This window comes from Rana temporaria, chromosome 1 (genome assembly GCF_905171775.1).
Source record: "Rana temporaria chromosome 1, aRanTem1.1, whole genome shotgun sequence".
Lineage (NCBI taxonomy): Eukaryota > Metazoa > Chordata > Amphibia > Anura > Ranidae > Rana > Rana temporaria.
Window position 1 is genome coordinate 474065401 of NC_053489.1, and position 144179 is coordinate 474209579.

The following is a 144179-nucleotide window of genomic DNA, read 5'->3' on the forward strand; positions in this document are numbered from 1 at the left end:
GGGGGGGTTGCCACACATGAATTGAGATTAAGCCTGCTGAACAGGGTGAATTCTGATCATTGTCTAACCAGCTAATTCATTTAAATTCATTGCATTATTAACATTTTGGTGACCAGAAGCTCCCACTCATTCAGAAGTCTAATGCCTTGCCTGGTATTCATGAACACTGTTGTCCAACCTGCCTTGCCCAGAGACACCCCATTTTGACGCTTGTGTATGGGGCCTAGATGCATTTTTCTGCGCAATCCAAGACAGAAGGTTTATGTAATAGCCTTCTGGAAAATCTTTAGGTCTTTCCAGAAGCAACATCTGTTTCAGCTGCCTGGTCTTTGAATTATTTATGACAACAATTTTCAGATTTATCACTTTAACCTTTGGATAGTCTCCTAAAACAACTACTGACTATTTAAATATTTCAGTGCAGTATATTAAGATGTGAGGATTAACATTAGTATTTCAGTGAGTGTCCCTCAAGCTGCTAGTAATCCCTTTCACATAATATATCAGCAACAGTTTGAAAATAGGAATCTGGAAATTTGTCATCACACACAGAAAATGATATTTGAGCTGACCATTTGTCAGAAATTGCAGAACATATGATGTTTTATTATTATTTAGACATACAATATGCATGTCAAATTGTACTTCAAAGTCAACTATATATATTTGAAATATTTATGAAACTCAAAGAAAGTTAACCACTTAAGCCCCGGACCAAAATGCAGGTAAAGGACCAGGCCCCTTTTTGCGATTCGGCACTGCGTCGCTGTAACTGACAATTGCGCGGTGGTGCGACGTGGCTCCCAAACAAAATTAGCGTCCTTTTTTTCCCACAAATAGAGCTTTCTTTTGGTGGTATTTGATCACCTCTGCGGTTTTTATTTTTTGCGCTTTAAACAAAAATAGAGCGACAATTTTGAAAAAAAAACAATATTTTTTACTTTTTGCTATAATAAATATCCCCCAAAAATATATAATTTTTTTTTTCCTCAGTTTAGGCCGATACGTATTCTTCTACATATTTTTGGTAAAAAAAAATCGCAATAAGCGTTTATCGGTTGGTTGGCGCAAAATTTATAGCGTTTACAAAATAGGGGATAGTTTTATTGCATTTTTATTAATTCTTTTTTTTTTACTACTAATGGCGGTGATCAGCGATTTTTTTTGTGACTGCGACAATTTTCGGACAATTTTGACACATTTTTGGGACCATTGTCATTTTCACAGCAAAAAATGCATTTAAAATGCATTGTTTATTGTAGAAATGACAGTTGCAGTTTGGGAGTTAACCACAGGGGGCGCTGAATGGGTTATGCTTCACCTAGTGTGTGTTTACAACTGTAGGGGGGTGTGGCTGTAGAAGTGACATCATCGATTGTGTCTCCCTATAAAGGGGATGACACGATCGATTCAGCCGCCACAGTGAAGCACGGGGAAGCCGTGTTTACACGCAGCTCTCCCCGTTCTTCAGTTCCGGGGACCAATCGCGGGACCCCAGCGGCGATCGGGTCCGCGGGTCCCGCGGTCCTGGTGCTTTCGGACCGGGTCGCGCCCGCAACCCACGGCTGGGTAGATGTACAGGACGTGCCGGTACGTCCTTCTGCCCAGCCATGCTATTCTGCCGACGTATATTCACAGGCGGCGGTCCTTAAGTGGTTAAAAAAGCAACATTCTTGAAAAACTATTATGCCGTGTACACACGACCGTTTTTCGGGTTGTAAAAAATGAAGTTTTTAAGGGTCTAGAAAAAACAATGTTTTTTTCAACCCGATCATTAAAACGACGTTGCCTACACGCGATAATGAAAAGAAAATGCTCTAGCAAAGCGCGGTAACATACAACACGTACGACGGCACTATAAAGGGGAAGTTCCATGCGGATGACGCCACCCTTGGGGCTGCTTTAGCTGATCCCGTGTTAGTAAAAGACGATTCGCGATTTTCTGTCTGTTACAGCGTGATGAATGTGCTTACTCCATTATGAACGGTAGTTTTACCAGAACGAGCGATCCCGTCTCATAACTTGCTTCTGAGCATGCCCGGGTTTTTAACGTCGTTTTAGCCCACACACGATCATTTTTTACAACCTGAAAAACGACATTGTTTTAAACGTTGTTAAAAAATGCAGCATGTGCAGGGGAAAAAAATTGTCGTTTTTCAGAAGCTGAAAAATGATGTGAAGCCCACACACGATCATTTTAAATTACATTAAAACAACGTTTTTTTCATGCCGAAAAATGATCGTGTGTACGCGGCATTGGATGGAAAAAGAAGAGAAATCTCCTCTATGGGAAAAGCCTACAGGAACATCTCCCCACAGGACACAATCAGCATTTAAAACTGCTTGAGGTTCTAACCCTTCCCCACTCTATCCAAAACAAATAAATTCTGTAAATACAAAGTTGTGTCTGGTGTTTAAGGGGAAAAAGTTTAAAGTTAAGAGTACTTTGCTAAGGACATGAAGTTATCAGTGAAAATCACCTAAAAGATTTCTGCATATAAAACAAGTGCACACAGGTAGGCTATGTCAGGACTACAGCGACCCAACAAGTAAACATTTTATGAAGGTCAAGATGAGTCACTTGATACAAAGTGTAATACAAAGTGGCTTTCCTTTGTAATGCCTGTCTATGTGAAGTGGAACTAACCTTAATCCATCCATAGATGGATCAAAGTTCAGCCGGTTCAACAGGGACCAGACAAATTTCGATCCATGAACCGATTGACTTCTGTACAAGCGCCCTGTTGGAAAATGTTCTCTCAATCAGCCAGTGGCACTGATCAGTGTTATTTGACAGCGGGGAAGGATAATCTAAATGCTTTTCGTTTTAGAACATTGATTGGGAGTTGAAAGTTCGCCTTTGTACTGAGAAAGCGCCACCTAGGACTTCTCCCAAGCTCCAAGGGCTGAAGTTTGTAGGGAGCGCCAACCAAGACATTAAGCAAAAGAGATTCTCTTCCATCCAGCACCAAATGGCAATGGTTTTGAGTGAAAATGAGGCTGTCTCCTATAGAGACCCCATTAGACCAAAGGCTCTCATACATAATGCAAAGTCAGTTCATGGGGACTTGACTTCAAAGTAGCAGGAGGAAAGTTTAAAACGAATCTTATGCCGCGTACACTCGATGTGAACTTGTTGTCAGAAAATCCGACCGTGTGTATGCTCCATCGGACATTTGCTGTCGGAATTTCCAACAACAAAAATTTGAGAACTGGTTCTCAATTTTTCCGACAACAAAAGTTATTTTCGGAAATTAAGACCGTGTGTACACAATTCAATGCACAAAAATTCTACCCATGCTCGGAATCAATTTGACGCATGCTCAGAATCATCAAACTTCATTTTTCTCTGCTTGTCGTAGTGTTGTATGTCACCGCGTTCTTGACGTTCGGAATTTTCGACAACATTTGTGTGACCGTGTGTATGCAAGAGAAGTTTGAGCGTACATCCACAGTTTAGATGTCTGAATTTCCGATCGCAAGTGCGCGGCATTAGAAACTAATCTTAGAAAAACATTTTACCGAAAGGGTAGCTGATGCTTCCAGCAGAGGTAGTGAGTCAGTTAACAGTAGGTGGATTTAAACATGCTTGGGAAAAACATAAATCTATACTCAGAGTCAGAATGTGGATAAAGGAGCCTGGAACTTGCCCCAGGCAAGGCAAAAAAACATAAACAGGGACCAAAAATATAATTAGGCTCTGATACTCCAAGTGATTAAATGGTTTTAGAGCTGAGTTTTGGAGATTTAGGTTCCTCCCAGATCTCAGTTAGGACAGTTGCACAGATCAAGGGCTTTTGGCTGACTAGGTATGAAAAAAACATGGCTTCTGAAAAAGGTTGCCCAATTTCCCACTGTTGAAACAAGCACAGAACAGGGGCTAGCCCCTTGGAAAACTCAAGACGCAGGGAACAGATCTTAGAAATTACCACACTGAGGAAAAAAAGACATACATTTCTGATTTCCAAAAAGGCACAAGAAACTTGGGGGTATCAGGAAAAAGGGGATAGGCAGTAGACATTCCACAAACTCCACAGAGGTCAAAAGATCCCCTGTATTAAGGTTTGTTGCAATGTGGGACTTTGTACAGAAAAATGGTGCAGATGCCTCCTCTTGAATGATCCCAGGGGGAGAGAAGCTGTGTCCAAGCAGTGCAACGGTCTGTCCAAAGGCAAAAGAGACCCAATGTGTCAAAGTCCTTTGATCAGTATTAGGAAGATGCCAATCTAGGACTCAGGTTGGCTCAGAACAGCCAATGCAAATAATTAATGATTTCAATGTGATTCACTGAGAAACTGCAGAACAGAAAGTGTTAATGGGCAGGAGTGAATAAGTCAATTCAAACTGGCAAATAAGCAGCATGCAAGTTAAATAGTACTATCAAAGGTACCTAACGCACCACATGTAGAATAGGAGGGGCAAACAGCCACCACACCAATAATAAAGAAGGATAGTGTACTGACTAACCACCAAGCAGGTGGAGATGAAGGTCATTCATGGCGGACACACCCTAGGCCAACATACAAGAACAGTTATAACTGAAATCGTACCAACAAGGGGTACTCTGCAGGCCAACTGCAAAGCAGAAGGGACAATAGCCTTTGTGATAAGGTCCCCAAAGGCCACTGATAGTGTGCAAGTGAGACAGCACAGGCAATGGGATACTCATGGACCAACCGCAAAGAAGTAAAGTTAAAGGCCTTTTGTGATGCGTGCACCATAGGCCATTTTTCAAACTATATACTAGAGAGACAGAAACAAACCAGCCACTCACAGAGCAACTGTAGAGCACAGGGGCCCCCCGCGGCTACAGGTCCAATGTGAAAGGGGCCTTAGGCTGTTGTGCACTCTCTTCTCTTTATGTTGTTACAATTCTGAAAACATATCTCACCTTCTGAATCTAAATAGTAGGTTGCAATATATTACATTTTTGTTTTTGCATTTAAATACAGTTTAAAGAATATTAGTAATGTTAGAGTTCATTCATAGGTGATAGGTGTGTAGGTGGTGGTTGTGTTATCTTATACATCATGTGAAACACATCATATGCGACCCCTTGCAGTCATTTATAATGAAGAACGTTTTCTGAAGCTCAGAGTGCTGTGATCAAAGTTTTTCCCTCATCTTTAGAGTTCAGAACAATTTGGAGTATTCTTGAACTGCAAAACGTTTAAACAAGCAAGATGGGTACAGTTATTTTCTTGTTTTATCATATAACCTACTGTACCAACAATAGCACGCCTAAATGACCTTCAACTATGTTTCCTAAAGCTACTTTTTCCAAACAATGTCGACCAATTTGACAGAGTGCACAGACCCCGACCGAAACCCATTTGCTTGCAGCAGAGTTTGCAGTGAGTAAGGCCCCTTTCACATTGGACCTGTAGCCGCGGTGGCGATATAACGCCGCTAAAAATAGCGGCGCTATACTGCCGGGATTGCCACGGGAATCAGCCGCTAGCGGTGCGGTATTAACCTCCGCTAGCGGCCGATAAAGGGTTAATACCGCCCGCAATGCGCCTCTATAGAGGCGCATTGCGGGCGGTATTGCCGCGGTTTCCCATTGTTTTCAATGGGAAGGAGAGGTGAAGTAGCGGTATACATGCCGCTCCTCTCACCGCTCCAAAGATGCTGCTGACAGGAGATTTTTTTGTCTCCCGCCAGCACATCGCCTCAGTGTGAAAGCCCTCGGGCTTTCACATTGAGTCTGCAGTGAAGAAGTTTTTCAGGCGGGATAGCAGCGCTATTTTTAGCGCTGTACCGCCTGAAAAACTCCTCAATGTGAAAGGGGTCTTACTCACCTAGAGCAGTGTACATAATTTTACCTGTAAATATGAAAATGTGGTTACCTGTGTCAAATATCTCTGTTCTTCTAAAGCTGATATTATAGCAAAAAACTCTGTATCTCATACATTATAGTTACTTTAAAAGGATAAGTTCACCTTGCAGGTAAAAAATAATGTATTAATATATATATTTTTTTTTGTTAAGAGCCTGTAAAGCATTGCACCCACAATCAGCAGATTGTGGGTGTAATCCTACGGCCCTGCAGACTGTCTGTGTAGCTGTCTGACCTTACCTCTGATATAGGCAGGCCATTACACAATGTCAGGAAGCAATGAGCTACCTAGAGCAATCAATAGCGCCCTGGTAGTTCATTGAGAACTACAAGCCAGCAGCGGCAAAGGCTGACGGTACTTGTAGTTTTCACATTCAAAAGAACACTGTGAATTAAAGACGTGGCTGGGTGGAACCCAACGCGGCTGTATTTTTATTAGATTGTGGCAGTGAGCAGGGGAAGAAAATCCCCCACTCACTGTCAAAATAGGGGATTGGGGGTGTGGAGGGCGGCGCATCAGTAACTTGTTACATGTTACACCGAGAATATGGGTGTAACATGTAACATGTTACAAACGTCGAACTTATCATTTAACTGTGTTTATCAGTTACCAGGTAGGATTCATCGTGCAGAGCTGCATGATTAATTGTTAAAAAATTGCAATCTCGATTCAACCCCCCCTAACGATCGTAATTCAGCATTTCTATGATACATGCAACAAGTGCAGAGCCATTCTCTGCTCACAGCTGTCATAAAAAAAAGGAGCCAGCAATGTTTATCAACAAAGCGTTGAAAGAGAGATAAAAAGAAACATTGGGAGTTATTTACAAAAGGCAAATCCACTTTGCACTACAAGTGCACTGCAAGTGCACTGAAAGTGCACTTGGAAGTGCAGTGGCTGTAGATCCGAGGGAGACATGCAAGGAAAATAAAAGTCTTTTTAAAACTCAAAATCTCAAGAAGTTTTGAAGTTCAATGGAAATGTGCCGTTGTTACTTTCAATTTAAAGAATGGTAAAATGGTAATAATAGTATGTTTCCACAAGATGGCGCCCAAAGAGTGCATTATAAAAATAACCAACACATGAGGTCACAAGTTTTTGTAGAGCTGCAATTATGGTGCTCTATTTGAAGGACCTGGATGCTATCAGAGATTAGGATTTTTTTAAAGAAAAACAGGAGTTTAAAAGTAAATCCATCTATTTAGAAACTGGATAAAAAGGTTTAACACTGGGAAACACTTTTCTGCTAGATAACATTTGCATTTTATATACAACTATATAGATCAGACATTAACCACTTCAGCCCTGGAAGATTTAGCTGCTCAATGACCAGTCCATTTTTTGCGATACTTTACTGTGTCGCTTTAACAGACAATTGCGCGGTCGTGCGACGATGTACCCAAACAAAATCGACATCCTTTTTTTCCCACAAATAGAGATTTCTTTTGGTGGTATTTGATCACCTCTGTGGTTTTTATTTTTTGCTCTATAAACAAAAAAAGGCGACAATTTCGAAAAAAAACACAAAGGGGGTTATTTACTAAAGGCAAATCTACTTTGCACTACAAGTGCAAACTACAAGTGCAAAGTGCACTGAAAGTGAAGTGCAGTCATTGTAGATCCGAGGGGGGACATGCAAGGAAAATAAAAAAACAGCAATTTAGCTTGCACATGATTGGATGATAAAATCAGCAGAGCTTCCCCTCATTTCAGATCTACCCTTCAGATTTACACGACTGCACTTCCAAGTGCACTTGTAGTGCAAAGTGGATTTGCCTTTCGTAAATAACCCCCAATATCTTTTACTTTTTGCTATAAAAAATATCCCAATTTAAAAAACAATTAGTTTAGGCTGATATGTATTCTTCTACATATTTTTGGTAAAAAAAAAAAAAATTTTAAAAAATTGCAATAAGCAAATATTGATTGGTTTGCGCAAAAGTTATAGCATCTACAAAAGAGGGGATAGATTTATGGCATTTTTTAAATTATTATTATTATTTTTACTAGTAATGGCGGTGATCTGCGATTTTTATCGGCACTGCGATATTGCGGCAGACAGATCAGACACTTTTGACACATTTTTGGGACCACTGACATCTATACAGCAATCAGTGCTATTAAAATGCACTGATTACTGTTTAAATGTCACTAGCAGGGAAGGGGTTAACACTAGGGGGGCGATCAAGGGGTTAACTGTATTCCCTAGGTGTTTTCTAACTTTGGGGGGGATGGGACTGACTAGGAAGAGAAAGAGATCGGTGTTCATAGGAATCTGGGGTTTGTTAAAATCCTTGCAATGTACACAGATCATCCAGAGAGGAATGTTTTTTTCTCAACAAATGTGGACCTACTCTTTAATTTAGGGGTTAGGTTATTGTTAGGCTTAGGAGATCAGTGTTTTAGGGGTTAGGTGTCAAGGAAGAATAGGGCAGGTGTTAAGGGTTGTAAAGTGGTTCTCTGAACAGGATCCCGATCAGCCCCCCTAAATACTTACCTGAGCCTGATCTCGATCTAGCTCTAGCTCTTTGTCCGAGAGCAGTGGCCCTCTCTGCCCTCTCTCTCTCCTCACTGGACATGGAGGCAGCAGCAGGCTCCTGAGGAGGGACCTGGGGTTAAGGCCTAACTGCAATGTGTGTTTCTATGGACACACGCAGAGCAGCTTAGGATCGAGCCCGCACAAGTTCCCCCACAGCAAGCAGAGAGGAAAAGTCCAGAGTGCTGATGGGGACCCCAGAAATAGAAGATCAGGGCTGCTCTGTGCAAAACTATTGCACAAAGCAGGTAAGTATATTGGGGTAGATCCACGTACCTACGCTGCGCCCGGCGCAAATGTCAGATACGCTACGCCGCTGTAACTTACTGAGTTTGAATCCTCAACGAATTTGCGCCGTAAGTTCTTGCGGCGTAAGGGCGCGGAATTCAAATGCGGCGGAAGGGGCGTGTTTCATTTAAATGAAGCGCGTCTCCCCGCGCCGTCCCTAAAATTTCCTGCCGTGCGCTAAATGACGTTGCAAGGACGTCATTGGTTTTGACGTGAACGTAAATGGCGTCCAGCCCCATTCACGGACCACTTACGCAAACGACGTAAAATTTTCAAAATTAGACGCGGGAACGACAGCCATACTTAACATTGAGTACGCCACCATATAGCAGCTTTAACTATACGCCGGAAAAAGCCGAACGGACACGACGTAAAAAAATGCAACGGCCACCCGTACGTTCGTGGATCGTCGGAAATAGCTAATTTGCATACTCGACGCGGAATACAACGGAAACGCCACCTAGCAGGCCGCCGGAAAATTGCATCTAAGATCCGACGGCGTACTAAGACGTACGCCTGTCGGATCTAACACAGATGCCGTCGTATCTTGTTTGGTGGATACCAAAACAAAGATACGACGCGCAAAATTTACGCGGCGTATCAAGTGATACGCCGGCCTAATTTCTTTGAGGATCTGCCCCATTGTAAACGTTTATTTCAAAAATAAATAAAGACAATCACTTTGAAGTCTTTTGGAGTTTTCCCCCTTTTTCCTCCCCTCCCTGCATTCCTCCCTACATCTACATTTTAATAATTTAAAGCATACATAGATAACTTTTGCAAAGTGTAAGCATTCGGCAGCTCACAGGCACTTCATTTTATTATCAAGTTTTTTGTATATATTGCTCTTTTTATCCTTTAATACATTTTGTCTGTGCGCCTTTCTCTTTCTATTCTGCTACTGATACCGTACACTGCTCTTCTGACATACACACGTGTGTGTTGGTGCTCTGGGGTGCACACCCTAATGCAATAGGCTGCGCACACCAATGGTAATCAGTGATCATATGAGATATAAAAAATTATAATAAAAAATGTGTAAATAAAATTGCATACTCATAAAAAAATCTTAATAAAAATATTAATACACATACAGTACATAAGACCCAGGACTAATGCTGCGTACACACAGTCGGAATTTCCGATTGAAAAAGTCAGACGGAATTTTTTCATTGGATATGTTCTCTTTTTTTCCAACGGAAATTCCGTTCGTCTGTATGGAATTCCGATGGAGAAAAAAAACACACATGCTCGGAAACAATTTGACGCATGCTCGGAAGCATTGAACTTCCTTTTTCTCGGCTTGTCGTAGTGTTGTACGTCACTGCGTTTTTGACGGTCAGAATTTGGTGTGTCCCTGTGTATGCAAGACAGCTTGAGCGGAATTCCGTCGGGAAAAACCCATCAGAGTTTATTCTGAAGGAAATGTGTGTACGAGGCATAAGATTTTTTTAAATACTGCCCCTTGGGCTAAAATTAAAGTAAATCTTTGCTCACATAAATAAATAGAATACCAGAGAATTATAAAAATAAATAAATAAAAAATGAAGTTAAAAACTATTATATCCAAAGTGGAGCAAGAAGGAGGGAGGTTATGTGTACTGTCCTATGTCCATCTCCCCAGTATTACCTTGTATACCCCTGTATGTTGTGGTCATTCAGATGCTTATCTAATTTTTTTAAACTATCGAAGGAAATTCCACATCCTGGCCGCTCTTACAGTAAAGAACCCTCTACGTAGTTTATGATTAAACCTCTTTTCTTCAAATTTTAATGAGTGGCCACGTGTCTTGTTAAACTCCCTTCTGCAAAAAAGTTTTATCCCTATTGTGGGGTCACCAGTATGGTATTTGTAAATTGAAATCATATCCCCTCTCAAGCGTCTCTTTTCCAGAGAGAATAAGTTCAGTGCTCGCAACCTTTCCTCATAACTAATACCCTCCAAACCCTTTAATAGCTTTGTTGCCCTTCTTTGTACTTGCTCCATTTCCAGTACACCCTTCCTGAGGACTGGTGCCCAGAACTGGACAGCATACTCTAGGTGCGGCCAGACCAGAGTCTTGTAGAGTGGGAGAATTATCTCTTTATCCCTGGAGTTAATCCCTTTTTTAATGCATTCCAATATTCTATTGGCTTTGCTTGCAGCAGCTTGGCATTGCATTCCATTGCTGAGCCTATACTCTACTAGGACCCCCAGGCCCCTTTCCATCCTGAATTCCCCCAGAGGTTCTCCCGCTAGTGTATAGATTGCATTCATATTTTTGCCACTCAAATGCATTATTTTACATTTTTCTACATTAAACCTCATTTGCCATGTAGTTGCCCACCCCATTAATTTGTTGAGATCTTCTTGCAAGATATCCACATCTTGCAGAGACGTTATTGCCCTGCTTAGCTTGGTATCGTCCACAAATACAGAGATTGAACTGTTTACCCCATCCTCCAGGTCGTTTATGAATAAATTAAATAGGATTGGTCACAGAACCCTGGGGAACCCCACTACCCACCCCTGCCCATTCCGAGTACTTCCCATTTATCACCACCCTCTGCACTCACTCTTGTAGCCAGGTTTCAATACATGTACCCACCCTATGGTCCATGCCGGACCTTATTTTGTACAGTAAATGTTTATGGGGAACTGTGTCAAATGCTTTTTCAAAATCCAGATACACCACGTCTACGGGCCTTCCTTTATCTAGATGTCAACTCACTTCCTCATAGAAGGTCAATAGATTGGTTTGGCAAGAAAGATTCTTCATGAATCCATGCTGATTACTGCTAATGATACAGCTTTCATTACTAAAATATTGTATATAGTCCCTTATCATCCCCTCCAAGAGCTTACATACTGTTGATGTTGGGCTAACTTGTCTGTAATTCCCAGGGATATACTTTGAGCCCTTTTTAAATATTGGTGGTACATTGGCTTTTCTTCAATCTGCTGGCACCATTCCAGTCATTAGACTGTCAATAAAAATTAGGAACAATGGTCTGGCAATTACTTGACTGAGTTCCCTAAGTACCCTCGGGTGCAAGCCATCCCGTCCCGGTGATTTATTAATGTTAAGTTTCCCAAGTCTAATTCTAATTGTGATCTCTGTTAGACATGAGGGTTCTACCTGTGATGTATCATGAGTAGGGATGAGCCGAACACCCCCCACGTTCGGTTCGGTTTGCACCAGAACCTTTGAACGGACCGACCGTTCGCGCGAACATTTAGAACCCCATTGAAGTCTATGGGACTTGAACGTTGGAATTTAAAAGTGCCAATTTTAAAGCCTAATATGAAAGTTATTGTCGTAAAACGTCTTTGAGAACCCGGGTCTTTTTCCAGGGAACATGTATCAATGGAAAAAAAGTTTTAAAAACGGTCGTTTTTTCTGGAGCAGTGATTTTAATGATGCTTAAATAAAAAAATGAAAAATTCTGTTAAATATTGTACCTGCTGGGTTTCTATAGTATGCCTGTGAAGTGGCACGTGTTTTGAACTGTGCCTGCACAAAATGAGATTACTATAAGAAAAAAGTCATTTAAGACTGCTTGTGGGTTTAATGTAATGTCTGGTCCTTGCAATATGGATGAAAATCATTGAGAAAAATAGCACAGACACAGGCAGTACACACCACGTAGCTTTAGGTGCACACTGCAGAGGACATGGCCAGTACACACTACGTAGATTTAGGTGCACACTGCAGAGGACACAGGCAGTACACACCACGTAGCTTTAGGTGCACACTGCAGAGGACACAGGCAATACACCACGTGAGAATACTGCAGCTAGCACAATCACCTGCCTGCCAATAAATTAGGAAGAGCTGATCTAGCTAAACTATACAGTGTATAAATATATATACAACACCTGGGATGCATATATATATATATATATATATATCCTCTACACACTATGGGGCAGATCCACAAAGAAGTTACGCTGGCGTATCTATTGACACGCCGCGTAACTTCTAGTTTGCTCTGGCGTATCTTTGTTTTGTATCCACAAAACAAGATACGCCTGAAGCTGTGCTAGATCCGACTGGCGTACGTCTTAGGTGCATAAGGTGCATATTTACGCTGGCCGCTAGGTGGCGTTTCCGTCGATTTCCGATTTGAGTATGCAAATTAGCTAGATACTGCGATCCACAAACGTACAGTGCTGTGAATCTTGTCACTTCTTCCACATGCCACGTACACACGGTCGAAACTTCCGTCAAGAAACGTTCGATGTGAGCTTTTGGTAGGAAATTTCGACCGTGTGTAGGCTCCATCTGACTTTTTCTGTTGGAATTTCCGACAGCAAAAATTTGAGAGCTGGTTCTCAAATTATTTGACGGCAAAAAGGTTCTCAGAAATTCCGATCGTCTGTATGCAATTGCGACATGCAAAAAAACACGAATGCTCAGAATCATTGAACTTAGTTTTTCTCGGCTTGTTGTAGTGTTGTACGTGATCGTGTTCTTGACAGTCAAATTTTGTGTGACCGTGTGTATTTTGAGCCAAAATTGTTGAAAAAAAAATCCACGGTTTTCTTGTCGGAATTTCCGATCGTGTGTACGCGGCATTAAAGTTTTAACCACTTCCCGACGGCCTTACGACTATATACGGCCGCAGGGTGGCTCTACTTCTCTGGGACGCCGTCTTTTTACGGCCGCCCCTTTCCTCGTTCCCCGCGCGCGCTCCCGAGGGTGCGCAGCAGGGAACTTCTGTGCTGGCCGTGTCCCTTGGACACAGCCAATCACAGATCGCCATGAAGGGCCAATCGGAGTGGCCGTTTGGTAGGCGATCTGTGCGGCCAATGAGAGATGATCTCATATGTAAACATATGAGATCATTTCTCATTGCCGGCTCTCACTATGACAGCGTCCTGTCAGGGAGAGAGGAGACCGATCTGTGTCTCTTGTACATAGAGACACAGATCGGTCACCTCCCCCACAGTTAGAACACTATATAGGGTACACATTTAACCCCTTCCTCACCCCCTAGTGTTAACCCCTTCAATGCCAGTCACATTTATACAGTAATTAGTGCATATTTATAGCACTGGTTGCAGTATAAATGTGAATGGTGCCAAAAATGTGTAAAAAAAGTGTCCGATATGTCCGCCATAATGTCGCAGTCCCAATAAAAATCGCAGATCGCCGCCATTACTAGTAAAAAAAAGTAATAAAAAATAATAATTCTGTCCCCTATTTTGTAGGCGCTATAACTTTTGCGCAAACCAGTCGCTTATTGCGATTTTTTTTTTATTTATTTTATACCAAAAATATGTAGAAGAATACGTATCGGCCTAGACTGAATTTTTTTTTTTTTTTAATTGGGATATTTATTATAGCAACAAGTAAAAAATATTGTATTTTTTTTCAAAATTGTCGTTCTTTTTTGTTTATAGCGCAAAAAATAAAAACCGCAGAGGTGATCAAATACCACCAAAAGAAAGCTCTACTTGTGGGGAAAAAAGGACGTCAATTTTGTTCGGGAGCCACGTCGCACGACCGCGCAATTGTCAGTTAAAGCGACGCAGTCCCGGAAGCTGCAATTTCACCTGGGCAGGAGGGGGGTATATGTGCCCAGTAAGCAAGTGGTTAATAAAGTGTTTGTTTTTTAATATTATACTATGGTGGCCCTTGTGCCTGTTGTTTCTCTCCCCCCTTGTGTCTACCCATACTCTTCACTATTCTTTTGGTGCTCTCCAGGGATTCCCTATTATATCACTTTTCTACAAATCTGTTAATTAATGTATCTATTTGGACCTCATAAAGAGACTCCAGATCGCAATTGTGTCTGATTCTCATGAGTTGTCCTTTGATCCACTTGAAGTGCTGGCAAATTCATGTAGGGGTGAAGCCATTCATATCTGTGTCTTTGAAGTGGGTCCTTGTTTGCAGTTTTCTTTTGTGCTTAAATATTATCAAGTCTGGGAAGTTATTGTGTTCCTTATCCATCTTCCCTGTAAACAGGGCGCCAATATTTTAGATTATGTTTCTCAGAAAATCTAACGTTTCCTGTGTACCCTCCCAGATAATCAACATTTCATAATTTGATCTCCTGTACAGCTTCAGCTGAGGTCAATCTTTACTATAAATATCGTCATCTTCCCATTTATTTAAGAACATTTTGACAATGCTCTGAGCATATTTGGGACCCATCGCCACTCCTTTTATTTGCTTATAACATTTTGATTATGTGAAAGGGTACACCGGAAACATTTTAGCTAGTGGACAGAGTTGCTTGGCTCATTGCTCCCCACATTGCTTTTATTTTGTGATCACATTTTATATACCGTATTTTCCGGTGTATAAGGCGACTGGGCGTATAAGACGACCCTCTAATTTTCCAGCAAAAATGTTGGTTTTGGGATACACTCGTCGTATAAGATGACCCCCTTCCTACTAGTCTGTCTGGAAGCTGAGGGGTAGCCGGAACAACCGCTGACAGGAAACTCCGCTGGCAGGAACAGGCTTTATTCAGCTTTTTTTCAAATCTCACTGTGCCCATTACATGCCTCATTGTGCCATTACATGCCTCACTGTGCCAGCAACATGCCTCACTGTGCCATCAACATGCCTCACTGTGCCATCCCATGCCTCATTGTGCCATCAACATGCCTCACTGTGCCATACCTTGTTCCTGTCCATTATTCAAAAGCCGCGCCTCCCCCTCGTGCTGTTCCGTGAAAGGCGCCTGTGTTCCGCCCATCACGGAGGTCCTCTCGTCCGAAGCCGAAGATGAGAAGACATCCGTGATAGGCGGAACACCGAACAGAGGCTCTGCTGCGAAACCAAGTGTTCCGCCTATCACAAAACAGCACAAGGAGGAGGCACGGCTTTTGAATAATGGATGCCCGAGACAGGTACCGGCATATAAGACGACCCCAGAGATTTGAGGCAAGTTTTTAAGCCCAAAAGGTCGTCTTTTACGCCGGAAAATACGGTATGTATGTTGGTTTTTAATCAAAACCTACTTTTTTGACCTACACTATTAGAGGCTTTTTTTCTTTACATACACCTTCGGATGTGAGCTTTTTTTGGCTATCCCGTCTTTCTGTCATCTACAAGATTTTTCAAAGTTCTGGACTTCGCTAATCGTTTGGCCGACTTGTTGATCTGGTTATCTATGCCTTATTGACTCGTTGTCGCTGACACTCGGGTCCACCCATTCCGGTAAGTGTATTTATTCTTATCGATGATTGGATGACATATCCCTCTGGATGTTACATATACCTGCTTGTACCATCATTATCCACTTGAGAAAAAACACTTGTCTGTGTCGGACTTTCGCTGCTACTTATAAGGATTTATTCACATCACTGGACTTGTATTTTCATTTACTGTTTTACACAACAGGACTTTTTGATTTTTACTTTATTAATCACATTTTGTTTGTACATCACTTTTAGCACTACATGTATACACTTCATTACCTTGAATATTTGTCACATTCTTATGTAGCAGCTTCTGTTTCATTCTATCTTTTCCAGGTTAGCACAATAATTCTCATATGTTTTTACATATACCCAGATACTTTCATGTCTGGCTTCAAGTTTACTATCCGAAAGGGAGTTTATTAAGACTTCTCTTACCATTAGAGTTCAATATATTTTTATTTTTATTTTCAAATTTAACAAACATAACAACGTCAACAGCCGAGTCTTAAACCCAACATAGGTTTACCCGATAAAAAAAGAGAAAAAAAAAAAAAAGAAAATGTTTGTTATAAATGTTATGAATTACGTTCAAATTACCGTAGCAATGTTTGGAGAAGAAAGATACATAGAAATAAATGTTAAATAGGCACATATATGGATAATACCTGGTAAATTCTAGCCAAACATGAAATTGAAATTAAGGCCATCCGAGTCCCGACTGCCCCTCTGGGAACCTACTGCAGCCGAGACTGGGGCGGCAATATCTATATTATTTATATAGTCATGACTCGGAGAGAAAACCAAGAAACAAATACATCGTTGTCTGGGAACCAGGTCAAAATACCAAGCCCGCAGACAACAGATAAGAGAAAAAAAAAAAAGTGGTCGATTTAGTTTAATTAACTCTAAGTAGAGGCCACATAGCAAAAAATAGAACAGAACTAATAATATGTGCTAGAGTCAAAAAGAAAAGGCTAAAAAGGAAAGCAAGAAAAGAAAAGAGAAAAGAAAATAGAAAAAAAGAGAGGGGGAGGGTAGGGAAGGGGAGGGGAGGGGGAGAAGGAGTCGGCATCTTCCGGTTCAAAACTACCTTTCAACCTAATGAAATGGTGTGTAGGGCGACTTTTTTTTTTTTTAATAATTCACAAAGAGTTAAGGTGAGCTCAGCCTAGATTTTAATCTATCCGAGGTACTGTATTGTTTCCATACATTCCAAGTAGAGAGAAATCCAGCCTGGATGTCAAGAGAATTTGGCATGCATTTCCTCCATGAGCATAATATTATTCATCTCGCTTACCCATTCAACCAGAGTCGGGGGGACAGCAGATCTCCAATGTCTGGAGATCAACTGTCTGCCAGCACTGACACAGAATTTCAAAAGGGTATGATTTTCAAACTTAAAGGAACCGGGAAGAATGGAAAGCAGGGCTATAGAAGGAGAAGGGGTTAATATTTTATCATAGAGGTCTCCATATATCTGAAAAATCTTTTCCCAGAAAGGGCGAATTTGGTCACAGTCCCACCATGTATGGTAATATGTACCAATATCATGATTGCATCTCCAGCAGGAGTCAGAAGCAGAAGGAAACATGATCTTGAGGGTGACTGGGACGCGATACCATCTAGCCAATACTTTGTAATTTTTTTCTTGAGCGTAACTCGAGATGGAAGACTTGTGTGTATAAAAAAAAGATTTACGCCAATCTGCCTCACTGATATCTTTGCCTAAGTCCTCCGACCAAGCTGCGGCAAACCTGGGTAAGAAGTTATGTGTATGACCCAAGATCGATTTATATATCTGGGATAGGGTGTGTAGCGGAGTGTGGGAGGCCGAACATAATTGCTCAAAGTCAGTCAATGGTCTATGGACCTGGCCACTTTCATGAAGCGATTTACAGTATGTTAAAAGATGTAGTCGTGTAAGCCAGGTCACGCGAGAAGAATTTATGGGCTTAGATGTGATAAATGTCCCCGACAAGGCATTCAGGTAGCAGTTAGCAGTAGGCCATGAGTCTCTCTTATAGTTATCTATTGTCGAAATACCTCTACTTTCCGGCAAGGCTGAGTTATCGAACAATGAAGTCAGAGGCCCTGGGTCAGTAGAAAGAGCATATGCCTCTCTCTTCCTATACCAGATATCCAGGGCGTCTAAAGTCAAAGGAGACAGCCCTTTAAAAGACCGGTATATCTTAGCATACCCCCATAATAAAGCCCTGATGTCTACAGGGGATAGATCTTGCTCCACCATAGTGGAGACTTTATACAGGGGGCGGGGAAACCACTCTAGAACGCGAGAGAGTACTGCGGAAGTGTGGTATAGTTCGAAATCAGGAAGGGCTGTTCCTCCACTAGTAATAGGGGAGCATAAAAGTTTATGTTTTAGCCTTGGGGGATTTCCTCTCCAGACAAATCGGATGGCCATTGATCGGAGTGAACGAAAGAACACAGAAGGCAGCGCTATCGGGAGTGCCTGAAATAGGTATAGTGTCTTGGGCAGGACGTCCATTTTCAAAACATTCATACGCCCAAACCAAGATATGGGAAGGTCTATTCGATCCTCCATAAGACGTCTTAGTTTTGTTAAAAGAGGACAGTAATTTAGGGTATAAACCTCCGATAGTTTTGCAGGAATGGCTGTTCCTAGATAAGAAACAGAGCTCTCCCTCCATTGAAAAGAAAAATTAGTTTTTAGAATATTGAGAATTGGTTGAGGTAGTGATATATTTAAAGCTTCCGTTTTAGATAGATTTAATTTATAATTACTAAACCTACCAAACCTGGCCAATTCCTGCAAAATAGACGGAATACTTATATGGGGATGGGTTACATAAAGAAGCAGGTCATCTGCATATAGGGATAATTTACAGTTGGAGGATGGTGTTTGTATACCTCTTATACTAAGGTTTGTTCTAAGTGCCTGGGCCAGGTGCTCTATGACTAACACAAAAAGGAGAGGGGATAAGGGGCATCCTTGTCTAGTGCCATTCCCGATTGGCACCGTGCCTGACTGAACGCCGTTCACCAGCACAGTGGCTTGAGGGGACGTGTATAGTGACATAATGCGAGATAGCATCTTAGGTCCCAACCCTATCTGAGTGAGTGTTGCTTGCAAAAAAGGCCAACTGACCCCATCAAATGCCTTCTCTGCATCACAGGAGAGAAGGCACGCTGGTATCTGATGGGTTTGAGCATAACTAATCAGATGGAGAGTCTTGGTGGTGTTGTCCCTGGCTTCACGTCCAGGGACAAACCCCACCTGGTCTCCGTGTACGATGTTTGAAAGGAATGGCGCCAGGCGGTTTGCGAGAATTTTTGCAAATAACTTTAGGTCGATATTCAGGAGGGATATCGGCCTAAAGTTAGAGCACTGGGAATGATCCTTGCCTGGCTTGGGGATAACCACTATCTGTGCCAGTAAAAGAGAAGGAGACGGATGACATTGTTCACTAATAATATTGAAGGCTTTCGCTAAAAGAGGAGCTAGTTGTTTTCCAAATGTTTTATAAAAGCGGGAAGTGAACCCGTCCGGGCCAGGACTTTTACCATTTTTTAGTTCTTTGATGGTGGATAAAAAATCAATATCAGCAAGTGGTTGTTCTAGTTCATCGGAATCCATTTTTGTGATAGGTGGAAGTGAGGTTTCAGTGATATAGGCAGACATGTCCGGTAGTAACCCGCTATGGTCCGATGGAGATAGAGGGGTCTGGGGAGGAAGGTTATAAAGATCTGAATAATATTGGCGGAATTCCTCTGCTATAGCGGAGCTAGCCGTCAGTTTACCCTTACTCGTGGAGGAAATGAACGAGATATGTTTCCTAATCTGGGGCGAATTTAGTACCTTTGCCAATCGTTTACCACACTTGTTCGCTTGGGAGTAATATGAAAATCGTCCTTTGTCTCTAGCCACCAGAGATCTGTCGGAGATAATCTGTAACAGATCCCGACGAGCGTTGACCACATCCACATTTTTTGATGCATCAGGGGAACGCTTGTTTGAATCCTCCAAAGAAGCGATAATCGCCAAAAGGCGATTAGTGTCTGCTTGGCGTTTTTTTTTTAATCTAGAACCGTGTTTAATAAACGTGCCTCGCAGAACACATTTAAGTGCTTCCCATTTTATAAGTGGATTAGTGTCATCGTTTGTATGATCAATGATAAAATTTGTGATAGTCTGAGTAATATCGGCAATACAAACTGAGTCTAACAATAAGTTGTCATTAAGCCTCCAAGAGGTTTTAGGTTTATGAAAAGGTTCTTTTCCCAAGGTCATGTGAATAGGTGCATGGTCTGACCATAATATAAGGCCAATCGAGGTAGTAGGGGAAAAATCCAACAGCGACTGGGATATAAATATATAATCCAGTCTGCTGTAGGATAAGTGTGCGGGGGAGAAGTATGTATAATCCCTGGCAGAGGGATGGAGTACTCTCCACACGTCTACCAGGGAGAGGTCCAAAAATAAAGTGCGCAACTTGGTGATGGTGGCCAAAGAAAGTGAGGACTTACCATTTGATGTATCTAGGCGGGGTATTAAAGCAACGTTGAAGTCACCTCCAAGAATCATGTTGGTTACGCTGAACTTCCTCAGGCGGGAGAGCATGGAGGTAAAAAATGGCAACTGGTCCTGGTTAGGAGAGTATACATTAATCACTGTATATATGACTTTCTTGTAAGACAATTTTAGAAAAATAAATCTTCCAGCAGGGTCTATATAGGAATCTAAAATGTCTGGCGTGAAGGAAACATGAAAAAAGATGGAGACCCCTTTAGACTTCGATATAGGGTTAGTACTATGAAGCCCAGTGGGATATTGTTTATGAAAGAATTTAGGAATTGAGCCTAGTCTAAAGTGAGTCTCTTGTAACAGGAGAATTTGTGTATGGAGTTTATGAAAGTGATACATAATTTGTCTTCTCTTTTCCGGGGCATTCAGGCCTCTACAGTTCAGAGAGGACACAGTTAGATAAGCCGGAGAAGCCAGAGGAAAAGAAAAAACTCATCACATGACCGATGCTTTCTTACCGAAAGGGGGTATGCCGACTCCAGGGTAACGAAGGGGGTAGGATAGGGGGAGAGAAGAAAGGAGAAGAAAAAATAGGGCCTAAGTGGCCAATCTAACATTGTTGCTAACAACATTTCAGCCAGTCCCATATGGGGAGCTGAGAATCCTAAATGGGGTATCGTTATCCTCACACAGAGAGGGAGACAACCCGCACACACCGCCTAAAAAAAAAAAAAAAAAAATACAAAATCTGATGCATTACAAAGTATGATGCCAACAGTAGCAAATGTTACAACAAATACTACAAAAGTGGGATTGTGACCCAAGTTTTGATGGTTATCACGTCACCACATAAGTGAGGTGGTAACCTAGACAATAGTAGTTGTCACTTCACCCCAGAGGAGGCTTAGATGTCTGAGCTCGGGGGGTTCGTGCTTTCTTAGATTGAGTCTTCCAGATAGAGGGAAACTGGAGTCTCGGGGGTACAGCCCGCAAGGGCCAGTCCAATATGGCGATCTGGGGTAGTTCAAGTGTTCCTACAAACTTAGGGAGATCTTCCAAAGTACGAAAATATGCAGATTTGCCCTCATGGAAAGCGGTTAACTGGAAGGGGAACCCCCAGCGATATTTAATATGTTTAACACAGAGGGCTTCGGTTAGGGGCTTTAATGCCCGGCGTAAGTCTAAGGTTAGTTTTGAGACGTCTGGTAAAAGATGTATTTGAATTTCGTTAAAATGAATGGATTCCTGCTTGCGGGCTGCTTGCATAATAGCATCTTTAACTGCATAAAAATGAACCCTGCAAATCACATCTCTAGGGTGTTCTGGATTTGGGTTTTTGGGACCCAATGCTCTATGTACTCTGTCGAGCTCCATTGGAGCTTCTTTATCTTTCTTGAGCAAATTGTTGAAGATGGCAGTGATCACTGAAGCCAGATCTTTAATTTCGATCGACTCAGGGAGGCCGCGCACGCGGATATTGTTTCGTCTGGCTCTATTCTCCTGGTCATCTTGGGCTAACATGAGCTGCTGTATCTGGACAGAGTGATCGTTCAATATAGTTTCATGAGTCTGTAAGGTGGTCACAGTTTCCTCTACACTTTGCTCCAGGTCTTCTAACCTATTGGTGACATCCCTGCGAAGTTCAGATATCTCTTGTTTATAGGAACGCTCCATGCGTTGAACGAATGACTCAAAGTCGTGCATAGTGGGCAATCTATCCCAATCTGTATGTAGGTGACGGGATTCTGGAGAGCGACCTGTTGAGCGGGCTGAGCCAGCTGAGCCTGCATCTGAGTCAGGAGGCGAGTTTACCCTCTGCCTCGTCTTCATGCCTGTGGTTTGGCGCTGTGAGCGTTGTTGTGAGGATGAAACATGTGGTCCATGTGCTCCGTGCGATCCACGCGACCCATGTGGTTCACGTGGTGCCTCATGAGGAACCGTGGAACGGCCTGAAGCCATTTCTGTTGAGGGTGCTAGGGGTGCGCCCCGCTGGTCTGGTCTCAGGCGAGAAAAAAAGAAGCGATCTATATCACCTTCCCTATTTAATTCCGTGGGATGACGAGCTTCTCCTCCTCCTCTCTTCCGTCCCATTACCTGGATCCCAGGGCCGGGAATCGAGCGTGTATAGGACAATACAGAGCAATGTATAAGTCAGTATACCGGTGTCACACGGGTGACCAGCGGCTTTCAGTATCTCTGTATATGTCTCAATATCAATTTCAATGTCAATAATTCTCAATAATTCTCAATTCTCAACATCTACCTAGCTTAGACTCCCCTCAGCCAGATGAGAAGCAATATACAATATATAATGTACAATATACTGTATATATGGGCCGTATAGGCTGCATAGGCTGTACACAGGCTGTGTAGGCAGCACAGGCTGTACAAAGTACAAAGTACAAGCAGGGCGGTGCAGATCAGTACAGATCAGTATCATTCAAATGAAACAATTAAATAGGTGAACTGCGCCTCTTGGCAAATCTTACTGAATTTTACTAATAAGCACTTCTTGGTAGTCCTTACTAAAAAGAGGTATACAGCTGGTGAATGATAGCTCACATCTAAATGATGCTTCAGTCGGTACTTTAGCTGATGTTAACCAGATATGTCTGTTATGCTAGGTAGATGTTAGATAAATGTCAAATATGTAAAGCTGAGCTGAGCTGCAAGGTAGAATGGCAAAATGGCAAAACAGCAGCAGGCAGACAGCAACAGACAGAGCTACATGCAGCGAGATGGAACTGGAGTGCAATAAACTGTAAACTGTAGGCTGTAAGCTGTAAATTGCATATTGGAGCAAAGCAGTGTTGAGGGTGTTGATAGCCGGTCGAACAGCTGTGCGGCTTCAGGCCAAATCTGGAGCGGTGTGGAGCAGTATGCAGTATGCAGTATATGCAGAGTGAATACAAGTGGATACAGCGTGGAGTGACAGTCACATGGAGCAAATGATCAGGTAACAGCGGGTGAGAGCGGATAAAAGCAGGTAGGTAGGCAAGCAGGTAAGTAGGTAAGGTAATGTGTGATACAGAGTCTGTGTGATACAGAGTCTTTCAGCCACTCGGTCACTTGATTGGTCAACCGATCAGACAGTCAGTGGTCCGTGGTCATGAGAGACAAGCCTCACCTCTCCTCTCCTCTGTCTCCTCCGTTCCTCTGTTACGGTGTACAGGTATGCGGGCGGTACGCTGTGGTATGCAGTATGTGGTATGCGCGGTATGCGCGATATGCAAACAGTCAGCCTGCCGGTCAGCTCGTCACTGGTCACTCGTTTGGTTTCACGGCTCTCACGGCTCTCAGCTCCCGGCTCCCGGCTCCCTTAGCTCTCGACATCCAGCTCCCAGCGTCCCGCCTTGACGGATTAAGCGCACTCCATCAGCCGGCAGTACGAGACATCAGCATCAGCTGATAAGTGATGAGTGATAAGCGGTGTGTGCGGGAGCTCCTGAACACACGTCCTAGCTCTCCATGTGTCGGACAACTCCCCCCTTTTCTTACCATTAAAGTGAAACACAAAATGGTACACATCATCATAAGAGAAAAACAGTCAAAATAAATGTATACCACCACAAGCACCACAAACACCACACGTGACTGCTAACACCCTACTACAGTTTCACGTTTCCTGCACACTGGTGTAGCTGGTGCTACCTCTATATGGTTGTAAAAAAGAAAACATTAATATAAATAGTACCTTGCTTAAATGCTTAGGGATCTAATGCCAAAATCCCTATAAAGTAAGGTGACTAAAAAATACATATAAAGATATAATTTAACAATTCCCTCAGCACCACAGATATTTATTTTCAATATGTTAAAACTATTAATGCCCTTATGGTATTAATCTTAATTTGCTTTGATTAACCATGCCACAATGTGGACTGTGAGGGTACACCTAATGGTCAGTCATAGTTTGCTCAGCTCTCTTATGTCTATCAGTCCTCTTACTGCTGGATCCTGTTACCTGCTCCTCCCTTTGAAGCGCCATCCTTTAGGACCTGGCAGAGCCCTGTGGCATGTTTGCACATGTGCAGGTGCACAACGTGGCACCATTAAGCAGGTACAAGGCATTATTTTTGAATCCTGAACCGACTAATGGTATCATCTTTGTGCATGGGCAGAACCCTTTAGCACATATGTATTGGCCACAGCATAATTCTCACCTGTGCTGACGCACAATATATATATATATATATATATATATATATATATATATATATATATATATATATATATATATATATATATATATATATATATATATATATATATATATATATATAAATAAATAAAGTAAATCAATAAAAATATCCACTTGTAGAAAAGGGAGAGGGGTGGAGCCAGGTACAAACAGTTATTTTTTTTGGGTGAGGGTGAATGGCCCCTTTAGGGCAATCCTGCCTACTTCTTATAAAATCTCTTAACTCATTACAGAATAAATGGAAAAGACAGGCCAGTAAGAACACTCTAAAGATTAATAAACATTACTTCGAAGGTTTTTGCGTGACGTTAAAGATGCCATGGGCTCTCCCCGACACATGCTGATACCCCCCCTCGTCTTATGAGGCAGGGGGGGTATCGGGGGTTGGGCTGTGTGCAGATTGCGGCGTGGGTTTTGTTCTCGTTAGATGAGAAGGCACATGGTTTTCTTCTTGCCACATCTGGCTTGCAGAGCCGCCCTTATGGCCAGCTCGAACACCTCTCGGACGCCATCTTTTGTCTTAGCGGAGCACTCAATGTAGCCGTAAGCCGAGATCCTGTTAGCTATGTTGCGCCCATCCTCTGGCTTTACCGGCTCCTGTTTCATCTTTGTCAGCTCTCGGCGGGTGTGCTCCTCATTACGCAGGTCCCTCTTGTTCCCCACCAGGATGATCGGCACATTGGGGCAGAAATGTTTAACTTCCGGAGTCCACTTCTCAGGGATATTTTCTAAACTGTCAGGGCTATCGATGGAGAATCACATTAATATAACATCTGTGTCTGGATAGGATAGAGGCCTCAGTCTGTCGTAGTCTTCCTGTAAGGCTGAGTCCCACAAGGCGAGTTCCACCTGTTTTCTGTCCACCTCAATGTCGGCCACATAGTTCTCAAACACTGTGGGGACGTAGACTTCCGGGAATTGGTCTTTACTAAACACTATCAGAAGGCACGTCTTCCCGCACGCCCCATCTCCAATGATGACGAGTTTCTTACGGATAGCAGCCATGTCTCGGTGCCCGGGCTCGGCGGTCTTGGTGTCTCTCTCCGGTCGGCTTTCTCTTCCTCTCAGCACAACTCCAGTTGAAGCTCCCACAGAAAATCCTGCCTACTTCTTAACAGTAAATAGAGCCTATTCAGACTTGTCTGCCATGGTATTGCATAAGAGATATATGTTGCGCGTTAATGTGCGTTGCAGTAAGGAAGCCCATTTAAATAAATGGGCAACCAATGCACTAGAATGGACTTCACCATTTCCTTTATGATGTAGCACACCACAATGCACAGTAGTGTATTACCATACCATACGTTGAGGTGCGCAGCAACCCATATGCATCAGAGGCGTGTTGTAGTGTATTGGGGTGCTACTGAAAATGTAACATGTCTTCTTGCATTGCAGTAAGATGCATGTTTAGGTGTACATTACGGAAATGCATCAAAACTGAAAAGTAAAAAAGGGTCCTCAGTGATTATGCCACCTATAACGTGTTTAAACACATCACTCAGAATACAATATCTAAATATTTTTTAAACAATCATGTATCTATATAGGAATATACTTTGTAAAAGCTGTTTTTTTTTTTATCCCATTTTTTTATTAAATCCTTATGTTGAACTCCAAAATATTGGTAGCACAACCTATGCAGGTTGAGATCATGTTTACCTTACTATAGGTATGTTCTGCAGCCATTATTAGTACAGTTATACAGTGTTTGTTCTATAATGTTTCTGTATTTTGTTATGATATTTGTACATGGATTACTGGATTATTTAGACAGTTCTAAACATGATTAATTATTTCTTGTCATATGTGCAATATAATGGACACAATCACCTATATTGGATATGTTTTCATTGATAATACTAGATACAGTGGAACCTTGCATTACGAGCATAAGCCATTCCAGGAGAATGCTTGTAATCTAAAGCACTCGCATATCAAAGAAAGTTTCCCCATAGAAGTCAATTTGGAAACAAGAATTTGTTCCACATTGACTTCTATGGCATGCAATACCGCATGTGGGGGGAGCAGGAGAGACAAACTAGCTTATCCATGTCTTTCTGGACACTGGTGAGCAGTCATGTTGGAACAGGAAAGAGCCATCCCCAAACTATTGTCACAAAGTTGGGAGCATGAAATTGTCCAAAATGTTGAGGTATGCTGACACCTTAAGAGTTCCCTTCACTAGGACAAATGGACCAAGCCCAACCCCTGGAAAACAACCCTGCACCATAATCCCCCTCCACCAAATGATTTGTACCATTGCTCAAAGCAAGGTCCATAAAGATATTGATTAGTGAGTTTGGGGTGGAGAAACTTGACTGGCCTGAAATTGACTGTCACTGTACAAATGACACTGGCTGGGAAGGGGTTAACATCAGGGACGATCAAAGGGTTAAATGTGTGCCTGACTATAGTTTTACTACTGTGGGGGAGGGGTGCTTTTACTAATAGAAGGCATTGACCCATGTTACTGCTATGAGGCGGTCGTCAAGTGGATAACCTAAAACATATACACATTGGCCCGGATTCACAAAGCACTTACGCCGACGTATCTCGAGATAGGCTGTGTAAGTGTAACTATGCACCATCGTATCTATGCGCTGTGCCCACAATCTGAGATACGCCTAAAAATAGGCTTCCTACGACCGACGTAACTTGCCTACGCCGTCGTATCGTGGGCGCATATTTACTCTGGGCGCATTTGCCGCTCCCATTGATTTTTTATGCACATATGCAAATGAGGGAGATACGCCGATTTCACGAACGTACTTGCGCCCGGCGCATAATATACGCGGTTTGCGTAAGTCGTACGTCCGGCGTAAAGTTATTCCCCATATATGAGGCGCAACCCATGCAAAGGTATGGACCAGGGAACAATTCGGGCCACAAGCCGTCGTATTTTACGTCGTTTACGTTGTACGTGAATATGGCTGGGCATAGGTTACGTTCACGCCGTAGGCAGTGATTCAACGTATCTTAGGCAGTTGTTTCGACGTGATTCTGAGCATGCGCACTGGGATGCGGGCACAGGACTGCGCACGTGCCGTTCGTTATTCGTATGTTTATGGCGCTCGGCCCATCATTTGCATGGGGTCACGCCTCATTAGCACGGCTCTCGCCCACATCCACCTACGCCGGATTACACCGAGGAAACCCAGCGCAGTTTGGGAGGCAAGTGCTTTGTGAATTCTGTGCTTGCCTCTCTGCGCTGCATCGGCGTAGCGTATATTAGATACGCTACGGCGCCATAAATATGCGCCGATGTATGTGAATCCGGGCCATAATATATATATGTAGCACTACCCCCGAAGGAGCTGCTGGTTTGTTTTTGGTGGCATGTTACGCCTATTCCTTCGCCGTCTGGGGTATACGATGAGAGTTGAGATGAACTGCAATGTCCACACTTTAGGTGTCTTTTTCTGTGCTTTATTACCCAATGGGGTAGAAGAATAAAAGTAATAGTTGAAAAGGTAGAAAGGGTATAGGTGGTAGGTTCAGGTGTATAACTTTGTTCGGAAACAGTCCTTCTTCCAGCAATGTAACTTTCGTCGCCATTCTAGCCAGAGTGGGTATTGTGCACCTGGATAGGCCTCTCTTACCAACCTAGCAGCCAGAGTGTCACACGGAAACTTTAGCAAAGTCTCTGCCACAGACCTTCCCAAAGGTGGAGATGTATTCGGTCCAGAATTCTTCTCAACACAGGATTAAGCACCCAGATCTCTCTTGAATAAACTTTTGGTGAATTCAGAACTGACAGGCGACCATCACTCAGCCTTTCAGTAATCGTGTGTCCTCCAATGAAGTTCAAGGCCTCTCCTGAGACACCAGCCTCGAGCTCGGTGCCCTCCAAGACAGGTTCTTCATCTCGTGGCTTCCTCCCTCAGGACGGACAGCACAGGACCACTCTGCGATTGCAGACCCAGTCTGACTACCAGGTCTACATGGTAGATCACAACCCCGGACCAACGTGGTCCCGGGGCCAGGAACACTTGAACACGCACCCCCGGCCATGAGAACCACACACAGGGGGTGGTGGGACGACAGACCAGCGATCGACGACCGCAAACGAATAACGTCTGTCCCTTAAGTACTCCCCCCCAGCATGCACAGCGAGGCGATCAACCCCCACTGATTGGCTGCCGAGGAAAAACACCCAATACGCCCTGACCACCCTTGGCCTGGGGTGGTAGCAACACCCCAGACAGCAATAGTGGTCACTCACAGCACAGCCATGGCTGGAACAGAGGCCCACATTTGGCAAAACAATACAGTGAGAGGTAATTAAGTCTCTGACCACCCTCTAAATTTAAGGCAGCGCCAGTTATGAAAGTAGCAGGGCACTACAAATATATACTGTAACCAAAGTAAAATATTACCGAAATCAAGGATTGCAATGTACATTTTTTACAAAGTCGTTTAACTTTCATATACAGTCAAGCAGCCACAAAACCTTAATTCCCCAGAGCAAATACAGAAGCTTTCATTTACTCACCACCATGTCTCACCATGTCTTTCATTTACTCACTAAAATTGATATACCAAGCTGTGCTAATCTGACACCTATGTACATACTGACCATATGCAGAATGACAATCAATTATACACAGATCAGCCATAACTGTATGACCACCAACCTAATATTGGATAGATCCCTCTTTTACAGCCAAAACGGCCCCTTCTGCTCCAAAATTATTCCTGACCTTTCGAGACATGGATGCCACTAGACCTCTGAAGGTATGCTGTGGTATCCGGCCAAACCAAACCATCAGGAGCAGATCATTTAAGTCCTGTAAGTGGAGAGGTGGGGCTTCATGGATCGGACTTGTTTTTCCAGCACATCCCACAGATGGTCAATTGGATTGAGATGTGAAAAATGTGGAGGTCAAGACATCACATCAAACTCATTGTTGTATTCCTCAAACCATTCTTGAACCATTTTTGTGGTGTGGAAGTTTTCCTCCTGAAAGAAGCCACTGCTTTCAGGGAATAATGTTTCCATGAAGGGCTGTACCTGGTCATGGACAATGTTTAGGCAGGTGGTACATGGCAAAGTAATATCCACATGAATAGCAGGACCAAGTTTTCCCAGGAGAACATTGCCCAATGCAGCACACTGTATTCGTCAGTTTGCTCGCTTCCCATAGTGCATCCTGGTGCCATGTCTTCCCCAGGTAAGCGACACACACATTCGGCCATCCACATAATGTAAAAGAGAACATGATTCATTAGACCAGGTCACCTTCTTCTATTTCTCTTTGGTTCACTTCTGATGCTCAGGTACCCAACATAGGTGCTTTTGACTGTGGACTAGGGATGAGCCGAACACCCCCCAGTTATGTTCGCATCAGAACATGCGAACAGGCAATACATTTGTTTGAACATCTGAACACCGTTAAAGTCGATGGGACTCGAACATAAAAAAATCTAAAGTGCTAATTTTAAAGGCTTATATTACGAATTTATTGTCATAAAAAGTGTTTGGTGACCCGGGTCCTGCCCCAGTGGACATGTAACTATCAATGCAAAAAAAGTTTTAAAAACTAACGTTTTTTCGGGAGCAGTGATTTTAATAATGCTTAAAGTGAAACAATAAAAGTGAAATATTCCTTTAAATTTCATACCTAGGGGTTGTGTAAAGTATGCCTTAAAGTAGCGCTTGTTTCCCGTGCTTAGAACTGTCCCTGCGCAAAGTGTAATTTCTGAAGGAAAAATGGAATTTAAAACCACTCGCGGCTATAATGAATTGCAATACAGAGAAAAGGCATCGAAAGTCATTGATTAAAAAAAAAAAGAAATGCGTGGGGGTCCCCCCAAATTCAATTACCAGGCCCTTCAGGTCTGGTATGGATATTAAGGGGAACTCCAACCCAAATAAAAAAAAATTACGTGGAGTATCCCCCAAAAATCCATACAAGACCCTTTATCCGAGCACGCAAACCTGGCAGGCCGCAGGAAAAGAGGGGGGACGAGAGAGCGCCCCCCTCCCTCCTGATCCGTACCAGACCACATGCCCTCAACATGGGGAGGATGCTTTGGGGGTCTGTGACTCAAACTCGAAGCTCATCCCTACTGTGGACACGTCTCAACATGGATAACCTGTCAATTGTCTTAAAGTTATGGCTTATGGGTGTATATTCTTTGCAAAAATGTTTGTTCAGCACAACAAAGAAAAAGATTGACATGGTCAGACTGGATTTGCTTTACCTGCAGTATGAACTATTCCTTTTCTATGGCAATAGTTATTTATTGATAAAATCAACCATTTGGTGAAACCTGTGTAAAGATACAGAACCACCAACCAGCACACTTGCAAAACTAAAAGGAGCTTATGAAAGCTATCAAGTATTATTACATATGAGTCTCTGCAGTTAAATACTGTTCTTTGCCAAGAATAACACGTCAAATTTTGGAGGCCAAGTAACTGATACCTAGATGACAAGATATAAAAACTGAATGAAACTGTTCTGCCACTTTACCTCTTCAATGTACTCTTAAGGCCCATACACACACGATCGGACTTTCTGACAACAACGGTCCAACAAATGTGTTTTATTGGACAATCCGACTGTCTGTATTCTTCATCGGACAACTGTTGTCGGAATTTCCACAGACAAATGTTCGCTGTGCATGCTCTCAAACTTTCCGACAAAAAATATGTCATGTCGGATCACCCGATCATGTGTTACACAAGTCTATCGGACTAAAATTCAAAGTACAAACACGCATGCTCAGAACCAATGCTAAACATCAGACAACAATAGCAGAAGTTGCCCAAAGGGTGGCGGTAAAGAGCTGAAAAACCATGTGATTTGGTGAATGTTGTGTAGCGCCCCCTTACTTTCAGTATGGGCACTACACTAAAGTTAGTGGGGAATGGGAGAGTTACTTTGCTCCCATTCAAAATTTGCTAAAATTGGGACTTCTGTCACTCCAGAAACGTCCACTGGGTCAGTCTGTGCTCCAGGGATGCAATACCATCCCTGGCCAGCAGTTGGCACCAGAGGGGTTCTGGCAGAGCAACTTTCCCCAGCAGCCAATCAGAGAAGTTTCTCCCTCGCAAGGCATGCTGGGGAGGGGTATATCTGTGACAGGTGTCATGTGCTAACCAGAGTTTCGCGGGGTCCCGGTTCCAGGTGCGGCATCCACCTTCAGGGTGCGCGCATCCATGGACCCCGCCAACGAGGCCCACCAGGCCAGAATTGCAGTCTACCTAAACCCTCATCCGGAGGTGAAAAGGGACTCCAGTGACTTACTGGGTTCCCAGTTCTATTGAGAGGATCCCAGGCTGGGTGCCGTTCGATTGGGGGGTCGGCTTGAGGAGAACCCGGAGGCAGGTTGTCCAACAGGGCTTGAACGAACCAATCGGGGATCTGGTGACCGGAATGTTGACAGGTACGTTTTGCTGTCTTTCGGTGACCTATGCTAAAAAACCTACTGGGAGGATTCGCTCCATTTATCCATCTAGCTCACCTAAAGTAATCGGCCTGTGGCAGAGGCCCTAGACCCAGGTCTGTGGAAGAGATCTGTTCCTCCCAGAATATCCTAAGTGACACTTTGGCTGCCAGGCTTGTGAGAGGGGTCTGTCCGGGGGCACTTTACCCACTCCGACTAGAGTGGCGACGAATAACAGTTTGGTACTCTATTGAATAAGTACTGCTCAATTAATATCTGGGCCTGACACTGCAAGGTTCTCCTTTTTCTTCATCAACCTGCTCTTTCCACTTAATGTTGATGTTGGCCATGTTTGGCCTGGAATAAAGCATTGGAAAACCCTTTATTCACTGTCTGCACCTTCGCTCACTGCTTTGTTCTCCAACTGCACCCATACGCCACATTAAGGTAACTCAATATGCCGATCCCAATAACAAATCAGCGGCTCCTTCGGGGGTAGCGCTACAGTTGGCTGAAAATGTTTTGCCGTGTGTATGCATACCAAGTTCACAGCCACCGCCCCTTTGGACAAAAATCCAAAGGAAAAGTCAGATGGCAGTCAGATCGTGTGTACGAGGCTTTATAGATCGTTAAGGTCCCACTTTCAGTGATTGCTGCTAAGATTCTGCTCACAGTGATCATCACTAAGTAGTCAACTTATCACAGCCTGAACTGAAGCAGAACCAGCAAAGGTGGAAGCTTTTTGTATTAAGAGGGAAGCAGTCATTGAAGCGCAAGCCACTAAAGCATGTGAACAGGTAAAATCGCAGGCCACCAAAGGGCAAGCTTGGCAGATAGAAGTCAAGCTAAATGTCCTCAAAATTAAAAAGACAAAAAGCAGCAGCTACAGCTAAGCTCACAGTTTTGGAAGAAACAGTGGAAGAAGAACAAAGTCCGTCATCCTATTCTGACAGCCTCCGATGACCCTGCAAGACAAACCTTGCAATACTTATTAACACAGACTTTACGATGCTTGACAATCACCCAGAGACCCTGTAACGGAGGGGACCGTGGCACCTAGAAGCTTTTAGAAAATATGAGATTCTCCTGTTTCAGCTTTCCCGATGCCTCTTATGTGTAGATCACCCTGTGTCTCTAATAGGGGCACATGGTGAATGAGAACCCCACTATGATCTGTGCTAGTCAGATTCAATGTGGTATACATTGTATATATTGTGTGTTGGCTGTTGTGCACTATAAGCTTGGTGTGATTGCATTCTATTGTCTATTGTGGTATTTAAGTCTGCTACTGTGGTGATGTGGATTGGAGCTTGGTAGACAGTCTGGCTGCCTATTATGGGATGTTTAAGTGTCTTGCTGTGGGGAAAGGGGGGGGTCAATCCAGCAACCCCCCCCCCCCCTGCTAAGACTGTTTTCTGAAGCAGAAGTTTGAACACACCTGACCTGTATCACCATTGTCATTGGACAATTTAACCCACCCTGTTTCCCAAGGGTGAAGAGAAATGTGTTACCATGTGCTTGCAATGAAGATTCATTCCCTCAAACAGAGCTGTGTGTCTCGTTAATGGGGGGCAGGGAATTTGTATGGGTCGTGTTCGCCGGATTGTGGAGTGTCGATAGCTGTCTTGGGTTCGGGAATGGAATATCCTAAACGGCTTTAACCTCTGTCCCATTTGGGGTCCCGTTACAGACCCCTTCTAGGTCTACACATAGGTCTGCGCAGCCTATTGCATTAGGGTGTGCACCCCAAAGCTCAAACACACATGCGCGTATGTGTATAAATATATAGGGCGGTAGGGCAATGGACAGCATCGGTAGAGCAGTGGACAAAGTCAGTAGTAATAAAGAAAAATTATTCAGCGCTGGAATGTAAATATAAACTAAAAAATGCAAGCCAGCACTAAGGTAAATTCAAATAAAACACCTCACATTGACATCTAATAATAATAGTGCAGCGCAAAACAAACAATTTTAAACTATACATACAGAAAGTTAAAACATATGATATACGATATATAATTAAAAATTATATAATAAAGTCCATATAAAGTGCTCAAGTGCAAAAAGATGATCCAAATCGGAATATAATAGTGCAAAAATCCAAAGGGTGATATCCAGAAGGAACCTCCACCAAATAGCAGGAATGGCCTCTCACCTTACAACTTCGACCTGCAATAGGTCACAAAGCATAATCAGAGAACCACCTGTTCTCAGAGGACAGCAAGCAATGCAGCAGTAGAACCACGATATCAGTCAGACTCAGGATCAGGACATGGCAATCAGGGCATAAAAAACAAAGGAGAGGAAATCTAGTGCTCTCTGAAGCCAAAATACATTTATTTAAGAATAAAAAACGAATACACTCACTGTATAAGCACTCTCAAACGAGTGCAGCGAAACAGCATAAAACATCCATAAGAGCATGGGTTTCAGTCTAGGTCGGCGATCGCGGTTGACGTCACATGTGGCCCCTTCCCCTCGTACGACGTTACGTCCCTATGAGCGGGACTTCATCAGCGTGGGGTGAAAAAAGGCAGCATGCAAACGTCCCGCTGTCTAGGTATAAGAAGCCTGTGGCTGCCATGACACACCCACTAGTAATCAAGCCCTCCCATCAATCCTAATTAGACAACAAAGACTGTCAGCAAAGGAAGGCACAAACTGCACCATGATGGAAAAAAGTGACAGATTCGATCATAATGGGAAAAAGGAAACACATTCGATCGGAATACTATCAAAGGGCAGACTCCTAAATACCAAAAGTTATATATATGCAATAAGGATAGAAATCCTCAAAGGCAAAAAAGACCCCTTTAAAAAGAAATCTTACATAAAAAATATAAATGACGTCAGCCACGATCGCACACCCAAATTACATAAAATACATCAAAAACACATATGTAAATCCTTATATATTAACCCATTAAGGTCTCGAAAAGGAACACTACGTGTAACAGATAGATACTGGACATAAATGTTATGAATATTAAAAATAAAAATAAAAATATTAATATTAAAATATATATATATATAAAATATAATATATACAAAATATAATTAAAAATATTTAAAAATATTTAAAAATATACAGATACATAAGAAAGGGGGGATTATCTATTGGAAATAAAACAATTAAGGTCAAACTCTACATTTAAACCAGCTGGCGAGGATACTTTAGTCTCATATATCCAATAAGACTCACGCCGACTCAATTGGCGGATGTAATGTCCCCCTCGCCAATGTTTTGTAACTTTTTCAATGCCCCAGAATTTTAACCCTTTGGGATTCCTCTGGTGACACTGCCTAAAGTGTTTAGATACACTGTGACTCCTAATACCCCTTTTGATATTGCTGATATGTTCCCCCACTCGCCGACCTAGACTGAAACCCATGCTCTTATGGATGTTTTATGCTGTTTCGCTGCACTCGTTTGAGAGTGCTTATACAGTGAGTGTATTCGTTTTTTATTCTTAAATAAATGTATTTTGGCTTCAGAGAGCACTAGATTTCCTCTCCTTTGTTTTTTATGCCCTGATTGCCATGTCCTGATCCTGAGTCTGACTGATATCGTGGTTCTACTGCTGCATTGCTTGCTGTCCTCTGAGAACAGGTGGTTCTCTGATTATGCTTTGTGACCTATTGCAGGTCGAAGTTGTAAGGTGAGAGGCCATTCCTGCTATTTGGTGGAGGTTCCTTCTGGATATCACCCTTTGGATTTTTGCACTATTATATTCCGATTTGGATCATCTTTTTGCACTTGAGCACTTTATATGGACTTTATTATATAATTTTTAATTATATATCATATATCATATGTTTTAACTTTCTGTATGTATAGTTTAAAATTGTTTGTTTTGCGCTGCACTATTATTATTAGATGACAAAGTCAGTAGGGCAGAGGTTGGTGTGAGTGGTCACATTTTTTTATTTTTTTTTATTATTACATTTTTACAATTGCATCATTTTTTATACACACGTTTTTTTTACAATTTTTTCTATTGGGGGGCTTTGGTGAAATGTTAGGGGTCTAAACGGGCCCCTAAAGTCTTACTTTTGAGATAAAGAAAAATAAAGTAAGGGACTGGTGACTAAGGATGAGCTCTGGCGTGTTCGCAAAGTACACGTGCAGAGCGCGCCAGGAAGTGTGCACGGTGCTGCGCTAATCACAGTCAGGGAGACATTGTCCCGATGCTCGGCTGCAGGGATCGTCAAATGTCTCCCTGGCTGTGATTAGCGCAGCACCGTGCACACTTCCTGCCGGGCTCTGCACGTGTACCATGCGAACACGCCAGAGCTCATCCTTACTGGGGACAGAGATTACCCAGTCCCTTTCTCTGTAGCCAAGCAGCAGGGGGAATCTGCCCAGCACAGGGGGATTAGGGTGTGCCCAGGCACACCTGGCACACCCTGTGCGCACGCCTATGGGTCTACAGACCCTCTTCAGCAGAAGCTCCACCCCTCCTGGTGTTATGTTAATATGACAGCCTGGTCCCAGCATCGTAATGCACTGCACTTTATTTCTAGCATGGACTTCGGCTGTTCCTCTCCTCTGTATCTTTTGGCTGGTAAAGGAGATGTCTGACTTTTCCCCCCCAGCCCTTTTGAAGTAATACTAAACACACACTGTTTAATTTCAATTGTCCAATCTGTTTCTGTATGTGGATGATGGCACTGTAATTATTTTAATTAAAAAAAAAAAATTTAAGTAACTTTTTCCTAATTGATATACAGCTGTCCCATGACACAGATCTTTCCCAGTGTGTCTGTGAGGAAACATAAGCAGGAGCTTCAAGTCCTCTGCGTTTTATTGTGAGGTGCTTTATTTTTAGAGCTGGAATATGTGTGTCTGTGTTTTATTTATGTGTTTAATATTTATTTATGTTTTTTGTGTTTTGCCTCTGTAAAAATACCATAAAATAACAATGAGCTTTTTTGGCACAAGAACACATAACAGAACAGGATATGTGAAAGGAACTGCTCAACCAGCCTGAAGAAGCCTAATAACCACTAAACCACTTCATGTGTCACAAATGCAATTCGCTGAAATGGCAAAAGTTGCAAAACCTCCTAATTTTTGCCAACATTTAGGGAAATAAAAACTGTGACGTTTGTTCATCCCTAATATTAATAATATGAGGAAGCGTTCTTGTCTTTGCCCCGGAGTCACTACTGACAGGAGGAGGTTGGCCAGCCTCTGTTTTCACAGGATACACACTGATTGCAGACACTTCTCTTTGGTCAGGGTTGTATGACAGAAGGCATCCCCAGCAACCCTTTATATGTGCCTGTTCTTCATTCAACCCTGCCAATCAGATGCTTTTACGAAGTTTCTTAGGCCCCTTTCACACAGTCGGACTTTTCAGATCCACCTGTCAGTTTTTGACGGCGGACCTGAACGGCCGCTCCATGCAATCCTATGGAGCGTCAGATTTCAGCGGAGACATCTGACCCGATCCGATCCAAAATCAGACGTATGGCGATACGTCCATATCCATCCATGCCGGATCGGATCAGGTAAGATCTGATGAAAACGGACATGCTGTTCGTTTTCATCAGATCGCCTAATAGGAGACAGCGGTGCTGCACAGCCCCTTCCCGCTCAGTGAGCAGAGAAGGGCTTTTCATCTGCTGGCTCAGCGGAGATCAGCAGACAGATCTTCCGCTGAGCCAGGCGGGAGCTGGCGGACTCCGTAGTGATGGAGTCCGCCTCGTGTGGAAGAGGCCTTAGCGCAAAACTGTCAGCAAATAAAAGCCCAATTCCACTTAACCTTTTTTACTGATAATGATGATAATGCTGGAAACCTGTACTGCCTACTGCGTCAGACTTGCCATGACACATAGGGCTCATTTACACTTAAAGCGGTAGTTCACCCTCCTTTCCATCATTAGACCATTAAATTCGGCATCGTAGCGCGAGCTACGGTATGCCGGTCTTAAATTTTTAATCCCCGTACTCACTGTGGTATCGCTGATTGAAGAATCCGACTCCCGCGGGGAATGGGCGTGCCTATGGAGAGGGAGGATGATTGACGGCCGGCTCTGGCACGTCACGCTCCCCGAAGACAGCCGGAGTAGGTCTCGGCTATTCACGACGCCTGCGCACAGGCTATGCGCAGGCGCCGTGAATAGCCAAGCCTATTTCGGCTATTTCCGGAGAAGCGTGACATGCCAGGGCCGGCCGTCAATCACCTTCTCTCACCATAGGAACGCCCATTCCCCGGATTCTTCAATCAGCGATACCACAGTGAGTACGGGCATAAAAAATGTAAGACCGGCATACCGTAGCTCGCGCTACGATGCCGAATTTAATGGTCTAATAAAAAAAAACTTTTTTTTTTTTTTAACAGGGCGAACCCCCGCTTTAACAGCTAGTTTACACTTGCTTCAAAACAAGGCTTCGGACAGGCTTTGCTAAAGCTCTCTGAACATTAGTCAAAGCCTCTGTCACTAAATAAAATGGTGAGCATACAGTCCTGTTTACACCTTGCTTTTGCTTGGAGCGTCGATGAGGCTTCGATGAGGCTTTGGTGGAGCTTGGATATGTCTTTGGTGGTGTTTTGGTAAGGCTTCTGTGAGGTTTTGTGGGGCTTCGATGAGGCTTCAGTGGGGCTTCAAGCAAGCTTATATGGAGGCTTTGAAGATACTTTGAAGCACCACTAAAGAATACCTCCCAAATGTCCCTGATTTCTAAAGGAGCTGTCCCTGATTTGGAGCAATATCCCTCTGTCCCTCATTCTCCTCATTTGTCCCTCATTTTGATCTGATCTATATAGATGTATATAAAATGCAGTTTTTATCTATCAAAAAGTGTTTCCCAGCGCTAAACCTTACATCTGATTTCAAAATTGCTGCATTTGTAAATTCCAAAAGCCAATATAAAGGAATATTAGTGGTAATAAAGCACTTGTCGGTTTAACCAATCTTATTTTTTTGTTCAATTCTCCTTTAAGGGGGTGTGGCAAGGGGTGTGCCCTATGCCTACATACTTTTTCTGATGGGTGTCCCTCATTCCCATCTCAGAAAGTTGGGAGGTATGCTAAAGCTACATAGGGTACATGTTTTTTAAGTGAAGCCAAAGCAAAGCAAATGCAAGGTGTAAACAGGACTGTAAGCTAACCATTTTATTTAGTGACAGGGGCTTTGACTGACGTTAAGAATGCTTTAACATAGCCTGTCCGAAGCCTTGTTTTGAAGCAAGTGTAAACTAGCCGTTGAAGCTGAAGCAAGTGTAAATGAGCAGGGGGTTGGTCTAAGGAACGGTGCACAAAGGTGGGTAGGAGTTGGAACCAAGGAACAGTGCTTGGGGGTAGTAGTAGGGGGTTGAACTAAGGAACAGTGTTTGAAGGTGGGTAGGGGTGGGACTAAGGAACAGTGGACGGAGGTGGGAAGGGGTCGGAACCAAGGAACAGTGCCCGGAGGTGGGTAGGGGTGGGACTAAGGAACAGTGGACAGAGGTGGGAAGGGGTCGGAACCAAGGAACAGTGCTCAGAGGTGGGTAGGGGGTGGGACTAAGGAACAGTGGACAGAGGTGGGAAGGGGTCGGAACCAAGGAACAGTGCTCAGAGGTGGGTAGGGGTGGGACTAAGGAACAGTGGATGGAGGTGGGACTAAGGAACAGTGGACGGAGGTGGGAAGGGGTCGGAACCAAGGAACAGTGCCCGGAGGTGGGTAGGGGGTGGGACTAAGGAACAGTGGATGGAGGTGGGAAGGGGTCGGAACCAAGGAACAGTACTCAGAGGTGGGTAGGGGTGGGACTAAGGAACAGTGAACGGAGGTGGGAAGGGGTTGGAACCAAGGAACAGAGCTTGGAGGTGGGTAGGGGGTGGGACTAAGGAGCAGTGGACGGAGGTGGGAAGGGGTCGGTACCAAGGTACAGTGCTCGGAGGTGGGTAGGGGTGGCGACAAGGGTTGATGCAGAAAGTGAGAGTCCCTGCACCTATTCTCCTAGAGCAGTGGTTCTCAACCTGGGGGTCAAATGATGATTTGCCAGGGGTCACTGAATCCCGGGCTGTTCCTCTCCCAGCCCTTTTGTGGCCTCCCAGCAGGGCTGTCCCTGGAGCCTGTGGTCGCCCAGCTGGGCTGTTCCTGGATAGAGAGAGATAAAAGGGAAAGAAAGGAGAACAAAGAGAAGAGTGGTACATCCTAAAATGTACCATAAGGGGTTTTAATACTGTAAAGCCGCGTACACACGATCATCCGATGAGAATGGACCGTTTTCATCGGTTAACCGATGAAGCTGACTGATGGTCCGTCGCGCCTACACACCATCGGTTAAAAAAACTATTGTGTCAGAACGCGGTGACGTAAAACACATAGACATGCTGAAAATAACGAAGTTCAATGCTTCCAAGCATGCGTCGACTTGATTCTGAGCATGCGTGGGTTTTTAACCGATGGTTGTGCCTGCTAACGATCGCTTTTTTTCCCATCGGTTAGGAATCCATCGGTTAAATTTAAAGCAAGTTGGCTTTTTTTAACCGATGGTTAAATAACCTATGGGGCCCACACACGATCGGTTTTGCCTGATGAAAACGGTCCATCAGACCATTGTCCTCTGTTTAACCTATCGTGTGTACGAGGCCTAAGGCTCTGTTCACACCTAGGCGTATATACGCCTGTAGTGCGACGCCGCAGCCGCCCCTGAGACGCTGGAGGGATGATTTTACATTGCCCTCTATGGAGATGGAACGCCGAACGCCGTACGCCTGCCGCCTGAAAACAAGTCCCGGACCTTTTTTTCAGGCAGCTTTCGGCGTTCGGCATAGGAGATGTGAACCATCTCCATAGAGGGGGTACAGCTGCATTCACAATCGCGGCGTTTTGTCGCCGCAAATCGCAGTATAAAACGCCGCAATTTGACGCCGCAATTCGCGGGACAAAACGCCGCGATTTGGTACGCCAAGGTGTTAATGCAGCCTAAGAGACTCAGGAAGCGCTAAATGTCCGCGGGTTAGGGGTGCAAATTACTTGTCTTGCCTTGGGTGCTGACAACTCACGCTATAAAAATGATTTTACTGTTAGGGGTCCGCACAACTTAGGAAATTTTATCAAGGGGTCAGGGCACTAGAAGGGTGAGAACCACTGCCCTAGAGATAAAGACCTTGGTTATACACATGCCAAAGTCCCCAAATTGTCTTTATTCCTGAGCACTATTTACAAGGACAACTATAGTAAATAGGAGTAGATGTGCACGCCACCTAGCGGCCGTTGGGAAGAAGCGGCACGCACAGCTGAGCGGATGCCGGGGATGCAGCCTAGCGGGTTACCCTGTCATCAGACAGCTGCTAGGGCGCGGCTGTGTCATGGTGGGGCGGGGCCGTGCTCCTGATCTATGGGCACTGGAGGAAATGAGGCAGTGACAGAAAGCATGGAACGTCCTGGCAGGTCAGCGCTAGAGGAGCCCAGTATACACAGCGGAGCGCAGGAGCAGCCGTACGAGTGTGCAGAGCCATGGAGAGGCGGGGGAGTGGTGCTGGTGTCAGACACACACACATACAATGTACAGAGCACGGCTCAGACCCAGGTAAGACTTCTCACCTCATACCCAACCTGTCACCTCTCACTGACAACATGGTGTCCTGGGGGGCGCCTGTACAAGACGCTACATTCTAATAATGGGACCAAACCAAATGGTTTAGTCATATGGCAATGTAACCTTTCCCTCGTGTCACCCACCATCAGCAACACTTTACTAGAGGGACACATTCACTCTGACTGATAGGAGTGTGCTCTGAGCACCAAGGGTGGTGATTCCTTAGGGTTGTGTCACTAGTGAGGTGCACAATGTGTTGTCAGTAAACATTGTTGTGGGACAGCTGCAGTGTGATAATGTCCCTCTATGGATGTGTATCCCATGTCTGCTGGTTCCTGTAATGACACCCCCCCCCCTTTCCCACAGCTGTGAACTCCTGGTGCTGCAGGGGTTAATGTCCCCTCAACAATTCGCAGAACTCTTCGTTTACTTTCTTGCAGAATGCAACTTATTCTGGGATTAGGGAGATCCTGTCATTCATCTGCCTCTTCCCCATTCACAGAAAGGCTTGTGTTCTGGGAGAAGAATACTAGAAGTTTTGTGAATGGTTGGAGACACAGGAATGTAGATCTTGTCGTTCGTCTGCCTCTTCTCCATTCACAGAACACCTTGCTTTCTGGGGGGAAAATATTAGGAGTTTTGTGAATGGCTGGGGAGACAGATAAGGGGGATATTGTCATTCGTCTGCTTCTCCTCTTGTCACAGAACACCTTGTATACTAGTAGTTTTGTGAATGGTAAGGCAGATCCTGTCATTCATCTGCCAATCCTCCGTTCACAGAACACCTTGCATTCTGGGAGCAGTATACTAGGAGTTTTGTGAATGGCAAGGGAGATCCTGTCATTCATCTGCCAGTCCTCTGTTCACAGAACACCTTGCATTCTGGGAGCAGTATACTAGGAGTTTTGTGAATGGTAAGGGAGATCCTGTCATTCATCTGCCAATCCTCCGTTCACAGAACGCCTTGCATTCTGGGAGCAGTATACTAGGAGTTTTGTGAATGGCAAGGGAGATCCTGTCATTCATCTGCCAGTCCTCTGTTCACAGAACACCTTGCATTCTGGGAGCAGTATACTAGGAGTTTTGTGAATGGCAAGGGAGATCCTGTCATTCATCTGCCAGTCCTCCGTTCACAGAACGCCTTGCATTCTGGGAGCAGTATACTAGGAGTTTTGTGAATGGTAAGGGAGATCCTGTCGTTCATCTGCCAGTCCCCTGCACAGAACGCCTTGCATTCTGGGAGCAGTATACTAGGAGTTTTGTGAATGGTAAGGGAGATTCTGTCATTCATCTGCCAGTCCTCTGTTCACAGAACGCCTTGCATTCTGGGAGCAGTATACTAGGAGTTTTGTGAATGGTAAGGGAGATCCTGTCATTTATCTGCCAATCCTCCGTTCACAGAACACCTTGCATTCTGGGAGCAGTATACTAGGAGTTTTGTGAATGGTAAGGGAGATCCTGTCATTCATCTGCCAGTCCTCTGTTCACAGAACGCCTTGCATTCTGGGAGCAGTATACTAGGAGTTTTGTGAATGGTAAGGGAGATCCTGTCATTCATCTGCCAGTCCTCTGTTCACAGAACGCCTTGCATTCTGGGAGCAGTATACTAGGAGTTTTGTGAATGGTAAGGGAGATCCTGTCATTCATCTGCCAGTCCTCTGTTCACAGAACGCCTTGCATTCTGGGAGCAGTATACTAGGAGTTTTGTGAATGGTAAGGGAGATCCTGTCATTCATCTGCCAGTCCTCTGTTCACAGAACGCCTTGCATTCTGGGAGCAGTATACTAGGAGTTTTGTGAATGGTAAGGGAGATCCTGTCATTCATCTGCCAGTCCTCTGTTCACAGAACGCCTTGCATTCTGGGAGCAGTATACTAGGAGTTTTGTGAATGGTAAGGGAGATCCTGTCATTTATCTGCCAATCCTCCGTTCACAGAACACCTTGCATTCTGGGAGCAGTATACTAGGAGTTTTGTGAACGGTCGGGGAGACAGAAAAGGGAGGGCGAGCAGCACGATCCTTCACACTATTACCCTCCCCAGCACCAGGAGTTCATAGTTGTGGTTGGGTCTCCACCATCAGAGAGAGGAGGATTGTTACAGAAGCCAACAGAACATGGTATACACATCATTAGAGGGGAATGGTTGCACTGGTGCTGTATATTCTCCCCCCTCATAAAAAAGATAACGTGTTCCAAGCTTTACACAGAGCCTTCAGACTCCATCCACACTTATGCGACTTGTCATGCAGCTTTGGACATCAAAGTTGCGTAACAAGTCATTCCCCATGTTTTCCAATGATGACCATTCATATATGTGCAACTTAAAGTTTCAGCAACTTCAGAGTAGTTTATGCACTACTGTGGTCTGACTTTCATGCACGTTGGGGGCCATAGACTTCAATATTGATGTCCGTGTCAGCTAAGCCAGCCATAGATTCTTGCCCAGTTTAGCAGGGATCGGCTAAGATTTGAACCATCTATGGGTAGGCGGATTGTACCCAAGTAATCAACTTTGGTACAACCAGCCTGTCCTTCATCCCCCACCCCTTCTTTTTTTTTTCTTTAATGCAATTATTGTTTCAAGGCGGAGTCTAGGGAGGGGCTAGGAGCTGGGCTGAAGTGGGCCTCGTCAAGTAGACAGTACGGGGCCCCATGATTTCTATCAGCAGCCCTGGTTGCAAAGGGGAAACTGGGCAATGGAGGAGCAATATAAGTACCAGAAAGAGATGGGGGGCCTATATTTAAGAAAAGGCAGAAACGCATGTAGCCTTGTAGTAAAGTACTAAATCTTATGACCCAGAATTTCAATATGTTGTATTCCTGCATATGGTGACATATGAATAATTTGTCATGTGGTGGTGTCTCAGGCTGCAGTAGCTAAGTGGATATTTATTTATTTTTTTACACAAATAACATGACCTTTATATAGTGCAGCAGCGCCCAGAGCCCTCCTTTTACTTAAAGTGGATGTAAACCCCAAAAATTGTTTTTTTTTTTCTTTTTGATGTCACAATGTAGAAAATAAGATTTCCTATCATCTGTGCCCAGTCTTTCAACACCGAGTTAATCCAGCTCTGAGCAATCCTCTTTTATTGTTCAGTGAAAATGAACAGACTTCCAGATAAAAACCTGTCTAAATAAAAAGTCCTTTCCGTCCCCTTGCTTCGAGTGAGGCTGGGTTCACACTACGGTTTTCCCGTCCGTCAGCCGCATACGATTTCAGTATTGAAAACGTACGGGCCCGGACGGGAAAACGTAGAGATAGACAATGCATTGCAAATCGTATGCACTCGGATGCATCCGGGTGCGTACGATTTGCTGGCAAAACGTTTTTTAAACGTACGCAAAACCGTGTTCAACCACGGTTTTGCGGTCGTTTTTAAAACAGTATGGCAACCGCATACGTTTTCCTTTAACATTAATGTTAATGGAAAACGCACATATGTGCGGTGCCATACGTTCCCGTCCGTTTCAGCCGCATACGTTTTTTCATATAAATTGTATGCGGCTGACGGACGGGAAAACCGTAGTGTGAACCCAGCCTTACAGGGTTTTTACATCTCTCGTGCACTAGCTTGGACATCTGCACATTCCTGGATGTTTATCATAATAAGGGGGGTGATCCACAGTTCATTGTGAGAGGTAATGTATGTCACTCGACGCAAGGGGACAGAAAGGACTTTTTATTTAGACAGGTTTTTATCTGGAAGTCTGTTAATTTTCACTGAACAATAAAAGAGGATTGCTCAGAGCTGGATTAACTCTGTGTGGCAAGACTGGGCACATATGATAGGAAATCTTATTCTCTACATTATGACATAACAAAAAAATTTTTTTGGGGGGTTTACATCCACTTTAACTTAACCCGATCGTTCCAGCTACGGGAACGAGCACAGCTGCTCCAGCGGCTGTCTCGGGTCCTCATTGGATAGATTGATAGCAGCAAAAGCCAATGGCTTCTGCTGCTGTTAATCAAATCTGTGAACAGGTAGAGTCTTGCTGTCTATCATTGGACGCAGCTGCAGGACTCACTCAGGAGCGTGCCCCCATGGAAAACGGCTCTCTGTGGGGGCACCCGAGAAGAGGAGGAGCCAGGAGCGCTGCTGGCGGACCCCAGAAGAGGAGGACCGGGGCCGCTCTGTGCAAAACCCTTGCACAGAGGAGGGAAGTATAACCTGTTTAAAAAAAAAAAACCTTTACAACATCTTTAAAATGGACCTTTGCCCAAAAATCAAACTTGGCAAACTTTTTGGCGGTGCATTTACTTTCATGGCCTGTTCTGCCTGCAGACGCGTGAAATAAGTGTCATCATCAGATTACAACACCAGTTATCGCGTTTGAGCCTTTTATCACATCAGTCAGATCAAGGACGTGCATTGCACATAAAGCACAGTTGTGTTTTTCCCTTAACTTTTCTGAAAATGATAAAATGTATACACGTGTTTGTATCGTATTGCAGTAGTGTGGGATTTGTCACCTGGCTTTCAGCATATCTGGTGAATGTGTATTTGATTACAAAATAGGCAGCATGTTACTGTTGACACTTCAATTCAAGTGTACCCACCCTTATCAGAGCTGTTATTTTCTGATATTGCATTTCTTGGTTGCAGGCTCAAGAAAGGCAAATTGTTAAAGAGGAGTTCCACCCAAATTTGGAACTTCCTCTTAACCCACTCCTCTCCCCCTTACATGCCACATTTGGCATGTAATTTTTTTGGGGGGGGAGTGGGGGCTTCAGCACGAGTGGGACTTCCTGTCCCACTTCCTCCTTCCTGTAGGCGACTAAGCTTAGTCGCCTTCAGGAAGTGGCTGCTGTTGGCGATCGCCTAGGACACGTCACAGGTCCTAGGCGATCTCCTGGCCAATTACACGGCGCCGGGCCGCGCCGCTCGCGCATGCGCAGTGCCGCGCCGCTCGCGCTCGCGCATGCGCAGTGGGTGCCCGGCCGTGAAGCCGAAAGCTGTCACGGCCGGGTGCCCACACTGAAGATGAAGACGCCGGCCGGGGAGGGGGGGAGAGGAGCGGAGCCCCGGCCGGCGCGTCGCTGGAGCGCTGGAGCAGGTAAGTGCCTGTTTATTAAAAGCCAGCAGCTACACTTTTTGTTGCTGCTGACTTTTAATAAACACACAAATGGCTGGAACTCCCCTTTAAAGTGGATGTAAAGTAATTTTTTTTTTGTTTTTATTAAAATTCACAAACATGTTATACTTGCCTGCTCTGTACAGTGGTTTTACACATAGCGGCCCGGATCCTCCTTTTTCTCAGGTCCCTCTTCTGTGCTCCTGGCCCCTCCCTCCTGTTGGGTGCCCCCACAGCAAGCACCTTGCGATGGGGGCACCTGTGCCAATTTACAGCTCCCTGTGTCCATTCATGTCCCTTTTTCTCATTGGCTGACTAACTTTGACAGCAGTGGGAGCCAATGGCGTTGGACTGCTGTCTCAGCCAATGAGGAGGGGAGTCCCGGACAGCCGAAACATTGCTACAACAACGCTGGATCTAGAAGGGGCTTGGGTAAGTATTGGGGGGGGGGGCGGGGAGCTGCTGCACACAGAAGACTTTTTTTATCTTGATGCATTACGATTAAAAAAAAGACTCTGCCTTTACAACCCCTTTAAGAGCTATCAGCTTTGCAATTAACAAATATCCTACGTAGGCAAAAACTTCAGTAGACTAGACTGTTTTATATATCCCAGGAAGCACTGCAAGCGTGAACAAGACTTAAAGCGGGGGTTCACCCTATAAACCCCAAAAAAATTTTTTTTTCCTCTACCATAAAATCAGGCATTGTAGCGCGAGCTACAGTATGCCTGTCCCGATTTTTTTATCCCTGTACTCACCTTGTACTCGTACATCGAAGATACCGACTCCCCTCGGGGAATGGGCGTGCCTATGGAGACGGAGGATGATTGACGGCCGGCTCTGGCGCGTCACGCTTCTCCGGAAATAGGCTTGGCTCTTCACGGCGCCTGTGCGCAGGCGCCGTGAAGAGCCGAGACCTACTCCGGCTGTCTTCGGGGAGAGTGACATGCCAGGGCCGGCCGTCAATCATCCTCCCTCTCCATAGGCACGCCCATTCCCCGCGGGAGCCGAAATCTTTAATGTACGAGTACACAGTGAGTACGGGGGTAAAAAAATCGGGACAGGCATACTGTAGCTCGCGCTACAATGCCTGTCTCGATGGAAAAATCATGTCAGTGAGGGTGAACTACCGCTTTAAGACTCCAAAACAATTTAATATATTGTATCTTACTAGATGTTCGGTGTGGTGGCTAAATACTTGTGTGTTTTTTTTTGTTTTGTTTTCTTCACGGTATGATGATCCTGCCAGTAATGCGTTTCCTTTCCTAACGTAACAACTCTCACACACTGTATTGTATCTAGAAATAGTGTTGCCAGACTGTTCTAGGAATTGTTAGGACTGCCTGTGTGAAACCACTGTAGTTCATACCTGAATGATGCGTCCCTTTAGCATAGGACAGCCTATTCATTTAATGGGCTTTCCTAGACACAACAAATGTGCCAAAGTAGCTTCTGCACCATTGTTCAGTCGTTTTTTTGCAATGCATTTGTTTTTCACGCAACAAAAAGCGGTATTGCTACCTGTGTTTGGATTTCATTCAGAAATAATTGCAGTGCATGCTTTGGTGCACATTTCACGTGTTCCTGGAATACAAAGGTGTGAATGGAGCTTAAGGCCGGGTTCACACCTATGCGAATTGAGTGCGGCTTAAACCGCATCCAATTCGCATAACATTATAAATGTCATTGATTTTAATGAGGCTGGTTCACATATGCGAGATGCATTAGCACTGCGCATTGCCCAAAAAACGTGTGCGTTTTCTAGATATTGCAGTGCGGCTCAGGTGCAAATTCAGGCCCAATATCTTCTATGGGCACGCATGTGATTCGCAGGTGTGTTCGTTTCTTATCAGGATTTCTCCACCTCCACTCTCCCAGGTCTCCAAATTCGCATTTAAAATGGAGCTGATCTGCTGAACAGCTCTGTTATCTCTTTGCAGAGATAACAGAGATGGAATTCGCACCGCACTAGTGTGAATCAAGCCTAAACCTTTTTTGGACAAAGTGATGGGAGATCCAGATTTTTCAGTTTTCTGCAGCGCTTGAGGCGAGGAGAGATCTTCCAGATGGAGCAACTGGTAAGGTGACAACTGTCTGGGAGGGAATTACCCTTGCATCCTGAAAGAAAACTTGAAGGAAAATCGCACCAATAGGATGCAAATGGCAAATTATCATTTTTAACACCTTCTTATTATATCCAGAGCTATAAAGAAAAGGCTTGGCTAGAGGTACACTTTAATGGAGAATTCTAGTAATATATATATATATATATAATTTTTTTTTTTTTTTTTTTTCAAAGGAATCCTTAATTGCAATGCTGAACATCAACCATAGTTCCAACATTGTAAGATCATGTCTTGGGGCACATCTGGCTGTCGTATGTAGAGACATAATTTGCTACTGATTCTCATGTGACTTTCCCAACGCATGAAAGCGGCACACACGTATACAGTTGACTGCTTCTGGATCAGCCAGGTTGTAAATAAAAATTCCAACAAGCTGAAAAATCTCTGCATGCAATGAAGAACACTTCTAGCGTCAGAAGTGGCTCAAGCATTGCATCAGGTCATCATTATTGGGCTGGGATTTTTTGGTACACCACGTGTTCTGTTTCATAAAACAAAGGCAAATGCATTAAAGGGAACAAATAAAATTGGATGATCACAATTAAATGGAAACGTAAGGGTACATTCACACCTGCATTTTTGGCCCAACAACATATACAAGTGAGATCCCCAGTGATGAGCTGCAGGAAGCAGCCCAATTTCTGACCTCCTCCTAAATAATAGTGTTTAACTGTCTTTGGTTTCAGTACATTGGGTCACTGACCCTGAGAGAGACTTTCACCAAAATGGTCTTCAATGGCCTCCCTATAGCTCCAGCTCAGAGCTTCCTTTAAAGTAGAACTGCTTGAAAAATTAATTGTAGGTGCTTGGCACAATGTCCATGCCAAATGGGAACTATATTTAAGGGCCTGGTAGCCAATCCAGGTTTCCCACGTAGGGGTTTCAACTCCACTCGGCAACAATGTTAACATAAAATACCAAGCCACCGCCAGCTCACTTTAACAGCACGACCGCTGCTAGTATACTGGCTTTTCTGGCTCGCTCAGCCTTACTGCACAGGCCCTCACCTGGACTCTCCAAATGGGATTTTCCAGCCCCCTCAAGCTTGCTCACTCTGCCAGAGACTTCTGGACTTGCTTCAGCCCCCCTCAAGCTTGCTCACTCCGCCAGAGACTTCCGGACTCCCTCAAGCTTGCTCACTCCGCCAGAGACTTCTGGACTCGCTTCAGCCCCCTCAAGCTTGCTCACTCCGCCAGAGACTTCTGGACTTGCTTCAGCCCCCCTCAAGCTTGCTCACTCCGCCAGAGACTTCCGGACTCCCTCAAGCTTGCTCACTCCGCCAGAGACTTCTGGACTCGCTTCAGCCCCCTCAAGCTTGCTCACTCTGCCAGAGACTTCCAGACTCTGTCCAGCCCCCTCAAGCTTGCTCACTCCGCCAGAGACTTCTGGACTTGCTTCAGCCTCCCTCAAGCTTGCTCACTCTGCCAGAGACTTCCAGACTCTGTCCAGCCCCCTCAAGCTTTTTCACTCGGCCAGAGACTTCTGGACTCGCTTCAGCCCCCTCATCTTCCTCCACCTCCCAGACTTTCCAAGTCATTGGGCAAGGAATCCCCCCTCACAAGGGATGCACTCTCACATAGGCTGTAGGCAACTAGCAAAGCCTTGACATCGATTTGAAGGTTCCGCCCGAACCAAAACAATTTTGGAACCATCAAGCTCCCGAACTACCAAGTCTGGAGAAAACCTACAGCACAGCTTTCTCAGTTCACTATAAACTGCACAAATTTTGCTAAATTCTCCCTATTGCAGGTCCTCGCACAATATGTTTTATAGTTTACTATCAAAGATCTGTGGTTGTGTTGAGGTTGTTTTATGATTTCCAATCCTCATGCTGTACATCCAGGAAGATCACTTGGTTATTTTACTGTAATGTCTGGATTCCCTACCTGCTTCTAAACTTGAAGCTGTCCTTGGATGTTGGAGACAGTGGGGAATGATGTACCCTGTACTGTTGTTTGGTGTACCTGTAACTACATCACTATTTGTAAGCTGTGGTAATGGCTCTGATGTGACATAATTCATATTGTGAATTATGTACACCACAATAAGAGGCGACATTAATGGCATTTTGATTTTCATGTTGCTTGCCTAAGAGAAAAAAAAGCATGGAAGAAAAATATTTTCTTAGCATGATTTATTTTGACAGGTTCCCTTTTTTATTTTCTCTTGGTAAATAGTTTATGCTGGCAATGACAGGCAAGTACTTTAAATGGACACTAATTTCTACATCTAAGAGTAAGAGCTTACAATGACTAATATCAGCAAGGTTGAATATTTGGCAATTAGTGGGCAGTTTCCAAGGCGTGTGCTTGAGATTTAAAGCTGTTTAATTGTTGGGAAGTGGTCCTGTTACCCGTACAGATCATAGCCATAATTGTAGTTTGAATTTCTTTTACATTCTGGTAAACATTATTAGAGAGGCTGCATCATAAGGTCACGGCTGAGGCGCGCCTTGGATAATCAGTGGCTGATTCACATTATGCTTTCCTGTTTCCTCTAAATAACTTTTACGATTCCATTCAAATTACTTCATTCTTTCCGACAATACAAGCCAGTTTTTATCAGCCTGTAAATATTCAAATAGATGTCAGAGGGGGAAAAAAGTATAAATGCATACTTCAAAACAAAAAACGTGATTTAAATGCAGTCTCCACTAATCAGAAGAGCAAATTACGTTTTTGTAAGCTGACTGGATTTCAGCTTCAAAGCGTTGGCAAGCCAACTAAAGAAATGGGACCCTCTCTGCAGATTTTTAGCGCTTCCATGTTCGCCCGGTCTTTTTGGCCATGTGAATGGCCGGGCAGGGGAGACGTCACTCCCATAAATGCGCACAGGAGTTGCATCACAACAACGCAGAGAGGGCCAATAAATGTGGTCTGAGCTGCACATGTGTGGCTCATATTGCATTGCTATGACAAGACCTCTAGGCTCTCTTTTGTTATAAACACCCTGCCTGTCAGCATTTTTTGTTTTTTGTAACCTATGACTTTACGCCAACTTTAACCATCTCAATACCAGACTTTTTTTTTTTTTGCGATATAAGCGGAAAAAAACAATGAATATTTTTGTATGTATTTTACTTTTGAAAATTGTTTTAGTACCAATGGCCTTTTTTGTTTTTGCTTCCTCCTCTGTATTTAAAAACACACACTCACTTGTGCTTTACATACCCTGGCAGAATTTTGATTTCTTGGCCATTTCTTTTTTTTATATATACATACAACATATTTAAATAACTTTTTGTCTTCTCCCCCCCCCCCCCCCCTTCCTCCAGTAATTTTTTGATGACATACTGCATTCATCATTGTTATCAATTTTGAACACATTTCCTGTGCCTTTTGTAGCTCACACATCCCTAAAACATCAGCGATCCACCTCCTTGTTTCACAGTAGGAATGCTGTACCTTTCATCGGGCCTTATAGACTCCTGTCCAAATGAAGCATTTATGGTTGTGGGCAAAAAGCAACATTTTTGGTCTCATCACTCCAAATGTGCTAGAAGGTTTGAGGCTTATCACTGTGCCGTTTGGCGTATTGAAAGCGGGATACTTTGTGGCATTTGCGTAGTAATGGCTTTCTTCTGGTGACTCGACCATACAGCCTATCTTTCTTCAAGTGCCTCCTTATTTTGCATCTTGAAAAGGCCATGCCACATGTTTTCAGAGTTCTGTATTTCACCTGAAATTATTTGTTGGTTTTTCTTTGCACCCCGAACAATTTTACTGGCAGTTGTGGCTGAAATTTTAGTTGGTCTACCTGACCGTGGTTTGGTTTCAACAGAACCCCCCCCCCCCCTCCTTTTCCACTTCTTGATTAGTTTTGAGCACTGCTGATTGGCATTCTCAGCTCCTTGGATATCAATTTTTTTTATATATATATATATATATATATATATATATATATATATATATATATATATATATATTATTCCTTTCCTGTTTTTCTACAGTTCAACTACCCTTTCCTGCAGATACTTTTACAATTATATTGCTTTCTCCATGACTCAGAATCCAGAAATGTCAGTGGAGCACTGAATGAAAGATGCGAGGGTCTGTCAGGAGTCCAGAAACTCATTGACTTTTTTTTATATACACACTAATTACAAGCAAACAGATCACAGGTAAGGATGGTTACCTTCTTTTTTTTTTTTTTTTTTTTTTTTAGCCATTCAAACTTGTTAATATGTACACAAGTTATCTGGCCAAAATCACCAGGGTATGTAAACGTTTGATCAGGGTCATTTGTGTAGTTTCTGTTATGATTTAAAAAGAGTACACACAGTGGATGATAAATGGCTTTAGCCTTGCACTAACCATGAGTGAAAATGTTTTTGTGTTATCATTCATATTGTCTGAAAAATGTAATGCAAGAGAGAGTGTGTGTGTGTGTGTGTGTGTGTGTGTGTGTGTGTTGTATATCATCTCTATCTACACACACACGTGATGGCTGTGACCAATCAGAGATGGTTGTAATCATTGAATGGCTTTCATTCATAGTGTACTGTCATGTGAACGGTCACAAGGTACCAGGGCAGACCATGTACTGCAAGCAGAAGCGCAGGATGTCATGACGTTCACCCAGGATGGGAGAGCTCCTGCTCATTCGTCATTCTGCTATAGGCCACAAGGGAAGCAGTTAAATATTTTTTAAAAAAGTATCTAAAGTGTTGTTCACCTTTTTTGTGTTTGTGTGTGTGTGTGTGGGGGGGGGGGTTCTTGCTGTATAGTTAAATTCAAGGTAATATGACAAATGTTACAACCTCTTGCAGCACAACTTGCTTGTGTATTTATATAAACCTTTTCTTCAATAAGCCAGTGGAGGAAAACGGTGCCTACATGTCACACGGTGGGATTATCTGTCGTTGGTGAGAGTGTAACCCTGACAACCTGGCATGTGGTTTACCATCCAAGAAGTTAAAACTAACCAAGCTCCACAGCCCTCGCTGTTTTGACCTCTGAGGAAGAGGTTGGGTGTCATGGGCCATCATACAACCTAAAACTACAACAGCAAAAATGGAAAGTTCTGAGAGGCACAGCAAGGTGAAGCAACTTGGGGCCCATCTGAAATGCACTTACTATGGAGCCACTATAGTATAATCCATTAAAATGCAACCCTCACTCCACGCTTCTTTGTACTTTAGAAATTTCTGATACCAAAGTATTTTATTGGCAAATGGAACAAAAAATACAGCATACATAGTCTCAGAAAGAGAAAGATCAACATAACTAAATGTTAAAGCAATTCTCGTGCAGGAGCGATAAGTCTGAGGAATCGTACAATTCTACTTTTCAGGTCGCATGTCGCCTAACCTTTTCCTCAGTTCCAGACAGTCAGGACTGGAGTTGGGCAGTTTGAGCTGCTTTCTCCACTTGAATGGTAGGCAAAAACGTTCTTTATTTTGATACATGATTAAAGGGTACAAAGGTGTGAACCTGTCTTGCGGCAATTATTTGATGGCATTTTGCATATTTCATGGTCAGCAGATGGTGTTTATAAATTAGAGACAAAGCAGGTCAAAGATGGCATCTTCTTGTCGGATGTTGCATTTGGGGAGCATTGCATTCTTTGTGAAATTTTCTGCTTCATGAGACCTAGCTACAGGCGTCCAAAAGCAGACCTATATTTAAAAAAGTAAAAATGCACAGTCCAATGTGTGTCCTCTCTCACAGCATGGCCATAAATGATCCCTACTGTGCAAACAAATCTGACAGATGGAATCCCCAGCACTTGCTGACTATGTCTTCTGAATGTATTTTGGAAGGTTGATGAAATCGTGCTTCCTCCTCTATAGCTACAGAACATGCTTTTCATAAAACTTTGCATCTCCTGATTCTTCTGGGCTGATTTTTTTTTTTTTTCTTCCCAGTACTTGTAAGTAAAACCGCAGAATGCCACCAGGACTATGGTAAAATGGCTATCACGTGGACTGTTTTCAAAGACTACACAGTGTAGTTGATTACAAACATTCCTATTTAATGCATCTTATTTTTTTTTTTTTACACAACCTGTTAACAAAAAAAAAAATCCTACAGTTTGACTGTATTAAGATAGGGGGGCCAAAGAGTCAGCTGGATAGAAATGAAATTAAACACAGTAAAACCTTGGTTTGAGAGCATTTTGCAAGACAAGCAAAATGTTTTCATAAATGTTTTGCCTTGATATACAAGCGATGTCTTGATATAAGAGTAGCGTCATGTCACAACTGAGTATAAAAAAAGAAGAGAGGAGCCTCTATGTGTAGCAATATGGTTACATTCAATGAAGGTACAACATTTAGCAACTTATTTCTACACTTAGAGGTGCCTCTCTTCTCTTTTTTTTTTTTACCCTGTAAAAAAATGCTTTGATATACAAGTGCTTTGGATTGCAAGCATGTTTCTGGAACGAATTATGCTCGCACACCAATGTTTTACTGTACTGTAATATAGGCCTGGTGGTGTCTCGGCCAATAAGGAGGGAGCCCTGAGAGCTGGGGCTCTTGTGCATAGTGCTGGAGGAAGATCAGGCTCAGGTAAATATGGGGGGGGGGGGGGCTGCCGCACAGGTTTATTTACTTTCATGCATATGTATGTTTGCCTCAAACCTTGAGCCTTTAGAACCACGTTTAAGGTAATTGTAAAGTGTGGTGTTATTAAATAAAATAATAAACATGTTATTCTTGCCTGCTCTGTGTAGTGGTTTTGCCCAGAGCAGCTGGGATCCTCCTCCTTCTGTGCTCCTGGCCCCTCCCTCCTGTTGAGTGCCCCCACAGCAAGCTATGGAGGCACCCGACCTGCAGCTTCCTGGTGTCCATTCAGACACAGAGCGATATTCTCATTCTCGACTTTGACGGCAGCGGGAGCCAATGGTGCTGCTGCGTTTCAGGGGGAGGAAGCTTGATATCAATATGCTTTGGGTTGTTTGTGGTGAAAAGATGAGCTTGGGCATGTGATTTGGATTTTTTATCTATCTATCACAGTCCTGATCAAAAGTTTAAGACCACTTGAAAATGTCAAAAAATCATATTTTACATTGTTGGATCTTAACAAGGTTCCAAGTAGAGCTTCAACATGCAACAAGAAGAAATGAGAGTGAGACAAAACATTTTTTTAACATTAAATTAATTGAAAATAACGATTAAACTGAAACGGGCTGTTTTTCAGCTGATCAAAAGTTTAGGACCACATGCCTTTTTTAAAAGGCCAAATCTGTGCAAAGATGTGGATTCATTGTCATTTTCTGTCAGGTAGTCACACGTTGTGATGGCAAAGACAAAAAAACTCTCCCTTTTTTTTGAACGTGGTCGGGTTGCTGAACTGCATAAGCAGGGTCTCTCATCAAGACACTGGACGATCCTCGACCCAAATTAAGGCCCTTACTGGTGCTGACTGCAACCCCATAACCATCAGAAGGCATTTGAGACTGAAGGGCTTCAAAAACAAAAACTCGTTTGGACTTTGCAAGAGAGCACCAAACATGGGAAATTCAAAGGTGGAAGAAAGTTTTATTCTCCGATGAGAAAAAATGTAACCTTGATGGTCCTGATGGTTTCCAACGTTACTGGCATGACAAGCAGATCCCACCTGAGATGTTTTCTACGCGCCACAGTGGAGGGGGCGCCATAATGGTCTGGGGTGCTTTTTCCTTCAGTGGAACAATGGAGCTTGAGGAAGTGCAGGGGCGTCAAACATCTGCTGGCTATGTCCAGATGTTGCAGAGAGCATTCCTCATGACTGAGGGCCCTCGTCTGTGTGGTAATGACTGGGTTTTTCAACAGGACAACGTTACAGTACACAATGCCCGCAGGACAAGGGACTTCTTCCAGGAGAATAACATCACTCTTTTGGCCCATCCTGCATGTTCCCCTGATCTAAATCCAATTGAGAACCTTTGGGGATGGATGGCAAGGGAAGTTTACAAAAATGGACAACAGTTCCAGACAGTAGATGGCCTTCGTGCGGCTGTCTTCACCACTTGGAGAAATGTTCCCACTCACCTCATGGAAACGCTTGCATCAAGCATGCCGAAACAAATTTTTGAAGTGATCAACAATAACGGCGGAGCTACTCATTACTGAGTTCATGTTTGGAAGTTGGATTTCTGTTTTGGGGGGGTTTCGTTTTTTTTTTTTTTGGAGGTGTGGTCCTAAACTTTTCATCAGCTGAAAAACAGCCTGTTTCAGTTTATTCGTTGTTTTCATTAAATTGAATGCTCAAAAAATGTTTTGTCTCACTCTCATTTCTTCTTGTTGCATGTTGAAGCTCTACTTGGAACCTTGTTAAGATCCAACAATGTAAAATATGATTTTTTGCCATTTTTCAAGTGGTCTTAAACTTTTGATCAGGACTGTGTGTGTGTGTGTGTGTGTGTGTGTGTGTGTGTGTGTGTGTGATAGAGAAATTTTTATATATCTATTTATCTATCTTTTGTGGGCCCCCAATGAATACCTGAGCGCCAGGACTAATGATGAGCTTGGGCATGTTATTTGGATATACCGTATTTATCGGCATATATAACACGCACCTTAATTTTAAGAGAGAAGTTTCAGGAAAAAAAGTACATTTTAAATAAAGAACTTCAAAGCGAAATAAGGGTCAGTGCCCATGAATGCAACCTCACAAGTGCCATGAATGTAGCCTCACCATTGCCATCAGTGCAGTCTGATCCATGCCCATCTGCAGCCTCAGAGGGGACCGGGACAAGCACCAACAGATTACATACAGGAGAATCTCCTGTTTACTCAGCGGCCTCTTTAGAACAGAGTCCCGCCTCCTATTATAGACAGAACAGTTATCCAATGCCAACCCAGGAGACGGGACTTCTTTAACCACTTGCCGACCGCCGCATGTACATGTACGTCCACAGAATGGCACGTACAGGCATATGGGCGTACATGTACGTCCCCGCCTTTCCGCGCGTCGGGGGTCCGATCGGGACCCCCCCCCGCTACATGCGGCGGTCGGATACCCGCGGAAAGCGATCCGGGACGGCGTGGCTATTCGTTTATAGCCGCTCCGTCGCGAACGCTCCCCGGAGCTGAAGAACGGGGAGAGCCGTATGTAAACATGGCTTCCCCGTGCTTCACTGTGGCGGCTGCATCGATCGAGTGATCCCTTTTATAGGGAGACTCGATCGATGACGTCAGTCCTACAGCCACACACCCCTACAGTTGTAAACACACACTAGGTGAACCCTAACTCCTACAGCGCCCCCTGTGGTTAACTCCCAAACTGCAACTGTCATTTTCACAATAAACAATGCAATTTAAATGCATTTTTTGCTGTGAAAATGACAATGGTCCCAAAAATGTGTAAAAATTGTCCGAAGTGTCCGCCATAATGTCACAGTCACGAAAAAAAATCGCTGATCGCCATTAGTAGTAAAAAAAAAAAAAAAATTAATAAAAATGCAATAAAACTATCCCCTATTTTGTAAACACTATAAATTTTGCACAAACCAATCGATAAACGCTTGCTGCGATTTTTTTTTTTTTTTTTTTTTTTTTTTTTTTTTTTAATCAAAAATTGGTAGAAGTATACGTATCGGCCTAAACTGAGGAACAAAAAAAAAATTTATATATGTTTTTGGGGGATATTTATTATAGCAAAAAGTAAAAAATATTGCTTTTTTTTTTTTTTTTTTTTTTTTTTTCAAAACTGTCGCTCTTTTTTTGTTTATAGAGCAAAAAATAAAAACCGCAGAGGTGATCAAATACCACCAAAAGAAAGCTCTATTTGTGGGGGGGGGAAAGGACGCCAATTTTGTTTGGGAGCCACGTCGCACGACCGCGCAATTGTCTGTTAAAGCGACGCAGTGCCGAATCGCAAAACCTGGCCTGGGCATTTAGCAACAAAATGGTCCGGGGCTTAAGTGGTTAAGAGGCCACCGAGTAAACAGGAGATTTTCTTGTATGTAATCTGACAGCACTCGTCCTGCCCCCCTTCTGTCCCCTCCTATCATAAATACAGTATATATCTTTTGTGGCCCCCGCAGCGCTCAGGGAATTGTTGGGGGTCACAAAAGATATACACATTACCAGGGGGGCTTGAAAGACTTTGGACATACCTGCCTTAGACAGTGGACTTCTCAAACTGTGAAGAGGGTAATGTTAGATGCACTAGCATGTTTAGATGGCTTTTGACTAATAAAGCTGAACTCCTGTCATTTTATATACTTATTATTATTTTTAACTGTTCTGCCTCCTACGGGACAAAGTTCATGTAGTAATTTTGTCCCATGTTGCTAGTTCCGAGTTCTGACCTGCTCCCCGTTGCCTCCTCACGCAGCTGATTCGACAACAGCAAGGAAAGGGATGTCAACTTCAGAAAAGCAGCTTTTCTTGGCTATGAGCACTTTCCACAGACAAGCAACAGCAAGAGAAATGCAGGGGGAAGGGGAATTATCAGCCTCTTGTCCTTGCTTTTTTGTGGTAAGTGTTCAGATGGGCGAGGCAAAACTTGGGTTATAGAAACTGAGGGAAGGGGGTTTAAATTCTTGTTTATGCAGATCCAGAACAACACTAAAATGTAACATTTGTGCAGAGAACCTTTAATATGTGTCTGCCCCTTCTTTACCTGGGTATTGGGCCTCTTGCACAATGCATTTTCAAAAAGCTCAGTACAGCTTTTATTTTTTTTTCTGAGCTAAATTGCAGCCCCTTAATTGTAATGTGCCTATTCAAACAAGCGCTGTGCATTCTTCAATTAAAACAAATAGTAATTTATGCCTTATGCCCATTAACCTATTGTGCAGAACGAGACCATGAGAATGCGTTTTTGCGAGTGAAGATTCACAAACACATATATGGGGAAATGCGCATAAATATGTGCAAATGCATACTAAGTCTCAAAGTAGATGCTTTAAACAGGAGTCTCATGTGCAAGAGGCCTTAGATGCATTAAAGTCCTGTAGCATTTATCAAATAATTTCACCTATAGTAGAGGCCGAAAGGCTGCAATCCATCAGGTTCAACCTCGCACAACTGCACGTTTGACAAGTGCGTTACGAGTCTGTGTTTGGGAATCTCTCTAGTGACCTATACCTACCAATTCAGATACTACTACAAGTTCAGGGTGTGGAATGCACAAGATTAGATAAGGGTAGTATTCGCCCTGTTCAGCTTCATCTGAAACACAAGTAAATACAGAATGCACTTTCAGGCCTCTTGCACACAGAATGTTAAAATAAGCTCTCTTGAAAGCCTTCCTCCTGGCAGCAGCATTTTTGCAGAAAAAAATGCCTGATGCCGCGTACACACCGTTTTTCATGACGAGAAAAATGCAATTTTTTGAATTGGTCATTAAAAACGACCCTGTGTAGGTTCCAGAGCAATTTTGTCGTCGTGAAAAAAGGGCATTAAAAATTTAAAACATGCTCTAATTTTTCACGTCGTGAAAAACGGTCGTGTGTAGGCTTTGACGGGGAAAAAAAATGCGCATGCTAAGAAGCAAGTTATGAGACGAGCACTCGTTCTGGTAAAACTAGCGTTTGTAATGGAGATAGCACATTCGTCACGCTGTAACAGACTGAAAAGCACAAAGACTGAAAAGCGCAAATCGTCTCTCCCCAAAATTTTACTAACACGAAATTGGCAAAAGCCGCCCAAAGGGTGGCGCCATCCGAATGTAACTTCCCCTTTTATAGTGCCGTCGTACATGTTGTACGTCACCGTGCTTTGCTCGAGCATTTTTTATTTATTTTTTCACGATCGTGTGTAGGCAAGCTAAGCTTGACAAGAATCGCATTACGTCGCAAAAAAATTTGTTTTTTCCATGACATTAAAAACGGTCATGTGTACGCGGCATGACCCTTGGGGAAAAAAAGTCTAGCGCTCTTGCAAGCATGTAGGCTTGTTTACAGGCTTCAAGTGCTTGGGTGTTAATTAATTTCATTGTCCAGAATAAACATTAATTCTGGCCTTTGAAATTAAATGCTCAATTGCTAAAATCGACTAGCATTTACAAGCGTCAAGCTTTTTTTTTTTTTTTTTTTTGTGCCAAAACACTGCTGCTCCTTTAAAAGCCCCTGCCACTAAATGCTACAAAAAAATTGTGTAAAAGGGCACCTAGGCATTTGGAAGCCGGCCATTCATGGATCAAAGTTCTGCAGGGACCAGACAAAATTTTGATCCATGTATGGGCACCCTAGTTGTACACCAGGGGTGCCCAACCTTTTGAAGAGCGAGGGCAACTTAAGCGACTTGGTAACCGGTCGCGGGCCACAATGAGCGGAGCGGTGGATTTCATGTGCAGATCGGACACGGTCACAGCCCACTAAACTGACCTTTAATAACAGTCCTTCTATTCATCCCAGAGCAGGAGGTCGTGGGCCCCATCAGAGGCCTACGCGAGCCACTGGTTGGGCACCCCTGTTGTACACTATTGATCATCTTGTGTACAACTTTTCCAAACGTTTCGTGCTGCAGGCCATCGCTGGCAACACTTGCATTGTGCTCTGTCGGTAGGGATGGCTCCACTGATCTCCTTTTTTAAAGTGGATGTAAGCCCGAATATATAATTTTTTTTTTTTATGTCACAATGTACAGTATAAGATTTCCCATCATCTGTGCCCAGTCTTGCCACACAGAGTTAATCCAGCTCTGAGCAATCCTCTTATTGGTCAGTGAAATAAAACCGACTTACAGAGAAAAACCATAGTCCGTTCCGCCCCCTTGCTGTGAGTGACAGATTATTTACATATCTCATGCACTAGCCTGGAGACAGGCATTATTTTTTTTTTTTTAGTTCCCACCTCCTTTTCTGAAGTCATATGGTTACTTTCCTGGATTTTGACTGGATGTTAGTGATCATAGTAGAATTTAGTGTAAGGAATACATAGGAAAAAATGCATGTTGACAAGGGGAGTGTAGAGGTGGGCCCAAGCTCAAAGTTTACTGACATCACAGCTCCACCCACCGAGCTCCAGACAACAGATCCACCCACAGAATCTGCAGTTTTTCAGTTCTTATAACAGACAGAGGGGAAACATTTGACAGGTAAGGATACATGCAGGAGGCATCTATGTCCTTATAGATCAGCACTATAGCAGTAGTTTACAGGGAGAGGGTTTACATCCACTTTAACCACACATCACTAAATGCATAAAGGTTAAAAAACAAAACAAAACAGGGAAACAAACTTTTTCTGTTTTGTCAACCATAATAACAAACCACATATGTAACGTCGTATATTACAACATATAATTTCATGAGAGCATGATCTAAATTTAAAACAATGGAAATGTATAACGGGAATTACAGTAATTGACCACAAACATATTGTCAGCTAAAACATGCGCTTTTATTGTATGAAAATTACGAAACTTACAAAAATAAAAATCTTCTTTTTAAAATTGTTTTTAGTGTTCAAAATTTGTGTCCCATTCAGTCCCATTCAGTCTACGAGTTTTGCGCCTTATCTGCTTACGCAAGACATTCACATATATAACTTTCGCATTAAACAGAAACGGCACTTATTGATGCAACTGTCCACCACACCCAAGTGAGATTAACTACTTTAACCCAGAAGGTTTTTGAAAAATGATGAACAAAGTGACGGCACTCTAAAGGGGAAGTTCTATTCGCCTTGAGGCTGCTTTTAGCTGGTTACTTGTTAGTAAAAGACTTTTTTGTGCTTTTTTGTCTGTTACAGCGTGATGAATGTGCTTACTCCATTATGAATGGTAGTTTTACCTCCCGTCTCAAAACTTGCTTCTGGGCATGTGCGGGTTTAAAACGTCATTTTTGCCCACACACGATCATTTTTTATGACACAAAAAATGACATTTTAAAAAATGACAAACAATTCGAGCATGTTCGAATTTTTTTTTTTTGTCATTTTTCAGAAGACATAAAATGACATTTTGCCCACACACGATCATTTTAAACGACATTTTTAAAAATGTAATTTTATTTCATCACAAAAAATGACCGTCTGTACGCGGCATAAAAGTATTCCAAAATATTGTCCCATTCAGTCTACACATTTAACTTCTTCACAAATGAGGACTTTCACATGAGCCATAATAATAAATTCAGATCCATCTACAGAAATTACCGTATTTATCGCGGTATACCGCGCTCCTGCGTATACCGCGCACCCCTAAAGTTGCCCCGAATCCGGTGGAATTTTTTCTTTTTTTTTTTTTTTTTTTTTTTTACTTCGTTTTGGTGTCTTGCGCGGCGGCCTCGTCGGGTCCGGCGTCCGTCTGCGGCTTCGGATGTCCTCTTCGTCGGGTCCGGCGTCCTTCTGCGGCATCCTCCCCGCTCGTTTCCCGCGCCGAGTTTGAATACTGCGCCAACATATACTGAGCGCAGTACACTCGTGTATCGTCGGGCAGGCTCGGCAACTCTCGCGCTGACGTCCTGTACGCTCAGGACGTCAGCGCGAGAGGTGCCGAGACTGAGGCAGTAATTGCTGCAAAAGGGGCCAAAACCAAGTACTGAGTACTACTTTTCAGAGATCCGATATTGTTCCTAGTTTTATTGATTGCATGTAATATTTTAATTTTCTGAGATTGTGAATTTGGGGTTTTCATGAGCTGTAAGCCATAATCATCACAATTTTGACAAATCACGACTTGAACTATCTTGCTTTGCATGTAATGAGTCTACAGTATCTCATATATTAGTTTCTTTTTTATTTTTTTTTTATTTTTTTCCACGTCAGACATAACCACAGCAAGAGACCTGCTCATGATTTTATTCATAATTCCGTCTCTATTTCAGGTATAGCATCATTTGTGGTAGTTTATATATTTTTTTTTTTTTTATTATTATTTTTTTTCTTGATTCTATATTTGTTATTCTGCTATTTGCATATTGTTTGATTTTTTTTTTTTTTTTAAGCATATCTTCTTTCAGCCCTTTAACAATTTAAACGGGCTAGAGCGTTCCTCATATATACGAGATCCAACATGCTATCATTACGTGATAACGTGACACATCACCCCATCCCAGTCCCTTCCCTCCCCTCCCTCCCCCCCACTACCCTTCCCACCCCTCCCAGACCATCTCCCGACTCCACCTTGTATTTTTATTTCCTATATTGCTGCATTCTTATTCCTCTCTCATGTTTTCTGCGTATTTCCGAGACTTTTTAAAATCAATCCATGTTTCCCAGATATCCTTATTTCCTGCCTTGTTCTTTTCGCAACCGTATTTTACTTTCTCCCTCCTATAAGTACCCTCTACAGAGTCGATCCACTCCCATATTTGCGGGCTTACCGGGTTTCTCCATTTTAGGGGTATCAATCTTAAAACAGGGAAAATTTACTAAAAAAATAAAAAAAATTTGAATATTGTGTAAAAGTTCATTTTTTTTTTTTAATAATGCAACTTAAAAATGTGAAACTAATATATGAGACTCGTCTCGTCTCATATATTAGTTTCACATTTTTAAGTTGCATTATTAAAAAAATGAACTTTTACACAATATTCAAATTTTTTTTATTTTTTTAGTAAATTTTCCCTGTTTTAAGGTGGATAGGATGCCATTATCACACCCCACCATTCCTGGCTCCATCTGGCATAGCGTGAACCACCTCTGGGCCTGCCCTTGCAGATCTGCCAGAATCTTTGCTCCAGTGTGGCTCCTGTGCCCTAAAAAACCAACTGAAGCACTGCATGGCACCTTTTCAGCCTGACTCATTGAATGGCCCCTTAAACACTTAGGAGGTACTTGTAGTTCACTGGACAATTCAGCAGAAGAGGGCATGTAAGAGGAGGATTGGTTGGAGCTGACAAATTTTATTATCACCACTAGCTGTATGATGATGTAGTGGCACAAGCTGCAGCACTGAGCCCTGTCCTGCATCCTTCCGAGTTGAAAGCACAGTTACCCAGTGTGCTGTGAGCAAAATATCACATCTGACAATGCTTGCTAGACCACATGTCAGCAGACCTTGCAGCTGACTGCCTTTCCCAAGGATGCCACAACATTGCCTTCCACATGATGGTAGAGAGCTGGAATAGCCTTATATAAAAAGTAATGGCGACTGGGAACCTGCCATTGCGGTACAGCACATTCTGCTAATTCACAGAAGGGGGCAGAAGTTGTAAACAAGGCCAGCAGCTTTGACAAGCTGGAATTTAGATGCTGGGCATGTGGATGGCAGGGACTATTTTTTATTTTTTTTATTTTTTTTCCCGCTGCAGCAAATGGGGCAGAGAAATTTGCCTGCTGTTGTCTACAGCTGGTGGTGTGCTACTGGCAGATGTACTGCAAGGACATGGGACGCTCTGTGCTATACCATCATCCCTGTCATTGGAGGCTGCTTAGAGGTCATGAGGTATAGCGGGGGTAGACCAGAAAGATGAGGTGGAACAGAATCGCATCCCTTTTTTGTGTGGCTTTCAAGTGCTGTTGCCAACAAGCTGAGTGGTGGAATTTTAAATGCCTTGTCAAGCATGTGGTACCCAAATGGCTGGTGTTTTGCCACACCTGATGTGCTTGAGGCAAAGTTTGAAAATTGCAACAGTGCAATCGGCTGCACGTGTGCTAAAAAAGCCCAAACGGCTGTGCTGGAAGTGGGCCAGGCGATAACCGCTCCACAATCTGGTGGAATATGGTGGCTGCGCTCTACTCCAAAAAAAAAAAAAGAAATGGGTAGTGGCGCTGCTAAATAGTATGAGATTTAATACTTTTGTGCATCAATAAGTCCTTTTTTGAAGTGGATACTCAGTATATGTGGAGGGGGTGAGATGAACAGAGCTTGACAAAGGAGCGCGCCCTGAGTTCCATCTACCAGTGCGCATGCTCCGAAACGCCGTTAACCACCAGTGACGTCATCCTGCCCAGCGCTGTGTTCCAGCCCTCACCATCGGCCTGATCCAAGCCTCGGTTTCATCGCTGTGGTCCCAGAGATCCTGCTGGCTAGGATTTCTCCCCCCACAGGCATAAAAATTGGCTGTTCAGAACGCCCATCTGCAGTGAACACCACGCCAGTGTACACCACGCCTTACTTTTTTAATCGCCATGCAAGTGGATAATACACCTGTATCTCATTAAAATGTTTGCAGTTCTAACCTAGCGGCGCCTTAGTTTCTCTTCTCATTTGCTGCGCTCTACTCTGCCATGATTGCTGCCTCTTTAGGGTTGCGCCTCACTTTGCGCCTCTGCTCTGTGGCACTAAAGTCGCGTCAGTGAGTTTGCCATCATCCAATGCATGTTGTGGCTGGATGGCACGGGCAACCTCACTAAAGAATAAATGATGCCCTGTCTGAGGACGGACCATGTCCACCTTTGCATGTGGACACATACTCTGCTGGCCCCCTCACAGTGCAATGAAAACGTCTGCCTCTCCTTGTTGATACTCGCTACAAAGACACACTACAATATACTGCAGTAAAACTGCACTAACTCACTGCAATATACTGCATTAAGCGTACAGTAACGCACAAATAAAAATTAAAGGTCATATTACACTCACACTTAACTATCACTATATTTACACTAAAATAATATTCTATACTGGAAATGGAAGCACAATAACACATTAACTATCTAGCAGCACTTTATTGCTTATGCCAATTGGGGCTTCCAATGCACAGTGCATTGTGGTCATTGAGTGGGCCGAACAAACTGTTGAACGCCCCAATAATTTGGGTGTTCGGCGAACAGCTAATGTTTGGCCCAAACCATTTGCCCAACTCTAAAAAAGAAAGACCTACTAAATATTAGGTGACTGGCCATTGTTGCTCCTATTTTCATATATAATTGATGGTAGAGAGCTGATTGCTAATTGAGAAGACTAGATTCCCTTTTTTTTATTTGTTTGTGCACATTGTCTAGTGAATGTGTAGGGAATATAATTAGTTGAAGACACGGCTCTGCTGTCTGTCCCACGTGTTTAATTTTAAACTTCTAAATGCTGAAAGCATTTAATTATTTTCCAGACAGCACTGGTAATTTTTTCAAGTAAAGTGTCCTGTTTTATGTTGGCATTTGCCTGCCTCCTCATCTTTCATAGGAATTTTCCTATTCGCTCTTGTTGTGACATACTGATTGTTAGTGCATATTTTTAGATGATTACAGCATTCTGATTTGGTTAGTTCTCTCCAGTGTGATGTGATTACCTATTAACAAGAATAATAGATTCTGTTTATTTGTACAGCATAGATTCTGCATAGCTGTAAAATATAAGACACGCAATTGGAAAACCTATATCTAGGGGAGTTTTATGCAACATTTTATCAAACATTTTATCAAAAACAAAAGATAAATGTAAAAGTAACTTGTATTGCAGTTTTTGATGTACTGAGGATAGATAGGTTGTCCAGCTTTTAAGCCTGTTTAGCACCTATGCATTTTTAGTGCTTTTTGCATTCTGCAGATTTGCACTACAGTCTGTTTAACACGGTTCCCTATGGCACATGTTCTGTAGTGCAAAAAACACAAAAAATGCATGAGTGTGAATCGGGCCTCATAATGTTTTTAGGTAGGCCCTCCTAGGTAAGATGTCTGAAGTATACAGTATTTCATATGCATTTTTGGCATATTATTAACGCATCTTCCTAGACCCATCATGTTTTTTTATTTCTCCAGTGATAGGTGTAAGTCAAAACCAAATAAGCACGATAAAACCACAGGCCTATACAGCTAATACAAAAATTACTGAAGTGCATCATCTAGTTATTTGTAATAAGCAGATATTGTACACCTTTACAATTGCACATGTAAAATTGAGCAAGTAGAGATTGCGACTGTGACATATAACCAAATGCCTGAAGGACTTCCCCCTATATAAATCTGTCCTCTAAGGCCCCGTACACACGGCCGAGGAACTCGACGTGCCAAACACATCGAGTTCCTCGTCGAGTTCAGGGATGAAGCCGCCGAGGAGCTCGGCGGGCCGCCTTCTCCCATAGAACAATGAGAAAATAGAGAACATGTTCTCTATTTTCTCGACGAGTTCCTCGGCGGCTCCATCGGGCCAAAAGTGTACAGACGACAGAGTTTCTCGGCAGAATCCGGGTTTGACCAAGTTTCTCGGTGAATTCTGCCGAGAAACTCTGTCGTGTGTACGAGGCCTCAGATACAATCCCTGCCTCCATTCTGCCGAACAAGCCTACTTTGTCTCTCTCATTAGAACCTTGTCATCCAGTCCCTTTCAGCTCATCTCAACCTGCTTCTTCCTCTACCCACCAACTCACTCGCTGCCCAAGAGATTCCCAATCACTTCAATGACCAGATTGATGCAATGCATGAAGACTCCACCACTGTGCGTACATCTCCCCCACTCAACATAACTTGCCTAACAGCACAGTAAAAAAAATTTCTTCTTGTGAACTGGCTACTACTGAAGAGATTACAAAACTTTTCTCAGATGCCCACCTAAGCAATTGTCCCCTGGACCCTGTTTCCTCAACTCCCTACGGTCACCCTCTTATTCTATCCTATGCTCCTTGACTCGCATCAATCTCTCCCTCTCTAGTGGCACCTTCCCCTCCCTCTAAAACATACGCCGATCACTCCCATACGTGAGAAGCCCTTAGTGGACCCCACCAACCTGAAAACCGTAAGACCCATCTCATTACTCCCATTCACCTCTAAACTTCTATAACGCTTAATCTACAACAGTCTTCGCTCCTTTCTCTTTGAAAATAACCTTCTTGACCCCTTATAGTCTGGCTTTCACTCGCAGCACTCCACAGAAACTGCCTTGGTAAAACTCACTAATTTGCCAACTGCTAAAACCAATGGTCACTACTCCATACTCCTACTGCTTGACCTCTCTGCAGCCTTTGATACTGTTGACCACCCACTCCTTCTCAATAAACTCCATTCCCTTAGCCTCCAAGATTCTGCTCTATCCTGGTTCTCCTCGTACCTATCACAGCTCTCCTTCAGTGTTACCTACAACTCTGTCTCATCCTCATTTATTGCTGCTTTATGTGGGGGTCCCTCAAGGCTCTGCTTTTGGGCCCCTTATCTTTATCTACACTTCACTTAATAACCACTCACGGCTTCCAATACCATCTATATGCCGATGACACCCACATCTATCTTTCTACTCTTCACTCCTTTTAGTCGCCTCTCGCATTACTAACTTGCTGACATATCGGCATGGATGTCGCACCACTTCCCTAAATTAAATCTCTCTCAAAGTGAGCTGGTAATATTCCCCCCTGCCTGTGCCCCCCTCCATGACTTTTCAATCAAAATAACAATCAATCCCTCCCCTCATGCCAGGGTACGAGGTGTAATCCTAGACTTTGACCTGTTCTTTCAGCCCCAAATCCAAACGCAGTCGAAAGCTTGTAGATTTCACTGCGTAACATCTCTAAAATACACCCCCCTTTTAACCACTTCCAGCCCAAGGACGTCCTCGACTTTCAGCGAGCATATCTGAATGATGCCTGCAACTACAGGCATCATTCAATCATTCAGATATCATTATTTTCTGCCGGCATAATTGGCACAAAAAATTGTGCTAATTATGATTTTACCACTTTTACCTTGAATATCACACCTACTCTGGACTAAACACTGGAGAGAGCGGGGGCGCAAGGGAAAGAACATCCTGCTGGTTTGGGCAGCAAGGGAGTGACACAATAGGAGAATGCAACTGGGCTGGTATTGGTTCTGTCGCTGGTAAACGATGATATAGACGTTAAAGGAGAAAGTCCAGCCTGAGCTCATTCGGCTGGGCTTATAAAGCCGCGTACACGCGACCATTTTTAACGACGTTTTTCTCAACGTGATTCTTGTCAAGCCTGCCTTGCGTACACACGATCCTGGAAAAAAAATGCTTGAGCAAAGCGCGGTTATGTACAACACGTATGATGGAACTATAAAAGGGAAGTTCCATTCAGATGGCGCCACCCTTTGGGCTGCTTTTGCTGATTTCGTGTTTAGTAAAAGTTTGGTGAGAGACAATCCGCGCTTTTCAGTCTTCGTGCTTTTCAGTCTGTTACAGCGTGACGAATGTGCCATCTCCATTACGAATGCTAATTTTACCAGAACGAGTGCTCCCGTCTTATAACTTGCTTCTGAGCATGCACGTTTTTTTCCCATCGTTGAAGCCTACACACGACCGTGTTTCACGACGAGAAAAATTAGAGCATGTTCTAAATTTTAAATGGCCATTTTTCACGTCGAGAAAAATGCTCTGGAGCCTACACACGATCATTTTTAATGACCAATTAAAAAAATTGCATTTTTCTCGTCATGAAAAACGGTCGCTTGTGCGCGGCATTGGGGTCACAGGAGTGCCACCTGTTTTGCACTCCTGTGACCCGTTTTGAAGTCCGCTCTCTGACGTCACCAAGATCGGTCCAGGCACTGTGTCATCCTTACTTTGGAAGTCTAAATCTGCCAGGTGTCTCAGCGAGCCGCTGAGATGGCCCACTCCCCGCCCCTCCACAGCTCGGCGCTCTAGTGAGCATGGAGGAACAGGGGAGGAGAGCTGCTGATTGACAGGCAGCATCTCTTCGCTCGGGTAGGTGACAGAACCGAGCCATCGGCAGTGTTGGGAGGCTCTGTTCTTGGTAAGAGGCGGCGGGGGACAGCTGCAGCATCAGACCGATGCTACATCCACCTAGTTAAGTATGATTATGGGATAAAAAAAATTCCATACTTCTCTGTTCAGGAAAGGAGGGTTTAGTTCTACTTAACAGTCAAGGAAGCTGCCATCTTGGTTCTGCTAACCATGTTTCAGTTGAGAGCTGACTTTAGCACACTTGCAATTGTAACAATTATTATTCAAGGCATGCTGTAAGCGGACCTAAGCTCCCAAAAAGTTAGCTCAGATTTAACACTTATCGGCATCTATCTGGCTTCTTCTCAGGCTGTGGTGGTCTTTATTGGCCGGCACAGGATGAGATCTGTGCATGCACACAATTAGTCAACCCGACAGACACAGTGCTGTGCCGGAATGTAAACTAAGCTGCACTTGCAGGTAGGTATATTTATGTTATTACAGTAGAGACATTGCAATAAAGAGCATGCCTGCTCCGTTTTTTATGTTTCCTCTGATAAGCCAAATGCCACCATGTCCTCCCCACATTCTCCATTAACACAAACTCCCATAATAAACCTAGTGATGAGCTGACAGGTTTATGGAGCACTTTTCTGCACTCTAAAGAATTTTTACATTGAGCAGTGCTGACAGATCCTGATTTACCTGTTCCCATGGTGACTGGGAAAAGTTGCTGCCACACTGTGTGCACTGCATGGAAGCAGGAGCCACGTGATAAGTACAAAGGAAATCAGATTCTATTTATTTGACCATGTATATAAATATGTCTGACTGGGGGAGTTTTTAATAATTACAGTTCTACCTGCTCATTATAATCCATAGCATATTCATTAAACCATATACCATCAAACAATAACACTAGAGATTAGTTAATAGGGGATTCTGTAAAGAGAACTATACATGTGTTTTGCTGGATAAAGTTAAAGAGTAACTCCACTTTTGAGAAAAAAACCTATGTACAGTGCAAGGATTTTAACAAACTTTGTTGCAGATTCCTACATATTTGTTTTTGTATGAAGAAATCCCTGTGTTTTTTGTGTCCATGCGGTAAGTGTGTCTAATTTGAGTGGTTTCTTAAATTATCAACCAGATATTGCACCTGCAGGGCTCCAATGAGGAAAATTGCCGGGTCTGCATCTCTCTAGATGTGATTTCCTATTGGGAGTATGTCACCAAAAGTTAAATTTCTGTTGAAGGGGATGCCTGATATCTGACTTGTATCTTAGTGTAGACTTCTGGGGAAATCGGTGAGCCAATCGCACAAGCAGGAAATGTTGTTTTTGGGAGTGTTCTGTACATACTCTTTGTATAGAACCCCTCCAGGTAGCCATATTGCATTTTACAGAAAATTACAGAGCTGCAGATTGGAAATGTGTGTTTGTTTTTTTTTTTTTTTTTTTTATATTTAACATTCAATTGCAATATGACTTTTTTTCGCTATTTCGTATGTGTGTGTGTGTGTGTGTGTGTGTGTGTGTGTATATGTATGTATGTGTGTGTGTGTGTGTGTGTGTATATATATATATATATATATATATATATATATATATATATATATATATATATATATATATATATATATAATCGGCCGATTTGGCAATTTTTGATCGGTATCGGCCGATTATTATCAAAATTAGGCCGATATTTTACACTGACCGCCGTTCCTCCTCCACACTCGGTGACTCTGGCAGCAACAAGCGCCGCGCTGAGTGTGAAACTGACAAGTAACAGAGAGGGAGGAGCTGTCAGCTCGATGTCGGGGGTGGGCGGGACACAGCAGCAATATTACACCAGCCAATGGAATGATATCTGGGCGGGCCGCTACGTGTATGTGGCTCTGTCCCCTTTCTAAAGCAGCCCAATCATTGGCTGGTGTAATTTTAGCTGCTGGGTCCCGCCCACCCCCGACATCGCGCTGACAGCTCCTCTGTTTCACACAGTTACACTCGGCTTAGTGTGAAACCTGCCAGTGTCACCCGCCACTGCCAATCAGTGCCACCTGCCAGTTCCAAACCAGTGCCAGCTGCACTGAGGACATCAAGTGTGTGCTAGAGTGACAGGAATAAGCAGGAAGGAGTGGAGTGGGTGAGGTGTGTGTGTGTGTATCGGCCAGAGAAAAACCCATATCGGGGGGGGGGGGGGGATATATATATATATATATATATATATATATATTATATATATATATATATATATATATATATATATATATATATACACAGTGAGTGACAGAATAACAACTGAAAAAAATCCAGAAAAACGCATTTCAAAGACTTAAATTGATTTGCATTTTAATGAGTGAAAGAAGTAATTGACTCCTTTTGCAAATCTGACTTAGTACTTGGTGGCAAAACCCTTGTTGGCGATTGGAGGTCAGACGTTTGCACACATCTCGGGAGGGATTGTGTCCCACTCCTCTTTGCAGAGATCTTGCATGGAGCCCCAGACCGATGGAGATTGGCAGTTTATTTTGTGTTTCTTCCATTTGCGAAAAATTGCACCAACTGTTGTTGCCCTCTCACCAAGCTGCTTGGCGATGGTCTTGTAGCCCATTCCAGCCTTGTGTAGGTCTACAATCTTGTCCCTGACATCCTTGGTCAGCTGTTTGGTCTTGGCTATGGTGGAGGGATTGGAAACTTATTGCTTCTGTGGACAGGTGTCATTTATACAGGTAACAAGCTGAGATTAGAAGCGCTCCCTTTTAAGAGTGCTCCTAATCTCAGCTCGTTATCTGTATAGAAGAAACCTGGGAGCCAGAAATCTTGCTGATAGGGGATCACATTCTTATTTCACTCATTAAGCCTAGGTTCACATTGGTACGATTTGGCATGCGTTTTGAGATGTCAAGGCTATTGCCGACATTGGCACCACCCAAATGGGTGTGGCGCCGACTTTGCAGCACCCCACCGATTCCCAAAAGTAGTTCCTGTTCTACTTTTGGGGACTTCAGGAGGCGATTTGTACCGTATAGACATCTGTGCAGGTACCCACACAGATATCGGTTAAATCGTCACCGAAACCAGACTGCATTTCTGGGTTGAAATCGTTGAGCTGAACTTGCACGATTTCTAACCTGCAGCAATGTGAACCTAAGCTAAAATGCAAATCAATTTATAACATTTTTCTGGATATTTTTGTTTTGTTCTGTCACTCATTGTTAAAATAAACCTACCATTTAAAATTGGACTGATCATTTCTTTATCAGTGGGCAAACATACAAAATCAGCAGGGGGATCAAATAAGTTTATTTTTTTTCCCCCCTCCCTGTACCCTTTTAAGAGGACTGTAACTATGGGCGCTATAGAGAGGGATAAGAGCACTTTAAATATGGCTGGTGTGGTTGGGTGCTATAGGGAGGAATAAGAACTGTAATTATGGGTGCTAAGAAAACGTAATATGGCTGCTGGTGAGGGTTGAGAGCTAGATCTATGACTGCAATGGGTGTGGTTTCTTTCTTTCTTTCTTTCTTTCTTTCTTTCTTTCTTTCTTTCTTTCTTTCTTTCTTTCTTTCTTTCTTTCTTTCTTTCTTTCTTTCTTTCTTTCTTTCTTTCTTTCTTTCTTTCTTTCTTTCTTTCTTTCTTTCTTTCTTTCTTTCTTTCTTTCTTTCTTTCTTTCTTTCTTTCTTTCTTTCTTTCTTTCTTTCTTTCTTTCTTTCTTTCTTTCTTTCTTTCTTTCTTTCTTTCTTTCTTCGTAGTACAATACTGTACAGGGCCGGATAATAAAGTATAGCTACTGTGTTATGAGTTTCAGAATGCAACTTACACATGAAAATACTTTTACAGTAAATACAAAACTATTCCACCTAAACATACAATAGAAGTAAGAAAGGTTCCCCTACCCACATGGAGGTGTTTTGACATTCTGCTGTGTGCAAACAGTGGCTTAGTTTTTGTTTTTGGTAATGTTGTGAACACAGCTAACTATCAGATTAACAGAGGAAAGTCTTTGTTCAGTGTTTACAGGGAACAGTCCTTAATGTTGAAGCCTGAAAAACACCTTACACACAATCCTTTCTACATGTCCTTTACCATGTGCTGGCAATCTGAGTCAAACCGAATGCCCTACCAAATCGGTCCAGGCAGTTATGCCAGGACAACCTAAGCTTTATTAATTACATAATGGCCCTTCTATTACTTAAAACTGCAATGCTAATGACATGGCCCTGTACCATGGTATGGAGAAAAAAAAAAATCTAACTCTCAACAGGTCCTCCTCTTCATTCCAATACCTGTTCTATATAACCAGAGTTGATCTTTCCACTTTTTTCAAAATTAACTAAAATGTATTCTTCTGGTTCTAACACGTCTTGGTTCTGCCTAGCAGAGACCTAGAGTCCCAATATTTTTTATGAAAAGGGGGGAAAAATCTCACAACCTCTTACATAGTTATATAGTAGGTGAGGTTGAAAAAAGACACCAGTCCATCAAGTCCAACCTGTGTGTGTGTGCTTTTATGTCAGTATTACATTGTATTGTATATCACATTTGTATTGTATATCCCTGCATGTTGAGGTTTTTCAGGTGCCTATCTAATCATTTTTTGAAATGATCGATGCTCCCTGCTGAAACCACTGCCTGTGGAAAAGAATGCCACATCTTTACCGCTCTTACAGTAAAGAATCCTCTACGCAATTTAAGTTTAAACTGGTTCTCTTCTAATTTTAGTGAATGGCCGCGTGTCTTTTGAATTTTTTTTCCCTTTTTGCAGAAAAGTTTTATCCCTATTGTGGGGTCACCAGTATGTGTTGTTTTTTTTTTTGTTTTTTTTTGTACATTAAAATCATAATCCCTCTCAAGCGTCTCTTCTCCAGAGAGAATAAGTTCAATGCTCATAACTTTCCTCATAACTAAGGTCCTCCAACCCCTTTATTAGCTTTGTTGCCCTTCTCTGGACTCTCTCCAGTTCCAGCACATCCTTCCTGAGGACTGGTGCCCAGAACTGTACGGCATAATCCAGGTGCGGCCAGATCAGAGTCTTGTAGATTGGGAGAATTTTTTTTTTCTCTGGAGTTGATCCCTTTTTTTTTTTTTTTTTTAATGCATGCCAATATTCAGCTTGGCGTTGCATGTCATTGCTTAGCCTATCATCTACTAGGACCCCCAGGTCCTGTTTCCATCCTAGATTCTCCCAGAGGTTCTCCCCCCTAGTGAGAAAATTTGCATTCATATTTTTGTCGCCCAAATGCATTATTTAAAATGTTTGCAAGGTTTCCACATCCTGCAGAGAAAATATTGCAATGCGTGTCTTAGTATCGTCCTTTTTTAAATATTGGAGCTGCATTGGCTTTTCTCCAATCTGCTGGTACCATTCCAGTCAGTACACGGTTCGTAAAAAAATTAGGAACAATGGTCTGGTAATTACTTGACAAAGTTCCTTAATGACCTTTGGGTGCAAGCCATCTGGTCCTGGTGACTTATTAATGTTGTTTTTTTTATTCAAGTCTATTTTTAATTCTATCCTCTGTTAGCCATGAGGGTGCTTCCTGTGACATGTCACAAGGATAAACATTGCATTCTGGTTTACTGAAGCCCCCTGTTTCCCTTGTGAAGACTGAGGAGAAGAAGAAATGCAATACCTTCCCCCATCTCTCCATCCTTACCAATATGATCTGACCTCCCTTTCTTACTATTTATATAGGGGGGGGGGGGGAGGATCACTGCTCCAGGTAAGTGTATAGAAATGGCCCTCTCCTCAGTGGCGGCAAACGAGTGCAGGCTTAGCATGTAGCAATCAGAAGAAGGAAGGTCTGGAAAGCCGCATTCCAATTAAAACGCCTTTATTGTGATCCGCGTTTCACACTCTCAACAGTGCTTAGTCATATTTAACTATATACTTCAAGAATTTCTTGGGATGTTTTTTACTCTCCGCTATGTGCCTTTCGTGTTCCATCTTAGCCGCCCTGATTGCACCCTTACATTTCTTGTTGCATTCCTTGTAAAGTTGAAATGCTGATGATGATCCCTCAGCCTTGTATTTATTTTTATTTTTTTATTTAAGGCCTTCTTTTGTTTTATATGCATTTTTATGTTGGAGTTAAGCCATCCAGGACATTTAATAACTCTTTTAAATGTATTTCCCATTGGGATGCACTGGCTAATATCCTTATTTAATATGCTCTTAAAGCATACCCATTTTACCTCTGTGTCCTTTGTTCCTTAGAATTTTATCCCATTCCGTAGGAAGGATCGTAGTTTAGGGAAGTTGTCTTTTGTATTCCCTTTATGTTTCCTATTTGTGTGATTTATACTGAAACTAAATACGCTGTGAAGGCTGTTTCCTAAATTTCCCTGTATTTCCACATCTGTGATCAGAGCTGTATTGTTGGTAATCAGTAGGTCTAGTAATGCTTTGTTTCTAGTTGGTGCATTTACCATCTGACCCATGAAATTGTCCTGCAAGACGTTTAGGAAATGGCGATCTTTTGATAAATGCATGGTTCCTTACGCCCAGTCTGTCTGAATAATTAAAATCCCCCATTATAATGACACCTTCTATCCATGCTGCTAATCCAAATTGTGATAGGTTTGCCTCCCCCCTCCTCCCTCTGGTTAGGGGACCTAAAGCATACGCCCAGTATTAGTTTCCTACCTTTTTTGTAGCTCTATCCATAAGGATTCTACCTCCTCCCTTAGTGATGTCTCTCTCACATTTACTTGTACATCACCCCCCCCCTTTATTTATTTATTTTATTTATTTATGTATTTTTCTTCCCTCCTTATCGGTTAACCTAACAGGATTATATGTCTTCATTGTAATTGTTTTTATATATTTTTTTGGACAAACGTAACAGAGTTCAGTTTGATGAAAAACATCTTCTTTCTATACATAAACTGTCATAAAAAATGTACATGGATGCAGCCATATTTTCGTGAACACTCGAGGTGCCGTAGCCAGCCCGAAAGGAAGGTCCACAAACTGTAAGTGGCGCTGATCCACCGCAAACCTTAGAAATTTTTGGGTGGGGAATATTGACACATGTAGATATGTATTTGATGTCTATTGATCCCTGGAGGTTGGAGACAACTGAACGGACAGACTCCACGCGAAAGGAGCGGATGTTCAGAAACTGATTCAGGCTTTTCAGATCTAGAATAGGCCTGACATCCCCGTTTGGCTTTGGAACCGTGAAAAGGTTTGAATAGAACCCTGATCCTCTGGGGCTACCCCTTTGGACAACAGGTGTTCCAATGCCAAAAACAAAGACCTTCTTTTTTTCTGGATCTTTGGCAATTCTTGATCTCAGAAACCAGGGTAGCGGAAGTTCTCTGAATTCCAGCTTGTAGCCTAAGGACACCACATGTGTACCAGCAGGAGATTTAAGCAGGATGCTTGCTGAACAGAGTCCATAATCGTATTAATCGCAAAACACAGGACCTTAGGAAGGTCCTCATAACCTCCTCCCTACAGAGGAGATTGAGGTTTAACTATCTGCTTAATTTGTTCCTTGAGGAACTGACATATGCCAATCGCTGCAACTGCAGGTTGTACTACAGCACTGGCCATAGAGGAGGAAGCTTTCAGTAAAGATTCCACCTTATCAGTTGGATCCTTAAAGCCCTGAGCATTGTCTATAGGACAGGTCAGGCTTTTGCTTGCACAAGAAATAGCTGCATCTATAGCAGGTACCCCACATTTCTTGGTGAAACCTTCCTCCATAGGATTAAGGAGGGAAAACTGCTTAGGAGAAGAAAACGGTTTATCTGGGGGAACCCAGTCATCGTACATCAGTTTATCCAGCAAGGGATGAACTGGAAAGGAGCATGCAGCCTGTGGGGATTTCCGGGATCCCAAAGAAGAAGCAGAGGACACAGAAACTTCAACAGGAGGCAATTTGTAAGTGGCACGTACCATCTCTGCATAATATTGCACCTGCATCTTTAGCGACTGAGAGGTAGAAGGAATCCTCTCATCCTCTGAGACCTCAGACTGCACATGATCCTCATCTCCAGAGAGAGATTTTTCACCCTCATCCGATGAGGGAGCCAGAGCAGATGAAGGGTGATCTACTCCGTTTTCTTTTAAGGAGGTTGCGATAATAGTAGCAATGCTTCCTTCTAAGCCATCCAAAGCAACTTTTAAAGCGTCCCCGGTGACGTATACAGGAGCTGCCATAGGAGAAGCTGCAAAACAAGACAGGAGCATATGATCATCCTGTGAGGCTGCTACCAGACTGACAGAGGGGGATGGTAAACTGCAGGCAAGCTCAGAATCCTTGGCCATGAGCGGGGATTTCCTGGTGCCTCTTTTACTAGCCCTTGTACCTCTTCTGTACCTCTCTTGGCACCCGGCGCACGAGCGCGAGCAACCACGGCCCACCCCCTCTCTATCTGCCAATAAACAGTACATCGGCGCGCGCACCGACCGTCATGGTGGCGCCCATGGCAAAGAGGAAGGAGAGCAGATCACTGGGGTTTCTTGAGGGGGGGAGGACCCTTGTAATGCGTTTTTGTAGCAGAGCCTGCAGAAGGGGAGGTGAGTGGTGTTTTAACTGACTGACTTTACTGAGCGTGTCCTGGATGGCTATGTAAGAATACACCAGGTGGTGAAAACCAGGAAAGACATCCTACTCACAGAAGATAAAATTTATTTAAAACATTATCCTCTCTTACCTTATCCACAGCAAAGCTACTAAAAAGTAGATCTAGCTTTCACCCATCACGGCGGGCATGTTGTGAAAACCTTCAGGTTTACCAAGGGTTCCTACTTTAGAGGAACTTCATACCTGAACCTGTAGAAGACTCTGCCAGTAACTTTTCGTGCCACCAAAGTACACCAAAGCCTGGATCCCAAAGCTCAGACCTCCGCAGAGAGACATTACAGGCAAACCGTGTTTCTTCTTTACACGAGGCCCGGGTACCGCCCATCTTAGGCTTTTGCTATCGGCCCGAGGTATGGATCCGGTTATAGCTCCTAGGCCTCCACAGAAGACCATCAAAAGAGCTTTTTCTTCTTGGCACATGTTTAACGTGACCAACCATCTTAGACACTGGTGAAAAAAAGGAGATACTCTCCATTTGGGAGGGGTTATTTAGGGGAGGAACTCCATTTTAATCCAATCACCTGTGGTGACTACATAACCCCATTAAAGCGGGAGTTCACCCATTTATTTATTTTTTTCTCTTTTCCCCTTAGATTGATGCTCGTTTTATCTAGGGGAATCGGCTAGTTGTTTTAAAATATGAGCCGTACTTACCGTTTTCAAGATGCATCTTCTCCGTCGCTTCCGGGGTATGGGTCTTCGGGAGCGGGCGTTCCTTCTTGATTGACAGTCTTCCGAGAGGCTTCCGACGGTCGCATCCATCGCGTCACTAGTAGCCGAAAGAAGCCGAACGTCGGTGCGGCTCTATACTGCGCCTGTGCACCGACGTTCGGCTTCTTTCGGAAAATCGTGACGCGATGGATGCGACCGTCAGAAGCCTCTCGGAAGACTGTCAATCAACATAGGAACGCCCAGTCCCGCAGCCCATACCCGGAAGTGGCGGAGAAGATGCATCTCGTAAACGGTAAGTACGGCTCATATTTTAAAACAACTAGCCGATTCCCCTAGACAAAACGAGCATCCAGCTATGGGGAAAAAGTGTAATGTGCGGGTGAACCTCCGCTTTAAGTAATTAAGGCTTGGTGTCCCGTGATGTATGAGCAAGACATTTATTTTTCTAATTTTTTAATACTATTGTTCTGGGCATCCCATATTAACTTTACTGCATCCAAGTTTAATCCCTCAATAAAATTACAAAAACAAAGCTGATGGACTGTTCATTGGCTGGAGCGTGACTGGAAGTGAATGCCAGGCTGGACAGAATGACGGGTGGAACTACTACACTCAGCAGCCCCACGGGGGAAATGCTACATATATGCTGTAAAACAAATGGTGAAATCACAGATAAACCGGGGTATAACACTATAAACTATGCAAGTCCAAGGGGGTCAATAGAATTCTTCAACTATTTTAAATCTATACTGTACCTCTTTGATATATATTTTTCCTGTGATACTGTACTCTGCTCTGTAAATATGGTTAGTAATTTTTACTTGGAGAAGTTTTTACTTCACAAAGTTCCACTCCTCTGCCAATAATGGAACTTTTTTTTTTTTGGGGGGGGGGGTACCTAGGAAGCAGGTACCCACTTCCTCTTCAATCGCCTAGGTAGTCTGAGTGGAAGTTCATGCCCACCTCCACTGCCCGAAACCTCATGGGATGCATCACAGGTCATGCGCATGCACAGTGGAGAAGAAACGGGGAGTCACAGCCAGCTCCCCACAGTCAACGTGGCGGTGCCAGGGAACAGGACTGGTTCTTTTCCAGTCTTCAGGTGAGGACAGCACTGGATCCCTGGGCTAATATTCGTAGCTGCTGACATTTTTTAAACTGAAACCATAAGGCCAAAATGAGGCAACTAGAACTATACAATATATAAGAACATATTAATACTGTTTTAGTGTTTCATCTCTGCAACTTCTGAGGATTTTATGTTCTACTTGCTTCTACGCTGTAGCTCTCATTGTGGGTTTTGACACATTTAGTAATGCTCTTTTGTGGTTAGCTGATGGCTCTACAATAATTCATCAGTTGAAAGCGCCAGTTTCGATCTTCCATATGTCAGTTGTGCAGGAAAGTATTGTGAATGTAACCTCCTATGCAAAGCTGCACTATTTTACATAGGTTCCCTCCCTTTTTTTTTTTTTTTTTTTTTTTTTATGCTTTGAAAAAATACTAACTTTTATGTATCTTCTCTAAACCATGTTTAGTGTTAGAAAATTGTACATTGCTTCATAATGGGGATCTATTTATCAGCATTTATTGCATCATGCCTCACTGTATACAGTTTTAGCTGGGTATATACTGGTAGCTTTTTGAGTGTCTATGCACGTCCATACACTTCTCTCATGAAAATTTGATGGCTTGATGAATGTTTGAATGCAGTTTAAATTTTTTACCAAACAAAAACCACAAACACTGTTAGAAGTTTGTTAGTGATTAATGTTATATCCTGCTCCTTAAAATATTCTCATCACAGCAGTTGAAAACAAACCTTTTAATTTGGCCTCCGTAACAATTTAGAAAAACAAAATGTTTAAACTAAAAATGTAAAATGAAAATCACTAGCGTATGCCCAGTTTTACTTAAAGTGGATGTAAACCCACTTTCATCAATTATAAAGTACTGCCATAGTGCTGAACTATAAGGATATACATGCCTCCTGCATGTATCCTTACCTGTCAAATGTGTCCCATTTATTAGTTAGAAGCCCCAAAAACAGCCGATTCAGTGGGTGGGTCTGTTTATCTGCGCTTGGTGGGCGGAGTCATGATGTCAGCAGACTCCCTGCCCACCTTTACACTCCCCTTGGCCAGAGCGTGCACAGGAGAGGCAAAGCGCTTTCTTGGTAAAAACAGAGCGCGCTCACGGCCCCCTGTCATTTCTGTACACATCAATCTCCAGTGACGGTGGGGGATGATCGGTGTGACGGGGCTCAGTTGTGAGCACCGATTCCCCCCTGCATGGCTTCATCTGCTTCTCTCCCTCCCGCGGCTTTCATCTGAAAAGCCATGCAGGGGGGGGGGGGGAATCGGTGCTCACAGCTGACCCCCCCCCCCGTCGCACAGATCATCCCTGACTGGTCCTCAGTGTCTTCCTCCAGCGCCGTGTCATCCTCCGCTCCCCCTCTTTCCTCTCCGTGTGTCCACATCCTCCTCCGCCCCTCCTCGTCCTGATCTTTTTGTCTAAATCCCCCGTGTGTTCACATTTCCCCCCCCCCCCCCATGTGTTTTACATCCCCCGTGTCTTCCTCCTCAGCCGCCGGCTTCCCTCCCCTTCTCTCTCCTCTTCCGAGGGGGGGCGGGTGGACGGAGAGCGGAGCTGGTATGTCAATTACCAGCCCCTTTCTTTTTTGAATGGGACACAGAGCGTTTGTTACCGATCGCTGTGTGTCCTGTGATAACTGAGCAGAGTAACCTGTGTGTTACTCTGCTTCAGTTTATGAATGGAGGGGAGACGTTGTCTTCTCTGCAGAGAAAATAATTGGGGAATGAATGCCCTCTGTCCCTTTTCTCTGTCTCAAATGGGAGATGCCAGGGGTCTCTGCTTAGACCCCTGACATGTCACCAACGCCCCCAACAGGGCTGATAAAAAAAAAATTGTAAAAAAAAAATGAAATTTGGGGGGGGGGGGGGGGGGGGAGTGACACCACAACCGTCCCCCCCATACCGACACAGTCCAGAGCCCCAAGACCACTGACACCGACCACTGGCACCGACCACTGCCTCACTGGCACCGACCACTGACATCGTCCACTGACATCGTCCACTGCCCCATCTCCCCACCCCCTTTCCCAAAAGCACTGTGAAAAAATATATTTAAAAAATAAAACCCCACGCTCCATCAATGGTACAAAAAAAATTGTAAAAATTTAAAAAAATCCACTGGTCCTAAAAAACATTTTGAGAAAAAATAAAAATATTATTAAATTGTAAAATAAAAAATGTATCTGACACTGTATGGCTGAAATCGCATTACATTTGGACCAAACACGCACAGGACCCTTTGTATGACATACCATTGTATGACACTCCCCAGCAGTTCGCATATGGCAGTGTGAACTGCCGTGCGAGTCGGGTGCGATGTGGGAACCCGCAGTGGATTTGCAGGGTTACCGAATCGCACCAGTGTCAGTCCTCCCTTGGTGGGAGCAGTCAGGTGACATTTGTAGGCTGTATGCTTTGAGGCTGGGTTCACACTGGTGCGATTCGGGAACCCTGCGTATTCACTGCGGGTTCCCACATCGCACCCGACTCGCACGACAGTTCACACTGCCATATGAAAACTGCTGGGGAGTGTCATACAATGGTAATAACACCCCATTTCAGCTCGCATATCGCACTGCGAACTGACAGGACATGAACCGGATTGCATAGGTGTGAACACCCATGCAATTCTGGTGCGGAACAAAAAAGGGTCCTGTGCGTGTTTGGTCCGAATGTGATTTCAGCCATACGGTTTGTATGGCTGAAATCGCATAGCATAGACACTGCATGTGATCTGTACAGCAATGCGATGCGGCTCACAGGAATGCGGAGTGTACAGTGGTGGGTAGTACGTGCAGGATGGTGTCAGGATAGTGGACAGTGTCGGATAGTATGGCCGATATCACAAAAACTATCTGTATGGCTGAAATCGCACTGCACAGACATCGCACCCCATATTATGAGAAACCTCTAGTCAAAACACAGGAAAGGCAGCCAATCCTGGGAGAGCTGGAAGGGGATGTGAATTGTGAACTTTTTAGATATGTAAATAACCTGTCACTCGAAGCATGGGGGCAGACAGAACAGACTTCGGTTTTTCTCTGCAAGTCCTTTTTTATTTCACTGAACAATAAAATAAGGATTGCCCAGAGCTGGATTAACTCTGTGTGGCAAGACTGGGCACAGATGGGAAATCTTATTCTCTACATTGTGACATCAACAAAAAAAAATGAAACATTTCGGGTTTACATCCACTTTAATTAGCAGGGCTTTTTTGGCTGCACTTCTTGGGGGTCTAAAGAGTACGCTTACTTTTACTCTCCTGATGCCAGCTCTCAGCTAACAGGAAAGATCCATCCTGCTGGCTTTGCCTTTCAGTGTGCAACTGAGAGCCAGATGCTTTTTCTGGCTCCTAACTTTTTTAGCTGGCTCCTAGATTCCAAGCAAATTTGTCAAACCTTGCTGTGACTGATTATAAAGTGTTGCAATTTGTTAGTGTACTTAAATCTGCTGATCCATTTTAACACTACCCTTCCCCCAGATTGACAATACTGCTGTCTACTGTACCCCTTTATCTCCTTCCTCCAGTTTTGTGTCTCTCACTAATACTGGAGGTGTGTTGCTGGCTAGATCACCAGGTAAAGAAAAAGGGAGGAAAAAAACAATACAGTCATCACATCCACTGATCGATATCTGTAAGCTGCAATATTCGATTTTTGGTTTGGGGGTTTAAGCAAGTTGGTTTTAGTTAATGATTGCAAAGTTTTTTTCACATTGCAATCTGGCCAGTAATGGGACATTCTGTTGCAGTAAGTCACTGCCTCACAATCGGCAGTGTTGCCTGCCATGCATGCTCCTTCAGTTGTCAAGTGCACAAGGCAGGCTGATGTTGCTGCTATTTAATTGGGAGACAGTGACTTGGGGTAGTCGGCATAAAACAGGAAGTGCTGTTACTGGTAGGACCTCCAGGTGAGAATCTGTGCGATAGAATAAAAAATTGCTTAAGAAAACTTTATACAGTTTGGCACAATGTCAAATATGCCGAAAAATAAATTTGGGGTTTGCATATACTTTCAAGTAATAGCTTGAGTAAACTGTACCTGATGTAGATATTTGGGCAAAGCTGCATTGCCCATCATGTCTAACCCGGCGGTTTGAAGAATCTTGACTATTGTGTAAGCCTGGCTAGCTTCACACTATTCTGGTTTCCCTGCAGCCACATTTGCGCTGGCACAGCAGCCCATTCATTTGAATGGACTGCTGTACCTGCCAGGAATGCAGGAAAAGGGCCCTGCACCTTTTTCTAAAATTGCAGTGGCAGTAAAACTGCATTGTGCTATGCATTTACCAGCATGGGGGAAAACTTACTGCAGTTTCCAGTGCGTATGAGTGCCATTGAGAATTCATAGCACCCCGTACATCTGCCGATTTTTACATGTAGTCCTGCACCCACATAATGTGACCTTTTTTGATACTAAACACACACTGTTTAATTTACATTGTCCCTTCCCTTCACTGTCCATTTTTATTAAACGATATACAGCTGTCACATAATCCAGATCTTTCCAAGCCTGTCTGCAGGGAAACATAAGCAGGAGAAGCTTCTAGTCCTCTGCTGCTGGTCATATGTTAAAAAAAACGGCCTTTGGAATACAGAGTAAAAATAAGTAATTAATATTGATAAACCTGTTTTAATTTGTCATACAAATGTGTTATATATATATATATAATATAAATTTAATTTTAATTTGAAATCAAATCTTTATTGTTTCGCAGAAATCTGCCCACTTTATGTTCATGCCAGTCATAGCCCGTGTCTTAGAATAGGAGGGAGGTGAAGCCTCCAATAATCTACATGTAATATCCTTCCCCCTTGTGTTTATCTGGTTAATGGGCATTGAGAAGAAGGGAGGGGGCTGTCATTTACTATGGTGTATATGCCCACATGTGACTCTATAGTAACATGGTCCGCTCAGATGTGAGAGCGAGGAAATGCCCAGCATAGAATCTCACTGAAAATTGAGCATGTGCAGAGTTGCCAACACTGCTCTGCATAGGCGTGTGCAGCCTATTGCATTAGGGTGTGCACCCCAAAACTCAAACACACATGCGTGTGTGTAAAATTATATATATATATATAATAAATAAATATTACACATGCGCACACACTCATTTATGTGCCTGCCTGACCCAAGTGCCTTTGTTCACCTTTTTTATTAAAAAAAATTATAAATGGATAGATTTTTGCTAGGGCGTTTATTATTTTTTAAAACTGGAGACTGCAAAGTATTAGAGCCGGTTCACACTGGGGCGACTTGGGATCCGACTTGAAGTCGCCTCAAGTCGTCCCAAGTCGCGCTGTCGAGAAAAACAATGCAAGTGAATGGGAGCGGTGTTAATACACACGACTCCAGTCGCTCTGACTTCAAAAGAAGTTCCTGTACTACTTCAATCCGACTTGTAGGCGATTTGTACCCATTGATTTGAATGGAAGTCGCCTCCAAGTCTGATCCAAGTCTGATCACTGTCTTAACTGAAGCGACTTTCCAGGAAGATAACATACATTTCTCAGGCAAACCTCTCTTGTCCCCCTGCCTCCCCTAGAGCTGATTGTTTGATCGGCCACTGGAAAGTCTCCTGTCCTGGAGACGACTTCAAGTTGTGTTGTAAATCGCCCCAGATCGCCCTGTGGTTCATGCTCAAGTCGTGTCGGAGTCGCCTCTGAAAGTCGCGCTGGAAGTCGTGTCGCCCTAGTGTGAACCGACTCTTACACCCACAATCAGAAGAGTGTGGGTGAAGTGTCAGGCTCCTGCAGACACTGCCTACAGTTCTGTTGCCAGTACCTGAATGGCTGATCAGTGTGCCAGCTGCATTGTTGGATTGAACTTGTAGTTTAAACATTCTCAGATTCCTATGACTTGGGCTACTTTCACACTGAGGCACTTTGCAAGTGCTATAGCGCTAAAAATAGCGCCTGCAATGCGCCCTGAATGAGCCTCTCCTTTCACTCCAATGTAAAAGCCCCGAGTGCTTTCACACTGGAGCAGTGCGCTGGCAGGACGCTCAAAAAAGTCCTGCCAGCCACATCTTTGAGGCGCTGTAGGAGCGGTGTAAAACACCGTTCCTAAAGCAACCCTGTCTATTTAAATCAATGGGCACCGCTGTCAAAACACCGCTTTGCGGGCGGTTTTAACCCTTTTTTGGCTGCTAGCGGGGGGGGTAAAAGCGCCCCACTGGCAACCGAATAGCACCGCAAAAAAATACGGTGCAACGCCTCAGTGTGAAAGTAGACTTAATGATGAAGCTGTGTGGGTGCAGAGGAGGGGAGAGGGCAACTAACACATGTTAAATGGACTGTAGTGTGTTTCTGCAAAACTGAAAATGCACTAAAAAATGCATAGGTGTGAACCAGGCCTAAAGATGCTATACGTGCACAGGTTTTTTGTTCAGATCACTAGCTGACAGGTGCTTGCATCTACACAAGTGATGCTGGGACACTGTATTCTGATGGGGGGACTCCCCACTGTCAGAATATACTGATTAGTGCTGTAGGCGATTGGCTGCAAGCCACTAATTTTAAAAAAGGTTCTGTCTTACAGGGAGGGCTATACCAAACTGAAATTAAGGCTATGCCTGCTCAACTGGACTTGCTCCAGCAGGCCCCCCCCCCCCACTTGTGCGACTTGTCCCCTCAGCTTTTAGACCCCTTTCACACTGGGGTGTGGGCTGCATTAGCGGTAAAGTGCTGCTAGATTTAGCGGCACTTTACTGGTGTTTAAGCAGGGCTTTTCAGACACTAGCGGGGCACTTTTATCTCCTGCTAGCGGCTGAAGAAAAGGTTCAAACTGGCTGTGTTGCAGTGCTGCCGAAGAGCTTTGCAGGCACTTCGTCAGCGCTGTCCATTCATTCCAATGGGCATGGGGTAGTTTAGAAGCAGTGTATACAGCGCTACCAAACCACCCCAAAGATGCTGCTTGCAGGACCTTTTCTAACGTCCTGCAAGCTCACCGCTCCAGTGTAAAAGCACTCCGGCTTTCACACTGAGGATGAATTTTTTTAGGCGTTTTACAGGAGCTAAAACGCCTGAAAAATACCCCAGTGTGAAAGGGGTCTTAAGTTACTAGCTGTGGTCGCACTCCAACCTCCCCATCATACCATACAGGGTTATTGTCTCTGTATGGTATGTGATGATGTCACAGCTTTGGGGTGAAGGAAGAGAGATTAGAATCAGGTAAGTGAAAGAGGTTACCTCCCCCCCCACACACTGCAAGGCTGGACTTTTTTACTGTCCTGGAGTTGGGGTGTATTAATATGATAAGCTTTTTGATAGTTTAGGAATTCCTTGGACTCCTGAGGTGCTCCATAGATGTATTTAATATACACACACGCTGTATGTTATTAAAAAATAATGATTTTAACAGGATATAATGTGTATGTGGAATACATTTATGTAACGCAAGTCCCAGGAATTCCTAAACTGTTGAAGAATTTTACTTTCTCTTTCAGTAACCCTGTCCTGCAAAGTACAGGGCAGGTTTACAGCACAGAATTGTATAGTGGAAGAGGCAGAGAACGAAGGTGAGTACTTACAGGTAAAGGCTGAAATTTTCAGTCATCCCCAGGGAGAGCTGTGCTGTCTGCTGGACAGGAGGAAAGAGATGGAGGGTGCACTGTGATGATCTCTTCCTCTTCCTGCTCCTCCCATCTGTCCTTCATCTGTGAAAGCCCCGACTGACTCAGCCAGACAGGAACCCGAGGAGAGAGAGAGACAGTTTTCCCCCAAATGCTGCATCAGAGAGGAGATTGGCGTGACACGTCCTGAGTCCCAAGTCCCAGCGGGTCTCCTTCACCTCAGTCTATTCCATTGTCGGTATTCACTGCAAGGCAGAAGCCGGGAGGCGGGGCACTCAGGGGCAGAGCAGAGAGGAGAAAGTCACATCCTCCTCCTCTGCCTGGGTTGGTCCTGGCAAACAATGTTTTCTCTGCAGCTGACAAAAGGGCAGTGATGGGCTGCGGTGGCAGTGGGTAGGTGCCAAAATCAGTGGGGTTAATTCAGCCCTGTTTTACTTCTTTAGTTCCTGCCACAGCACCCCTGAAAGCAGGGAGCGGAGTGATATTTAGCTGTCAGGGGTGCTGTAGCTGGAACTATAGAAGTAGCAACGGCAAATGCGGCCTCTTGCCTGCTCACTCCGCGATCAGGGGCTGAACTCACAGCAAACTTAAAAGTAGTCCCACTCGCAGAGTAGCAGCACTGCCATTGTTTATTACCCGAGGTGCTGAAATGGAGAACCTACACATCTGCTGCACATTCTGCTGGCAAAACAAGTCCTGGGGTGTGTTGGATGTGCCTGGGCATTAGGGTGTGCCCAGGCACTCCCCGTGCGCATGCCTATGATGCTCTGCAAAATCCCTAGCTGAATTGGGGATCAACCAGGTTTTTTGCAGAATACAGAAAACAAATCTCATAGTGACGGAGTATAAGCGGCATGTAATACACCATTTATTTATAGTTTTATGATGTGGGTTTAGTGACACTTTAACCTAAAAAGCCTCTAACTTGACACCTGGCTTTTCTGGTAGGCCAGTGAGTGAGATCCGATTTCAGTATAGATAGTCCACTTCTCACTTTTTTTTCATAATGAAACCAAGTAAATATATGAAACCTTCTGATAACTTGTATAGGAACAAGACACTTGGGAGTTCCCTACTTATTCTTCAGGCATGTCTACGGTGCATGCAATTAAATCTCTAGTAGGCTTTAGGTCCCTTTCACACTTGTGCGACCTGAAAGTCACACAACTTTGACACGACTTTAAGCAATGCCTGTGTAATCTTGAGGTCTATGGACTAAGTCGCATCAAAGTCGGACCAAAGTAGTGCAGGGACTACTTTGAAGTCGCACAGATATGAATGGAACTCATTGGAAATCATGGGGTCCGACTTTCGCACAAGTGTGAAAGGGGCTTTAATGAATTAAAGCGCCTTAGAACTGTACATACAACAATGAAAATTGTAGGAAATTGTTTTCAAACCCTGCAAGCTGACGATCCCTCCTTATCTCTATCAAAATGTTACTTGTTTGCAAAGAATACAATGTTTGGATCATTTGTTTGTAGTAATTAGCTGTCACAAAGCCAGGAGTCCTGTCAGTTGAAATATTTTGCATGCATAACCTGGTTTGCAAACTCTACTCTTGGCAGCACTAACAATCAGCGAAGAGGTTTGGCCTGTAACATTATTTATTATTGACTTACTGCTCAGAAAAATATTGCACAAAGCATATGCAAACAAGGTCACCTAGAGAACGTCTGTACAGATTTTGTACATGCTTGACTCTAATCAGGGCTTTTCCGTGTTTGTCTCCTTTTCAGATTTTTATTTTTAAAGGAGACAGCCATGGCTTTTAAATATGTGGCTTAAACATTTAGTCTTTCAATTGCATGGCATATACCTTTTTAGGCTGCTTCACACAGACGGGCTCTGCTAGGCCACTTTCTCAGCAGGGAATCTGTCCGCTGATCCCCACTGAGCAGGCGGATGGCTTGTCTGTGTATGTAACACTCTCCTCTATGGACCGTTAATTGGCTGTAAAAGGAATGCCTGTCCGTTTTTACACCCGACTGCCATCTGATCTGCTAGATGGAACTGGAACGTATACCTATCGATCTCTTTTTATGAGATTGGATACCGGTGGGTGTAAACGGACACATGTCCATTTTGCACCCACAGCTCCATAGAGGAAAAAGAGTCGGATCAGGTCCGCCTGAAAAATGGATGGTCAGACCCGATCGGTCTGCTTGTGTGAAAGGGCCCTTATGTAGATATTTTGGTACAACTGAAGTTTTACTGATTGTTTTCATATATGGCCTCCTTCACCCGGCCTCTTCCATATTCTGTGCACTGCTGTGTTTTGCCGACCTGGGGATGCACAGTTTTGTGCATGCCCGCGCCAGCTGGTTCATAGATGTCTGTGGTATGTAGCTGCTCAGACACAGCCACTGTGTCCCAGTGTGACATCTGTGCAGCCCCGAACATACCCGGGGTGAGTTTGGGGACACGCGCCCCTGAGCAAAAGGTTCAAAGCGCCACTGCGAATGGCTGATTACAATGGGCAGGGGTGCTTTTAGGAGCAGTGTATACACCGCTCCTAAAGCGCCTCAAAGATGCTGGTTGCAAGACTTTAAAAAAAAGTCCTACCAGCGCAGCACCCCAGTGTGAATGCACTGGCTTTCACACTGGGATTGCACATGAGGCATTTTTCAGGCGCTATCTTTAGCGCTAAAACGGGAAAAATGGTGGTGAAAACTGTGCTAATACCAAAAAATAAACTGTGTAATAAAATGTGTTTGTTGCTGTGAAGCATACAATAGTGAAGCTGCGATTTGTTGTGTTATACAAACGGTGGACAATATGGAAAAATAAAAAATCGCGCTACTAACTTAATAGACAAAATACATTGGAGCTGTACGATTCTGTGAAAAATTTGAATCGCGATTCTTTTGCTTAGAATGAAGATCACGATTCTCAAAAACGTAACATAATTTAAATATGCGGGTGAGACTTGCGTATGTGTTCTGCGTGCAAAGTCACAGGGACGGTGGTTCTTTAATTATTTTAGAGAGGGATATATTAATATTTGCCAGAGAGAAAACATAAATGAATATTTGCCAGAGAATATATAAAATGAATATTTGCCAGAGAATACATACATAAATTATATACTAGCAGCAGCTTACAGCCTTACACTTGCCTGTGTGACATGTACAGGCTTGCCTTGCCTTGTACTAGCTGCACTGTCCCCTGGGAAGAATAGTCCTGCTGCCCATCGGCCGCGACGGAGCCAGCGTGAAACGCAAATGGCTCGGAGATACCGGAACTGACATCAGTTCCTGTATCTCCTGGTCTTAGCTGCCGTCAGTTCCGGTATCCATTTGCGTTTCACGCTGGCTCCGTCGCGGCCGATGATTCCCCTCTGCTCCAACACAGGCAGCCTCACTCCGCACGCTGAGAATCGCCAAATCCAGCAGGTGAGATTGCGGGGGCCGGAGAAACGCGATAACGATTCTCCGCGATTAATCTTGCAGCTCTAAAATACATATAGTGATACTATGTACATGGAAAAAACCACACTGATACAAAAACTGTAAATATAGATTAGTGTATGTGTCCTCATAAGTGGTGAAGGCCCATAATTCTCCTGACGGAGAGGGCTGACATAAAAATTTCAAAAACGAAAAAAAAAAAAAAAATAGTGTCCAAACGTTCTGAAATCCTCAAGAAAAGGAGAGAAAGGGGAAAATCCAAATCCTCATCCACCCGAGTGAAAGGGTCCTGATTTGTTGTGAATTTAGACAGAAAACTGTGACATATGTTGATAGGTGATATTCCAATAGTGCCCTCCACCAAAAAGCATACGAATCTGCTTACCAGAACAAGTTGGTCCCTTAGTTACAGGGGACCACAAATCGCCTGTATGTATAGCAAACTGCTGGGCTCAGTAGAAAGTGGACAGCCTGGCATGGATCGTCTCCATATCAGTGGCTCCAAGGGTGGTAATCGCATATATGGAAAGAGACAAGGGTGCCTTAAATACACAGCTGCAAGATCTGGATCACTCGGGTGGATGAGGATTTGGATTTTCCCTTTTCTCTCCTTTTTAGGATTTTAGAACGTTTGGACACTGTATTTTTGTTTGTTTGTTTTTCGTTTTTGACATTTTTATGTCAGCCCTCTCCGTCAGGAGAATTATGGGCCTTCGCCACTTATGAGGACACATACACTAATCTATATTTACAGTTTTTGTATCAGTGTTGTCTTTTTTTTCATGTACATAGTATCACTATATGTATTTTGTCTATTAAGTTAGTAGCGCGATTTAGCGCTAAAACACCTGTAAAATTCCTCCAGTGTGAAAGGGGTATAAACCGGCCATGACCAGGTACTTCTCGCAAGATTTCTGACAAAGTAGTGAAAAGAATTAGCAGAAGAGTTGTCCAAGTGCCAAAAACTGCTTTTTGAAGAGCTTCAGAAAGACCTGTAATTGGCAGGTACAATTGTTTTTGATAAGTAATGTACTCAACCGCCATGGCCTGTATGCACGCTCACCACGCAAGACTCCATTGCAATAGAAAAAGCATGTTGAAGCTTGTAAAGTTTGCTGCACAATTTAGACAAGTCTGTGAAATACTAGGAGAATATAGTCTGACCAGATGAGACCAAAACTGAACTCTTTGGATGCGATTATACACACCATGTTTGGAGGTCAAATGTCACTGCACATCACCCCAAAAAAGCCCCCCATACCAACAGTGAAGTTTGGAGGTGGGAACATGATGGTGTGGGGCTGTTTTCAGCATTCGGTGCTGGCAAACCAAACGTCGTATAATTGAAAGAAGGATAAATGGAAAAATGTACCAAGACATTCTTGATAAAAAATCTGCTGCCATCTACCAGGATGATGAAGATAAAATGAGGGTGGACAGTTCCACAAGACAACAATCCCAAACACAAAGCCAAGGAAACTCTCAATTGGTTTCGAAGAAAGAAAATAAAGCTGCTAGAATGGCCCAGCCAATCCCCTGACTTGAATCCAATAGAAAATCTATAGAAAGAACTAAAGATCAGAGTTCATAGATCAGGCCCACAAAACCTTCAAGATTTGAAGACTATTTGTGTGGAAGAATGGGCCAAAATCACACCTGAGCAATGCATGCGACTAGTTTCTCCATACAGGAGGTGTCTTGAAGCATCATTGCCAACAGAGGGATTTTTTACAAAGTATTAAAGTGGTTGTAAACCCTTAGGCCAGGTTCACACTAGTCCGACTTTGCAAATGCTCCCTGTACTACTTTGGTCCAACTTTGATCCTACTTCACTCCATTGAATATCATTGACGTTGGAACGCAGTCTTGCACGCTCCGACTTTGGCATGCGACTTGTACTCTGCTGATCTTGAGGGGGAACTCCACACCAAATTTTTAACAAAAAAAAAACGGCATGGGTTCCCCCTCCAAGAGCATACCAGGCCCATGGGTCTGGTGAGGATTTAAAGGGGAACCTCTACGCCGAAAAAAACGGCGTAGGGGTCCCCCCAAAATCCATACCAGACCCGTATCTGAGCAGCAGCCCGGCAGGTCAGGAAAGGGGGTGGGGACGAGCGAGCGGCACCCCCCCCACCTCCTTACCCGTGCCAGGCCGCATGCCCTCAACATGGGGAGGTAGGTGCTCTGAAGCAGGGGGGCGCCCTCTGGCCCCTCACCCCAAAGCACCCTGCCCCCATGTTGATGAGGACAGGGCCTCTTCCCGACGACCCTGGCTGTTGGTTGTCGGGGTATGCGGGCGGGGGTCTTATCAGAATCTGGGAGCCCCCTTTAACAAGGGGGCCCCCAGATACCGGCCCCCCACCCTAGGTGAATGAGTATGGGGTACATCGTACCCCTACCCATTCACCTGGAGGAAAAGTGTCAAAATAAACACACTACACAGGTTTCTAAAATGTTATTAGTCAGCTCCGGGGTCTTTTTCCGACTTCTTTGCTCTCCTCTTCTGCTCTCCGCGCTCCCCGGTTCTTCTCCCGCTCTCCGGTGCCTTCAGCCAGGCTGCACCACCGCCATCTTCTTTGTAGCTCTCTTACTAGCGGTGGCCAGCCCGGTCTTCTTCCGTCGCCGCCTTCTTCCCTCTTCTTCTTTTCTTCCGGTGTTGACTCAATGCTCCCTCCCGCTGTAATGCCAGGTGCGCGGCCATTTATATAGGCCTCTTATGACGTCACAGTCCCAGAATGCTCCGGGAGGCTTATATAAATCGGTGCGAGCCGCGCACCCGGCATTACAGCGGGAGGGAGCGTCGAGTCAACACCCGAAGAAAAGAAGAGGGAAGAAGAAGACCGGGCTGGCCACCGCTAGTAAGAGAGCTACAAAGAAGATGGCGGCGGCGCAGCCTGGCAGAAGGCACCGGAGAGCGGGAGAAGAACCGGGGAGAGCGGAGAAGATGGAAGAAGACCCCCGGAGAGCGGAGAAGTCCGAAGGAGACCCCCGGAGCTGACTAATAAAATATATTAAAAACCTGTGTAGTGTGTTTATTTTGACACTTTTCCTCCAGGTGAATGGGTAGGGGTACGATGTACCTCATACTCATTCACCTAGGGTGGGGGGCCGGTATCTGGGTGCCCCCTTGATTCTGATAAGCCCCCCCGCCCGCATACCCCGACAACCAACGGCCAGGGTTGTCGGGAAGAGGCCCTGTTCTCATCAACATGGGGGCAGAGTGCTGTGAGGTGGGGGGGCCGCAGGGCGCCCCCCTGCCCCAGAGCACCTACCTCCCCATATTGAGGGCATGCGGCATGGCACGGTTAAGGAGGGGGGGCACCGCTCGCTCATCCCCCACCCCCTTTCCTGACCTGCCGCGCTCCCGCTCGGATACGGGTCTGGTATGGATTTTGGGGGGACCCCCCCCCCGCCGTTTTTTCGACGTAGGGGTTTCCCTTTAAATCCGCACCAGACCCATGGGCCTGGTATGCTCTTGGAGGGGGAACCCATGCCGTTTTTTTTGTTAAAATTTAGCGTGGAGTTCCCCTCAAGATTCATATCAAACACAGTGCCTGATATTGGCAGGGATCCAAGACGGATCCCCGCTCATTGAAAGTTGGACTTCAAGTCGCAGGACAAAGTCAGATCAAAGTAGTATCCTGTTCATGAAAGTCGGATGGATGAAGGACCAATGTCGCAGAGCAAAGTAGGATGAAAGCCGTGTAGTATAGTGTGAACCCAGCCTTTCATCCTACTTTGCTCTGCAACATTGGTCCTACATCTTTCCGACTTTCATGAACAGGATACTACTTTGATCCGACTTTGTGATAGTCTGACTTGTTCTTTGACCAATCAAAACAATCCCAGAGTAAGATAAATTCCTTTTTTACTGCTACTGTAATCGCATGTCGGATGTCAAAAGTCGGATGGTAAGGACAAGGCTCCTACTTTGATCTGACTTCAATGATATTCAATGGGCTGAAGTAGGATCAAAGTCGGACCAAAGAAGTACACGGTGCATTTTCAAAGTCGGACCGACTTGTGTCGGACCAGTTAAGACGGCTCTCATAGGGAAACATTCATTTTCACACGTCATGCGACATGAGCTCCCAATGTCGGAGTGTTTGTGGGACAAGTGTGAACCCAGCCTTATGGCCCGTACACACGATCCGAATATCGTACGACGGACCGTACGACTTTTTTCGCTTAATAGTCGCAAGTAAAATGAAATAGGTTATTAAAGTCACAAATTCTCGTACGACCGAAAAAATAATCGGAAGTGATGTCATGTGTTGTAATGTTTTTGTATTGTCGGACGACAACTGTACTGACTAAACGAAAATCGTACGATCTTACATCGTACGAGGAAAATTTTCGTGCATGTCCGATCGAAAAATATCAGATGAACGGTCATGATCGGCTCTCGAAAGTAGTGTACACATGTACGTTTTCGTCCGATATTCGGATCGTGTGTACGGGCCATTAGGCCCCTTTCACACCAAGGAGTTTTTCAGGTGTTTTAGCAAACTAGCTCATTATGCCTTTTTTGTCTTGCAGGGTGTATTTTTTTATTTTTTCTGAGGGTTCCTCTTTAAATATATTTCAATTAGCGTGTTCAATACTTTTTCCATGTCATTCCATTATATTACACAACTTCATTTCTGAACTTATTTGTTTTGGTTTCTTTGTATGAATTGCGTGGGTTGTTACCGAAAAAAAATATATATAACATTTTTTGTGAAAATTTTCATGTCAATACCACCTTTACCAATATATTTACGTAGAAAAATGGTGACGTGTTCAGTACTTATTTTACCCACTGTACCTCTTCATCCCCTTTTCAGTCCCAGTGTTGTAATATACATGCATGTGCATAAATTACTCCACTCTGAACACAGCAGTATGCATTGTTATATATACTGTAGACAACAATGCACATATTTTTGGGTCAATTTAAAAAAGTGGCTTTGGTGTGTGTGTGTGTGGCGCCTAAAAGGGAATGGAGAGAGATGTGGAGGATACCCCATAACTTTGAACATTTTCTGAAATGAGTTACAGTGTACAGCAAAGGCTTGTTTTTGCAACTTGCTAGAGCGGGCATTTTTCCCAAAGCGGGGGAAACCCTCCTGATCTTGCAGTGTACAGATATTCACATTTCAGATGATGACTTCATATTTGCTCTGCATGCTAGCTGGATTACACTACAATGCCATCTGCCTGAGCAATGCAGGAAGGCTCACATGCCAATTATCATACTGTGAGTGGTGTTAATAATATGAATGCTCTATGTGGGATTTAAGTATTTGTATAAATAACTTTTTATAGTTGACCATAATAATAAGTTGTATACTTTTTGAATAGGCGTTCTTAACACAGAAACCTTCGCAATGCTTAATGTATAATCTCTAGAGAGCCTGCTACTTAGAAATATATATATATATATATATATATATATATATATATATATATATATATATATATATATATATATATATATATATATATATATATATATAATTACACACACACACACACACACACACACACACACACACACACACACACACACAGTCCCTGACAAAAGTCTTGTCGCTTCTCTATTTTGTAGAAACTCCTGCTATTAACCTGACTTTTAATTAATCAATTGATGTTAGAAATGGCTCATATGAAAAGCTAAAGCCCTCCCAAATGATGTTTAATGCACTGAAATAAATTGGTTTCACTGAAAAAAGATTTATCATTTAACCACTTACCCCCCGGACCATATTGCTGCCCAAAGACCAGAGTACTTTTTGCGATTCGGGACTGCGTCGCTTTAACAGACAATTGCGCGGTCGTGCGACGTGGCTCCCAAACAAAATTGGCGTCCTTTTTTTCCCACAAATAGAGCTTTCTTTTGGTGGTATTTGATCACCTCTGCGTTTTTTTTTTTTTTGCGCTATAAACAAAAATAGAACGACAATTTTGAAAAAAATGAATATTTTTTACTTTTTGCTGTAATAAATATCCCCCAAAAATATATAAAAAAACATTTTTTTTCCTCAGTTTAGGCCGATACGTATTCTTCTACATATTTTTCGTAAAAAAAATCGCAATAAGCGTTTATTGATTGGTTTGCGCAAAAGTTATAGCGTTTACAAAATAGGGGGTATTTTTATGGCATTTTTATTAATATTTTTTTTACTAGTAATGGCGGCGATCGGCGATTTTTTTTTCGGTATTGCGACATTATGGCGGACACTTCGGACATTTTTGACACATTTTTGGGACCATTGGCATTTTTATAGCGATCAGTGCTATAAAAATGCATTAGATTACTATAAAAATGCCACTGGCAGTGAAGGGGTTAACACTAGGGGGCGGGGAAGGGGTTAAGTATGCCTGGGTGTGTTCTTACTGTGGGGGGGGGGGTGGCCTCACTTGGGGAAACACTGATTTTCTGTTCATACATTGTATGAACAGAAAATCAGCATTTCCCCTGCTGACAGGAACGAGAGCTGTGTGTTTACACACACAGCTCCCGTTCCCCGCTCTGTACCGAGCGATCGCGTGTGCCCGGCGGCGATCGCGCCCGCCGGGCACACGCACGGGAGTCGGGGGCGAGCGGGGGGCGCGCGCGCGCGCCTCCGGCGGCGCGCGTGCGCCCCTAGTGGCGGCTAAAGGGTAGGACGTCCATTTACGTGGTCTCGCCTAGGAGAGCCACCTTGTGGACGTAAAATGACGGTGCGGCGACGGCAAGTAGTTAATCAAGACAGGTCAAATTTTGGCAAGACAAAAATTTTGTCGCCTATACAGAAATTGAACAACTTTACTGAAAATCCCAAAATATGTCAGCAAATTTAAAGTGGAGGTTCACCCAAAAAATACAATTTTAACATTAGATTGAGGCTATTTAAGGGGAGCAGAAACAGGTATTTTTTTTTTAAATCAATGCCGTACTTACCGTTTTCGAGATGGATGTTCTCCCGCCGCTTCCGGGTATGGGCTGCGGGACTGGGCGTTCCTATTTGATTGACAGCCTTCCGACCATCGCATACAGCGCGTCACGAGTTTCCGAAAGTAGCCGAACGTCGGTGCGCAGGCGCCGTATAGAGCCGCACCGACGTTCGGCAACTGGTGACGCGCTGTATGCGACCGTCGGAAGGCTGTCAATCAAATAGGAAAGCCCAGTTCCGAAGATCATACCCGGAAGCGGCGGGAGAACATCTATCTCGAAAACGGTAAGTACGGCATTGATTTAAAAAAAAAAATACCAGTTTCTGCTCCCCTTAATTGGCCTCAATCTAATGTTTAAAAAATGTTTTCGGGTGTAGTGGTGCTGTGAGATCCAAATGTAATATCTTGTATGACTTCTATGAGCTTGAAGGACAGCATCCATGCGGTTTGGCAAGGATTCATACAATTTTTATTGATGAAGTCATCAGGAATAGCAAAGAAAACAGTCTTGCATGCCTCCCAGAGTTATATTCTTTGGTTTAGTCTTCCATGCTTCCTCTTTCATCCTACACCACATATGTTCAATGATGTTCATGTCTGGTGACTGGGCTGGCCAATCCTGGAGCATCTTTATCTTCTTCGCGTTAAGGAACTTTGATGTGGAGATGGAAGTATGCGATGGAGCACCATCCTGCTGCAAAATTTGGCTGGTTATGGTTGGGAATATGGTAGCTAAGATATCTTGGTATTTTAGACTATTGATGTTGCCTTCCACCCTGCAGATCCCTCGCACACCCCCATACTGGATGTAACCCCAGACCATGATTTTGCCTCCACCAAACTTCACTGTTTTCTGGGTAAATCTCGGCTCAATGTGGGTTCCAGTAGGTCTCCTGCAATATTTGCGGCGACTGTGGTGTAATTCAACAGAAGATTCATCTGAAAAATCCACCTTCTGCCACTTTTCCAGAGTCCATCCTTTTAGCAGGCTGTGGCCCTTGGCAAATGCCACATGGTTTTTCAATTGTCTTTTTTGTTTAGTGCTGGCTTATGGGCACATGGAGGCCATTTTGAGACAGAATCCGACAAACTGTTCTGGTTGACACAGGGACTTCAGGTGACCAGGTCTCGTGGAGAATGGGCTGGCCTTGGATTTTTGAGCCAACAAACGGTCCTCTCGAGCAATTGTCTTGCCTTGTCCAAAATGTCTCCAGTCTCTTCAAATCTTTTTTTTTTTTTTTTTTTTTTTCTCTGAACTTGACGATGAGACACATTGATCTCAGCAGTGGATCTGGTCTTCAGCCTCTTGATAATCAACACTTTAGTCTCCGGGTGACTCTTGGGCATGTTTGCAGAGGTCTAGTTGCAGTTGAGAAGGTCTAGTGTACTGGTGTTCTTTTTATACACACCTGAGACCTAATTGATCCACTATTAGTCACAGGTGAAGCTCGTATAACAAGGCGACAACACTTATGTCTTGGCAAAAATGTACTCAATGGGCTTTACCAAGCTGTGAATATTAGAATACTTTTTGTCAGTTTCGTTTTGCACTGAAACATTATTACAAAAGCTGTTGGGATTAAACATTACCCATTTCTTGTAACAAAATCTTGATTAGAAATATATTTTAGCGGCATTTAATATGAAAATTATCTTTTTTGAGGTGGGTTCATATAAAATGAATATTGCGTTTTAAATAAAAGCTTCCTCCTCTCCAGTAGCATATACTCGCCTTTTCCTTTTACTACCACAACCATACCTGTTCTTCGGACTATGAGTGAGCATGTCACCCACTCTCCTTCTCCCCAGGTGAAATAACTGAGTGCTCCCTGATTGGCCCAGCACTGTCACATGGAACTGTGGAAAAAGCCATGTGTATGCTCAGACTCAAGTTGTTCTGGAGCTTGCACAGGGCTTTTTATCATTTTATTTATTTATTTATTTATTTATATATAATATATAATATATAATAAATATATATATATATATATATATATATATATATATATATATATATATATATATATATATAGTATGTATGCCCCCTCCACGTCTCTCTTGCTCCTCCTGGTCCAAGGCCAGGTGCCTTGATTCTCCAATATTTCCTGTAACCTTATACTATCCACTATATTGTCTTGTAAATGTTAATTTAAACAAAATTCACCTGTAAATTAGTTATGAATGATCTCAAAAGCTGATGTCAAACTGATTCCATTTGACACAAGCCTAAAGTGATTCTAAACGTTCTAATTTGAAAATAAAAACAAACATGTTATGTTGTTATACTTGCCTGTTTCTCTTCTTTTTGGGTACCCCGCTGGTGGTCCTTGCTCCTGCCAATTGCCCCCAATAGCAAGCCTTCTGTTATGGGGGCACTCAAGCAGACTCACTCTCGACATTGTCCATTCGCACACAGAACGTGGCTTCCCCTGCTATTTCCTCATTGGCTCACTGGCTGTAATTAACCGCAGCCATGAGTCAATGGCTCCCACTGCTATGAGGGGAGAGAGATTCGGGAAAGCCACTTCTCTCATGCACTTTGCTGGTTTGAGATGAGGCTCAGGTAAGCATAAAGAGGGGGGGGCTGAACCCAGAAGCTTTTTTTTAACCTAATGCATAAGGGTAAAAACTTCTGTCTTTTGGAACCACTTTAAAACCTGTCAACACAAAACCTAAATGATTTCATGGAATGACACTTGTATAATTGTTGTAGAGCCAAATTGGGTGTTATCGCAGCCCCCCACATTGCTTGTTATTCCAGTGATGGTAGTGTGTGGCTTACACATGTAGGGGCCCTTTCACATGGGCTTTCCAATTAGGTCTGCAGTTTTTTATGCAGATTTGACAAGAAGCTCCTTTTGCAGCCCTATGAACATTCGGAAGTAAGTGGACAATCCTGTCAGTTTACACCTGCCAACCTCTGAGTCCGTCCAGGCCTGGAATAATAATTTCCGTTTTGTGTGGGGGGGGCGCGCTTGTTTTCTGGCACATAATTTTCCATTTAGAGCGTGCTATACTTTGATATATATTTTTTCTTTTTCTTTTTATTCTTTTATGAACATAGCTGTGCACAATATTTTAACATGTCTCCTAACTGTCCTTGCAGGCACCAACAGATCAGAACAACCGTCCAACACAGATCAGGAAAGACGACTATGAAAAAATGGGGACTCTGTTTGGTGAAATCAATAAAGTCCTTTTGGAAACTGGCTTTTCTCGGATGCATTTTGGTGAAAGGACTGTGGAACCCGTTCTCTTAATATTTTTTGGAGTAATGCTTTGGTTCCTTGGCATACAAGCTCTTGGACTGGTGTCTCTTCTATGCATTGTTATTATACATATACAGTAGAGTGACACGTGGCTTTGTGTCAATGGCTGATTTTATGTGACATTATATTTAAAATGTACTTTATCTCAAAGATTATGGCACAAGCAATATTTTTTAATTTTAAAAAGTTGTCCGTTACCTATTGTTCCATAGTTTTCATTGCACTATTTAAAAAATAAATAAATATGAAGGTTTGGATTTTATATTTTCAGATCTTTGGACTACAGGTATTGTTACCTATTCACATATTCATCAATTATATGTTACTTGAGTAAGGTTTGCATAGATCCGTTATGGTTCTGCATAAAAGGAGTAAGTGGACTTTCTGTAATCTGCCGAATGCAATTTTGTATTATTGGATTGAAAATGACTCAAAAGAACTTTCCTGTACTGCACACACTGTTCTTGTTTGGAAGTTCTTCTGTATGGCCTTATAACATTGCATTTCTTGCACAGCCTTAACTAAACACTTGACATGCCTGTGCAGTCTCAAGCCTCTGCTGACAAGATATCCATTGTATTTATGCATAGGAGACATGCCACTTTTTATAGCCGATTTAGTTTAGTCTGCTGCCATTAGTTCCCCTTTTAATTCTCAAAATGCTACTCACTTGACTGATACTTTGCATTACCACCTCAACAAAAGCATGCAGCAAATAAAGGCACAGCTTTTGATGGGTTAAGTGAAGGGCAGTGTAATTACTCAGTTTCTTTTGATCCCAAGGAATCATGTACTTTCAAAGGCTAATCATCATGCTGATCTTAGCTCACAGGAGACTGCTGCAGAGGACAGCTCTCACATACTGATATGAGTGCCATTCTCGGCAGCATTCAGGACCACTCACCGCCAGAGCAACGCACAAGAGGACCCTGCGCATCAGCGCATCATGTGACCTAACAAAAGACAACGGAAGAAGGTTTAGAATACTAAAGTTGACACTTTTCTCTTTTAAAAGATCGGTATTTAAAAATGGGGCAACTGTCTGCAAGAGGTGGTTATCTTACTACTAGCAGTTATGTTTTTGTGTTGGTCAAACTAAAGAGAAAATTTAGATAAAGGAAAAAGTTTGCTAAAAGCAAATGAATGCTGAAACTCATGATCATCAGGTTTAGTCTCGCTATTCCGTGACAAGGCGCAATTTTGAAGCGCGACATGTTGGGTATCAAGTTACTTGGCGTAACATTACCTTTCACAATATAAATAAAAAATTGGGCTAACTTTACTGCTGTCTTTTATTATTTTAATTCAAAAAAGTGTATCTTTTCCTAAAGTGCGCTTGTAAGACTGCTGCGCTAATATGGTGTGACAAAGTATTACAACGACCGCCATTTTAATCTAGGGTGTTAGAACCCCCAAAGAGAGATTTTATATATATAAATGTGTGTGTGTGTGTGTGTGTGTGTATGGAATGTAGTGCCTCCCTCCCTCCTCCCAGGTGCCTGTTTAGCCAGCCGGGTGTTAATGAGGCACCCGGGTGCGTGTGCTCTTGAGCCAGGCTGTGATCATCCATAGATACACACAGCATTAAAGCCTTGTGCACACTGGACGTTAAAATAACGTTATGAAAACGTCAGTAGCTTTGCAGCAAGGATTTTTTTTTTTTTTTTTCAATGGATCAAATGCTGAGCCGTGTTTTTGAGCATTTATTGGTGTTGGAGCATTTTTACAGCTGGAAACTTTCTCTCTGAACCCACTCATTTTGGGTTATTTTTTAAAGCCAAATCATGCCCCAGCCGAAAACTGCTGATAATGGCCTATGTGTGCATGGACACATAGGATAACATGATGGAGTTTGACTGTAGAAAAAAAAGCTTGAAGCCAAAAACGGCTGATGTTAAAATGGCCAGTGTGCATGATGCCTATTACCTGTTCTGTGCAGTGATATGGCACACTAAATACTTATTGGCTCTTCTTGCGGCCCCCAGCAGCACTGCTTGCTCCTTTAACACCCACCAATTCATTCTCTAGGGCAGTGGTTCTCAACTCCGGTCCTCGGGACCCACTTACAGGCCAGATTTTAAATATTACCTTGAGGAAAACGTTTCAGTTAATTTCAGTTATTTTGAAAACGTTTCAGTTATTTTGAAAACGTGACCTGTTAGTGGGTCCCGAGGATCGGAGTTGAGAACCACTGCTCTAGGGCCTTTGCTTTAAAAAAAAATTTGGGGGTTCTAACTAATCTTCTAGAAAAAATACAAAAACTTTTTAAAGAAAAGTGTCAAAAAAACCTGGAGATTAAGTGGTAATCCTACCTAAAATACACTGTCTGATCTAGTCCAGACTCAAAATTTACTTTGTCGGCAAGTTTTAATGGTTGTCAAAGGTGCACTCTGGGCATGGCCTCTTTTGTCACTGAACAATGATTAAAACATAAAAATGTTATGTAGGGAGTATTTATGGGGTACTAACTGCAGGCCAGCTGTTAAATTACAGAAAGTAACTGGGGGGGGGCAATGGTCCTTGATGCAGCTCACAGAAAGTGACAAGGGGGCACTGCATCTCTGGCAAGAACAACCAGTATTTTTCATATTTGCTAAAAATGTTCTTTGCTTGAAAAAAAAAAAAAATCAAACTAATACAACCAAACTGATAAGAGGCTTGAGGTCAGCTATGAGGAAAGATTAGAGGAACTGAATTTATTCTTTCTTGAAAGGAGGAGATTAAGGGGGGATAGATATCATCAAATACATAAGTGGTCCATATAGTGAACTTGGTGTTTGAGTTATTCACTTTAACCACTTCCCGACCGCCGCATGTACATATACGTCGGCAGAATGGCACGTACAGGCACATTGGCGTACCTGTACGTCCCTACCTAGACGTGGGTCGGGGGTCCGATCGAGACCCCCCCCCCCCCCCGCTACACGCGGCGGTCAGGTTCCCTCGGGGAGCGATCCGGGACGACGGCGCGGCTATTTGTTTATAGCCGCTCCGTCCCGATCGCTCCCCGGAGCTGAAGAACGGGGAGAGCCGTATGTAAACACGGCTTCCCCGTGCTTCACTATGCCGCTGCATCGATCGAGTGATCCCTTATATAGGGAGACTCGATCGATGACGTCATTCCTACAGCTACACCCCCCCTACAGTTGTAAACACACACTAAGTGAACACTAAATCCTACAGCGCCCCCTGTGGTTAACTCCCAAACTGCAACTGTAATTTTCACAATAAACAATGCAATTTAAATGCATTTTTTTGCTGTGAAAATGACAATGGTCCCAAAAATGTGTCAGAAGTGTCCGCCATAATGTCGCAGTCATGAAAAAAATCGCTGATCGCCGCCATTAGTAGTAAAAAAAAAAAAAAAAAAATTAATAAAAATGCAAAAAAACTATCCCCTATTTTGTAAACGCTATAAATTTTGCGCAAACCAACCGATAAACGCTTATTGCGATTTTTTTTTTTTTTTTTTTTTTTTTTTTACCAAAAATAGGTAGAAGAATACGTATCGGCCTAAACTGAGGGAAATTTTTTTTTTTATATATGTTTTTGGGGGATATTTATTACAGCAAAAAGTAAAAAATATTGCATTTTTTTCAAAATTGTCGCTTTATTTTTGTTTATAGCGCAAAAAATAAAAACCGCAAAGGTGGTCAAATCCCACCAAAAGAAAGCTCTATTTGTGGGGAAAAAAGGATGCCAATTTTGTTTGGGAGCCATGTCGCACGACCGCGCAATTGTCTGTGAAAGTGACGCAGTGCCGAATTGTAAAAAACCCTTGGGTCAGGTAGCAGCATATTGGTCCGGTCCTTAAGGTCATCACAGAGGACAAGGGGGCACTCTTTATGTCTAAAGGAAAAAAAGATTTAATCTCCAAATACGGAAAGGTTTCTTCACAGTAAAGGCTGTGAAAATGTGGAATAGAGGTGGTTCTGGCCAGCTCAGTAGATTGCTTTAAAAAAAAAAAAATGACTGGATTCTTTCCTAAATGTACATAATATAACTGGGTACTATTATTTATAGGTAAAGTTGATCAAGGGAAAATCCGATTGCCTCTTGGGGGATCAGGAAGGAATCTTTTTACCTGCTGTAGCAAATTGGAGATGCTTTGCTCTGGTTTTTCCCCCTCCTTCGGATCAACTGTGGGTGAAGGATTGTGTATAGGGGGACTGAATTGTATTTATTTTTTCCAACCTATGTAATGCAAACGCCATGTCTAAGCTGCAATATATTGCATTTATATTACGTGTTTTTGAAGTTTGGCTATCTTTTTTTAAGCTGATTTAGTAAACTTTTTAGCCATCCTATGATTTCTGATGCTTTAGCCATCTATAGATTTATCAAAGCATTCAGAAAGAGCTGCTATCAGACATCATATGTACATGGATGTAACCACAGTGAATTAAATGAATCCCAACCAGACAAAATCTCATGAAAAGGATACCTGTAAAGAAGAAATCTGGACACTTTTTTGTGCTTTATTTTTCTTAAATGAGCACCAACGACTACAAACAACACAATTCGATTTAAATGTAAAGCAGAGATGAGGTTTATCAGGTCATCTGTATCATTCTGTTGTTACCCAAGAGCTATCATCCATTCTGTGAGTTTCTAGCCATAAAGGTCAATTAAGTCAAATATAATTCACGTGTTGTGTGTTTTTTTTTTTTTCAGTTCAAGGTACAGATAAGCTGAATTTACCACATGCCCATTATTTTTGCACTTATTGCTTTTTTTTTTTTTAGTATGCTTATTGTAAACATCAATTTGAAAACATCACACAGGTTAGTACCTTGTAGCGCAAACATGCTTTTTTCCATGCTGGGCAAAGCAACATTTCTGTTTTACAGGAGACTGTCAGCAATCTTAATTGCCTTCTAATCGATCACCCAGTGCCCTGATCAGCTACTGCTGCCCTGAGATCCTTTTGGGTTTTTTGGTTACAAGCATCACTAAATGACGCACTGTGGTTCGAACCGGATAAAGTGACAGTTCTATCCAGACCATGGTTCCACCATCCAGCAGCCTGGGTGTTCTCTCCCGGCTGATACCCCCCCCCCCCCCTCGCCACCTCAGCTTTCATTACTACAGCAGCTGACAGGCAGAAGCTACAGCACCCCCGAACAGATGGCAGGAGCGCCCAAGCACACAGGCCAGTGACTTGCAGGCAGCAGGACAAAGGGTAGTCTCAACAACCAATCACCAACAGGAAAAGCTGGACTGTCCCAGACCCTGTCCAGACATGCCATGCCCCCAGCTCACCAATTGCAGTGCAAAGTAGGATTGAAAATGTTGGAGAAAGGCTATGATTGGAAGGGGGAAATGGGATTTACCGTAAGGGAGGGGGCTTATACGTAAAGGGGACTGGGGGATGTAAAGAAAAGGGGGCTGTAGATGGTACTGGGAAACAAGAAAGGGGAGCCATGGAGGGGACCGGTATAGGAAAAGGGGGAGGCGGTGAAGGGACTGGTATACAAGAAAGGGGAGGCTGTGAAGAGATTGGTATACAAGAAAAGGGGGACTGAGGTGCAAGGAAAGGGGGGCTGCGAAGAGGACCAGGGTGCAAGGAAAGAGGGGGGCTGTGAAGGGGATTGAGATGCAAGGAAAGGGTATGGGGTGCAAGGAAAGAGGGGGGAGGCTGTGAAGGGGACTGGGATGCAAGGAAAAGGGGGTGAACTGTAAAGGGGACTGCATATATAAATATATATATATATAATGACTTGGACACCTGCGCTGGAAGAAAATTTGACTGACCGGACCTCTGAATTGTAATTCCATAACCCTGGTATAGAAGAACACTTTCCACAATATACCGTATTTATCGGGGTATTGCGCGCTCCGGCGTATAGCACACACCCCTAATTTTGACCCTAAAATCCTGTAAAAAAACATTTTATTACATTTTTACTACTTACAGTTTTGGTGTCTTGCCCGGCGTCCATCGGCGGCCTTGTCCGGTCCGGCATCCGTCTGCGGCCTCTGTGGTGTCCTCCCGGCTTCTCCCGCGCTGTCCTTATGTCGAATTCCCGCGCTCAGTTTGAAGCCTCCGCCGACGTATACCGAGCGCAGTACACTCGGGTATATTCGGCCAGGCTCGGCTTCTCACGCATAAACGTCAGAGCGTGACTACGAGCGAAGCCGAGCCTGGCCGAGCCTCTTTACAACTGCAGAGAGATAAATTGTAGCAAGAGTGATTCCACACCAGGATCCCATCACAGCTGACATCCATCCAGAGTTTTGAGGAAACAAGCAGAGATTCAGGATTCATTATGCTGTCTTTCACCTAATATGTGGTGAGTACATTACCTATAGGGGGAGGATATCAGTGTGAAGCACACAGTCCTGTAGTGCTTGGAGAAGTTTTTATCTACAATTTCTGCTTTGGCAGCAATATGTGAATGGACACTTCATCACACATACAGTTTGGTTCTTTGACTGAGCTGGTCATATAAAGAGACTGATAGGAGCCGCCAAACAAATGTTTTGACCCTGAGAGCTTTTTTATCATCTCATTTAAGGTTATGAGATTCTTTTGAACTCATAAGTCACGCCAGTGACTTGAAAGCGCTGTTAATGTTTTATTAAGTTTTTTCCTCTGATAACACATATTTTTTTTAGTAATTGTTGATTTTATAATAGCCGCTATATACCTTATAAACATCGTGACATTTTTGATTATACCATTGAGCGCTGGGATTAGAGTAATTTTAGGATTATATCTGATATTTTTGTATTGTAATCTCTCCCAATAAGGTGGGTAGCAGGTGATTAGGGATAATATTCAGTGACCACCTTTTTTCTTTTTTTTTTTTTTCGGGACTGTGCCACTTTCCCTTTCTCCTCCTCCCCTCTCTTATCCTTTTTACTGATCTCTCCTCAAAGTATGGACTTCGGTGGGGCTTTTGGTTAGTCAGATACTGCTGAGTTTGTTCTCCGTACTTACTGATATAGTGGTGGAGCTACGGAGACATTATTATCATCTAATGTTTTCTTTCTGTACTACACTTGGCCTTTACCATTTTTGGGTAGTGCTTTGATCCTTTGCCTTATGTTTTTTTCACTCATGTTTTTGTATCCTGACTCATTGGGCTTCTGGACCCTCTAAACGGCTCTTATGCTGTGAACCTTTATGTGAATTTTTTGTTTTGCCCCTCCCTATTTTGGATTTATTTAATGTACTTCTCTATTTAATTTTTGTTTATTGTGTTTTTGCTTGTAAATTATTATTATTTTAGTATTTTCTCTAACCTACCAGGGCATATTTTCAGCTTTTTTTTTTTTTTTTGTATTCTATATGTTAAAACTTACCAGACACATTTCCAAGTCTGCTGGTTGCCCCTGTACAAAGTAATAGAAGCTACATAGGCACAACAAAGTAGAACGATGAGCAGGTTGGTAGAGAACGATCTCAGATAAAAAGATGCAAGTTAGAAGTCAGGGCAGATGTCAGAATAGATTTGTGATGTTCTCGGTGTGAGTTATGGAACAGGAAATGGTGCTGACTAGAGTGCAGGAACCAGAACAGGATAAAAAGAGGGATGTGAAAATGTTAGCGGTGCTGTGGTAAAACAAACACAGGATGCAGAAAGCAAGGATTACATAAAAATGTTTGCTGTACAGTATTCTGATGCATGTAGAGGTATTTATATCAAACCTGAAGTATGGTTACTCCTCCACATAAATCCAGTGAAGAACTATCAGCCGTCGTCATTTAAAAATTTAGATTAAGCATGTTGTTCCCCATAATGTTCAATGGACAAAAAGAAAAGTATATTTAGCATACTGTTTTATATACTGTATATTCATTTACTACGATAGCTGCTAATACCTTTTTTTTTTTTTTTAACTGAAGCACTTTCTAGTAGCAAAAGTAAGTGAGTCCTATGCATTATTAAAATAGAACTCCAGCCAAAAACAAGAAGAAAAAGGAATAGCGCATTAACCCTTTCGCAGACAGGTCCTACGCTCCATTTTTCACTTTAGGTGGCCAGAACATTTTTGAAGTTTTTTCATTTTATAATTTTTCAGCTTTTGTAAAAGACTCCCAAACCATATATATATATATATATATATATATATATATATATATATATATATATATATATATATATATATATATATATATATATATATATATATATATATATATATATATATTTTGAAGCACTTTTTTTGTAGTGTCACCAAGGGATGATAAGCCCTTTGGTGACATGTATACACTCCCAATTTTTTTATTTTATTTTTATTCTTTATTTTTCAGTCAGTCAAGGAAATAGACACAGGGCTGTGCACAACCTATCACATAAACAAACATCGCCATGTAGTAATAACAGCACCTCTAAACTAGTACAGAAACGGCTGCTAGGTTGACTATCTAATGAACCATTGGTAACCGCTGAGATCAATGCACATTGTAGGATGTTAGAAATGCCCTGCCCATTTCCCGGTTGATTTTATATTTTCCAAATTGAAGCATAGAAGAGAGTGAGAAATCGATCTCTATGACCGTATAGCAGGAGAACAAAGAAAAAGAAAGAGAGGCAAAAGAAGAAAAAAAAGGGGGGTTGAGAAAGGGGGAGAGAGACTCTCCCCAACTTAAAACCTAATCTTCCTCCAGTGTTTCATTAGGCTGTGAGGCTAACAGGGTCTGATCCCTATAGTAAAAGTAAGGAGTCTAGATCTTCCAGTACTTGTCCTCCTGTTCTTTTAAAGTCATGGTAAGATTTTCCATCACCTAAATGTCTGCTACTCTGGTACGCCAATGGGCAATTGTAGGAGGGCAAGTACTCTTCCACAGAGCTGGAATACAAGCTTTGGCAAGTAAATGTCTGAGTAAGCAGTTCTTGAATTTTTTGTTTAATAGAAAGGCTACAGGGTTTTTATTGAGCATGCCACCTGTCAGCGTCTTAATCGTAGTACCTACATGAGACCAAAAACTGTTTAATTTCGGGCATTTTGTTCCTCCAAGGTCTGCACACGCAGATCCACAGCTTGTGCACTAGATCTGAGCTCCTCTATGTCCTCTAGCAGGGCTCCTGTCCATTGCCCCAGCATGTTTTGAATGTCAGCCTTTGTAGGCAGGGCCTGGAGGAGCTAGTGGGGATCTTGAATGAACAAAAAAAAATTGTTCATTCAATATTTTTCATCAAATGGTGAACTTATCTTTTAGTTACCACCAGTTTCCTAACCTGAGAACTGACAGTGATTCTCAAGAATCTGTTTCTGAAATTGGCAGTAGTAAGAACTGCCTGAATTTGATGCATGCGTCGGTAATGTTACTGACACTGGCGCAAATGCTTGTCTAAATTAGGTGCAGGTAGTTCTAAATGGAAAGAAAAAATTGTCCTTATAGCCTTATTGAATTCCCCAGATTGTGCGTTACTACTGCCCCATAACTGAAATTGATGGCTTTTATACTAGTTAGGCATATGATGCAGAAAGGGGATAGCAAAAGCCAGGGACTAGGATGACCAGAGCAACAAAGTGGTTCAGACTTTCTGGGGTTTACTTAAAGTGTAACTCCACTTTTGTTAAGAAAAAAAATGTTCCCCTCTGTGTGATCTATGTACATTGCAAGGAGTATAACAAACTTTGTTGCAGATTCCTACCTTTTGTTATTCTGAAGTAATCCGTGTGTATGTTTGTGCCTCTGGTCTGAGTGGGTCTAATGGGAGTTAGTGGTGCAACCAGGGGTCAAGTCCTGGGAAAAAAAGTGTGGGAACTCACCCAAGATTCCCCACCTCAAAAATACATACATATATATATATATATATATATATATATATCAGGAACGGCCCAAGACATTGTGCTGCCTGGGCCCAGGAATGAAGTGCTCCCCCCCCCCAAAAAAAAAAAATATTGCCCACCAAAAGGCCCCCACATTAATTATTTTATATCATTGCAATTAAAACCCAAATAAAAATTTATCAGTAAGTCAGATTTACATGCAACAGTGATGGTGGGATTCAGACACAGCCAGGGGTGGTGGGGGTTTATACACAGCCACAGGTGGTAGGGTGGGGGGGTTAAACACAGGCAGGAGTGGTATTGAGGGGCGTTAATCACAGGCAGGGTGGTAGGGAGGGGGTTAGACACAGGCAGGGGTGGTAGAGGGGTTAGACACAGCCAGGGGTGGTAGGGGGTTTTACACAGCCAGGGGTGGGGCGTCACTAGGGTTGGTGTCACCTGGTGCGGTAAGAAACCCCCCCCATTTTATTTTTCCCATATAACACTGCATATAATGCCAATAGTAGTGCCGTTAACAACTATAAAGCAATCAGCACATTTAACTAACAATATGATATGAAAAAAATTAGAACTCCCCAGGAAATAACAACCCCCCATCCGGATCAGTACCCGTTCCAGCATTAATAGCTGCCAGTACAGTGTCAGTTTCTGCAAAAATAATTGTCAGCATTGGTGTCCATTTGTACAATGATTCAAAGCATTGGTGCAGTAGCTACAATAATAGCCCTGGCATTGATGGTCAGTGGCATTAATGCTTTTTTAAAGCCCTGCAGCACAAGGAGGTAATTTACACTGCAATGGATCACTAATGCAGTAGTGGCCAGTGGCTGTGGTAATTAACTCCCTTGTGCTGTATAAGTGGTCAGTGTTAGTTACCCCTTTTTATTGCAGCATGAATGGGTTCATTAACACTGACACTGACCACTAATACAGCACAAGGGGGTTAATTAACTTCTACTGGGCACTACTGCATTCAGGGCCGTCTTTAATATGGTTTGGGCCCAGGGCAAACATTTTTTTTGGGCCCCCCTCCAGCTTATTTTGGGCCTGGCTGGTTCACATGTATGTTTTGGCGGTCCTTATTTGTGCAGGTACAGCAGCCCATTGATTTGAATGGGCTGCCATGCCTTTGTTTCCTGCAGAAAAAAGGTGCATTCAGCATTTTAAAAATACAGTTGCCTTGAAATCCATTCTGCTTTTGCACCATGCTACTTACCTGCAGTTCTTGCACACACAAACGCACTGTGTTTTAAAAGCGTGACCTAAACATCTAAAAATGCAGCAAGTTTGACAGTGCGGGAACTGCAGATAAGTCACAGCAGACAGCAGAATGGACAGACAGTGCTGTATTTCAGTGCTTGATGGGCATAGGCGTGCCGTGTGCGCAGCCTATTACATGAGGCATGCGCTTTTCTTTGCAGGAAACGCAGGCATGTCGGCCCATTCAAATGAATGGGCTGCTGTGCCTGCGCAAATGTGGGCCGCCAAAACACATACATGTGAACCAGCCAGGCCCAAAATAAGCCCATCAAGCAGTTAAATACAGACAGTAATGTCATGTACTCTGAGGCTTTACTCAGCCTGGACTGCAGGTCTGGTCTGTGATTTAAAGAGTTCCTCTATTTTACACATGGCATGGCATGGGGTCCCATGGTGCTAAAGCAGAATGGACAGACGGTGCTGTGACCCCATGCCATGCCATGTGTAAAATAGAGGAACTTTTTAAAACACTGACCAGACCTGCAGTGAATCATCAAATATTATAAAGACTTTGGGCACACTCTACAGAAAACTTCAATTTACAATATAGATTAGCAAACAGTGACATACCTTGAGGAGCAGGACATGAAGAAGTCAGCCTCAGGAAGAGCAAACTGGGGATGTTATAAAATCACATTCTAATTCACTTTTATATACAAGCAGCACCCAGTGGCAGGAAGGGAGAAGTGCGCGTCTAAAGGGAAGTCAGGGGTGCTGTACATTTTAAAACACTGGGAAGGGAAGCAGTACTGTCACTGGCTGCGTGCCGCTGATGATTTTCAGCCTGATTTGTGGGCAGCACAGGGGCTTAACGGGAGGCAGGGCCGCCATCAGGAATTATGGGGCCACTTACACAGCTTCAGGCATGGGCCCCCTGGAGCAGAGAACCGGGATGGGGAGTGCTGCCGCCTGAAATTGAGAAGCAGGGGGGGGCTGCCGCAAATTTAGAAGCGGGGGGCCCTTTACAAAAAAAGAAATAAAGAAAGAAATAAAGAAAAATATATATAAAAAAGGGGTGTAGCCATCTGGGGACCTCTGGGCCCTTTAATAAAAAGAAAAAAAGAAATAAAATATATATATATATAAAATATATTTTAAAAAGGGGGTTGCCATCTGGGGCCCTGGGGACCTCTGGGCCCTTTAATATTTTTTTTTTAATAAAAATAAATTACAAAAAAAGGGGGTTGCCATCCGGGACCTCTGGGCCCTTTAATAAAAAATATATTCAAAGAAACATTTATAAAAAAAAAAGGGGGGGGTTGCCATCCAGGGCCCTGGGGACCTCTGGGCCCTTAAATTAAAAATAAATAAAACAAATATATAAACAAAAATAAAAAAATAAACATTTATAAAAAAAGATAAAGGGTGTTTGCCACATGGGGACCTCTGAGCCCTTTAATAATAAAAAAAAATATATATATATATATATATATATATATATATATATATATATATATATATATATATATATATATATAAAGAAATAAAATATATAAAAAAAATATTTTTTATAAAAAAAAAGGGGGGTTGCCATCCGGGGCCCTGGGGACCTCTGGGTCCTATAATAATAATAATAATAATAAACATATATATATATATATATATATATATATATATAAACGATTTTTTTTTATTAAAAAAGGGGGTTGTCATCCGGGGCCCTGGGGAACTATGGGCCCCTGGGGACCCCCAGACCTCTAAAAAAAAATTGGCCCTTTAATAAAAAAATAAAAAAAATATATATTAAAAAATTGTCCCTTTAATAAAAATATATATATTTTTTTTATTATTTAAAAAATAAATAAAAAAAAGGGGGGGTTGCCATCTGGGGCCCTGGGGTCCTCCGGGCCCCTGGGGGCCTCCGGACCCCTAAAAAAAAAAAAAAAATAATTTTTTTTTTTTTTTTTTTTTTAAAGGGGGTTGCTTTGGGCCCCCAACAGTGACAGGGCCCAGGGCACCTGCCCCATTTGCCCTGCGGTAAAGACGGCCCTGACTGCATTAGAGATCAATGGCAGTATTCATTAACTCCTTGTGCTGAATTAAACATTAACAAGTCCTGTGCACTGGAAAAGAGTCACTGCAACATATATTTTCCACAGTCTGCCATTACTCACTTACCTAATGCCAGCAACATGCATGTTCCCGCGCGGTGCCTTTCTCTCACTTCCTGTCCAGCCTCTGAATGACATCATGTCAGAGGCGGGGACTAGAAATAATCTGTCGGGTGCAGTGGAATGGATATCTACTTTGCTGAGTGTAGGAGTGCAGGGATCGTTCCAGCACTCGGCACCTCGCTGCAGCTCTGTGCAGGGTAGGACTTTGGCAGTGATCTATCTGTTACTGTGTACCGATGTGCATGCCATGTTCATCTGCCATCGGGCACAGTTAAGCCTGCACTGCACGCACTGTCATCTCTTCACGCTCCCCCCCCTCTGCCTTGGTGTCACCCGGGTGCAACCCCCGCCCCCCCGCTAGCAACGCCACAGAGGAGGAGGGTGTCGCATGCCTCATACAGGCCAGGCTGTACTCTGATCGGCTCGGGCGGCTCGGCTAGTCCTGCAAAGGGGACGGGCGTTCCTGCTGTAAAAATAGTGCAGGGACGTCGTTCCCACGCGTTCCCGCAGGACTCGAGCCCTGGGTGCAACGGATCGTCACCGATCCGTGATCCAAACGGGTCACCCTGTTCGGATCGGCACACCGCGCGGTCCGACTTTGGCCTAGCTCCAGAGCGGTGGCCATCTTGGTACACCCGGCGGCAGCTGTCTCGTCAGGAAGTGACGTTTCGTCGCCGCCATCTTGCTCCACCCGACACTCCTGCACAGTAATGATAGTGAGAAGGGGGCAAGCGGACATCTTGTTGCACCCAATGGAGTTTTAGATTTCAGAGTTATTTTCAACACAAAACGGAGCTTATGTGCTTAAATACAGTATTTTGGAAATCCAACGGACTGTTTACATGTTAAATTTTAAAAGCAGCAGCAAACCTTACATACTTGCTAATGTGACAGAACACCTCTGATTTTCACATTTAGTTAAATGTGAAAATCAGAGGTGTTCTGTCACATTAGCAACCATGTGAGGTCAGCAGGTTTGCTTTTAAAATTTAACATGTAAACAGTTCGTCAGATTTACATATACGGGCCGGGATTCACGTACGACTTACGCCGACGTATCTCGAGATACGCCGCGTAAGTCTTAATGTGCGCCGTCGTATCTATGCGCCGTACCCACAGAACAAGATACGCCTGAAAATAGGCTTCATCCGATCTATGTAACTTTCCTACGCCGGCGTATCGTAGGCGCATATTTACGATGGACGCATCTGACACTCCCATTGATTTCCTATTTAAATATGCAAATGAGGGAGATACGGCTATTCACAAACTGTCAGGGATCGGATGGGAGACTGATTTGATGAGGTCTGCCTCTCTTATATCTCCTGTCCTGGCTCCACTGAAGGTGAAACAGAGGAAGCCGAAGGACAAGAGGAACACGAGTGCCTGGAGCCGGCGGTCCCTAGGGAACAGCTTGGCAGGGTTCAGCGGCCTGGAACAGACTGTAATGAGCTTAGCAGGAACAGGTAACAGCCAGGCAGGTAACTGAGGGTTAACAGCAACCAGGAACGTAGACAGGAGCGAGGTCTCAGGGATAGCCAGGTTCGTCAGCAAGCGGGCAGAGAGGTACCAAATCATAGACACAGGAACGGAGCCGGGTCAGGGATGGACATAAATACAGGAACAGAACACAGAGCCAAGGTCAAGAGCAAGCCGGGTCAAATACTAGGAAAACACACAGGATCAGAGCAAGGTTCAGGAACACAGCTGAGGATCAGTCAGCAAGGCACAAGAGCCCAGACTCCCTTTAAATAGGCTGTCTGGCGCCAAACTGAATTAGGCTCGTACGTGTGCGCGCGTGCCCGTATCTGTGCGCATGCGTGCCCGCAATTGCGAGCTCTGGCGTGCCTGTGAGCCATTCTATGGCAAAGGCTATGCGCTTGCGCACGTCTATGTGCAAAGCGTCTTACAGGAGTTCCCTGACACAAACGTACATGCGCCGGCGCAGGCTACGGGCGGTGCGCGTAGGTAGTACGTCCGGCCTAAAGTTACCCCTCATAAAGCAGGGGTAACTCAGCAACAGACGTGCACAGGTCAGCTGGAGAGCAGCTACAGCAGCACCGTTATGGACGAGCTGAGCAACCACACTTGCAGGACAACACATCTGTATGCCAACATGCCAGGGGCAGCCATGGTCATAGCACTACTGCGTCTACAGGCACAGAGGAGGGCACGGGAGAGGATATACCGAACGCACATGAACGTCTTTGGCATGGCGGAATCGGAGGTGTATCGCATCTTCAGATTCAGCCCTGCTGCCATCCTGGAAATAGCCACAGCCCTGCATGATGACATCACCAGCAAGACAGAACGCTCACATGCAGTGCACCCACTGGTCAAGGTACTGGCAACACTGCATTTCCTTGCCAGTGGATCTTTTCAGCGTACAAGTGGAGTCGTGTCTGGGATGTCACAAACCAGCATGAGCAGATGTGTGCACCAGGTTGTCCCCGCAATCCTCACACGCATGTCCCACCACATCAAACCCACCCATGAGCACCTGCGGCAGAAGGCAATGCAGGATTTTGTCAGAATTGCCGGATTCCCACGCACCATGGGGGCCATTGATTGCACACATGTGGCACTACAGCCCCCCCCCGTGCCACAGAGCACATATACCGCAATCGTAAGCATTGGCATTCCATCAACGTACATGTGATAGCCGATGCCCAATGCCTCATATGGCACGTCCGTGCCAAACACCCAGGGGCCAGCCACGACAGCTACATATATCGTCAAAGCAACATCCCCACAGAATTTGAACAGAACGTGTACGGGGACAGCTAGCTGGTTGGTGAGTGACATGGGAGTCAGGCATGACTGTCCGACCCCTTGATGCAGACATCACAAGGGGCACATGCATGACTAATATCCTCCTGTCTTTTCCCTTCCAGGTGACTCGGCATATGCACTTGGGCCCCATCTCCTGACTCCATTCCGGAATCCACAAACCAGAGGAGATAGAAAATACAATGCTGCACACATACGTACCCGTGCAGTGGTGGAGCGCACATTTGGCATCCTGAAGTCCCGTTTCCAAAACCTGGATAAGTCCGGGGGGACCCTGTTGTATTCCCCAAACTTCGTGTGCCAGATCATCGGTGCATGTTGCGTGCTGCACAACTACGCCATGAGAAAGGGCCTGAAGATTGACATATGTGATGACCTGACCCCCCAACCAGACAGCCCCCCCCTGCCCAAGGCTACCCCGTCTGCTGAGGGAACAGCAGTCAGGAGGTGCCTCGTGGAACGCATCTTTGCACATTAAACACACACATTCATCATGGCACATGGCCAATGCACGCATGCACACCACTGTGGTCCCTAGCTCACACACACACCACATCCACCTCACATTGGATTAGCCCAAGTCCACCATGCAGGACTTGGGAGCAGCAATGCCACGCCAAGGCCCCAATGGTGTCGCTGTCCTCACACTTACCTGTCCTCAAGGGCTGATCAAGGAAGTCATAGCCCTCCAGGCCCTCTACCTGCTCCCTCTCCAGGCACCTGGCAATGACCTGCTCATCAGGAGTGAGGGTGATCTTAGTGGCTGGTCCACCTCCCGTGCACCTGGCGTGCCTCCTCATCGTGGCCACCTTGTCTTTGACTAGACGACGCAGGTCATTAATCTTTTTTACAATGTCCTTTGAGGACCGAACCTCATGGCCAAGGGCATTGACCTGCGTTGTTATCTCCTGCTCTTTCTAGAGGAGAGGTGTGGGCACACTCCTCTGGGGATGGCGTGGGTCGCCCAGCAGCCGACGACGGCCCAGCTCCCTCCAGCACATCTGTGGATGACACAAAGCATTCACATGTTGGTGGACCCACACACTTGTCACATGTTCCCTTCCACCCCCTCACATGCTACATTGACCTGCGTTGTTATCTCCTGCAGGATCTCCTCCCTCCGGACCTTGCTGGTCGTGCCACTCTCAGCACCATGGAAGTACTTGTCGTGCCTTGAGATGGCATCGATGATAATTGCCTTCTCCTCTGGTGCAAAGTTTTTTTTCCTCCTCTCCTTAGGTCACTGGAGCAGACATGGTTTAGATATCAGAAAGCAAAAGTACCTACACCAAAACACCAAAAGCGGCTGGTGTACTTTTGCGCTCGACGGGCGCATGTCTGGGCGTATTTATGCACTGGGCGTAGGCAGTGGGCCGGCGTATCTTAGGGGTTACGCCGGGCGTAGTTGTGAGCATGCACAGAGGGGTGCGGGCCATACGTCCACGTCACAGCGCATGCGCCGTTCGAGATACGCCCGACGTAAACCACTGCGACACGCTCAGAACATCATTTGCATGGGGTTACGCCCACTTACACTTACGCTGGCCTACGCCTTGGAAAATACGTTACACTGGCGCATCTGCCTCTCCGCGCTGCGCCGGCGTAGTTGTAAAAAAGATACGCTACGCCGGCATAAATATGCGCCGATGTATGTGAATCAGGGCCAATGTATTTAAGCACATAAGCTCCGTTTTGTGTTGAAAATAACTGTAAAATCTAAAACTTCGTTGGGTGTAACAAGATTCGTTTTTTGTTTTTGTTTTTATCCGAAAAATGATCTGATCCGTGACTCTGATCTGAGGATCGATCCGATCCGTGAGTTTTTTTATCCGTTGCACCCCTAATGGGATGTGTATTTATGAGATTCACCAAACATTCACTACAGGTGAATCTTCCTGGTAGTTTTAAATTACAGAGATTAATTCAGCTGCAATGAATTCTTGGTGACTGTGACATACTGCTTTATACATGTCCTGAAAAATATCATTTGCTTGTTCTATGGTCCTGACTGGTAAACTGTACATACCTACACAATTTCGTAGATGTTGATGGTATAACAATTTACATTCTTTACAAGATGCAAAGCCTGTTTAACTAGTTGGTGAAGCACGTCATTTACAACCAAGGAGCTGAGATGAATAAACAATTTACTTAACATAAAACAATATATTGGAAAGCCTGGGCTTAAAAAAACGTCTGTTCTTTTTGGAGTAAAAAACGTCCATATATAGAGCATTTTTTGTACAAAGTTTAGATGAGTTTAGGAGAGTTTTGAATTTTTTCTGCCAGTGAGCTCCAATCAGAAACACAAATGAGAAAGGTTTTTTTTTATGCCTCTAAACGTTGTTCTTAAAATATGCCTGTAAGGCTCCATTCACACCTTGGCGACAAAACGCCCGACGCTTGATATGCTGGAGGGGCGAATTTCCATTGCTGTCTATGAGATGGTTCACATCGAACGCCGAAACGCCGTACGCCTGCCGCCTGAAAACAAGTCCCAGACCCTTTTTTTCAGACGGCATTGGCGTTCGGCCGTAGACAGCAATGGAAATGATTTGTTAAAAAAAAAAAAGTTAAACGAATTGCGGCAAAATACGCCGCGTACGCCTAGGTGTGAATGCAGCCTAAACGTCATAATGTGCATGGACACAAAGGATAACATTGAGTTGCTTCTACAGGCAGAACACAAAACTCCTGTAGAAGCAACATTTTTTATTCCAGCGTGCATGGAGCCTAAAGTGGAAACGGTCATCAAGGTCCTAAAGAGAATCTGTCAGGATGAAAATAGTAGCGGATTTGTATCATAAATTATGATCTGTGTCTGTCATTATTATCCAAACACAGGGCAAGCATGTTGGAAGTTAAGATAGAAACTCCTGAGATACAAACACACTCAGGGTCAGTAATTTAAAGAGCACTTTTTGCAACGTGTCAGCCAGGTAACTAGCATTTTCAGTAACGGGTCAGCATTTCACTCATGTGTTTCTCTCAGTGCACATTTTCTTTGACGTGAATACATGGCAAGACTATGAGTGGTAAATTATTTATTCTGAAAAAGCAATAACAGCACTTTAACCACTTGACAACCGGGCCTATTTTGGCACTTCTCTCCTTCATGTAAAAATCACAATTATTTTTTTGCTAGAAAATTAATCAGAACCCCCAAACATTATATATATTTTTTTAGCAGACACCCTAGGGAATAAAATGGCGGTCATTGCAACTTTTTTTCTTGCACGGTATTTGCGCAATAATTTTTCAAACGCCTTTTTTGGGGAAAAAAACGGTTTCATGAATTAAAAAATAACAAAACAGTAAAGTTAGCCCAATTTTGTTATATAATGTGAAAGAGGATGTTACGCCGAGTAAATAGATACTTAACATGTCACACTTTAAAATTGCGCACACTCATGGAATGGCGCCAAACTTCGGTACTTAAAAATCTCCATAGGCGACGCTTTAACATTTTTTACAGGTTACTATTTTCGAGTTACAGAGGAGGTCTAGTGCTAGAATTGTTGCACACGCTCTAAGGCCTTGTACACACGACCGAACATGTCTGCGGACCAGTTTCAGCAGACATGTTCGGTCGTGTGTACGGCCGACCGGACAGGTTTCCAGCGGACGTTTGTCCAGCCGACCGTTTTGCAGCGGACAAATGTTTCTTAGCATGCTAAGAAACATGTCCGCTGGAAGCCTGTCCGTCGGACATGTTCGGTCGTCTGTACAGACTCACCATACATGTCCGATCAGCCGCAATCCCTCGCATGCCTCAAAGTGATTCGACGCATGCGTGGAAGCTTTGAACTTCCAGGGCCGCGCACGTCGCCGCGTCATCGTCACGGCGACGGCGTGGCCACGTCCCCGCGTATCGTGTACGCGGGGATTTCTGTCTGATGGTGTGTACAACCATCAGACAGAAATCTCCGAGGGGACATGTCCGCTGAAAACGGTCCGGCGGACTGTCCCCTCGTCTGTACGAGGCCTAACGCACCGCGACGATACCTCACATGTGGGGGTTGAACGGCGTTTACATATGTGGGCGGGACTTGCATGCGTGTTCGCTTCTGCGCACGAGATAACGGGGACAGGGGCGTTTTAAAAAAAATACAATTATTTTACTTAATTTTTTTTATTTTTACATTTTTAAAAATAAAATAAAAAATTTGATCATTTTTATTCATATTAAAAGGAATGTAAACATCCCTTGTAATAGGAATCACTGTGACAGGTCCTCTTTATGGAGAGATGTGGGGTCAATAAGACCCCCACATCTCTCCTCCTCCAGGCTTACAAGCATGAAATCGGTGAAAAAAAAAATCACTGATCACATGCCGACAGCCGCGATTGCGGCTTTGTTTACTTCCGGGTACCGGGCATGAAGTCATGACGTCGCGCCTGGGCCTCCGACGGTCATAGAGATGACTGGTGACCATCTGGTCACCAGTCATCTCTATGCTTTCCAGGCGGCACGGGAGAGCCCGGAGAAGCACCGGATGGCGGCGGGAGGAGGGGAGTCCCCTCCCGCTGCCTATAAGAATGATCAAGCGGCGGAACTGCCGCTTTGATCATTCTTATCATGCAGAGAATCGGTGGCTGAAGACGGTGATATCTGAATGATGCCTGTAGCTGCAGGCATCATTCAGATATCACCGCACAAAGTCGAGGACGCCCCAGGGACGTCCTCGATTGTCAAGACGTTAAGGACTCATTCCCAAGTGCGTTTAGGGGCACACTACTATTCTTCTTCCGAAGACTCAGCTGGGTTTCTACAAACAGCTGTGGATGGGAAGCCTCCAAAAAAGTAAAGAGAGGATGACAGCGCCTGTGGCCATTTGTAGCTGTTGACATGTAAGCACACATGACCCTGCTTAGTCTCCCATAGGAATTTGTAGCTTGCTCCTAAATGTCCGTGTGAATGAGGCCTAAATCAAGCCCTCTGTAGCTACGGTATTGTGGAGAAATTATTTTTTTAAAGTTTACAACAGAAATCTCAGGTCCTTTTCCCTTTTCTATGGCATCAGCATGGGTGTCCGCAGAACTTTTTTCAGGGGGCATCATTTTAAGGTCTGGTCATGTGATCTTACCCGTGCCAGTCAACAGTGGCTACAGGGGAGAAAGCACTTGGCGACGGCTGATAAAGCCTGATGAGGTGATGTCACCCATAGGTTCCCATGTCACAGTCGTTATTGGTGCTCCCTCCTCTCCCCTGCTGGATCACAAAGGTGAGATGACATGATCAGATTGAAGCAGTCTGAATATAGGTTAGTTAGCATAGGTGTTAGGGGTAACGCATAGCTCCCAACGGTCCCTGATTTGTTCCTCTGTCCCTCTTTCCTTCTCATGTGTCCCTTATTTTGATCTGATCCATATAGTTGTATATAAAATGCACTTTTTATCCTTAAAAAAATGTGTTTCCTATCTGGGAATAAATCTCACCCCATCCTGGAGCACACTATACTCCCGAAATTACCCTGCACTGATTAAAACCATAGGGGAAGACCTGACAAGATGGTCGCTTCATCCACCGTCATGGTTTGGTAGACTATACTCGGTTAAGATGAATGTGTTACCAAGAATATTATGCCTCTTTAGAGCGTTGCCAGTGGCGCTCGTTAAGCTAGACCTGAAAGCATTTCAAACAAGACTTTTGTCATTTATCTGGGGGAACAAGAGGCCTAGGGTGAACTCGCGCACGCTGTATGCCCCCAAGAGGTATGGAGGACTAGGCTTCCCAGACCTGTTGAAGTATTATTATGCTGCACAGCTGGCTCATATTACTAGATTCCATAGCTCACGTCCCCATCTGATTTGGATGCGGATAGAGGCTGAGGAATGTAAGACACACCCGATTTCCTTTATTATTTGGCTATTCCCTAAGCAGAGACCCCCAATTCTCTGTCCGACACTCTCTACCTCCTTAAGTATTTGGGATAGACTGCTCAAATCCCATACATTTTAATCATTACATACCCCTTTAGCTCCAATCTTGAGAAATGTGAGTTTTACCCCGGGCCTCACCCCTAGAAGGTTTGACTGGTGGACAAACAAAGGGCTATTGAGGAGAGCAGATGTGTGTGATCGAAGTGGTATCTTAACGAGAAAGGCACTAGAGGATCAACATCACTTGCCGACATCTGAATACTTTTGGTACACCCAGTGCATTTTTTATCTACCATCTCGAAAAGTTCGGATATAACTACAATGACCCCGATGGAATACTTTTGTACACAGTATGACAAGATTAGGGGACATGTCTCTGAAATATATGTTGTCCTAACCACATGTTCTGAAAAGTTAGAATACATGCAGAGATGGGAGACTGACCTTCAGGAGAACATTGAGCTGGACGAGTGGCATAAGATTGCCCAGGGAGCCACAAAATCCATCATAAATACTTCATTAACGACTTAAGGACCCCTTCACGCCGATATACGTCGGCAGAATGGCATGGCTGGGCACATCCACGTACATGTACGTGGCCCTTTAAGCCCAGCCGTGGGGTCGCGCACGAGTCCAGTGATCGGTCCCCGGAGCTGAAGAACGGGGAGAGCTGTATGTAAACAAAGCTTCCCCGTTCTTCACTGTGGCGCTGTCATCGATCGTGTGTTCCCTAATATAGGGACACACAATCGATGACGTCACACCTACAGCCACACCCCCCTACAGTTAGAAACATAGATGAGGTCACACATAACCCCTTCAGCGCCCCCTGTGGTTAACTCCCAAACTGCAACTGTCATTTTCACAGTAAACAATGCATTTTAAATGCATTTTTTGCTGTGAAAATGACAATGGTCCCAAAAATGTGTCAAAATTGTGCGAAGTGTTCGCCATAATGTCGCAGTCACGAAAAAAAATCGCTGATCGCCGCCATTAGTAGTAAAAAAAAAATTTCATAAAAGTGCAATAAAACTAACCGAAAATAGGTAGAAGAATATGTATCGGCCTAAACTGAGGAAAAAAAAATATGTTTTATATATTTTTGGGGGATATTTATTATAGCAAAAAGTAAAAAATATTGCATTTTTTTCAAACTCGCCGCTCTATTTTGGTTTATAGCGCAAAAAATAAAAACCGCAGAGGTGATCAAATACCACCAAAAGAAAACTCTATTTGTGGGAAAAAAAGGACGCCAATTTTGTTTGGGAGCCACGTCGCACGACCGCGCAATTGTTAGTTAAAGCGATGCAGTGCCGAATCGCAAAAACTGTCCGGGTCCTTTAGCTGCATTTTGGTCCGGGTCTTAAGTGGTTAATAGAAGCCAACTTCAAAGTTTTAATGTGATGGTATATGATCCCTGTAAGGCTGGCGGCCTTTCTACCCGAGGCATCCCCACTTTGTTTTGTCCCAAGGTGAGGCGATATTGGATCAGGGTCTACAACTTTGTGTATTCCCTCACCCAAGTGAACCTGATTAAATCTCCCAGACAGGCGCTGCTGGGGGCCGAGTTGGACTCAAAACACCAGAGACGTTTCATAACATTTGTATTTACAGCGGCTAAAATTACCATTGCAAAATCATGGAGGTCGGTGGTGGTGCCATGCAACCAGCTCAAACACAAACTATCCTGGATTATGCTTAACGAACGAATGACTGCAACTTTAAATAAAATGTTGCAGTTTGAAAAGATATGGAGTCCCTGGATCCAATATCTAAGGGGGGAGTCGGGACCACAACATTGTGGGGGCTGGCGGGGGGCGGAGGTTGGGGTATGAGGGTGACTTTCTTCATTTCAACTTCTTTCCTTATTCTTTTCTTTTCTTCTTAAAGCAGGAGTTCACCCATAAAAAAATTTTTACCCGTAGATTGATGCTCATTTTGTCTAGGGGAATCGGCTAGTTGTTTTAAAATCCGAGCAGTACTTACCGTTGTAGAGAGCGATCTTCTCTGCCGCTTCCGGGTATGGTCTTCGGGACTGGGCGTTCCTTCTTGATTGACAGTCTTCCGACTGGCTTCCGACGGTCGCATACATCGCATCACGAGTAGCCGAAAGAAGCCGAACGTCGGTGCGGCTCTATACGGCGCCTGCGCACCGACGTTCGGCTACTTTCGGAAAATCGTGACGCGATGGATGCGACCGTCGGAAGCCTGTCGGAAGACTGTCAATCAAAATAGGAACGCCCAGTCCCGCAGCCCATACCCGGAAGCGGCGGAGAAGATCGCTCTCTACAACGGTAAGTACAGCTTTGATTTTAAAACAACTAGCAGATTCCCCTAGACAAAATGAGAATCAATCTAAGGGTAAAAAGTGGTAATTCCGGGTGAACCTCCACTTTAAACTACCTCTTGTTGGGTGCAATTGTCCTCTTGGTTGTACCAGTTTAGGATGATGGAGCTATGTTGAGTGTCAGCCTGTAGCCTAAAATGTTTATCTATTTTAAATTCAGATCCCACTGGAGTAACTTGTGTGTAGTTGTTTTGTTAATATACATTGCATCCCTGAAGGCATTATGTCAGTACTGTATCATAGGAGGCGTATGATTGCCTTAATGAGAGGAGTGGTAATTACTGCCACAAAATTGTTTATGTTTTGTATTCTTTCTTTATTATGGAAAATTGAAAACTTTGAATAAAAACCATTGAAATGAAAAAAAAAAAGTGTTTCCCAGTGCTAAATCTTTCATCCAATTTCTAAATGGCTGCATTTGTAAATTTTAAAAGCCAAGATAAAGAAATAGTAGTAGTAAAAAAAAGCCCTTGAGGATTTAATTAACATTTTTTGGGGGGTTAATTTTCCTTTAAGGGGGTGTGGCAGGGGGCTGTTTTTATGGCTAGCGCCAGCTAAAATTCTACTTTCAAACTACCCTCCCTATTGGTGGCCTGTGGCAGTGTTAAAGCAGAGCTCCACCCAAAATGGAAGCGCCACTTTTTTGCACCCCCTTCCACTGCCACATTTGGCAGTTTTTGGGGGAAAGAGTGTACCTGGTTTTGCCATGGCGACCTGAGCCACATGCAAAACCATGCAAAATATGCTGCGAGCGACCACAGCAAGTGAAGGTATAAATAAACATACAATTACGCAATCAATCAATTACAAAAACTACACCTGCATGGTGCAGCATTGGCTTAAGCCAGTGAAGATTTTAAATTCTATATGGGCACAATAACATCTTTATGCTGTTGTGCCCTTATAGCTGCTGTTGTGCATCTATATGGGCCCAACAGCAGCCATATGGGCACAATAACATCTTTATGCTATTGCACCCATATAGCTGCTGTTGTGCCCATATAGATGCGCAACAGCATCTATATGGGCACAATAGCATGAAGATGCTATTGTGTCCATATAACTCTTTTTGTGGCCATACAAATGTTACTGTCTCCTATTGTGCCCAGTGACACAGACCTTGCAGCGCTGCCAGTGCCGGTACAAGGTCATCCGGTGCCCGGGGCAAAGATGTCAAACTGCACCCCTCACCCCCCCCCAGGTGGAGTAGGGGTGGGGTGCAGTTTGTAGCGACACACGCAACATGCCTTACCAAAACATATCAGAAACTTGACATGTAAGCCATATAAATAACAAATTGCAGGTGTTAGAAACCTGACTTCTGCCTCTCTGTTGTGATCTTTGAGGATGAATTACTTTACAGTTCATGTGGCTACAAAGTTCAGTGAGAGCTTGTTTTAAAACTTGTTTACTACTATCTAAGACTATGTAAAAAATGTATGTCCAGAGTTTGGGCACAGATGCACTTTAACCACTTCAGCCCCGGAAGGTTTTACCCCCTTAATGACCAGGCTATTTATTGCAATACAGCACTGCGTTACTTTAGCCGACAATTGCGCGGACTTACGACGCTGTACCCAAATATAATTGATATCCCTTTTTTCCCACAAATAGAGCTTTCTTTTGGGGGTATTTGATCACATCTGCGGTTATTATTTTTTGTGTTATAAAAAAAAAAAAATACTGTCTACTTATTTTCTGCTATAAAGCATACCCAATAAATAAAGTAAAAAATCGAATTTCTTCATCAATTTAGGCCAATATGTATTCTGCTACATATTTTTAGTAAAAACCCAAATAAGCATATATTGGTTTGCTCAAAAGTTATAACGTCTACAAAAAAGGGGATATATTTATTTTTTTACTAGTAATGGTGGCGATCAGTGATTTTTAGCAGGACTGTGACATAGCGGCGAACAGATCGGACACCTATCTGACATTTTTCACACTTTTTTGGGAACCAGGGATATTGCAGTGATCAGTGCTAAAAATATGCGCTGACATTGTACTAAAGACACTGGCAGGGAAGGGGTTAACATCAGGGGGCGATCAAGGGGTTAACTGTGTTCCCTGGGTGGGTTTAATAACTGTATAGGGGATGGGCTGCCTGGGATAACACAGAGATCCATCTTCCTGCATAGCAGAAAGACAGGATCTCAGTGTAATCCCCTGTTAGAATAGAGATCTGCCTCGTTTACTTCAGCAGATCCCCGTTCTGTCTCTGCGGTGAAGATCGTGGGCGGCCGGTGGACATCGAGTCCACAGACCAGCTGCTTGACTCCCCCGCTGGCCAACTGGCGCACGTGCGCCCACAGAAGCTAGTGCACAAACCGCCGTACTCGTGCAGCCGAGCCACCTTGCCGCAGTGTAACTGCGGAGGCTGGTCGGCAAGTGGTTAAATAAATACCAAGGAATGCTTTCAGTTAGTATACACTCTGAGATCTTTATCTGCATATTAACATTTGCTCTCTCATATTTTCATGTTTGCATTGTATTTAGAGGTTAACTGCCTGAACCAAACTAGTATAATTATTGTGGAAAACTACTAAGCGGGAGGTACAGCCTGCACACGTGATATACCTGTCCCAATGAAAACATATTGAAAACATATTCATAGAAACTATTTCTATTTTACAGTTGAATAAAAAAGTGAGTATACTACATAGTAATTACTCACCTTTTCAACTGTTTGAACTGGCAAACATCTTCATTCAAATAGTGCCTGCAGATGACGTGATGTACGGTATATTAATTTGCATAACCTACATAAACAAAAATGCAGATTTGTCCTATGGAAAAAGGTAGTACACTCGTACATTTGCCACCACCATTAATCCATGAAATTAGCATCAGGTGTTCCAAATTATATGCTAATGATTATGTAGCACTACCCCCGAAGGAGCTGCTGGTTAGTTTTGGGCGGCATGTTACCTCTATTTCTCCGCCGTCTAGGGTACTGGATGAGAGCTGAAACAAAGTCAATGGCCCGGATTCAGGTACGACTTGCGCGGGCGCAATCGTGATATGCGCCGCGCAAGTACGGATTTGCGCCCAGGCAAATAAGCGGATGACCCAGAAAACAAGCTAAGCCTGAAATTAGGCTTTTTTCCAACGGACGCAGTTTCTCTGCCCCGGAGCATGTAATGTGCATTTTTGCGCAGGGTGCAACTTGCGCTCTCATTGTTTTCCCTCAGCAAATATGCAAATGAGGAACTAACGCTGATTCAAAAACCTGCGCGTGTGAGGCGCAGTTTGCACACCAAGCGCGCAAGCTGTTTGGCCAGGGCAAAATTGCTCCTCATAAAAGCAGGGGCAACTTGGCAACAGACGTCCACAGGTCAGCTGGAGAGCAACTACAGCAGCACCGTTACGGACGAGCTGAGCAAGCAGAGCACCCACACTTGCAGGACCTCACATCTGTGTGCCAACATGCCAGGGGCAGCTATGGTACTAGCAATACTACTGAGTGAACCGACTCGTAGGAGGGCACGGGAGAGGATATACCGAGTGCGCAGGAACATATTTGCCATGGGGGATTCGGAGGTGTATCGCATGTTTAGATTCAGCCCTGAAGTCATCCTGGAATCAGCTACAATCATGCATGATGACATCACCAGCCAGACACATCGTGGACATGCAGTGGAGCCACTGGTCAAAGTAGTGGAAACACTGCATTTCCTGGCCACTGGATCTTTTCAGCGCACAGGTGGAATTGTGGCTGGGATGTCACAATCCTCCATGATCAGATGTGTGCACCAGGTTATCCCTGCAATCCTGAGACGCATGTCCCACCACTTCATCAAACCCACCCAGGAGGTCCAGCGGCAGAAGGCAGTGACAGATTTCTACCAAATTGCCAGATTCCCACGCACCGTGGGCGCCATTGATTGCACCCATGTGGCACTACAGCCCCCCCGTGACATGGAGCACATATACTGCAATAGAAAGCATTGGCATTCCATCAATGTCCAGGTGATAGTGGATGCCCAAGGCCTCATATGGCACGTTCGTGCCAAACACCCCGGGTCCTGTCATGACAGCTTTATATTCTGTCAGAGCAGCATCCCCACAGAATTTGACCAGAACGTGTATGGGGACAGCTGGCTGGTTGGTGAGTGACATGGGTGTCAGGTATGACTGTCCACCCCATGATGCAGACATCACGAGGGGCACATGCATGACTAACATCCTCCTGTCTTTTCTCTTCCAGGTCATGCGGCATATGCACTGGGACCCCATCTCATGACCCCATTCCGGAACCCCCAAACCCCAGGAGAGGAAAGATACAATGAGGCACACGCACGTACCCGTGCAGTGGTGGAACGCACCTTTGGCCTTCTGAAGTCCCGTTTCAGATGCCTGCATAAGTCTGGGGGTACCCTGTTGTATTCCCCAAACTTTGTGTGCCAGATCATCGGGGCATGTTGCATGCTGCACAACTTCGCCGTGAGAAAGGGCCTGGAGATTGACATATGTGATGACCTGACCCCCGAACCACACAATCCCCCCCCCCAAGTAACTCTGCCCAGTCTACTGAGGGAAGAGCAATCAGGAGTGGTCTCGTGGAACGTCTCTTTGCACGTTAAACACACACAATAATCATGTCACAAGTAGAATGCACGCGTGCACACCACTGTGGTCCCTAGCACGCACACCCCACATGCACCCAAAATTGGATTAGACCCAAGGATACCCCATGGTATTAGGGAGCAGCAACGCCGCGTCAAGGCTCCAATTATGTTGCTGTCCATTCATACACCTTTCACATGGCAGAGGGTGACACCCCTTTTCCAGCAGGAGTGACACCCCCCCCCTATTCACACACCAGTCACACTGTAGTATACACTCCTCACCGTGTGTAGGGACTACAAAATAAACAAGAAAACTCAAACTTTGAGCATAAAATAAAAATATAAAAGCTCATCATCTGAGCATTAAATAAATATAGTAAAGCTCATAATCTGAGCAAAAAATAAATATCAAAAACAAATCATCATATGAGCATAATCCAACTAAATAGAAAAAGCTCCTTATCTGAGCACCAAGGGATGTGTAAAAAAAAAAAAAAAGGCACAGGAACATTTTTATTTTTTTCGTTTCGTCATCCTGGTGCCAAGGGTGCCCCGGCTGTGGCTCCTCAGTCGGCGTGGTGGAACCTGGGCTGAGGATGGAGCCTGGGGTGGGAATGGAGCATGGGGTGGGGATGGAGCATGGGGTGGGGATGGAGGGGGGGAGCAGCAGCATCCCCTACTTCCTCAATGGTGGGAGGGACACTGGAGGGGGATGACGTTATGGTCGGGGGGTGGTGGGGAGGTCAGGGATGGTGGGATCCTCCTGGAGGTATATGGAGTCCTCCTGTTGGAGGTCAATCGACTCCTCCAACACTTCCTCCTCCATAGATGGCCTATGGCTGCTCTCCTCCTCCACCAACATGGCCAGGATCTCCATGGGGGTTGACTGGACCACCTGAGGATGTGGGGATGGCGTGGGTCGCCCTGCAGCCGACGACGGCCCAGCTTCATCCTCAACATCTGTGGATGACACAAAAAAATACATGTTGCTGGAGCAACACACTTGTCACATGTTCCCTTCTACCCCCTCACATCTTCCCTTCTACCCCCTCCCATGATACACAGCAAATATGAGATAAAACACACTTGTCACATGTTCCCTTCTACCCCCTCACATGTTCCCTTCTACCCCCTCCCATGATACACAGCAAATATGAGATAAAAAAAACTTACCTGTCCCCAAGTCCCCAACAGTGGAATCATATCCTGGGACTCCCTCCACCTGCTCCAGCGAGAAACTTTGGGCAATCATCTCCTCCTCCGCATTTAAACGTAATGGGCAGGCTGGTCCTCCTCCCGTGCCCCTGGCATGCTTGCGCATTAACACCATTTTATCCCGGACCCGACGCTGCATATCATTTAGTTTTTTCTGGATCTTGTCCCAGGTCCTCTCCTCATTGCCCAGCGCATTCACGTCCAAAGTGATGGCATCAAAGATTGCCCTCCTTTGGGCTGTGGTGGTGTTCTTCCGCTGGGCACCATACAGGACAGCAGTATGGCGAGTGAGTGCCGCCAGCATGATCTCCATCTCAGATAAATTGAAATTGTTTTTTCTCTTTTTTTCTCTCCGAGGAGGTGCCATCGCAAATAAAGAAAGGGCAAAATTACCTTGCTCGGGGGGGGGGGGTGGAAAAAGCAGGATGTAATTTTGTAAAATTTGCTCAGTGCAAGCAGGTGGGCCGGCGTAGCCCAGGAAGTAGGACAGGCGCATTTGCACGCATGCGCACACAGGAGCGTTCGATCTGCGCATGCGCCGTCGGGGATGCGCCGGGCGCAAGCCACTGCTGAACGGACAGACCATCCTTTGCATAGGGGCACACCCACTTTCACTTGCACTGGCTTGCGCCCTCAATTTTTGCTTACACAGGCGCAAATTTACACACAAAAGGCATCCTGAATCAGGTGGCAATCTTGCCCAATTGCGCCGGCGCAGAGCAATTGAGCTGAGATGCACATGTGTAATTAATGGGCAAATCTACCTGAATCTACCCCACTGTCCACACGTTACGTTCCTTTTTCTCTGCTTTATTTACCGAACGTGGTAAAAGAACGAACAATAGATTGAAGAGGTAAAATAGGGTATAGGTAGTGGGTTCAGGTGTAGGACTTGATAAGAAGCACTCCTGCTTCCAGACATAAATAAGCTCTCGTCGCCACTCTAGCCAGAGTGGGTGGTGTGCCCCTGGATAGGCCTCTCTCACTAGTCCAAGCAGCCAGGGTGCTACACGGAACCTTGGTACAGTCTCTGCCACTGACCTTCCCAAAGGTGGAGATACGTTCGGTCCAGAATCCTCTCACTTTAGGATTAAGCACCCGGATGTCCCGTAATTTTTTTGTGAAATCAAGAAAACTGACAGGCCGCCACTGCTCAGCCTTTCAGTAGTAGTGTGTCATTCAATGAAGTTCAGGACTTCCTGAATGTACCAGCCTTGTGCTCGGTGCTCTCCAGAACAGGTACTTCATTCGGTGGCTTCCTCCCTCTAGGAAGGATAGCGCAGGACTACTTCATCAATGCAGACCCAGTCTGACTACTGGGTCTGCCCGGCAAATCATGACTCCAGACCAACGTGGTCCCGAGCCAGGAACTCTGAACACGCACCCCCGGCCAGGAGGGCCACACACAGGAGTGGTGGGACGACTTCTGGTGGTGGGTGCTTCTTGGGTTCTAGCAGCCTACAGTGCTAGCAGTCAAGGTTGAGCTTACTCTTTTAGGGACTTCTAGTACCACACATGGCAGATTAGGGGTCAGATGGCCTTGCCGGCTCAGATTAAGCTAATGGCTAAGAAGGGGGTTGGGGATTATTGTCTATATTAAAAGGGCATTGACCTCTCTTTTATGCCCCTAGAATAATTCTATGCCTTCCTTTGGGTACTGATACCTAGCTTGCACACCCCTCTCTACCCATCTAGAGATGAGTTTTCAGCCTCCATGTCTGACTTTATAAGCAGGATCTCAGTCCAATTGAGTGTCATTTGCAGGGGTCACAAGTGAGCCCCTTCTGTCTCCCCCTCTGAGTTGGTCCCTGACTGTACTTATGTGCCTGCTGTGCTGTATGGGAAGGAGGTAGACTAGGAGGAGCCCCTCTCTAATTGTGAGGAATTGAATCAGGATGAAATGTCTTTGGCTAAGATCTCACAAAGACTTATGGTTACAATTGGTACCCCTTTTAGGGCAATGCACTCATGCCTGGTGTTAAATCAGCCTGAATCTGCCCATTCGGCACATTCTGGATCTGGAAAACTCTCAACTTGTTCTACAGTTCCACATGGAATCTGCCCGGTTGGTCATTGCCTCCCTTCTACCAGAGGACCTACTGGCCTCAGTAGATAGGGATGCTTAACCAGACAAGCCAATCTTTCCTCCTCATGGAGGCTATGTGTATTTTACTGTGGGCATACAACATTACCAATTTGTTATCCGTATCTTTGGCCTGTTCACAGCACCCTGGGTCTTCACCAAGGTGTTAGCATTGGTCCTAGCTCAGCTACGCTCAATGGGCCAGATTCAAGTAGCTATTGAGCCCGCGCAACCATAGGTTGCGCGGCGCAATAGCTGTTTTGCTCCCGCGTAGCGAATGCCCCTGATTCAGGAACATCGGTACGCGGACTGCAGCCTAGGATATGACAGACATAAGCCTCCTTATGCCTTCATATCTCAGGCTGCATTCTTGCGTTGGCCGCTAGGGGGCGCGGCCATTGTGATCGGCGTATAGTATGCAAATTGCATACTACCACCGATTCACAAAAGTTGCGGGCCCTGCGCACGCAAGGTACGGAGTTTCCGTACGGTGACTTTAGCGCAAGGTTGCTCCTGCTGTAGCAGGGGCAGCCAATGCTAAAGTATAGCCGCCCTTCCCGCTCGTGAAATTTAAATTTCACGTCGTTTACGTAAGTGAATCGTGAATGGCGCTGGACGCCATTCACGTTCACTTAGAAGCAAATGACGTCCTTGCGACGTCATTTGCCGCAATGCACGTCGGGAAAGTTTCCCGACGGAGAATGCGCTGTTCGCTCGGCGCGGGAGCGCGCCTAATTTAAATGATTCCCGCCCCCGGCAGGATCATTTACATTAGGCGCCCTTACGCCGGGCTATTTAGCATATCGCCCGCGCAATTTACGGAGCTACTGCTCCGTGAATCGCGGGCATATCAAAATATTTGCGTGAGCAAAAATCGTTGCCCTTTGCCCACGCAAATATTGCGTGGATCTACCTGAATCTGGCCCAATGAGTATCCATGTAGTTGAATAACTTAATGACCTTCTTTTAAAGGGCCAGTCCATGAAAACCGTCAGCCAATGTCCAATAGAGAGTTCAGACCTTGCAGAGAATTGTATCAATCCTCAATCTTCACCAATTGGAGTACCTGAGCCTGATATTGGATATTCCTACCCTGGGACAAACTTCTGCCCCTCCACTCAGATGTTAAGACCCTTTGGTTCAGACGTCAGTCCTCTTTTTCCCCCTTCAGGAGGGTCTTAAGCCAGATAGTAGCCTCCTTTGCGGCAGTCCCGAATAACCAGTTTGACTCCAGACCATTGCAACCCAATATTCAGGCTGCGTGGGACAAACGGTCTTGGTCCCTAGACCGCCTTATGTGTCGGACCTGCAAAGCCAGACTCTTTTTTTGGGATGATACATTTTCATCATGGTCCTGGAGTCAGGAAAACTCTTCCCCCAAAGACGTGGAACATTTTCCCAATAGATGCAAAAACATGAAAACAATCCAAGGACATTTCTCTTCACGGACTTGACTTGGTACGCACTTGAAGAGTCTACCTCTTGACTGCAGCCACCTTTTTTACTACTGGATTGTCTCTTTGTCCTTCTTGAAGGTTCCTATAGGGGGCTCTTTGCTTTACGCTCTACCATTGCTAGGTGGATTAGACAAGTCATTGTTCGTGCCTGATGCCGCGTACACACGATCATTTTTCGGCATGAAGAAAACGTTGTTTTAAAAAAAAATCATTTAAAATGATCGTGTGTGGGCTTCACATAATTTTTCGGCTTCTGAAAAACGACAAAATATTTTTTCGAGCATGCTGCATTTTTTAATGACGTTTTTTTCGGGTTGTAAAAAATGATCGTGTGTGGGCTAAAACGACGTTAAAAACCCGTGCATGCTCTGAAGCAAGTTATGAGACGGGAGCGCTCGTTCTGGTGAAACTACCGTTCATAATAGAGAAAGCACATTCATCACGCTGTAACAGACAGAAAAGCGTGAATCGTCATTTACTAACACGCAATCATCTGAAGCAGCCCCAAGGGTCATCCGCATGGAACTTCCCCTTTATAGTGCCGTTGTACGTGTTGTACGTCACCGCACTTTGCTAGAGCATTTTTAAAAAACGATGGTGCGTGGGCAATAGTGGTGCAACGGATCGTCACTGATCCGTGATCCAAACGGGTCACCCTGTTCGGATCGGCACACCGTGCGATCCGCGGAGCGCTCCGCAAACCTCGGCTATAGGAAAGTCCCCGGCTTCGGCCTAGCTCCAGAGCGGCGACCATCTTGGTACACACGGCGGCGGCTGTCTCTACAGGAAGTGACGTTTCGTCGCCGCCATCTTGCTCCACCTGACACTCAGAGTTATTTTCAACACAAAACGGAGCTTATGTGCTTAAATACAGTATTTTGTAAATCCAACGGACTGTTTACATGTAAAATTTTAACCACTTAAGCCCCGGACCTTTAAGCAGCTAAATGCCCAGGCCAGGTTTTGCGATTCGGCACTGTGTCGCTTTAACAGACAATTGCGCGGTCGTGCGACGTGGCTCCCAAACAAAATTGGCGTCCTTTTTTCCCCACAAATAGAGCTTTCTTTTGGTGGTATTTGATCACCTCTGCGGTTTTTATTTTTTGCGCAATATAAAAAAAATAGAACGACAATTTTGAAAAAAATGCACTATTTTTTACTTTTTGCTATAATAAATATCCCCCAAAAACATATATAAAAATTTATTTTTCTCAGTTTAGGCCGATACGTATTCTTCTACCTATTTTTGGTAAAAAAAAATCGCAATAAGCGTTTATCGATTGGTTTGCGCAAAATTTATAGCGTTTACAAAATAGGGGATAGTTTTATTATTTTTTTATTTTTTACTACTAATGGCGGCGATCAGCGATTTTTTTTGTGACTGCGACATTATGGCGGACACTTCGGACAATTTTGACACATTTTTGGGACCATTGTCATTTTCACAGCAAAAAATGCATTTAAATTGCATTGTTTATTGTGAAAATGACAGTTGCAGTTTGGGAGTTAACCACAGGGGGCGCTGTAGGAGTTAGGGTTCACCTAGTGTGTGTTTACAACTGTAGGGGGGTGTGGCTGTAGGTCTGACATCATCGACCGAGTCTCCCTATAAAAGAGATCACTCGATCGGTGCAGCCGCCACAGTGAAGCACGGGGAAGCCGTGTTTACATACGACTCTCCCCGTTCTTCAGCTCCGGGGAGCGATCGCGAGGGGGCAGCTAGAAACGAATAGCCGCGCCCTCGTCCCGGATCGCTCCCCGCGGGTTACCGACCGCCGCATGTACCAGGGGGGGGGGGCCCGATCGGACCCCCGACCCGCGGAAAGGCGGGGACGTACATGTACGCCCATATGCCTGTACGTGCCATTCTGTGGACGTACATATACATGCGGCGGGCGTTAACCAGTTAAAAGCAGCAGCAAACCTTGCATGCTTGCTAATGTGACAGAACACAAGCGTGAAAGAGAACCTGGTTGATGGAGAGTGTGATGAGGCTGAAGCATTATGGGTGGAACTGCATACAGATGTGCGTAGTTCAAAATGAATCATTGGAGTTTGTTATAAACCTCCCAATGTTAATGAGGAGGTGGAGACTCAGCTCCTTGCACAGATGGAAAGGGCTGCAAGGGCTGGGACGGTGATAATAATGGGGGATTTTAACTACCCAGAAATTGACTGGATTAATGGCACTTCTGGGACAGTTAAAGGACAAAAATTTAAAAACCTATTTCAGGACAATTTTATGGTCCAGTTTATTGAGGCCCCAACTAGGAATGGTGCTCTGTTGGACCTGATAATCTCAAACCATGCAGAGCTTATTACTAATGTTCAGATAAAGGAACACCTGGGTAGCAGTGATCATAACATGATTTCATTTAATGTTAACTATAAGCAAGAAATACATACAGGAAATATTAAAACACTAAATTTTAAGAGAGCAAATTTTCCAAGGATGAGGGCTGCTCTCCAGGACTTGGACTGGGAGGGACTATTGACACCGATGAACACAGAACAGAAATGGGAATTTTTCAAAAAGACTGTGTGGAACCTCACTGCAAAGTATGTTCCCATGGGCAATAAGTTTAAAAGGCTAAAAATAAAACCTATGTGGCTCACGGGCAAAGTTAAAAAAGCTATAAACAATAAGAAAGTAGCTTTTAAAAAATATAAAAATGAAGGAACACTAGTGTTGTTTAAATGTTACAAAGAATATAACAGGATATGTAAAAAGGAAATCAAGGATGCAAAAATTCAAAATGAACGACAGATTGCAAAAGATAGTAGGACAAACCCCAAAAAATTCTTTAAATATATTAATAGTAAAAAGGTGAAGTCTGAGCATGTAGGCCCCTTACAAAATAATCTAGAGTGGGTGACTGGGGACAAAGAGAAGGCAAATTTATTAAATGCTTTCTTCAGCTCTGTGTATACAATGGAGCATGGGGGAGCTCATGTCCAAAATGGGGGTGGGAGTGACACAGCCCCAAATCCACAATGGCTCAAAAGTGATATGGTCCAGAAATATTTAGACAGAATAAAGGTGGATAAAGCACCTGGACCTGATGGCATCCACCCACGGATCCTAGGTGAGTTGAGCTCTGTCATTTCAAAGCCACTGTATCTAATATTTAGGGACTCATTAAAGACAGGAATAGTACCACTGGATTGGCGTAGAGCCAATGTGGTGCCTATATTTAAAAAGGGAACAAAGTCTTTACCAAGTAACTATAGACCTGTTAGTCTAACTTCTATAGTTGGGAAGATACTGGAACGTTTAATAAAAGACCACATGGATGAGTTCTTGCTGGAAAAAAACTATTTAAGCAGCAGACAACATGGATTCATGAAAGACAGAAGTTGTCAGACAAACCTGATTTCCTTTTATGAAGCGGTAAGTAAAACCCTGGACAGAGGGGTGGCTGTGGACGTGATATATTTGGATTTTGCAAAAGCGTTCGATACAGTTCCGCACATACGGCTCATGTGTAAGGTAAGGTCTACAGGATTGGATATATCAGTTTGTAAATGGATAGAAAACTGTCTGAAAGACAGAATTCAGAGAGTCGTGGTTAATGATTCTTACTCTGAATGGTCCAATGTTATCAGTGGTGTACCCCAAGGTTCAGTGCTGGGACCCTTACTTTTCAATATATTTATAAATGATATTGGGTCTGGGATCAAAAGTAACATTTCTGTCTTTGCAGATGACACCAAGCTATGCAGTGGAATAACGTCCTTGCAGGATGTCTCCAATTTACAAGCCGACCTCAATGCTCTGTCTAATTGGGCGACTGAGTGGCAGATGAGGTTTAATGTTGATAAATGTAAAGTTATGCACTTGGGGGCTAAGAATATGCATGCATCATACATACTAGGGGGAGTACAACTGGGGGGATCTGTAGTGGAGAAGGATCTGGGGGTTTTGGTAGATCATAAGCTCAATAATGGCATGCAATGCCAACCTGCGGTTTCCAAAGCGAGCAAAGTCCTTTCTTGTATTAAGAGAGGTATGGACTCCAGAGACAGAGATATAATTTTGCCCCTGTACAAATCATTAGTAAGACCTCATCTGGAATATGCAGTTCAGTTTTGGGCACCAGTTCTCAAAAAGGATATCGGAGAACTGGAGAAAGTGCAGAGAAGAGCAACCAAACTGATAAGAGGCATGGAGGAGCTCAGCTATGAGGAAAGATTAGAAGAACTAAATCTATTCACTCTTGAGAAGAGGAGAATTAGGGGGGATATGATCAACATGTACAAATATATAAGGGGTCCATACAGTGTACTTGGTGTTGAGTTATTCACTTTACGGTCAACACTGAGGACAAGGGGGCACTCTTTACGTCTAGAGGAAAAGAGATTTCACCTTCAAATACGGAAAGGTTTTTTCACAGTAAGAGCTGTGAAAATGTGGAACAGACTCCCTCCAGAGGTGGTTCTGGCCAGCTCAGTAGATTGCTTTAAGAAAGGCCTGGATACTTTCCTAAATGTACAGAATATAACTGAGTACTAAGATTTGTAGGTAAAGTTGATCCAGGGTAAATCCGATTGCCTCTCGGGGGATCAGGAGGGAATTTTTTCCCCTGCTGTAGCAAATTGGATCATGCTCTGCTGGGGTTTTTTGCCTTCCTCTGGATCAACTGTGGGTATGGAGTTGGGTGTATGGGATTGTATTGTGTTTTTTATTTTGTTTGTTTATTTTTTTGTGGTTGAACTGGATGGACTTGTGTCTTTTTTCAACCTGACTAACTATGTAACTATGTAACACCTCTGATTTTCACATTTAGTTAAATGTAAAAATCAGAGGTGTTCTGTCACATTAGCAACCATGTGAGGTCAGTAGGTTTGCTTTTAAAATTTAACATGTAAAGAGTCCGTCAGATTTACATATACTTAGGTGGATTCAGAAAGACCGCCTTAACTTTGCGGTGGCATAGTGTATCGCGTTTACACTACGCCGCCGTAAGTTAGCGAGGCAAGTGCATGATTCACAAAGTACTTTCCTGCTAAGTTACGGCGGCGTAAATCGGGCGGGCGTAAGCGCGCCTAATTCAAATTCGGCTGAGGGGGCGTGTTTTATGTTAATGGGGGGTGACCTGATGTGATTGACGTATTTTACGAACGGCGCATGCGCCGTCCGTGTACATATCCCAGTGTGCATTGCGGCAAAGTACGCCGCACGTTCGTATTGGTTTCGACGTGGACGTAAATTACGTCCAGCCCTATTCACGGACGACTTACGCAAACGACGTAAAATTTTCAAATTTTGACGCAGGAACGACGGCCATACTTAACATTACTATTCCAGCTATTTGATGGAATAACTTTAGGCCTGAAAGTGCGTTACGTAAACGGCGTATCTTTACTGCGTCGGGCAAGCGTACGTTCGTGAAATCGGCGTATGTACTAATTTACATATTCTAGGCCGACCGCAATGGAAGCGCCACCTAGCGGTCAGCCTAAAAAGTACACTTTAGGATACTTACGCCGCTCGTATCTGAGCCTAATTTAAGCGTATCTGGTTTCCTGGTTTCCAGAATACGCTTAAATTTGTGTCAGCGTAGATTCCGAGTTAACTCTCTGTGAATCCAGCTAACTGTATTTAAGCACAAAAGCTCCGTTTTGTGTTGAAAATAACTGTAAAATCGAAAACTCTGTTGGGTGTAACAAGATTTTTTTTTTTTTTTTTTTCTGATCCGAAAAATTATCCGATCCGTGACTGATCTGAGGATCAATTTGATCCGTGAGTTTTTTCATTCGTTGCACTCCTAGTGGGCAACGTCGTTTTAATGATGAAGTTGGAAAAACGTCGTTTTTTCTACATGCCGAAAAACGTCGTTTTTTTCATGCCGAAAAATGATCGTGTGTACGCGGCATAAGGGTTGCTTCCTTCCCTGTAAAGGAACACTCTGCTAGATCCATTGGTGCTTGGTGGGCTTTTCTGAATTAGGCATGTGTTTCTCAGATTTTCCAGGCTGCCAGCTGGGCTTCTGTTCACATGTTTGTTAAGTTTTACCAAGTGGATGTTCAGCCTCATATGATACCATTTTGGGTGTAAGCTGATTCAAGCTATTGTTGTTGAGCCCTTCCATTTTAGTGGGCTTGTTGTTGTTTTGTTTCCTGTATTGCCCACCACTTAGTTGGACTGTTTTCTTTTTTTCAATACTTTCTCTGACCATGCAGCAGCCAAGACCGTAACATGCCTTAAAAAAGGAGCTTTAGCATTGGTAATTAATGTTTGCACCCAACACTGCAGCTTAGCACAAACAACCCAAACAGTTCCTTCAAAATTCATAGAAATGTTCTAAATTTATCTGAACATGAATTGTGTGTGAGGCAAGGCAGTAGTACGTAGGATGACCACATTTGCAAACTACCATTCAGGGACACCCTTCCTTCCCAAAAATCAGCTTGTGCTGTAACGAATCACAGCACAGTGATTGGACACAAGAGGCGGGATTTATGATTTCTCCAATCAGAGGCAGGGGTGGGGATTGTGCTCCTCCAGGCATTCCCGGGCCAGGACAAGTACTGTCAGTGAGTAAAGTGGTGATGTGGCGGCCTTTTTTGGGGGCATCAGATTGGCCCATGGGGTGGCTGTGTCAGTTTCATTCTGGGACACTGTATTGTCCTGGAATGAAGGTGCAGACCTGCAAAATGCGGGACTGTCCCGGGCTATCCGTTACACGTGGTCACCCTAGTAGTATGCTATTTAAAGCGGTAGTTCCCCCTCCAAAAAATTGTTACCCTTAGATTGATGCTCGTTGTGTCTAGGGGAATCGGCTAGTTGTTTTAAAATTGAAGCTTTACTTACCGTTGTAGAGAGCGATCTTCTCCGCCACTTCCGGGTATGGGTCTTCGGGACTGGGCGTTCCTTCTTGATTGACAGTCTTCCGACAGGCTTCCGACGGTCGCATCCATGGCATCACGAGTAGCCGAAAGAAGCTGAACGTCGGCGCGGCTCTATACGGCGCCTGCGCACCGACGTTCGGCTACTTTCGGAAAATCGTGACGCGATAGATGCGACCGTCGGAAGCCTGTCGGAAGCCTGTCAATCAAGAAGGAACGCCCACTCCCGAAGACCCATACCCGGAAGTGGCGGAGAAGATCGCTCTCTACAACGGTAAGTACAGCTTCGATTTTAAAACAACTAGCCGATTCCCCTAGACAAAACGAGCATTAATCTAAGGGTAACAATTTTTTGGAAGGGGAACTACCGCTTTAAGAGAAAGCAACTTTTATACTAAAGTCACCATTGTTAATGTTTCTTGGAATTTTAGGAAGGTTCATGTTCTTTACAGAGGAGTCAGAGCCAGAGCACCTGCTAATCTAGCTTTTCCAGTTTTGTCTGTGCCTCAATCTAAGTAAAAGTTTAATTCATATCGGTCTCTAGAAGCATACTTCCCATCACAATTTCTGTCGGGATGTTATGAACCTTGGCCCAGATTCAAGTAGAATTGCGCGATATTTGCGGGGGAGCAGGGCAACGATTTTGCCCTGCGCCCCCGCAAATATTTTGCGCTGCCCTCGATTCACGGAGCAGTAGCTCCGTGAATTGCAAGGGCGCGCCGGCAAATTTTCCCGGCGTAAGCGCGCGCAAGTTAAATGATCCCGCCGGGGGCGGGAATCATTTAAATTAGGCGCGCTCCCGCGCCGAGCGTACAGCGCATGCTCCGTCGGGAAACTTTCCCGACGTGCATTGCGGCAAATGACATCGCAAGGACGTCATTTGCTTATAAGTGAACGTGAATGGCGTCCAGCGCCATTCACGTTTCACTTACGCAAACGCCGTGAAAAAGAGATTTTTAATACAGCTTACCTGTAAAATCTTTTTCTTGGAGTACATCACGGGACACAGAGCGGCATTCATTACTATATGGGTTATATGGAGTACCTTCAGGTGTAGACACTGGCAATCTTCAAACAGGAAATGCCCCTCCCTATATAACCCCCTCCCATAGGAGGAGTACCTCAGTTTTGTAGCAAGCAGTATGCCTCCCAAAATGGTCCTCAAAAGAGGGGTGGGAGCTCTGTGTCCCGTGATGTACTCCAAGAAAAAGATTTTACAGGTAAGCTGTATTAAAAATCTCTTTTTCTTTATCGTTACATCACGGGACACAGAGCGGCATTCATTACTATATGGGATGTCCCAAAGCAATGCTTACAATGAGGGGAGGGAGAACATCTCCAAGACAAAAGGATTTAATTTAGAGATATACTCAAATCATAATAAATCCAACTTATTTGAGAAAAATAATCTTAAATTTTAAATTTAACTCAAAAAAAGAGGAGCCCCCGGAATCCGAGGGTCTCAAACTGCAGCCTGCAGCACTGCCTGCCCGAAGGCAGTATCAGTATTCCTTCTTACGTCCAACTTGTAGAATTTTGTAAATGTGTGGACAGAAGACCAGGTTGCCGCCTTGCAAACTTGAGCCATAGAGATCTGGTGGTGCGCTGCCCAGGAGGCGCCCATGGCTCTAGTAGAATGAGCCCTTAATGATACTGGAGGAGGCAACCCTTTCAAGCCGTAGGCCTGAGTGATCAATTGCTTAATCCACCTAGAAATGGTGGACTTTGCAGCTGCCTGCCCCTTCTTGGGCCCATCCGGTAGAATAAACAGGACATCTGTTTTCCGGATCTTCTCTGTAGCTTTAAGATAGGCCTTCATGGCCCTGACAATATCCAAGGTATGCAGCAACCCTTCCTTTCTGGAAGTAGGTTTAGGGAAGAAGGATGGTAATACCAAATCCTGGTTCAAATGAAAACTGGATATGACCTTCGGTAAGAAGGAAGGATGAGGGCGGAGAACGACCTTGTCCTTATGAAATATAAGATATGGTTCCTTACAGGATAAGGCTGCTAGTTCCGAAACTCTTCTTGCGGAAACTATGGCAACCAAAAACACCAACTTCCTTGTCAGTAGAACCAAAGGAACTTCAGCCAACGGCTCAAACGGTTGTTTCTGTAAACTCGACAGAACAAGATTTAAATCCCACGGACAAAGCGGGGATTTAACTGGAGGTTTAATACGTAAGACCCCTTGAAGGAAGGTCTTAACCAGCGAGTGGGTGGCCAGTGGCCGCTGAAACCACACTGACAGGGCAGAAATCTGTCCTTTGATTGTGCTTAATGCCAATCCTTTA

The 144179-nt window shown here is 43.9% G+C and overlaps 1 protein-coding gene and 1 pseudogene across 1 annotated transcript; one reads left to right on the top strand and one right to left on the bottom strand.

The window, feature by feature from the left end:
- Window positions 1-24717: 24717 nt before the first annotated feature.
- LOC120924979 lies at window positions 24718-25622 on the bottom strand (annotated as a pseudogene).
- A 15571-nt stretch (window positions 25623-41193) lies between these two features.
- Window positions 41194-101831, top strand: FAM241A (family with sequence similarity 241 member A). The gene is made up of 2 exons (XM_040329310.1): window positions 41194-41425; window positions 101407-101831. The coding sequence occupies exons 1-2, from the start codon at window positions 41234-41236 to the stop codon at window positions 101647-101649; spliced, it is 435 nt and encodes a 144-aa protein (XP_040185244.1). The 5' UTR covers window positions 41194-41233; the 3' UTR covers window positions 101650-101831.
- Window positions 101832-144179: the final 42348 nt, after the last annotated feature.

Coding starts and splice junctions, on each gene's coding strand:
- FAM241A (XM_040329310.1), top strand. CDS start 41,234: ATGGGCACTGGAGGAAATGAGGCAGTGACAGAAAGCATGGAACGTCCT. Junction 41,426..101,406: donor AGAGCACGGCTCAGACCCAG/GTAAGACTTCTC, acceptor CTGTCCTTGCAG/GCACCAACAGATCAGAACAA.